At 42.7% G+C, this 129228-nt stretch overlaps 1 protein-coding gene and 2 pseudogenes across 1 annotated transcript; 1 reads left to right on the top strand and 2 right to left on the bottom strand.

Annotated features, from left to right (window-relative positions):
• Positions 1-14440: 14440 nt before the first annotated feature.
• On the bottom strand, positions 14441-37117 carry LOC111975880 (vascular endothelial growth factor receptor 2-like; annotated as a pseudogene).
• An 18827-nt stretch (positions 37118-55944) lies between these two features.
• LOC111975793 (putative divalent cation/proton antiporter TMEM165) lies at positions 55945-62145 on the top strand. The gene is made up of 6 exons (XM_024004382.2): positions 55945-56337; positions 56835-57063; positions 59469-59644; positions 59762-59944; positions 60248-60353; positions 60472-62145. Exons 1-6 carry the CDS (start codon positions 56188-56190, stop codon positions 60546-60548), a joined length of 921 nt encoding a protein of 306 aa, XP_023860150.1. The 5' UTR covers positions 55945-56187; the 3' UTR covers positions 60549-62145.
• Positions 62146-62438: 293 nt separating this feature from the next.
• On the bottom strand, positions 62439-119248 carry LOC111975703 (circadian locomoter output cycles protein kaput-like; annotated as a pseudogene).
• Between the last annotated feature and the right edge of the window lie 9980 nt (positions 119249-129228).

The following is a 129228-nucleotide window of genomic DNA, read 5'->3' on the forward strand; positions in this document are numbered from 1 at the left end:
ACGAGGCAGTCATTTTGAGAAACCCAAGCTATTGAGTCTGCCGATAAGAATGCAGCGATTGACAGATCGAAAGCCTTGGCCAGGTGATGAAGCGGCTGCACAGTACTGTCTTTTATCGATGGCGGTTATGATATCGTTTTACCTTGAGCGTGCCGAGGTCACCCTGACCAGCTCGGAAAACCGGATTGCACAGCGAGAAGGTATGGTGGGATTCGAAATGGTCAGTGATCTGTTTATTGACTTGCTTTCGAAGACTAGAAAGGCAGGGCAGATGGATATGTCTATAACAGTTGGGTCTAGTGTCACCCCCTTTGAAGAGGGGATGACCGTGGCAGCTTTCCAATCTTTAGGGATCTCGACGATACGAAAGACATTGAACAGACTGGTAATAGGGGTTGCAACAATGGTGGAGGTAATTAGAAAGAGAGGGTCCAGATTGTCTAGCCCAGCTGATTTGTACGGGTTCCGGATTGCAGCTCTATCAGAACATTTGCTATCTGGATTTGGTGAAGAGAAGCTGGGGAGCTTGGGCAAGTAGCTGCGGTGGTGCGAGCTGTGCCGGGGTGGTAGCCAGAGAAAAGCATGGCCAAGCCGTAGAGAAATGCTTATTGAAATTCTCAGTATCGTGATTTGTCGTGGTGACAGTGTTACCTCGCCTCAGTGCAGTGGGCAGTTGGAGACAGTGCTCTTATTCTCCATGGACTTTACAGTGCCCCAGAACTTTTTGAGTTAGAGCTACAGGATGCAAATTCTGTTTGAAAAAAGCTTGCTCTTGCTTTCCTGACTGACTGCGTTATTGGTTTCTGACTCCCTGAAAAGTTGCATATCGCGGGGACTATTCGATGCTAGTGCAGTCCGCCAAATGATGTTTGTGGCTGGTCGAGGGCAGTCATGTCTGGAGTGAACCAACAGCTATATCTGTTCTTAGTCTACATTTTTTGAAAGGGGCATGCTTATTTAAGATGTGAGGAAATTACTTTTAAAGAACAACCAGGCATCCCTCGACTGACGGGATGAGGTCAATATCCTTCCAGGATACCAGGCCAGGTCGATTAGAAAGGCCTGCTCGCAGAAGTGTTTTAGGGAGAGTTTGACAGTGATGAGGGGTGGTCGTTTGACCGCGGACCCATAGCGGATTCAGGCAATGAAGCAGTGATCGCTGAGATCCTGATTGAAAACAGCAGAGGTGTATTTGGAGGGGAAGTTGGTCAGGATAATATCTATGAGTGCCTGTCAGGATTTGCCAGGATTGTTCCGGTTTTGGTCACTAGATGCCCCCATTGTGCTTTTTTTTACCCTTTTTGTTTCCTTTATTTCCAGTTATTATTTCCACCTGTGCCTCGTTTCCCTTGAATGATTTTCAACCCTTAGTTTTCCTCAGTTCTTTGCTCTGTGTTGAATGTTAGCACCCAGCCCCAGCCATGCTGTGATCATTTGTTACTCCAGTTGGATCTCTTGAGGTACTTCTGGTTTTGTTCTCGTTTATTTTTTGTTTATTCTTTTGAGGTGTTTCCCTGCTGTACTTTCCACTTTGTGGACCTTGTGAATTGGAGGATTTACCTTTTTTCTCTTGGAATTACTTTTGACGTTGTGGATTTATATTTTTGCCTGAAGAACTTTCCTTTTTACTATTAAAACACCGTCTCAAGTACTGCTGTGTCTGCCTCATCTTCTGGGTTCTGCCGACTATTAGTGGCTCAGTTTGTTAAGTGACTTGTTTCTCACACCGGAGACCCGAGTTCGTAACCGGTTCCTGACAGGTGCCCATGTTCACAGATTTAGGGTTGGCCTTAGCCCTCACCCTCCGATCCAGATGGTCTCAATGGGATTGAGATCCGGGCTTGTCACTGGCCAATGCAGAACACTGACATTCCTGTCTTGCAGGAAATCACGCACAGAACGATAGTGTGGTTGGTGGCAATGTCATGCTGGAGGTCACGTCAGGATGAGCCTGCAGGAAGGGTATCACATAAGGGAGGATGATATCTTCTCTGTAAAGCACAGTGTTGAGATTGCCTGCAATGACAACAAGCTCAATCCGATGATGCTGTGACACACCCCCCAGACCATGAGGGACCCTCCACTCCAAATCGATCCCGCCTCAGAGTACAGGCCTCGGTAACACTCATTTCCTTCGACGATAAAACAGAATCCGACGATCACCCCTGGTGAGACAAAATTGCGACTCGTCAGTGAAGAGCACTTATTCCAGTCCTGTCTGGTCCAGCGACGGTGGGTTTGTGCCCATAGTGACGTGTTGCCGATGTCTGGTGAGGACCTGCCTTACAACAGGCCTACAAGCCCTCAGTCCAGCCTCTCTCAGCCTATTGCGGACAGTCTGAGCACTGATGGAGGGATTGTGTGTTCCTGGTGTAACTCGGACGTTGTTGTTGCCATCCTGTACTGTCCCGCAGGTGTGGATGTTCGGATGTACCGATCCTGCGCAGGTGTTGTTACACATGGTCTCCACGCGAGACATTTCAGCTGTCCGTCCTGTCTCCTTGTAGCGCTGTCTTAGGTGTCTCACAGTACGGCCATTGCAATTTATTGCCCTGGCCACATCTGCAGTCCTCATGCCTCCTTGCAGCATGCCTAAAGCACGTTCACGCAGATGAGCAGGGACCCTGGGCATCTTTCTTTTGGTGTTTTTCAGAGTCAGTAGAAAGGCCTCTTTAGTGTCCTAAGTTTTCATAACTGTGACCTTAATTGCCTGCCGTCTGTAAACTGTTAGTGTCTTAACGACCGTTCCACAGGTGCTTGTTCATTAATTGTTTATCGTTCATTGAGCAAGCATGGGAAACAGTGTTAACACTTTTTTGGTTACTACGTGATTCCATATGTGTTTTTTCATAGTTTGATGTCTTCACTATTATTCTACAATGTAGAAAATTGTAAAAAATAAAGAAAAACCTTTGAATGAGTACGTGTGTCCAAACTTTTGACTGGTACTGTATGTTTACTTAGAAATTCCAGGAACAATAAACAGGCCTGCGTTGTGTGACCATAGCGTACCTTTAGGTACACTACCTGGCCAAAAGTATGTGGATACCTGCAATTCGAATATCTCATTCCAGAATCATGGGCAGTAATATGGAGTTGGTTCCCCCTTTGCTGCTATAATAGCCTACATTCTTCTGGGAATCCCACAAGAGCATTAGTGAGGTCAGGCTCTGATGTTGGGAGATTAGGCCTGGCTCGCAGTCTGCGTTCCAAATTAATCCCAAAGGTGTTCGACAGGGTTGAGGTCAGGGCTCTGTGCAGGCCAGTCACGTTCTTCCACACCGATCTCGACAAACCATTTCTGTATGGACCGCACTTTGTGCACGGGGCCATTGTCATGCTGAAACAGGAAAAGGGCTTCCTCAAACTGTTGCCACAAAGTTGGAAGCACAGAATCGTATAGAATTTCATTGTACGCTATAGCGTTAAGATTTCTCCTGGCATTCGCCAACCCAGATTTGTCTGTCGGATCGTCACTTCCTCTTGAACTTGCAGACGTGTTGCTGTGCGTTTTGTTGCCAACCTTACTTTGCTACCTGACAACTTTACGGTTTTTACTTTTTAATTACCGTTTATATTTTGCTGTGTTGCTGTGCGTTTTGTTGCCAACCTTACTTTGCTACCTGACAACTTTACGMTTTTTACTTTTTAATTACCGTTTATATTTTTTGTTTTTCCCTCAACTTTTTTTTTCATTCAACTTTTTCACTCCGGACGCTTTATCTGGACATGGTTCGTCAGCACCTTCAACAGCCGAAGCTAAGTAGTAACACTAACATGATGCCTAATAATTGCAGTCGCTGTACTCATAATATACAGGAGAACGATCGCCTTACGGCGAGGATAGCTGTGCTGCAAGCCCAGCTTCAGACGCAATCGTTAGGCAAGGGTAATTTCAGTGTAGGAAAGGATGAAACAGCGTCTGTGCCACCAGTAAGTACAGATAGTAGTATAAATCCCCTCCCACAGTCCCCGCAGCAGGACAACTTTCTCATTGTTTCTGGAGGGAATTGCTGTAGTAATGCTCAACCGGTGTTGCTCATTCAGCCAACAGAAACTTTCAACCGGTTTTCCCCATTAAGCAGCGAGTTGGAGTCTGAGGCCGAGTCTTCTCTTGTCTCTACTCCTCCCGTTACGGGGTCTGAGACGCCGAAGCTTTCCACCATTAGCTCTGACAAATTGAAAACCCTAGTCATTGGCGACTCCATTACCCGCAGTATTAGACTTAAAACGAATCACCAAGCGATCATACACTGTTTACCAGGGGGCAGGGCTACCGACGTTAAGGCTAATCTGAAGATGGTGTTGGCTAAAGCTAAAACTGGCGAGTGCAGAGAGTATAGAGATATTGTTATCCACGTCGGCACCAACGATGTTAGGATGAAACAGTCAGAGGTCACCAAGCGCAACATAGCTTCAGCGTGTAAATCAGCTAGAAAGATGTCGGCATCGAGTAATTTTCTCTGGCCCCCTTCCAGTTAGGAGTGATGAGCTCTACAGCAGTCTCACAACTCAATCGCTGGTTAAACTGTTTTCTGCCCCTCCCAAAAGATAGAATTTGTAGATAATTGGCCCTCTTTCTGGGACRCACCCACAAACAGGACCAAGCCTGGCCTGCTGAGGAGTGACGGACTCCATCCTAGCTGGAGGGGTGCTCTCATCTTATCTACCAACATAGACAGGGCTCTATCTCCTCTAGCTCCACAATGAAATAGGGTGCAGGCCAGGCAGCAGGCTGTTAGCCAGCCTGCCAGCTTAGTMMAGTCTGCCACTAGCATAGTCAGTGTAGTCAGCTCAGCTACCCCATTGAGACTGTGTCTGTGCCTCGACCTAGGTTGGGCAAAACTAAACATGGCGGTGCTCGCCTTAGCAATCTCACTAGGATAAAGACCTCCTCCATTCCTGCCATTATTGAAAGAGATCGTGATACCTCACATCTCAAAATAGGGATACTTAATGTTAGATCCCTCACTTCAAAGGCAGTTATAGTCAATTAACTAATCACTGATCATAATCTTGATGTGATTGGCCTGACTGAAACATGGCTTAAGCCTGATGAATTTACTGTGTTAAATGAGGCCTCACCTCCTGGTTACACTAGTGACCATATCCCCCGTGCATCCCGCAAAGGCGGAGGTGTTGCTAACATTTACGATAGCAAATTTCAATTTACAAAAAAAAAATGACGTTTTCGTCTTTTGAGCTTCTTGTCATGAAATCTATGCAGCCTATTCAATCACTTTTTATAGCTACTGTTTACAGGCCTCCTGGGCCATATACAGCGTTCCTCACTGAGTTCCCTGAATTCTTATCGGACCTTGTAGTCATAGCAGATAATATTCACATTTTGGGTGATTTTAATATTCACATGGAAAAGTCCACAGACCCACTCCAAAAGGCTTTCGGAGCCATCATCGACTCAGTGGGTTTTATTCACTGCCACAGTCATACTCTGGACCTAGTTTTGTCCCATGGAATAAATGTTGTAGATCTTAATGTTTTTCCTCATAATCCTGGACTATCGGACCACCATTTTATTACGTTTGCAATCGCAACAAATAATCTGCTCAGACCCCAACCAAGGAGCATCAAAAGTCGTGCTATAAATTCTCAGACAACACAAAGATTCCTTGATGCCCTTCCAGACTCCTTCTGCCTACCCAAGGACGTCAGAGGACAAAAATCAGTTAACCACCTAACTGAGGAACTCAATTTAACCTTGTGCAATACCCTAGATGCAGTCGCACCCATAAAAACATTTGTCATAAGAAACTAGCTCCCTGGTATACAGAAAATACCCGAGCTCTGAAGCAAGCTTCCAGAAAATTGGAACGGAAATGGCACCACACCAAACTGGAAGTCTTCCGACTAGCTTGGAAAGACAGTACCGTGCAGTATCGAAGAGCCCTCATTGCTGCTCGATCATCCTATTTTTCCAACTTAATTGAGGAAAATAAGAACAATCCAACATTTATTTTTGATACTGTCGCAAAGCTAACTAAAAAGCATCATTCCCCAAGTGAGGATGGCTTTCACTTCAGCAGTAATAAATTCATGAACTTTGAGGAAAAGATCATGATCATTAGAAAGCAAATTACGGACTCCTCTTTAAATCTGCATATTCCTCCAAAGCTCAGCTGTCCTGAGTCTGCACAACTCTGCCAGGACCTAGGAATCAAAGGAAGACACACTTAAGTGTTTTTAGTACTATATTTCTTGACACAATGATGAAATAATCATGGCCTCTAAACCTTCAAGCTGCATACTGGACCCTATTCCAACTAAACTACTGAAAGAGCTGCTTCCTGTGCTCGGCCCTCTATGTTGAACATAATAAACGGCTCTCTATCCACCGGATGTGTACCAAACTCACTAAAAGTGGCAGTAATAAAGCCTCTCTTGAAAAAGCCAAACCTTGACCCAGAAAATATAAAAAACTATCGGCCTATATCAAATCTTCCATTCCTCTCAAACATTTTAGAAAAGGTTGCGCAGCAACTCACTGCCTTCCTGAAGACAGACAATGTATATGAAATGCTTCAGTCTGGTTTTAGACCCCATCATAGCACTGAGCACCACTTGTGAAGGTGGTAAATGACCTTTTAATGGCGTCAGACCGAGGTCTGCATCTGTCCCCTCGTGCTACTAGACCTTAGTGCTGCCTTTGATACCATCGATCACCACAATTCTTTTGGAGAGATTGGAACCCAATATTGGTGTACACGGACAAGTTCTGGCCTGGTTTAGATCTTATCTGTTGGAAAGATATCAGTTTGTCTCTGTGAATGGTTTGTCCTCTGACAAATCAACTGTACATTTCGGTGTTCCTCAAGGTTCCGTTTTAGGACCACTATTGTTTTCACTATATATTTTACCTCTTGGGGATGTCATTCGAAAACATAATGTTAACTTTCACTGCTATGCGGATGACACAACGCTGTACATTTCAATGAAATGGTGAAGCCCCAAAATTTCCCTCGCTAAGAAGCCTGTGGTTTCAGACATAAGGAAGTGGATGGCTGAAACTTTCTACTTTTAAACTCGGACAAAACAGAGATGCTTGTTCTAGGTCCAAAGAAACAAAGAGATCTTCTGTTGAATCTGACAATTAATCTTGATGGTTGTAAAGTCGTCTCAAATAAAACTGTGAAGGACCTCGGCGTTACTCTGGACCCTGATCTCTCTTTTGACGAACATATCAAGACTGTTTCAAGGACAGCTTTTTTCCATCTACGTAACATTGCAAAATTCCGAAATTTTCTGTCCAAAAATGATGCAGAAAAATGTATCAGGTTCCCGTGCATCAGCAGGGATGACCGGTCGGCTCCTGATCCTCGGGATCGTCCCTTGGGTTGGCGTCCTGCGGCTGGAGCCGAACGCGCCGGGGAGGGGGTACCGTCACGTGTGCTCTCTCTCCGGTGCTCTAGGTCGCCATGCTCCCGCTTCTCAGCCGGACTGACAGGTTTCCCGCGCCTCAGCAGAGGTGACTGATCTGCTCCTGATCCCGGGTTTGTCATTTTGGTCGGCGTCCTGCGGCTGGAGCCGGTACTGTCACGTGTGCTCCCTCTCCGGCCTCTAGGTCACCAGGCTGCTCGTTATGGAGCACACCTGTCACCATCGTTACACGCATCTACACGTCATCACTCACCTGGACTCCATCACTTCCTTGATTACCTGCCCTATATATGACACTCCCTTTGGTTCCTTCCCCTAGTGTCATTGTTCCTGTGTCATGTCTGTGCATTGTTCGTGTTTCTCATTTTGTATTATGTTGTGTATATTTATTAACACTCGCTCCCTGATCTTGCTTCCCGACTATCAGCGCACATCGTTACACATCTCTGTTCTGTCCAAGTTTAAAAGTAAAACATTTGCCACCATCCGCTTCCCTATGTCTGAAACACAGTATTCCAGGGTAGGTTATTTTGGAGATTCACAATGTTTTATCGAAATGCACAACTCTGTGTCCTCTGCAAAGCAGTGTGTTTCCGAATGACATCACCAAGAGGTACAGTATCAAAGAGTATATAGTCAAATTACTAGTGGTCTTAGAATGGAACCTTGAGGAACACGGAAACTTACCTTTGATCTGTCAGAAGACAAACCATCCATAGATACGAACTGATATCTTTCCCGACAGCTAACATCTAAACCAGGCAAGAACTGGTCCGTGTAGACAAATTAGGATTTACAATATCTCCAAAAAAATGTGGTGATCAATGTTGTCGAAAGCAGCACTAAAATGTCAGATGAGACTAAAATGGTGCTTTTTGGCCATCAAGGAAAATGCTCTGTCTGTCGCAAACCTAACACCTCTCATCACCCGAGAACACCATCCCCACAGTGAAGCATGGTGGTGGCCACATCATGCTGTGGGGTTGTTTTTCTAAGGCAGGGACTGGGAAACTGGTCAGATTTAAGGAATGATGGATGGCGCTAAATACAGGGAAATCCTTGAGGGAAAACTGTTTCAGTCTTCCAGAGATTTGAGGCTGGGACGGAGATTCACCTTCCAGCAGGACAATGACCCTAATTATACTGCTAAAGCAACACTTGAGTGGTTTAAGGGGAAACATTTAAATGTCRTGGAATGGCCTAGTCAAAGCTCAGACCTCAATCCATTTGAGAATCTGCGGTATGACTTAAAGATTGCTGTACACCAGCAGAACCATTCCAACTTGAAGGAGCTGGACCAGTTTTGCCTTGAAGAATGGGCAAAAATCCCATTGGCTAAATGTGCCAAGCTTATATAGACATACCCCAAGAGACTTGCAGCTGTAATTGCTGCAAAAGGTGGCTCTACAAAGTATTGACTTTGGGGGGGTGAATAGTTATGCATGCTCAAGTTAATGCATGCTTATTTCTTGTTTGTTTCACAATAAAAAATATTTAGCATCTTCAAAGTAGTAGGCTTGTTGTGTAAATCAAATTATACAAACCCCCCCAAAATCTATTTTAATTCCAGGTTGTAAGGCAACAAATTAGGAAAAATGCCAAGGGGGTGAATACTTTTGCAAGCCACTGTATGTTTGGCTTATGGTTCTCTATGGCTCCAGTGAGATGTCCTGATGGAGGATAGACAGACAGACAGGTTGGAAGAAGTGCAATAACATGAACATGTACAATAGTCACCCACTGCATCCGAATAGTGCTACATTTCCAGAGGGGGCTGACCAATTGTCTACTTTTACTACATTCCTAAAGAAAATAATGTACTTTTTACACCACTTTAGTGGTGGATCAAAGAATCCCCCGCATTAAAGAGTGACATCATTGATATATACAGAGAAAATAGTCAGCCCGAGAATTGAACCCTGTGGCACCCCCATAGAGACTGCCAGAGGTCCGCACAACAGGCCTTCCGATTTGACACACTGAACTCTGTCTGAGAAGTAGTTGGTAAACCAGGCGAGGCAGTCACTAGCGAAACCAAGGCTGTTGAGTCCGCCTATAAGAATGCGGTGATTGACAGAGTCGAAAGCCTTGGCCAGGTCGATGAAGACGGCTGCACAGTACTGTCTTTTATCGATGGCGGTTATGATATCGTTTAGGACCTTGAGCGTGGCTAAGGTGCACCCGTGACCAGCTCGGAAACTGGATTGCATAGCGGAAAAGGTACGGTGGGATTCGAAATGGTCGGTGATCTGTTAACTTGGCTTTCGAAGACTTTAGAAAGGCAGGGCAGGATGGATATGGGTTTGTAACAGTTTGTGGCTAGAGTATCTCCCTCTCTGAAGAGGCGGATGACTGCGGCCGCATTCCAATCTTTAGGAATCTCGGACAATACGAAAGAGACGTTGAACAGACTAGTAATAGGGGTTGCAACAATGGCGGCGGATAATTTTAGGAAGAGAGGGTCCAGATTGTCTAGCCAAGCTGATTTGTAGGGATCCAGATTTTGCAGCTTTTTCAGAACATCAGCTGTTTGGATGTAACGACCTGGGTGTCGGGGGGTGTGAAATCAGACGCAGGAACAGCAGAGCTTCAATGCGGTGATTTTTAATTCCCAACCGGCAAACCAAAATGTCCAACACGGACTTACTGGGTGTCATAAACACCTGTCTACTAATACGGGAGACAAACCCAGTATACAATACAATACACCACTCCCGAAATCCACAGCTACAGACGAACAATCCCGCACAAAGAAGCATACAGGCTGGCTGACTAATAAAGCCACACTAATTACCAATTAACTCAAACCAGGTGATACAAATAAACACATAAGGAGGGGGAGGAAAAAGAGTCAGTGGCAGCTAGTAGGCCGGTGACGACGACCGCCGAGCGCCACCCGAACGGGAAGGAGAGCCTGCCTCGGTTGAAGTCGTGACACTGGATTTGGGTGAAGGAGAAGCGGGGGGCTTGGGCCAGTTGCTGCAGGGGGTGCAGAGCTGTCGGCCGGGGTTGGGGTAGTGTCGTGTCATGTCTTTGGCTATGCCGGATTAAGTGATATGACATGCTATTCTATGAAATAATTTCTCTAATTAATATTACCTGATTATGCTAATCAGGTTAATGTAATTAACTAGAAAGTCGGGGCACCACAAAATAATGTTTATAGAGCTGTTATCTTCTGAATAAACTCTTAAAGGCCTGGTAATATTTTACGTCAGTAGCAGTCAATATTTAATCCTCACCTGATTTAGTCTCTACTGAAAGTTGTAAATTCTTGGTTATCTTCACGGACCCTGGTTAACAAGTTGAATCAGCAATACAAAATTTGGTTTAATTATTTATTTACTAAATACCTAACTAATCACACAGAATTACATATACACGGAATGAATCATACATGGATTACAAATTATGTCATAAAGAAAACGTCCCTGGTGGACGGAACAGCTACGACGGCTGGTTACACAAAGAGAGGGGGTTGGGCTTGAATGAAAGAGCGGGAAGACTGAGTAACAAAGGGAGAAGCTATGCTACCGTAAATACAGAAGCTTATGCATTCTAAATAACCGCCCATTTGGAAAAGGAAAATGCAATAAATATTTACTCTGAGCTGCGCTTCAATAGGTTGGTTGTAGATAGAAGGCCGTGTTGCCCAACAGAGATCTTCCTTGTCCTTTGAAGAGAAAGTTATTTATGGGGGTCATAAACTTCCCCCACTCAAGCCAACTTCATGACAGTAGCCAGATGGAAAGCATGGCCAGCCGTGGAGAAATGCTTATTGAAATTCTCGATTATCGTGGATTTGTCGGTGGTGACAGTGTTACCTCGCCTCAGTGCAGTGGGCAGTTGGGAGGAGGTGCTCTTATTCTCCATGGACTTTACAGTGTCCCAAAACTTTTTGGAAATGGTGCTGCAGGATGCAAATTTCTGTTTGAAAAAGCTAGCCTTTGCTTTCCTAACTGACTGTGTGTATTGGTTCCTGACTTCCTTGAAAAGTTGCATATCACGGGGACTATTCGATGCTAGTGCAGCACGCCACAGGATGTTTTTGTGCTGGTCGAGGGCAGTCAAGTCTGGAGTGAAGCAAGGGCTATATCTGTTCTTAGTTCTACATTTTTTGAAAGGGGCATTGTAGTTGTATTTATTATGGATCCCCATTAGATGCTGCCAAGGCAGCAGCTACTCTTCTTGTGGTCCACCAAAATTAAGGCAGTTTGTGCAATCTTAACATTACAATACATGCACAGATTTCACAACATACTGTGTGCTCTCAGGCCCATACTCCACCACTACCACATATCTACAATACAAAATCTGTGCGTACGTGTGTGTATGGTACGTATGTTATTGTGCGTGTGTGTATGCATGTGTCTGTGCCTACGTTTGTGTTGCTTGACAGTCTTGCTTAGCAGGAAAGAAAATGGTCCAATTCACACACTTATCAAGAGAACATCCCTGGTCATTCCTAATGACTCTGATCTGGCAGACTCACTAAACACAAATGCTTTGTTTGTAAATTATGTCGGAATGTTGGAGTGTGCCCCTGGCTATCTGTAAAAAAATATATTTAAAAAAATTAAAGGATTGTGCCGTCTGGTTTGCTTAATATAAGGAATCTTTATTATTCATACTTTTACTTTTGATACTTAAGTATATTTTAGTAATTACATTTACTTTTTATACTTAAGTATATTTAAGACCAAATACTTTTAGACTTTTCCTCAAGTAGTATTTTACTGGATGACTTTCACTTTTACTTCATTTTCTATTAAGGTATCTTTACTTTTCCTCAAGTATGACTTTTGGGTACTTTTTCAAACACTGACCAACAAACACATTTGCGTCGACACATTTGCAGCTTTTCTTTTAGTATTTAGTATTATTTTACCAAACAATAGATATTACCGGAATTCTGACATATTCACAGACAGACCGACACACACACACACACACACACACATACATGGGTTCACAGACACGCACGCACGCATGCATGTGCACTATAAAATGCACACCAGTTCCTCACAGGACCAGAGTAAGGCATGTACAGTAGATGTGTGTTCTCCATTAAAACAGCAGAGGTACAGAGGCATCTATAGTCAATGAGTGGAACTGCATACAGTTGCCTGAAACCCATAAAACGGAACTACCAGATCCTGCAGAACTACGGCTCAGAGTTCCGACTAACAGACGGACGGATGAGAGTTTTGATGTTGTATATTTACTCCACAGTAGTTTGTGTGGAAGTGGAAAACAAGCTCCTCTTAAGCTGCAAAACATTTCCTCCGGTATGCTATAATTAAACAGTGCTGTCGTTGATTGAGGACAAATATTCATTCAAGAACACTTACACACACTCCTAGGGAAGCACCTCTATCCTCTTTAACAGATCCACGGTCACCAGCAGCTCTGACTGCTGTGGTAGTGAGAATGCACTGTTACAAGAGGGTGTGTGCAATTACATGCTCTGAGATGTCCTCAAGGTTATGTAGAGATGCTGTTCTTTGAACTCATCCTTAATGGTGGGTTGTAATAAATAGTCAGAACATTTTCAGCTTTACTTCCTGGCACATTGTGGGTCAGAGGTAAAATAAACCTCAACAGATACCAGTAGATGCCCACTCCCAACAAATAACTGAACACAAAACAGTTACAAACTTGGCACATTTAGTATCAAGGCTCCAAAGTAGTTGTACAGGTATTATATCTGCATGAATTTAAATGTTTTCTTTACATTGCCCTCACCATTCTGAGCTGTGCCAGCAGAATACACATGCAGAATAGCCAAGGCTGGGAAAGTATTGTCACCTCAGGATAAATTTGACAGACAGTACACAAACGCACATACAGTGGGGAGAACAAGTATTTGATACACTGCCGATTTTGCAGGTTTTCCTACTTACAAAGCATGTAGAGGTCTGTAATTTTTATCATAGGTACACTTCAACTGTGAGAGACGGAATTTAAAACAAAAATCCAGAAAATCACATTGTATGATTTTTAAGTAATTAATTCGCATTTTATTGCATGACATAAGTATTTGATCACCTACCAACCAGTAAGAATTCCGGCTCTCACAGGACCTGTTAGTTTTTCTTTAAGAAGCCCTCCTGTTCTCCACTCATTACCTGTATTAACTGCACCTGTTTGAACTCGTTACCTGTATAAAAGACACCTGTCCACCCACTCAATCAAACAGACTCCAACCTCTCCACAATGGCCAAGACCAGAGAGCTGTGTAAGGACATCAGGGATAAAATTGTAGACCTGCACAAGGCTGGGATGGGCTACAGGACAATAGGTAAGCAGCTTGGTGAGAAGGCAACAACTGTTGGCGCAATTATTAGAAAATGGAAGAAGTCAAGATGACGGTCAATCACCCTCGGTCTGGGGCTCCATGCAAGATCTCACCTCGTGGGGCATCAATGATCATGAGGAAGGTGAGGATCAGCCCAGAACTACACGGCAGGACCTGGTTAATGACCTGAAGAGAGCGGGACCACAGTCTCAAAGAAAACCATTAGTAACACACTACGCCGTCATGGATTAAAATCCTGCAGCGCACGCAAGGTCCCCCTGTTCAAGCCAGCGCATGTCCAGGCCCGTCTGAAGTTTGCCAATGACCATCTGGATGATCCAGAGGAGGAATTGGAAAGGTCATGTGGTCTGATGAGACAAAAATAGAGCTTTTTGTCTAAACTCCACTCGCCGTGTTTGGAGGAAGAAGAAGGATTAGTACAACCCCAAGAACACCATCCTAAACGTGAAGCTTGGAGTGGAAACATCATTCTTTGGGATCTTTTCTGCAAAGGGGACAGGATGACTGCACCGTATTGAGGGGAGGATGGATGGGGCCATGCATCGCGAGATTTGGCCAACAACCTCCTTCCCTCAGTAAGAGCATTGAAGATAGGTCGTGGCTGGGTCTTCCAGCATGACAACGACCCGAAACACACAGCCAGGGCAACTAAGGAGTGGCTCCGTAAGAAGGCATCTCAAGGTCCTGGAGTGGCCAGCCAGTCTCCAGACCTGAACCAATAGAAAATCTTTGGAGGGAGCTGAAAGTCCGTATTGCCCAGCGACAGCCCCGAAACCTGAAGGATCTGGAGAAGGTCTGTATGGAGGAGTGGGCCAAAATCCCTGCTGCAGTGTGTGCAAACCTGGTCAAGAACTACAGGAAATGTATGATCTCTGTAATTGCAAACAAAGGTTTCTGTACCAAATATTAAGTTCTGCTTTTCTGATGTGTCAAATACTTATGTCATGCAATAAAATGCAAATTAATTACTTAAAAATCATARAATGTGATTTTCTGGATTTTTGTTTTAGATTCCGTCTCTCACAGTTGAAGTGTACCTGTGATAAAAATTACAGACCTCTACATGCTTTGTAAGTAAGAAAACCTGCAAAATCGGCAGTGTATCAAATACTTGTTCTCCCCACTGTACTGTATATTTGTATATATTTATTTTATAAAAATAGTTACATTTACAAGTTTAGTAAAGTAGATATTGGTTTCAATAAAATAAGCTAATAACTATTACAAATACAAAAATAATTGTAATAAAACTGTACAATTGAGAGGCAAGAACAATCTACAAAAATGGATGAAACCACATGATGCAGACTGGCTTCGTCCAATAAGACACAATTGACAGAAAAGGAAAGAACATTTGCTCATTCAATTGTCCCAAATTCGAGTTGCAATTTCCTGCAATAGAGGAAGTGGGCGGATTGCTTCTCGGGAAGTGGGTGTGGCCCTGTGGCTAGGTTCCACTGACCTTCCATTTTCTGTTTAAACATGATAGCATTCCAAAGGCTCGCTAAAAATAGGGGTCTTTACAAACATGAATTAGCACATATGAAAAAGAGCACCATGTCTCCGAAAGAGGTGTGGGTTAAATAGAGGTACAATCGTCCCGATGTCTCTATTTGAAGGCGTCGTAATGACCAGTAGGAGATGGGCGTACAGAACACACTTTATTGAGCTCACATAACACACACACACACACCACCATAGCAAGATGGAACGAGTAGAAGTGGTTTGCACTAACACTAGTGTTTGTCCTCATGCTGCCACTGCTGCTGAAGGTTATGAGAAAGAGGCAGGAATTGGGGATCTGCGACCCCAAATGACTGCCTGTGATTGGCTGACCCCACGGTGTGATAAGGCAACCCGGCCTAGCAACAGAGGTGTGAAGTGCCAGTTTATGACCCGCGGGTTTAGGCTCCAGTGGGGTGGGGCGCCTACTTCGTGCGGTTAGAAGACACAGAGTTGTCTCTGTGTCCCAGGGCAATAGAGAGGGTTTTCTACAGCATACAGCCTTTATCATTCACATTGAATATATTACATTTATCTCTTATGAAAATACTTTGCAGAATAAACAATTCAATATATAAGGCACTATTACATGTGATAAGATTGTTCCTGATGGTCACCCGAGGGTCCTGCCTAAGGGGAGGGTAAAGACATAGAACACTGTACAAAACCAGGCTCAAGGAGAGGGGTATATTTTGTGGGAATTCAGGGGAACAGTGCTAGTGATGGTGACCATTAGGGAATAAAAACAGGGGGGGGGGCACTGTAGCGCACCTCAACATTGAACTTGTCTGCTATTTTGGGCGGCAACGGCTTCTTCTGGATGCTCCTCTTCATGATCATCTCTACATTAGCATAAATGGGGGTGTCAGTGTCATCTGAGTGGTAGCCTGACTGGTACCCACTCATCTGATTGGACAACTCAGATGCCAGGGACTCCTTACACTTACATTGCCGGATGTGGCTGGGGGAGGACGTGAGGAATCTATAACCCAATAAACAAATATAGTAACAAACAAATATACCAACGCCATAAGAGTCCAGAGTATCACACAACACCATTAGGGTTGGGGGTTATGGTCCTGTGAAGTCACCTGAAGTTAGGCATGCGGTGAGGCTGATGGTCCAGACTCTTCATCTCCTCTGGTGATATGCTCATACCGCTGTCTGTCTGACACCCCTGTGGGTGTTAATCTAACAACTAGAAAGTGTTCATACAAATTGTGAAAATTTAGTCCATTAAATGGGGGTTTAATTTGTGACACATCAATGTGATGCTTGGTGTTAATTTGAGTGAGTGTGCATGCTTGCTGACCCGAGGATGATGGGGGTGCGTTGTCATAGTGCATCTGGGGGCCGGGTGTTTCCTCTCTAATGATCTTGGTGAAGGGGTTCCTGGGTTCAGGGCTGAGTGAGTTCCTCTCCACCTCCACTGCTGTCAGAGGGATGTAGTCCTTCCCATCCTAAAGATAAAAACACACCAATTACACTCTCAATCCTCACTCTCTCACCTCATATACACACACACACAATAAGATGAAGACACACACATACCTCTTATACCCTAAAAAAGTAACTAACACATGTACACACAGTCACCTGATGAGCACTGGCCTGTAGGAGGTTTCCCAGATGTTCTACGAGCTCTGTGAAATGTGGTCTGTCTGTGGGTTTGTCCAGCCAGCAGTCCAACATGGTTTGATATCTAAGAGAGCATATCACTACATTTAAGCAATAAACGCCCAAGGGTGTGTGGTATATTTCCCATATACCACAAACCCCTGAGGTGCCCTATTGCTATTATAAACTGTTTACTAGGGATGGGCAAGATTATTCGAATATTCAAATATCCAAACTGACATTAGTTTTCAAATGCTTGCGAAAGTATACATTTTTTTAAATAAAAAAATCATAGGCCTATTTAACAATTAAAAGTCTTTGTCTAAATTAAATTATCTATGTGACATTGCTACACACAAGTATGACATTTTAAATTCTCAATTTAATAAAACAAACATTTGAATATAGTTTTTATGACTTATGGTGCACCCCATAAAAATACATACTTTAGCCTACACGGATTTCATGTGTTTGTTGTTATTGTTGGCAAATCAATATGGCACTACAGTCAGAGGCTCCATGTGTAGGAAGGAGACGTGGGAGATCTCTAATCAATACAAATTGGAATAAAAATGATGTATTTAAGTTAGCTAATTGAGAAGGAGTAGGCTACAACGAGCAACCATCAGCTATGTTGTTTAATCTGATGGATTAAACAATGAAACTGAATGGATGGGAAACGCAGCAAAATAGCCTCAATTAGCCAAGATAGTTAGCTGGCTAACATGCCTGGCTGTCTTAGCTAGCTTCTTTAGATCGATTTGATGCAGTAAAGACAGGCACTACAAGATGGGATGTCTAACTATCGCAAGTCTGTATGGGTAATCTCTCTCCCTCCTGTGTCAAAAACACCAACCCCTGCCCATCTCCCGCACTGCTCCAAGCAAACAGAGCTGCACCTTTCCCAAGTGGTGCAGGCTGCGCAGCAAGATAGTTCCCCAACTTTCTTTACACATATTTCTACTTTTAGGATATCCGAAAACATTTCATGATATTATTCAAATAGTGAAATTATTTAAAATGCTCATCCCCATTGGTTACCAACATAAATAGAACAAACAATTATTTTTGTGTCATACCTATGGTATATTGTCAGATATACACACTGCTAAAATGCAGTTTCAGACAATCAGCATCCAGGACCAAAACTACCGGGTTTATAATGTACTATAATACACTAAGGTCACATCAAGTTATCTATAGCCTCATACAACAATGTTAATGTACATAGTASGATTCTGTATGTAATAACTTGTACTATGTTCTCATTAGCCCACTCACATCTCAGTCATGGCGTAGTCTGGTGCTCTCATCCTGGTCCCTTCCTTCAGCCTCATCAATAGAAGGCCTCATCAATACTAACACCAGGGTAGGGCTGTGGTGGAGAGAACAACCATTACAATATCAGTTACAGTTAGGGTTAATCAAATCAAAGTTTGTCACGTGCACAGGACACAACAGTGGTACTGTTGGTAACCTGGCTCACCTAGAGAGAAGATCTCCCAGAGCAGGACCCCAAAGGACCACACGTCACTCTATGTGGTATAGACCCGGTCAAAGATGGTCTCAGGAGCCATCCATTTCAGATGGACCTGTAGAGATAATCACAATTTATAGCACAGTTTATAAAACATCATAACCACTGTTAGTGACTGAGGTTACGTTGTGTTCTTAATAACTTACTTCTCAATTGCGGACAGGGTCGGGATCTTTGCAGACGTCTCTGGCCAGACCAAAGTCACAGATCTTTACAATATTGTTCTCTGAGAGCAGGATGTTCCTAGCTGCCAGGTCCCGATGGATGCACTTGCTAGAGGAGAGGAATTCCATGCCCTTGGTCACCAGGAAACTGTAGCTGATCAGTTCCTCCACGGTCAGGTGCTCCTCCCACTCACAACTCTCTGCATGGGGTTAAATTGAGCATTTAGTAAAATCATACATATTATAACAAATACAGTGGTTAGTTTACATCACATCATACATTATACATTTTGAAGCGCAATGGTGGATAGACAGTTGAAGTCGGAAGTTTACATACACCTTAGCCAAATACATTTAAACTCAGTTTTTCACAATTCCTGACGTTTAATCCCAGTAAAAATTACCTGTCTTAGGATCACCACTTTATTTTAAGAATGTGAAATGTCAMAATAATAGTAGAGAGAATGATTTATTCCAGCTTATATTTCTTTCATCACATTCCCAGTGGGTCAGAAGTTTACATACACTCAATTAGTATTTGGTAGCATTGCCTTTAAATTGTTTAATTTGGGTCAAACGTTTTGGGTAGCCTTCCACAAGCTTCCCACAATAAGTTGGGTGAATTTTGGCCCATTCCTCCTGACAGAGCTGGTGTAACTGAGTCAGGTTTGTAGGCCTCCTTGCTCGCACAGGCTTTTTCAGTTCTGCCCACAAATTTTCTATAGGGTTGAGGTCAGGGCTTTGTGATTGCCACTCCAATACCTTGACTTTGTTGTCCTTAAGACATTTTACCACAACTTTGGAAGTATGCTTGGAGTGATTGTCCATTTGGAAGACCCATTTGCGATCAAGCTTTAACTTCCTGATTGATGTCTTGAGATGTTGCTTCAATATATCCACACAATTTTTCTTCCTCATAATGCCGTCTATTTTGTGAAGTGCACCAGTCTCTCCTGCACCAAATCACCCCACAACATGATGCTGCCACACCCGTGCTTCACGGTTGGGATGGTGTCCTTCGGCTTGCAAGCCTCCCCCTTTTTCCTCCTAACAAAACGATGGTCATTATGGACAAACAGTTCTATTTTTGTTTCATCAGACCAGAGGACATTCCTCCAAAAAGTATGATCTTTGTCCCCATGTGCAGTTGCAAACCATAGTCTGGCTTTTTTATGGTGGTTTTGGAGCAGTGGCTTCTTCCCTGCTGAACGGCCTTTCAGGTTATGTCGATATAGGACTCGTTTTGCTGTGGATATAGATACTTTATAGATACTTTCCTCCAGCATCTTCACAGGGTCCTTTGCTGTTGTTCTGAGATTGATTTGCACTTTTCGTATCAAAGTACATGCATCTCTAGGAGACAGAACGCGTCTCCTTCCTGAGCAGTATGACGGCTGCGTGGTCGCATGGTGTTTATACTTGCGTACTGTTTGTACAGATGAACGTGGTACCTTCAGGCGTTTGGAAATTGCTCCCAAGGATGAACCAGACTTGTGGAGGTCTACAATTTTTTTCTGAGGTCTTGGCTGATTTCTTTTGATTTTCCCATGATGTCAAGCAAAGAGGCACTAAGTTTGAAGGTAGGCCTTGAAATACATCCACAGGTACACCTCCAATTGACTCAAATAATGTCAATTAGCCTTTCAGAAGCTTCTAAAGCCATGACATCATTTTCTGAAATTTTCCAAGCTGTTTCAAGGCACAGTCAACTTACTGTATGTAAACTTCTGACCCACTGGAATTGTGATACAGTGATTTATAAGTGAAATAATCTGTCTGTAAAGAATTGATGGAAAAATGACTTGTGTCATGCACAAAGTAGATATCCTAACCTACTTGCCAAAACTATAGTTTGTTAACAATAAATATGTGGAGTGGTTGAAAAATTAGTTTTAATGAGTCCAACCTAAGTGTATGTAAACTTCCGATCACTGTAGGTGATATGTACAGTATTTGCATGTGGCTAGTATGATTTAAAGCTGCAGTACCACCTTCCTCCTATATGTGGCTGACAGCACTCTCCTCTCCATGTCTGGAGCAGACTGCTGTCCCAGTGCAGATATCCAGGTGGGTGCTGGTCCAAAAACCCAGGTCCCCCTCAGTCACGTCCTCCCCCATCCGCTCCAACTGACCTCTGTTACCATGGAGGAGTTGCATGTTAATGGATCAAGGACCAAAAGTCCAAATGAAAAACTGGGCTGGAAAACTCCTATCCCTAACAATACAACATAAAATGGAAGCTGGTAGTTCAACAGATCAGGCAGACAATGTGTAAGTGTTGTGGAGAACCGTTGTGTAATGGTCTGGGATCAGTGTAACCACATCAGAGGCTGGCTGGCTGGGCTTTACAGGCTGTTGTAGTTGGGGCTCTGCACATTTACCTTGAAGGGGCTGTACTCTCCACGCTTGCTTTGTAAGTAGCTGGAAAGGTTGCCCTTTTTACAGTACTCCCCAATCACCATCAATGGACCTGAGGGGAGATGGAGGGAGAAAATGTTAAATATCAGAGGAAGATCATCACTTCATTGGAGCACTGTAGAATGTTTGTGTGGAGTAAATAAGGAAAGRGAAGAAGTGAGAAAGAGAGAGAGGCCATGGAAACAGAGGCCCTCTTCCCCAATTGCCGAAACATAGCTTCATCTCTGGGGTTGAGGAGATATACAATTAGGACAGACAGAGGATGCTCGTTAAACTCCGCCTCTCACTGCTAATAAAGTAGATATTTCCTGATGAGTTCATCTTCTTGAACTGCGCTGTTGGTTAAGGGCTTGTAAGTAAGCATTTCACGGTAAGGTCTACACTTGTTGTATTCGGCACGTGACAAATAAAGTTTGATTTGATTTTGATTTGATGAACACAATGTGTAGAACACAAGTGGACGAGGAGCAGGAAGGGGGTTCAAGAAAGGTAGAACCAGAGTTGGCGAGAGAGAATATAAATTCAAAAGAAAGGTGGAGGGTATTGGCAGGTTGACCACATTGAGATGGTGGCCGATGTGGATGAGGATCTTCAGCTCTGACATCAGCGCACGGTACTCACTGGAGGTGGCTCCTTCTGTGGTGGGCAGAGATAACACTCAATCAGCTCATTCAGTGTTTTAGTGTGTGTGTTGCTTGCATGTGTGTAGGAGATTAGAAGGAGTTGTACTCACCTTTCAGCATCTTGACTGCCACTGTGGTGCAGGTACTGGCCTTCTCTATGCCAAAGGCAGCTGCCTCTACTACCTGTCCAAAGCTCCTTGCCCCAATTGGTCCCCTTTAAAACACACCATATATCATTTCAGACAGTGAACATAAAACTTAAGTCTCACTTAATGTGTGTATAACATCTCTTTCTCACAGAGCCTTGACCCATAAGGATCTGAAAATCTCACATAGCTTCAGCCTGTCACAAGGGAACTCCCACTTGTTGGCATCATATGTGAGCCTCTCACAGGGTTCGTCCATGGGCATGTCCTCAGAGTCCAGGATGATGGACATGTACCCTGTCTTCATTTCCCCATTAGTTGGCTAGAGAGAGAGAGAGGGGAGGGAGAGAGAAAACAGACAAGAATATTCACAATTATGACCAACCGTGCTCTTCCACCCATGGCAGTCCCCCTCAGTGTTTCACTATAGGAGTTTTTTTGTCAATATCAGTCTCCTCAGTCCCCTTTCAGTGCCTTCTCTGGCCCATCAGTGAGATGCAATGCCAGACCAGGCCAGTGACAGAATGAGGCTCTGTTGTTCCCTAATACAAAGGAGTGTGGACACAGAGCTAGACCAGTTACTTCTCATCTGTCAGACCCAGCCCACTGTGTGTGTAGCGTAGTGTGTGTGGGGTAGTGTGTGGCAGGGTTGTGAAAACAAGGGAAAGGTTCTGTGGAAGAGGAGAAGGGTAGTCTTACTCTTTTCCTGCTGCAGATTGTTGGGGTTCGTTCCTTGTTCCTTGTCAATCATTGGCTCATTGGTGAAATTAGCATTCAGACAATATCTTTAAGTAAATCAATCAAAAACCTTTATTAAGGTAATTGCAGACTGAAGTTGACAACGGGAACATAGCACGCATGTTTCCGAGTAAGTTCTGCAAAATAGGAAAGGGTCCAAGATGTTTTATTATGCTTGCAGTCAACCCCTAGTGATGTAACTGCCTACGTCAATACCTTCTACTCATGTGACCAAGCCCATGCATACACAGCTATACAAACAATAGTTTCAGTGTTATCCAAAGGCTCAGCAATAAATGTCCACTCCCCAAGTTGATTTATAGTGGTATGTCTGACTAGACTCTTATCTCTTTCACTCCCCTGCAGGGTTCTGTGTCTATGAATCTCTTTTATCTTTGAGGCGCTTCTCACAGACACCCTGTTTTGACTGCAATAACTCACACACCTCTCAAACCATTTCTTATAAGAAGCAGAGACTAGAAAAGAGCTGTGGAACAATATTAAATCTTATAATGCATATATACACTGCTCAAAAAAATAAAGGGAACACTAAAGACACAGTCCTAATCTGAATGAATAAATATTTCTATTAATACTTTTATTTACATAGTTGATTTCTTACAACAAAATCACACAAAAATTATCAATGGAAATCAAATTTATCAACCCATGGATTCTGGATTGGAGTCACAACTCAAAATTAATGTGGAAAAACCACACTACAGGCTGATCCAACTTTATGGTAAGTCCTTAAAACAAGTCACAAAATGAGGCTCAGTATGTGTGTGCCTCCACGTGCCTGTATGACCTCCCCTACACACGCCTGGGCATGCTCTGATGAGGGTGCGATGGTCTCCTGAGGGATCTCCTCCCAGACCTGGACTAAAGCATCCGCCAACTCCTGGACAGTCTGTGGTGCAACGTGCGTTGGTGGATGGAGGAGACATGATGTCCCAGATGTGCTCAATTGGATTCAGTCGGTGGAACGGGCGGGCCCAGTCCATAGCATCAATGCCTTCCTCTTGCAGAACTGCTGACACACTCCAGCCACGATGTAGGTCTTCATTGTCTTCATTAGGAGAACCCAGGGCCAACCGCCACCAGATATGGTCTCACAAGCTCGAGGATCTCATCTCTGGTACCTAATGGCAGTCAGCACTACCTCTGGCAAGCACATGGAGGCTGTCGGCCCCCCAAAGAAATGCCCCCCCAACCATGACTGACCCACCGCCAAAACCGGTCATGCTGGAGGATGTTGCAGGCAAGCAAACTTCTCCACGGCGTCTCCAGACTCTGTACACTGTCACGTGCTCAGTGTGAACCTGCTTTCATCTGTGAAAAGCACAGGCGCCAGTGGCGAATTTGCCAATCTTGTGTTCTCTGGCAAATGCCAACGTCCTGCACTTGTTGCTGTAAGCACAACCCCCACCTGTGGACGTCGCCTTCATACCACCCCTCATGGAGTCTGTTCTGACCTCCTTGAACAGACACATGCACATTTGTGGCCTGCTGGAGGTTCATTTGCAGGCTCTGGACCAGTGCCCTCCTGCCTGCTCTCCTTGCACAAAAAAGCGGAAGTGACGGTCCTGCTGCTGGTTGTTGCCCTCCTACGCCTCGCCCTCCACATGCTGCCTGATGTACTGGCTTCTCCTGTAGCGCCTCCATGGTCTGGACACTACGCTGACTGACACAGCAAACCTTTTCTGCCACAGCTCACATGATTGGCCTATCCTGGATGAACTGCACATACCTGAGCCACTGTGTGGGTTGTTAACTCGATCAATGCTAACCACGAAGGGAAAGCACCGCCAGCATTCAAAATGATCCAAACCCAGAAGCACATAGGAACTGAGAAGTGGTCTGTGGTCACCACCTGCAGAACCACTCCTTTATTGGGGGTGTCTACCTAATTGCCTATAATTTCCACCTGTTGTCTATTCCATTTGCACAACAGCATGTGAAATTTATTGTCAATCAGTGTTGCTCCCTAAGTGGACAGTTTGATTTCACAGAAGTGTGATTGACTTGTAGTTACATTGTGTTGTTTAAGTGTTCCCTTTATTTTTTTGTGCAGTGTATATTGTTACTTTGTAGTCTAGGACCCTATAAATGTAAGGGGGAGGGGTCTTATAACCCTTCCCTTTATATTAATACAACATAAGCATAATCAATTATTATAATACATCAAACATTTGGTACAGCCCCTATCATGACAAGGTGAACCCCATCAGGATGACGAAGACGATGAGTAGCCAGAAGAACATGGCGATGACCACAGAGCCAATAGAAACAATAAGCTCCACGTTAGTCTTCTCATCACTTCCTTTACTCAATACAATAACCAGAGTGAGATCAATGACACTATATGAACTACAGTACACTGTACAAGGGTATCTATCTCTTAATTAATCAATCATTATGTAAGTATGTCAGCCAGAACGTATTTATCTAAAACAATTTCATAACAGACAGCTTTCAGCATGTCAGTCAGATCTCTGGCCAAAGTCAACCTGGGAGAAAATTGTCATTACACCAGAAATCTGTGACTACAAGCTGTACAACCCCATCGTTAATATTGCCGCCATTGTACGCCTTCTCTCTCTTTACATCCCTGTCCCATTTTCCCATCTTGTTCTCCCAATATACCTCCCTCGTCCTCCGCCCACGTATAAGATTAACTTCTCGTTGGTGAGCTGAGGCAGCCTCTGTCCTCTGTCCTGCCTCGTTAGTGAGGCTGTCTGTCTGGCGACTGAGAGACCCTGACCTCTGACTGGGTGACGGGCAGGTGGCCAGTGGCCTTTGGCGGGGCACGGGTCAAGTAAGCCTAGGATGCTCACTCTCTGCACGTCTGTTTGTTTGTTGCTGTGTCTCAGTGTTCTAAAAGAACAGGGGGAGATGAGAGCTGGAGCAGGGGGCCAGGGCCGGCCTCTCCCTTTGTCCTCGCTGGGCTTCTCATTGTTTTGTATTCTGAAACTCCCAGGAGGATGTGCTCTAATAGGGCCCGCTTCCTGACCTGTGGTGGAATAGCTATTTATACACGTAATCTTTGATAGAGCAAAATGTCTTAAGTGGGAGATGAATCAGGGAAACCTTGAGTGAATGGTCGAGCTATATGGGACATTTTGGGTAAGACTGGGTTTATGGGAAAGACATCCTCAGTAAAACTTAACAAATTCACTGTGGTATGAATCGCTCTTTGGTTATTAAGGCTGTGCCATCTTTTGGTTATGGTTACACCACCAGAGAACAGAAAATACAGGCATTCTGTAATACTGCATCATGTCTGCAGGGTGATTAGTGGTGTTTCCTGTTCTGTGGTGCTGTGATCCAGTTTCCCATAGTGGGATCACTGACCTTCAGTGATTAGGTAGGCTGAGATGCATCGCAGCCACGGCTGTTACAGGCAGTACAAGTATACAGATCACTGTCCTCCTTCTTCACACGTAAGGTTGGTCAGGGTATGGTTCAATCGGCTCAGAATCACACCTGTAGCAAAAAGAGACTCTGGCATTAATACCAGTATCGTACTTGACGTAACACAAAGTAGAAGTGATAGTAGCAGAAGTGGTATTATTAAGCATTGGGTCATCCCCTTAAATGCTGACGCTCCAGATACTCAACTAGTCTAAAGAAGGCCAGTTTTATTGTTTCTTTAATCAGAACAACAGTTTTCAGCTGTGCTAACATAATTGCAAAAGGGTTTTCTAATGATCAATTAGCCTTTTAAAATTATATACTTGGATTAGCTAACACAACGTGCCATTGGAACACAGGAGTGATGGTTGCTAATAATGGGCCTCTGAATGTCTATGTAGACATTCCATAAATAATCTGCCGTTTCCAGCTACTATAGTCATTTACAACATTAACAAGGTCTACACTGTATTTCAGATCAATTTGATGTTATTTTAATGGACCAAAAATGAGCTCTTCTTTCAAAAACAAGGACATTTCTAAGTGACCCCAAACTTGTGAACGGTAATGTAAGTATTCAGACCCTTTACTCAGTACTTGAAGCACCTTTGGCAGCAATTACAGCCTGGAGTCTTCTTGGGAATGATGCTCCGAGCTTGGCACACATGTATTTAGGGAGTTTCTCCCATTCTTCTCTGCAGAGCTTTGCTGCACAGCTATTTTCAGGTCTCTCCAGAGATGTTCGATCTGGTTCAAGTCTGGGCTCTGGTTGGGCCACTCAAGGACATTCAGAGACTTGTCCCGAAGCCACTCCTGTGTTGTCTTGGCTGTGTGCTTAGGGTCGTTGTCCTATTGGAAGGTGAACCTTTGCCCCAGTCTGAGGTCCTGAGCACTCTGGAGCAGGTTTTGTCAAGGATCTCTCTGTACTTTGCTCTGTTAATCTTTCCCTCAAGCCTGACTAATCTCCCAGTCCCTGCTGCTGAAAAACATCCTCACAGCATGACGATGGTTTCCTCCAAACGTGACGCTTGGCATTCAGGCCAAAGAGTTCCATCTTGGTTTCATCAGACCAGAGAATCTTGTTTCTCATGGTCTGAGAGTCCTTTAAGTGCCTTTTGGCAAACTGCAAGCGGGCTGTCATGTGCCTTTTACTGAGGAGTGGCTTACGTCTGGCCACTCTACCATAAATGCTTGATTGGTGGAGTGCTGCAGAGATGGTTGTCCTTCTGGAAGGTTCTCCCATCTCCACAGAGGAACTCTGGAGCTCCGTCAGAGTGACCATCGGGTTCTTGGCCACCTCCCTGTCCAAGGCTCTTCTCCCCCGATTGCTCAGTTTGGCCGGGCGGCCCGCTCTAGGAAGTCTTGGTGGTTCCAAACTTCTTCGCAGTAGGGATGGTGCCAGGTTTCCTCCAGATGTGACGCCTTTATGGTCCTTTAGGCCAAAGAGTTCCATCTTGGTTTCATCAGACCAGAGAATCTTGTTTCTCATGGTTTGAGAGTCCTTTAGGTGCCTTTTGGCAAACTGCAAGCGGGCTGTCATGTGCCTTTTACTGAGGAGCGGCTTCCGTCTGGCAACTACCATAAAGGCTTGATTGGTGGAGTGCTGCAGAGATGGTTGTCCTTCTAGAAGGTTCTCCCATCTCCGCAGAAGAACTCTGGAGCTCTGTCAGAGTGACCATCGGGTTCTTGGCCACCTCCCTGTCCAAGGCTCTTCTCCCTCGACTGCTCAGTTTGGCTGGACGGCCAGCTCCAGGAAGATTCTTGGTGGTTTCACACTTCTTCCATTTAAGAATGATGGAGGCCACTGTGTTCTTGGGGACCTTCAATTCTGCAGAAATGTTTTGGTACCCTTCCCCAGATCTGTGCCTTGACGCAATCCTGTCTCGGAACTCTACAGAGAATTCCTTTGACCTCATGGCTTGGTTTTTGCTCTGACATGCACTGTCAACTGTGGGACCTTATGGTGTGTGCCTTTACAAATCATGTCGAATCAATTGAATTTACCACAGGTGGACTCCAATCAAGTTGTAGAAATATCTCAAGGATGATCAATGGAAACAGGATGCACCTGAGCTCATTTTCGAGTCTCAAGGCAAAGGGTCTGAATACTTATGTAAATAAAGTATGTTTTTATTTATTTTTATACATTTGCAAAAAAACTGTTTTCATTTTGTCATTATGGGGTATTGTGTGTAGATTGATGAGATAAAAATGTATTTATTCCAGTTTTGAATAAGGCTGTAATATAAAATAAAATTGGAAAGTTCACGGGGTATGAATTCTTTCTGAATGCAATGTATATATTATTACTGTATATGATCAACGAACCATCTGACTGTAGGTTCTGGGTAGGTGTCGAACTTGACTGGTATCTTAATGGTCTGGCTAACGTTCACCCCAGAACCTTAACCCACTTGCGGCCATCAAAAACAATAAAAGGCTTTTCTAACAACAACAAAAACAACACAAACGACATCAAAACAATTAAATATCACAAAGTAACATAATGGATTATTGTGTAATAAAACCAGACCAGGGGAAAAATTCAATCTAAACCAACAAGAGGATAGCCGCAAAAAAATTGTACTCTGCAAAACGCCTGGACTATTTACCTTGGACAACTGATGTGGTTTAAACCACAAAGAACCTGGTGTACCTACCATAGACCATGAGAGATGCATATGCAGTTTTGACCATTTGTKCACTGGAGGCTGTGCATTTGTATTCTCCTGTGTAGTTGACAGTCACATTCTCCACAATGAGTTTATTGGACAGCTTTAGATGGTCCCACAGCTTCTTCTTGTGTGACGTGGTGTAGGCCCACACAGAGCCATTCACTGGGGCCTGCAAGAGGGGCAAAAGGGAGAGCAAGGGGATTAGAGCTCCATAAATCAACCTAAAGACTGGTATAGGTGAGCGTGTGGTAAGTTGAGCAATTTTTTACATTCAGCATCACTTTGTCAAGGGAAATATAGTATTCTTTCCAACAAAGATATCTACATATATTTTAGGATGTTGTGTATTCCTGGAAATAGTATGAATTCATGTAAAACATTACAGTTTTGAAAACATAGCTTGTCCCCAWAAAGTTGGTCTCTCGGCACAACTTACCCCGGGTTTGGGGTAAGATGAGCCGTGGGACAGGGTAAGTTAAGCTGCATACACATTTCTGTACTGAATTAAATATTACTACTACCTATTTAAAAGCATGTGTATTTTTATTTCCCAAACACAATTCAACACAATCACAATTGTTTTTTTGTCTTTTAATCATTTTAAACATATTTTAACACAGGCTTAACACCTAACAAACACTTTGTAGTTTTTTAACCTTTTGTCAATAGAGCTGTTAGCATTATTWTTTTTTTTACATTTCCAAATTAAACTGCCTCGTACTCAATTCTTGCTCGTACAATATGCATATTATTATTACTATTGGATAGAAAACAATCTCTAGTTTCTAAAACCGTTTGAATTATGTCTGTGGGTGAACCAGAACTCTTTCTACAGCAAAAATCATGACAGGACATGCGAAGCTCTGAAAAATAGTCTCTGATCTCGGATCAGTTTTAAGCTCTGTGTATGCCCTATGGATCGAAATGAACTGCACCCGCCTTCCCCTGGATGTCAGTAACCAATGAGAAGTGGAATGGCGTCTCTACGTSTTTCTCAGAGTTTATAAAACGCAATGGAGTGAGATGTCCCTTCTTTTGGACGCTCGCCAGGACGCAAGGGAGGACATCAGAAAGGCATGCTCAAAAGCTCTCGTTATTGATCAAAGATATATCCGTCTGTGATTTAATTCGATATAGGTGTTAGAAACATCATAACGAAGTTATTTGAAACCGATTTATATCAGTTTATGCGAGTATATTGCTATTTTTCGGAATTTCCTTAGTATTGCGTTTGAGGATTTGGACATGTGTGTGCCGTGTAGCTATCGTTAGCTGCTAGTTCCGAAGTTGAAGAGGTCGTTTTACAACAAAGCAACGATTCTTTTGGACAAAGGACACATTGCCCAAGATACTGATGGAAGCTCGTCCAAAAGTAAGAGTATTTTGATTTTATTCCGTATTTAGTTGGAAAAATGTAAACGCATGTGTCGGCCATTTTTGCGGCACTAGTCTGCTGTAACTCACAATGTATGTCTAGTAACTTAAATTTTAAAAAATCTAAATCAGCGTTGCATTAATAACCAATGCATCTTTCATTAGCTGTCCAACCTGTATTTTTTTTGTCAATCTAATCGATAAAAATCGAAAACATAGGTCCTTTCCAAATGGCGCCTGGCCAGAATGCATTTTGCCATGTTGACCATACATTGCATAACCACGATTTGTGATGCTAAATATGCACATTTTCGAAACAATCTATATGCATTGTGTAATATGATGTTACAGGACTGTCATCTGACGAATTCTGAGAAGGTTAGTAAAAAATTTATATATTTTGGGTGGCGATAACTTAGCGCCCCTTTGCCTGATTCAATGCGGGGTGATGTTAGCTCATGTGGTATGCTAATATAAACGATATATTGTGTTTTCGTGTAAAACACTTAGAAAATCTGAAATTTGTCTGGATTCACAAGCGGTGTCTTTCAATTGCTGTAGGCTGTGTATTTTCAGAAATGTTTTGGATGAGTATTTTGGTAATTGACGTCGTCTCTGTAATTATTCCGGCTGCTTCCAACGCTATTTCAGATTGCAGCTGCAATGTTAGAACTGTGATTTATACCTGAAATATGCACATTTTTCCCAAAAAACATATTGCGTACCATAAATATGTTATCAGACTGTCATCTTATGAAGTTGTTTCTTGGTTAGTGGCTATATATATCTTTATTTAGTCGAATTAGTGATAGCTACTGATGCAGGAAAAAAATGGTGGAGAAAAAAAGTTGTGTCTTTTGCTAGTCGGCGTTAGCTAATAGATTGTACATATTGTGTCTTCCCTGTTAAAACATTTTATAAAATCAGAAATGATGGCTGGATTCACAAGATCTGTGTCTTTCAATCGCTGTAGGCCTGTGTATTTTTCAGAAATGTTTTAGGATGAGTATTTTGGTAATTGACGTCGGTCTCTGTAATTTATCCGGCTGCTTCCAACGCTTTTTCAGATTGCAGCTGCAATGTAGAACTGTGATTATACCTGAAATATGCACATTTTTCAAAAAAAACATATGCTATTACCATAAATATGTTATCAGACTGTCATTTATGAAGTTGTTCTTGTTAGTGGCGTATATATCTTTATTTAGTCGAGATTAGTGATAGCTACTGATGGAGTAAAAAACTGTGAGTAAAAAAAGTGGTGTCTTTTGCTAACGTGGTTAGCTAATAGATTTACATATGTGTCTCCCTGTAAAACATTTTAAAAATCAGAATGATGCTGGTTCACAAAGTCTGTATCTTTCATCTGGTGTCTTACTCGACTTTATATGATATTTAATGCTAGTATTTACTTGTGACGCTATGCTAGGCTATGCTAGTCAGCTTTTTTACTGTGGGGGGTGCTCCCGGATCCGGGATGACGTACAATGAAAGTTAAACATTTAACATAGGCCAAGTCCTGTTGTTACCTCATATCCCAGTGCCAATGCCTTGCACTACTTCAACCAAACCCACCTGTAAATGAACGTTGTCGGCGAGAAGAGACAGTACCCCCCCCCCCAAAGGTGCGGACTCCGACCGCAAAACCTGAACCTATAGGGGAGGTCTGGGTGGGCATTTCACCGCAGGTGGCCTCGTGCGGGACGTGGACCCCGCTCCACCTTAGTCTCAGCGGGCCAAACTCGTGACGAGAGACCGGTGCTCGCCAGAGAAGACTGGCTCTCCGGACAGAGGCAGACCTCTGGCTGCTCCGGACAGGAGGGAGACTCTGGCTCCTCCGGACAGGAGGGAGACTCTGGCTGCTCCGACAGGAGGAGACTCTGGCTGTTCCGGACAGGAGGGAGACTCTGGCTGCTCCGGACAGGAGGGAGACTCTGGCTGTTCCGACAGGAGGACTATGCTCTTCCGGACAGGAGAGAGGACTCTGGCTGCTCGGACAGAGGGAGACTCTGGCTGCTCCGGCAGGAGGAGACTCTTGGCTACGCTGGACTAGAGGGCGTCGCTGGAGGCTCCGGACTAGAGGGCGACGCTGGAGGCTCCGGACTAGAGGGAGTTGGCTCAGGTCTCCTACCTGAGTCCGCTAATCTCCCCGTGTTTCTCCCCCAAAAATAATTCTGGGGCTGCCTCTCGTGCCCGTTACCTCGAGCCAATTCCTCGTAGTGTCGCCGCTCCAGCTCCAGCTCCTCAGCTCCTATTTCCTCAACTGAACACTGAACAAAACAACAAAAACGACAAACGAAAAGTTCTGTAAGGTGACGACACACAAAACAGAAAACAACTACCCACAAACACAGGTGGGAACAGGCTACCTAAGTATGGTTATCAATCAGAGACAACGATAGACAGCTGCCTCTGATTGGGAACCATACCAGGCCAAACACATAGAAATACAAAACAAGGACAACATAGAACACCAGACATAGAATGCCCACCCAAACTCACGCCCTGAGCAACCAAAATAGAGACATAAAAAGGATCTCTAAGGTCAGGGCGTGACACCACCAAAAACTTACCCCAAGGCAAACATTTTGACTAATATACCCTGCACAACTGCAAGGCTGCACTTTCATGCTAGGTTTAGGACCTCATATTGAAGCTTATAGAGACCCCAACTGATATATAGAACAATCTTACAATTATCTACGTTGGTTTAGATACAAGCATCATGAAACCTCTAACACAATAAATGAATTTGTCTTGGTGAAATGATAATTTTTTTACCTAACTTGCTTACCACTTCGTCCATGTGTTTCTTCCTTCACATACTCCATGAAATTATGACCTCTTTCTAAATATTTGTTCAAATTATACATTTTGTGTATGGTTTCCTAAAAACAAGGGTGGCTCAACTTAACCCATTTTTCGCAACTTACCCCAGTCTCCCACATGAGAAGATGATACCATTAATTACATAAGGGCAGCCTCGATCTGAAGTTGTGTTTTTTTAATCTGAAAGCAGTGTGATGAGTAACATGTCTGTCAATAAAGCCTGAGTCAGTGATTTCATGTTCATTTACTGATGCGTCGGTCTATAAGAGTGGGCAATGCAGGGTACTGACCAGGCTGAGAGGGTGTGTCCAGGTGAAGTCAATGGGAACGTTGAGCTCTGTGTTGGCAGTGCAGTTGAGCACCAGTCTCTCCCCCARAGACAGCCTCTCATGTGGTGGGGTCAGGGTGAGGTTATGGATCTTATGTGCTGCGGAGAAGGGAGGGGAGACACAGCGGAGTGGTGAGCAGACTATTGTTCTCCTGAGACTCACAAACACACGCACACAGGGTACATGCATGCAGACAATACACTTACATAAACACACATATGCATTAAGTTATGTAAACACAAATAAACACAAACTTACATTAACACTTTGAATGACACCTTGGCATATTTAAGTGATGCATACAGTGGATCAAACAGGATTCATACACTAAATTAAAACCTAACCCACTTATCAACAACAGCAGCAATGTAGAGAGGTGACTTGTAGGCCTCGTTGTATATGTATGTCTGACAGAAGACCACTCCAGTGTAACTGATCAGGTGACTGGGAATGGAGAAACCCTTCATACTATCCCAAAAAATGTCCTTCCTGTTCAGATAAGAGTTCTTTCTTGGGAAACTTCTGATGAAAAGTTCACAAAAATATATAAAAAATTACAGTTACATCACAATATTGCATCGATTTGACAAGACTAAGTAAAGCAGGTTCTATGCTGGTTGACTAAATGTAGTGATGCTGACCGACCCTTACATGAAATMATGAGTGATGTTTTACCACTTGGTTAGCACTGGCTATGTCAGAGGGTGTTGTGGTTTTTCCAACCTTCATTCTCAGTGAAGTGTTCTATGAACCATACAGGCCATCAATAAGGTCCCAGAGATCAGATATTGACTGATGTGGTCAGGAGAAGAGGTGGGAACAACCCAGATAGGAAATGGAAACTCAGTTTTCTATTTCCCTGATCTGACATGGAAACAATGCAACAAACTCTATTCAGAATCCACGCTGACATTATCTGCCACTCACATACCGTAGCCTCCAGTCTAACAAAACATACCTGAGAGAGCAAAGTCTTTACCAACTGGATTTGTTTGCTATATTATGCAGTTAGACTAGAGGAAAGGTGGTTTGGAAGTGGAGGCTTAGTTGTCAACTTTAGACAAAATAAGACACGATAGAATACCTTCAGGAAATTTCACTCCATTCTGAACAGAATCTATTGCATGTATCCCATACTGTAATACTGTTCTGTGTTTTAATGTCTTTTAAATATAACAAGTATGCCTTAAAAGTTCCCCCCAAAAGGACAATAAAGTCAGTGGGTCTGTCTTTACGGTATGTAGCGTGACGTTGAGATCTTCCCCAGACCCGCGGCTGTAACGTCAGGAGAATGATGGGTGTAGAGTCAGGCGCAGAGAGCAGAAGTTTCACGGGAACAAACGCTTTAATGTCCACAGTCAACAGGAACAGGTACAAAAGGGGTGACGCCAAAACACAGGCGCAAACACAACCCAAAGACCACTGTTAAATTAACTGGACAGCGAAAACCCAAAATCAATAATCCACCTCCGACGTACAATGACAACCAATAAGCCCGCACAAACACTAGCGGGCGAAACTAAACTAAATAGTACACCTCCCAAAACCCCAACAAGGAACAGGTGAAAACAATTAGACAGACATAAACGAAAAGGAAAAAGGGATCGGTGGCAGCTAGTAGACCGGCGACGACGACCGCCGAGCGCCACCCGAACGGGAAGGGGAGCCACCTTCAGTAGTATTCGTGACAGCGGCATAGGATAACCACCTGCACTCCCTCACTGATAAGCACAATCTCATAGTCCTCATCAAAGGGCACAAATGGCACTTTATAGTCTGAAATTAAACACAAATACATAAAGAAGTTATAAGGCATGGTGAGAACCAACAACATTCAGTATGTAATTCATGGGTGGAGGTAAAGATCAGGTAGTCCTGCAGCCAATCGTAATTAAGGAAGCTTTACTGTAAGCAGCTCTTGGGTCAGATAGGAAAGATCACCCATTGAGTCACTGTTCAGAGATTCGGTAAGCCTATTTCAGAGTGAGGTAATGATGATGCACACCTTGGACAAAGACATAAACAGCCACAGAGGTTTTGCTATCCTCCACCGCCAGGTCTCTGTAGGAGCATCAATACTCTCCAGTCTCGTTGACAGTGGCCGAGGAAATTTGTAATGTGGTGCAGAAGAATCCTGACCCACTACAGTCTACAGTGGAGAGACGACTGCCGGCACGTATGTGATTATAGGATGTGGTCCATTCCAGGTACTGACGGCCACTGTAGAACCAAAGAACGGAGTGACAATGATGATCGTTAGCAGGGGAACATTTTGATGGATGAATTACTTGTATGGAGTCTCATTATGTGAGGTATCAGATGTAGTTGATATCAGTTTTAAGACCATTTGAGTTACACTCCTGGCCGTATTTGCCAGACTTCTGTGGGAGAGAGGCCCATCAGGTTCCAGTTTGTCTCACCTGCAGGTGATGTCCAGCGAGTCTGATGGGTTCATCCTGAGGACCTTGTCCTGGATGCTCATTGTTGGGGGGTCAGGCATCCATTCCAACGCTGTAGGAATGGAGGGGTAAACAGCCAGTCAATCACCCTGATGATTGACTTATCTCAACAGTTCAGTCAGCATTACCACACAGTGGAGATCAATATGAGACTGCTTACTATCATGTCAAATCAACCTTATATCCTGTGTATAGAAATGTGTTGAGTGGGAGTGAGGGCTGAGTAGATGGTTAATGGTTACAACTATGGTTATTGCTCTCCTATCAAATCCCAGAATCCATGTATACTGTTGCACTCTGGTAGGGTGATATCAGACTCCTCAAACATAATAGTTTATTCTCTGCAATTAGATTGTTGATAGCTAGAATACAAAATAATAAGTCTGTAAGTCAATGATAAAATACAGTTTATTGAATCATCCCAACAGTAGAAACCACAGAGAGGAGAAATGTTTTGCACCCATAGCGTGGACTCTATTTACTCTGGGGCTATTCTGCAGAAAATGGCAGAGCGGAGCTGTGTCAAAACAGGAAGCCAAGGCAGATGGGCTGGGTCAGGCTCAATAGCCCAGCTCTGTGTCACCTAAGGTGGGGTTCCTGTTCTAGAGGATACAGCCTTCCAGCCAGTGAGGGCCTGGACACATATGCTACATGCTGAAATGTGGAATATTGAGCCCTTACTGATCAAAGAATATATCAAAAAGAATTGTAGCACCAGACTATTGCGGGGAGGAACATGTGTTGCCTCAATGGTAATTTGCTAAACTGCCTCAAGTGAATTGATTTCCCATCAGAATGGATAGTTAAACGAATTGAGGGGCAAGGCCAGGGGGAATGAGGGCCACAACAGAATGTGGGGCCAAGAGGAATTGTAACTGACCTATATGCACAAGAGAATCATAAGACAACACATTGCAATGATCTAATGCGTCACATTTTATACCTGGCATGTGCACTGGTGGATGTTACCAATTATTACACAACTTCCACTAATTGATGATCAATCATTCAACTATGTTCAAATTATATTGTCTACTGCCCTAGTGAGATAGAACATTTGAGATTTTAGACTTGTATACCTAACAAAAAAATATTTGAAATGATTATAATAATAATAATAAACATCTGAATACAGTTGTTAGTGTTAGCAACCTTATAATAAACCACAATTGAAACACATTAAAGGAGCCGTTAGATGCCAATTTTTTCAGGACATATTAAACTGAATCAATTTGAACAATGTTCTTTCTGTGTCATCTTACCAATCACCCTGCTGACTCCCATAATAATGCCTACGAGATGTAAAGTCATGACGGATAATGCCTTTACCATCGTCCTACAATAGATATGAACTGTCCCCGCAAGAACACGCAATACAAGTTCACTCCAGAAGTAATCCAAGCCTACCCGTTCATAAATCTTCTTGACGCACACGGACACTATTTCTATTCAACTGGACAATGTGACAAAATGACGAACCAAAAACACACAGAACTGAATAAAATAGGTAAATCCCATTCACAGCAGTGCACTGGGGTCAGTTTGGCGCCTGAGTCAAAGTGGAGTTGATGGTTCGCTCTGAGGAATGACGGGCAGTGGAAATGCGCAGTAGCGGCGAGAGGAGGTGGGAAATGCAAGGGAGGAGCGAGAGTCCCCATCTCCTCATCCACCTGCAGGTTATCGCTCAACTTAACCGACTTGTTTCAAAGAAACTTGGATAAAGCGACCCAGAGAACGAGGACTAATGCTAGATCTATAGCCAAGGCGTATTTCCACACAGTAAGCTACTCAGACGCCATCACTCCACTCCGCACATGTATATGCCTGTATTTTATAAACTCACTTTATAAAATTATTTTTCTATTTACTTTACAAACACACTACACACACATATTTTACCCCTTCAAATGTTTGCTCATAATTACCTGTTATCTATTGAACTAAGAAATTAGGATTTGTCAAAGGTTTAAATCTACTCAATAGGCCTATACTGGAGGGGAAATAACCAAAGTGCATTTGATTGGTAACATGATGAAATAAAAACTCTGTGGAGAGGACATGGGAAGAGTACAGGAGTAAAAATGTGCTTAACAAGTCACATAATATGTTTCATGGTGGTTAATAGTGGTTAACATGATTTCTTCATGACTACCCCATCTCTCTACACCACACATGCAATTATCTGTAAGGTCCCCCTCAGTTTAGAACTGAAACAAAGATTCAACCGCAATGCCTCACAAAGAAGAGCAGCTATTGAATACCCCTTTGAGCATGGTGAAGTTATCAGTTACGCTTTGGATGGTGTATCAATACACCCAGTCACTACAAAGATACCAGCGTCCTTCCTAACTCAGTTGCCGGAGAGGAAGGAAACCACTCAGGGATTTCACCACTCAGGGATTCAAGCAATGGTGACTTTAAAACAGTAACAGTGTTTAATGGCTGTGATAGGAGAAAACTGAGGATGGTTCAACAACATTGTAGTTGCTCCACAATACTGAGCTAAACGGCAGATTGAAAAGAAGGAAGCCTGTACAGAATAAAAATATTCCAAAACATGCATCCTGCTTGTAACAAGGCACTAAAGTAATTCTGCAAGACAATGTGGCAAATAAAACATTTTTTGTCCTGAATACAGAGTGTTATGCAAATCCAACACAACACTTCACTGAGTACCACTCTTCATATTTTCAAGCATGGTGGTGGCTGCATTATGTTATGGGTATGCTTGTCATCGGTAAAGATTAGGGAAATATTTAGCATACAAATAAACGTAATAGAGCTAAGCACAAGCAAAATCCTAGAGGAAAACTTGGTTCAGTCTGCTTTCCAACAGACACTGGGAGACAAATGCACCTTTCAGCAGGACAATAACCTAAAACAGAAGGCCAAATATACACTGGAGTTGTTTACCAAGACAACATTGAATGTTCCTGCTTGGCCTAGTTACAATTTTGACTTAAATTGTCTTGAAAATCTATGGCAAACCAGGAAAATGGCTGTCTAGCAATGCTCAGCAACCAACTTGACAAAGCTTGAAGATTTTTTAAAAGAATAATGGGCCAATATTGTACAATCCAGGTATGCAAAGCTATTAAAGACTTACCCCAAAACACTCACAGCTGTAATCGCTTCCAAAGGTGGTTCTAACATTTATTGACTCAGGGGTTAGAATACTTAATTTTTATAATATAATTTTTCTTTCTTCTGTCTTTCTTTCTTCTTTCTTCTTAATATAATTTTTCTTCCACTTTAACATTACAGAGTACTGTGTGTGGATTGTTGACAAAAAAGGACAATAAAATACGTTTGAATCCCACTTTGTAACATAATGACATGTCGCCTCAAAACCAGTCACTATGGTCTGACTCGGAGTGGGCTATGAGGAAGAACATGACTAATTGAAGAAACATTGGTAGTGCTGTCATCTCCCGCATAACTTAGATCCATGTTTAAGATCTCGTTACTGATGATTTTGCAGTTGGAGCTTCAGCCATCCATGGGACAAATTGTTATTTGAAACTTTGTTTTGTTATTTGTCTGATGAATCTGATGGGGTGGTGGGATCTGAGCCTCTCTGCTGTTTGCTGTTGGGGGTGGATGTGGGGAGTTGGATGTCAGAATGTAGGTCTCCTATCTCCATATGTTTCCTGTCCCGGTCACCTCTGCTAGGACTCTCTGCCACCTGAACTGCCTGCCATCCTAACCAACACTTCCTGGCGGGCACTCAAATCCCGACAGAGCACTTAGAACAGAAACTTTTCTTTTTTTTCTTGTTATTGTTAGATTCACAATAAGAGGTACTAATTGTTCTCTACTCAACAAAGAGAATGAGAGAGAGCTTAAAAGAAGAAAGGATGGTGAAATAGAGAGGAGCAGGGGGTCTTGAGGGAGAGAGAGAGAAGTTGTACCAGAACAGCATGATCTTCTATGTTTATGAGGTATTTGGGTGTTGCTGGATGAAGAACACATATTTCACAGTGGAAAAAACATGGTTGTGATTCCTGCTAGAGATTTATGCAAGGTCTTCCAGTGGTTAAAACAAAGAGCACAGTCAGACAAAGGTGAGAATCTTCCTGTTCGCTCAACAGACAGGCCTCTGGAGAGGGAAACAAAGAGAGCAGTGGAAAGTCTCAACACTGTGAGGGACATTTTCTGTTAAACCCTACTAATGCTTGTGTACTAAAATATCCTTCTTTAAGCCTAGGCATTGGGCTTGAGATAGTTTCTTTAACTAACTCATATAAGATAAGAAAAGTGTGTGTAGAATGACCCATGATGTCTGGGCACTCAGCCAAGAATATGACAMAAACTGACTGGTTCCTCTTGATCCTAAACAGAGTAAAGGTGATATCCTGCACACTGTAACATAGCTATTGTTCTGTTTTGGAGCCTGTTTCTGGTAAAAAGGTTAATGTTTGTTTGTTTATTTGTTTGTTTGTTTGTTCTGTTGGTTTGTGTGTGGTGTGTGTGGAGTGAGTGAGGGAGTGAGTGAATCAGTGAAAATGAGTGAGTGAGTGAGTGAGTGAGTGAGTGAGTGAGTGCAGTGGACATACAGTACAGTACAGCCAACGCGGACCATACAATGCATACCTGAAATGTAGTCATATAACTCTAGCTTGTAAATGAAACTTACTCTACAGTGTTTTACTGTATTGTCCTGGCTTGCATTAGTACCGCTAAGGTTTAGGGCTTGGTCTGTGACTGGGGCCACAAGGGGCCTTTCAAATGTCAGCATCACACTATTCAAAGCCGTTGCTGTGGGCGTGTGTGTGTGTGTGTGTGTGTGTGTGTGTGTGTGGTGTGTGTGTGTGTGTGTGTGTGTGTTTGTGCTGTGCGTGCGTGCGTGCGTGCGTGCGTGCGTGCGTGCGTGCGTGCGTGCGTGCGTGCACATGTGTTATAACAATGTTAACATTATCCATGACTTCAGACAGGAACTTGCTGAGATAGCATTCATCTCAAACTTCACCACAAAGATAAACTGCTAAGAACCTCAAAACACCTTCCACACTATGTGATGGAAGTTTTAAGTTTGGAAAACGTGTGATTTTCTTTTAAGACATGGGTGAAATGTTCAAAAGTTGCAGTGTGTTTGCTACATCTGGCTCTCAGGCTTTTGTAAACATCTTAAGCTTTTAATGTTCCTCATACCTCCAGAAGTCAGATCAGACAAGTGAAAATAGCACTTTGATCCAAAGTTAGGTCTAGGAATTTTGTTGTTTTAATACAGCATGCCTTTCATAGGCTATACTAATATGGCACCACTACAAAACACACAGTAAACCTATGACTCTGTACACTATGTCTGATGGCCCATTCAAACTGTGATTACTATAATTACAGTACAGTTTCATACCTAAGAGATAAAATAGGATACTCCTAAACCTCTGACACACACATTCATATATAGGCTACCTTGCTCAACAAACTGCAGAATGTTATTTAATGCCAAGAAAAACTCATTACAGTTGTTTTCTCAAGTTTATGTTGGCAATATTTTCCATGAAAAATCAACTGATTCATTGAGCTGGATGTTTTCTAACAATCTGTCTTTTAAGACGGACTTCACCTTGTTGCCTCGATCAGATGTTTAGTTTTGAAAGAAAATCTAAATATCAAAAATCTAACATGGGTTCAGTGTAACGTCCTGACCAGAGTTCTTATGTGTTGTGCTTGTTTTAGTGTTGGTCAGGACGTGAGCTGGGTGGGCATTCTATGTTGTGTGTCTAGTTTGTCTGTTTCTGTGTTCAGCCTAATATAGTTCTCAATCAGAGGCAGCTGTCAATCGTTGTCCCTGATTGAGAATCATATATAGGTGGCTTGTTTTGTGTTGGGGATTTGTGGGTGGTTGTCTCCTGTGTCAGTGTTTGTGCCACACGGGACTGTGACGGTTAGTACGTTTGTTGTTTTGTATTCTTGTCTAGTTTTCATGTCATTAAATTATGGAAACTTACCACGTTGCACATTGGTCCTCCGATCCTTCTCGCCTCTCCTCGTCCGATGAGGAGGACGACTTAGACTGCCGTTACATTCAGGCATTGGATTGATATTGAATAGTTAAACCCTGTCAATCAACAGGGTTTATCACAGCCATTTCTTAGCCATCAAACATTCCTTATATCCAGTAAAAGTCTAAATGGTACAGTCTTCTCAAACTTCTCATAGTCACATTTTCTGTCTGACTGCACTGGAAAGCTGATGGCTCTTTTCACCACAACAGACTCCAGACCAGTGTCCAAGAGAGCCTGCTCTGCCGTTACGAAAGCAGAGAGGCAATAGCAAAGCGAGGGAGAGCAAAATCGACCCAATACTCTCTCTCACAACTTCATATCCTCCAGTCTTCCCTTAGTTGCTCATCAGGACTGCTGATCCCCAGTTTGTGGTTCTGAGTTCAGCGTCATCCCTGTGTCATGTGTAATTAGGGATGGCTCTCTCAAAGCTGATGGTGGAGGTCTATGATTGCACAGGACAGAGAGATGGCAAACGTGGGCATGGGGTCTAATGAGGCTCCAACTCTGGGCACAATGAGGAGGGTAGGTGGAGGGGTGGGGTGGGGAGGGTGTGGGATTGGAGGGCAAGGGAGAGGGATGGGGACAGGAAACAGTCCACTCTTCCTCAGACGGGATACTGCGCTCCTCTAAGAGGCATCCTGGAATCAAATGCTTTAAAGGCAGAACTCTTACACACAAACACACACACTGGCCCTAAACACATTGTCACACTGTACACATTTGATACAAACAGATACGTTAATTTCTCACTCACACACACACACACACATACACACACATTTTCAAACCATGGGGTGAGCTGAACTCTGACAAACCTAGCAGAGTGATAGTACATATCAATAATTAACCAATCAATAAATACAAATAAAAACTTTCCATATCCATCTCACAAACAAAGAACACAATGGATATACACAGTAAACACAGACACCCCTCCCCCTCTCTCTCTCTCTCTCTCTCTCTCACACCCATGCACTCACAATAACACACATGCTTGGACTAAGGCAGACCATTCTGCCCTGTTTCCTGTGCTAAATTGCTCCCTAATTAAACCTCTGTTGCGCTGCAGACAGACAGTATAGGTAGACGAGGACTGAATTTATACCCTCGTAATGAATTTCAATTGTCATACAGATCATGTCCAGGGCTTTATCCTTGAGACAGATAACAACAAAAAGCTACTACCATTAAATCATGTCAGCTTAAGAACAATGGCTATTAAGGCAATGAATACAATGGTGCTATTAATAAGTTAATTAAAATATTATTTTCAGGCCTACAGTGCTTTTATGAACACAGCTCAATGTCATCAATCAATCAAATTCCAATTTCTGTTACAAAATGGAGCTCAGTCAAAGTTTTTGTTTATTAGAAAGATTTTGTCCCTCCTGTAGCATGCATGCATCCCAAATACAGGTTGATGCTGTAAATGGCACTTTGTAAAAGCAGGGACATACCAGCTATTTATTATTTACATGTATTTATTCAGGGGAGCCCAATTGAGACCAGTGTCTCATTTGCAATGGTGCCCTCAGGACAAAAATTCCATRAACACAACATAAAAAWWAATAAAAGAATAACTACAAGACAGCAACTGTATAAATAAATTACATCAGGTTATTACAACAACTTATAATAGTCAATTGAAGCAATTGCACACTTATGTAAATTAATTTAACAACAGAGTTTTAAACTTGTCACACCCTGATCTGTTTCACCTGTCCTTGTGATTGTCTCCACCCCCCCTCCAGGTGTTGCCCATCTTCCCCATTATCCCCTTTGTATTTATACCGGTGTTCTCTGTTTGTCCGTTGCCAGTTTGTCGAGTCAACCAGTGGTTTTGTTCTCAGCGCCTGCTTTTCCCAGTCTCTCTTTTTCTCACCCTCCTAGTTTTGACCCTTGCCTGTCCTGACTATGAGCCCGCCTGCCTGACCACTCTGTCTGACCACTCTGTCTGACCACTCTGCCTGACCACTCTGCCTGAGCACTCTGCCTGACCACTCTGCCCGAGCACTCTGCCTGAGCTTGCCTGCCGACCGGTACCTTTGACCCACCTCTAGATTATTGACCTCTGCCTACCCTGAGCCTGCCTGCCGTCCGGTACCGTTGCCCCACCTCTGGTTTACTGACCCCTGCCTGCCTTGAACTGTCTATTGCCTGCCCCTGTTGGATTATTAAACCATTGTCAATTCGACGTGTCTGTATCTGGGTCTTACCTTTATTCCTGATAAACTATCATATAGGCACCATGGAATCCAGATTCATTTGTTTTGTAAGGTATTCAGTAACTAGTGCGTTAAAACTAAAGGCAGATTCATCAAACTTTGTGGAGATGAGCAGGACTTCAATAGTTATCCAAACCTATCTCATATTTTTATATTTCAACAGGGAAGTGAGGTATGATGGAAGCTTGTAGAGAAGAGCTTTGCAAACCAGGGAGTAATGAAGTGATCTATGGGGCTTTAGTGAGGTCCAGCCAACCTTCTGAGACAGGATGCAGTGATGAGTATTTAAACTGTCACCTGTAATAAAGTGAAGGGCGCTATGGTAGACTGCATCCAAAGGTTTAAGACTAGGGGRTGCTGCATTCTGGTAAATGGTGTCACCATAGTTAAGAACTGTCAGGAAAGTTGACTGCACAATCTGCTTCCTGCTGTTCATGGAGAGAATATATTTTTCTAAAAAAGAAGCCCAATTTAAATCTCAGCATTTTAACTAGCTCAGCCGTATGTTTTTTTTAAACGTTAGATCTTTATCAATCCAAATGCCCAGATATTTATAGATAGGAACCCGCTCGATGAGAGATTCATCCAATGAGTGAAGATGTAGCACAACAGATATTTTTCTGTGAATTAGAGAACATATATTTAGTTTTGCCCACATTAACCAGTTTTAAATCAACAAGGGCTTTCTGTAATGTAACAATCGGATTGCAGCTCCAATGAAGCTTGCACATAACGTTCTGAGAACCATATATTTCTTAGATGCTGAGAGCAGGGTTGTCCTATGGTTATTTTGCATACAACCTTCCCACAACTTTTCTGGGAACGGTGCAGGATAGTTGCTTGGCTTTGGAACGTTCTCATCACATTTAAGGAACTTGACCCCCCAAAAAATATTATTGGTATTTCATTACTTTAACAGAATGTTTCCTAAAAGTTAAAAAAAATGGTTACATTTCAATTTTGGTAATGTTCTAGTTCTCCAACTGGTTTGACATTGGGAATGTTCTCAAATAGTTCAGAACATTAAGAAACAACGTTCTTCTGTGGGAATTTCAGTACGCCGTCATTGTAAATAACAATTTTTTCTTAACTGACTTGCCTAGTTAAATAAAAAATTAACGGTTCTAAAGTCATGTTCTCAAATTGTTAAGAAAACGTTCCAAAAAAGCCACAGAGATTGTAATGTTTTTAGAACGTTCTAAGAATTTTATTTAAAAACATACATTCCGTGATCGTTTCCTTTGAACTCGGGTCTGTTTGACCAGCTTTGTATGTGGGGCTAATTCCATGTATAGAGAACCATAGGTTTGAATCTCACTGAATCGCCATGCCACAATAAAAACATGTGTTTGCATAATTAATGCCTAAGAAAATACATTTCCATGTGTCCTATCTGTGCTTGGATTTTAAGAAAGTTAAGCCAAAATAAGCTAGCAGTGTTATTAAAAGTCTTAATGAAACATTGAGTGAAGGTTTTAAGGCAGTTATTTTAAAACATTCAGGGAACCAGAGTAAAACATTCTCAGTACCTCCCTGCAACCTAAAAATAAACATTCCCAGAACAGGCTAACTTTTCACATCTGTTCTCAGAATGTTTAAAAAAAAAWAAGTTTTACCGGTTAGGTAACATACGGCTTTGTTCCCACAACCAATGTGAAACCAAGCACATACGTTACCACATCTGCCAAGGAACTAAATGTGCTAGCTGGGATGTGATGTACTGTTGCACATTAAGTTATTTTGTTATAATGCTCTGTGAATCAAAGTGAGGCAATCGCCTGCACACAAAGCGAATGTCAGCCATCCCTCTCCTGTTCTCATTTTCAGTTGTCAGATGCCAAGCCCAAATAAACACAGATCACTAAAATATCTGGAGTTATGACTGGGTCTTGACTGCTGGAGCTACTGTACCTCTCGTGCTGTCTCAAACAGAAGGCCATTACAGGAAATAAATGGTTTAGAAACAGTTAACATGCTTCTGCCTACATTTGCTTTACAAAAGCCGAAATAAACATTTCTACTGGAAAGCACTATGAATGTGTTCAATGAAAGTTCCCACAGCAACCACTGGATGGCACTATAAGGTTGAGTTAATGTTTGTTTGGGTTTACAATGTGGATTGTCTGTTTGAGCTCTTTTCTCTGGCAGTGGCTCAAAGCAGTCTAGTCAGAAGCTATGTTCAAGAGGTTCAAAACCAAGCTAGATTTCCATTCAATTGGCACAGATGTTCATGCAAATTTTCTAAAATCCGCATAAAAACAATATGCACATTTTCCATTCAAATTGATCTGTTGCAGAAAATACACTTAGTGACAGATGCGCTCTGTTCATTCTCCATATTCTATCTTCAAGACTCAAAATGTATTAAATATGTAAACAAAAAAATAAAACCTTTACCATTACAAATGTAGACATAGAGGACAGAGAAAAGCCAACCCCTGACATAATTTGGGAGGAAAATTCCAAATAAAAAAAGTTACATCTGAGTAAAAAATAAATAATAATAGATAATAATAATCACTATCTTACAAAAAGCCCATAAAGTCTATGTAACGGATGTGAAATGGCTATCTAGTTAGCGGTGGTGCGCGCTAATAGCCTTTCAATCGGTGACGTCACTTGCTCTGAGACCTTGAAGTAGTGGTTCCCCTTGCTCTGCAAGGGCCGCGGCCTTTGTGGAGCGATGGGTAACGATGCTTTGTGGGTGACTGTTGTTGATGTGTGCAGAGGGTCCCTGGTTTGCGCCTGGGTCGGGGCGAGGGTACGGACTAAAGTTAAACTGTTACATATACACGGTAAAGAAGAAACAAGTATTTCTGAACTTAAGCAGGAAAATTATCTTTTACTTTTGAAGAGAGCCAACAACTACATGTTAAACTCAAAACATACTAATTAATGGCAAATAAACCCAGTAAAGACCTTCCGGCCCTCACAACACAAACATTGGCACARACGATAACATACGCACTATACATACACATGGATTTAGTCCTGTAGATATGTGGTAGTGGTGAAGTAGGGGCCTGAGGGCACACAGTGTGTTGTGAAATCTGTGAATGTAATGTTTTAAAATTGTATAAACTGCCTTAATTTTGTAGGACCCCAGGAAGAGTAGCTACTGCTTTGGCAGCAGCTAATGGGGATCCATAATAAATACAAAATGAATACAGGCCAAGCCAGTTATAGTTTTAAAATATAAGGATGCAAATGTGTCACGATCGTGTGGAGAGACGGATCAAGGCGCAGCGCGTGAAAAGAACATCTTCTTTTATTTAGAAGAGAACAAACACAAAACGAAACCACTTTACAAACTAACAAAATAACAAAACTGACGACCGTGAAGCTAAGCATGAACTAGTGCATACATGCAACATAGAACATCGACATAGACAATTACCCACAAACACCTAAAGCCTATGGCTACCMTAAATATGGCTCCCAATCAGAGACAACAATAACCAGCTGTCTCTYATTGAGAACCAAATCAGGCAACCATAGACTTTCCTAAACAACTACACTCAACCATAGACAATCCTAGACACATACACTCAACACAAACCCATACACTAAAACCAACACCCCCTATACCATATAAACACCCAAAACACAAACATACCCCATGTCACACCCTGACCTAACTAAAATAATAAAGAAAACAAATAATACTAAGGCCAGGGCGTGACAAAATGCTTCAATTAGAAACAACAACGCTATTAATGACAATTTTAAAAGCTTCTATGAAAATCTATACAAATCAGAATTAAACAGCAGTTGGACTGATCCTACAGCCTTCTTAGACTCAACAATTCTGAAGCAACTATCAGCAGACAAAATAATCACAAAAAATTAAAATCACCCAAAAATAAACATCAGCCTCTTTAGACTTTCTTGCAGAGAAAAGCACCAGGTGTGGACAGCTTCCAATAMAATTTTACTTAACATTCTGGTCCAAGGTAGCCCCCCTATTTACTCAAATGACCATTCAGTGCTTCCTAGTTCCATGTATCAAACAGTTTTCAGTTATATTAAAACCAGGAAAATCTGGAGCTCCTTGCAGATTACAGTCCCATAAGTTTAATAAATTGTGGTCCTGCTGTACATACCTACACTTACGCTACGGTCACAAGATGCAGGCCTCCTAATTGTCCCTAGAATTTCTAAGCAAACAGTTGGAGGCAGGGCTTTCTCCTATAGAMCTCCATTTTTATGGAATGGTCTGCCTACCCATGTGAGAGACACAGACTTGGTCTCAACCTTTAACTTCTTATGGCTGCAGGGGCAGTATTGAGTAGCTTGGATGAAAGGTGCACAGAGGTGCCCAGAGTAAATGGCCTGCTCCTCAGTCATAGTTGCTAATATTTGCATATTATTAGTAGTATTGGATAGAAAACACTCTGACYTTTCTAAAACTGTTTGAATTATGTCTGTGAGTATAACAGAACTCATATGGCAGGCAAAAACCTGAAAAGTTCCACTTCCTGTTTGGATTTTTTCTGAGGGTGGCAGATTTTCAACCAAGCTCTCATTGAAATTACAGCGAGATATGGATGAGTTTTCACTTCCTACGGCTTCCACTAGATGTCAACAGTTAATAGAACTTTGTCTGATGACTCTAATGTGAAGGGGGGCCGAAGGAGACAGGAATTAGTCACCACTGCCACGAGTTGACCATGCTTTGACCACGCGCATTCACGTGATAGGCAGCTCCGTTCCATCGCTCAACTGAAGTCAATCTAATTCTCCGGGTTGGAACGTTATTCAAGATGTATGTTAACAACATTCTAAAGATTGATTCAGTACATCGTTTGACATGTTTCTACTGACTGTTATGGAACTTTGGACATTTCGTCACGTTATAGTGGACGCGCTTTGTGACTTTGGAATTGTTTACCAAACGCGCTAACCAAAGTAGCTAATTGGACATAAATAACGGACATTATCGAACAAATCAAGCTTTATTGTGGACCTGGGATTCCTAGGACTGCATTCTGATGAAGTTCATCAAAGGTAAGGAAACATTTGTGGCTATACTCGGCCTTGTCTCAGGATGGTAAGTTGGTGGTTGAAGATATCCCTCTAGTGGTGTGGGGGCTGTGCTTTGGCAAAGTGGGTGGGGTTATCCTGCCTGTTTGGCCCTGTCCGGGGGTATCATCGGATGGGGCACAATGTCTCCTGACCCCTCCTGTCTCAGCCTCCAGTATTTATGCTGCAGTAGTTTGTGTCGGGGGGCTAGGGTCAGTCTGTTTATCTGGAGTATTTCTCCGGTGTCCTGTGTGAATTTAAGTATGCTCTCTCTAATTATCTCTTTCTCTCTCTCGGGGGACCTAGCCCTTAGGCAACCGCATGCTAGGACTAACCTGGCCACTGAATGACTCCTTGCTGTCCCCAGTCCAGCTGGCCGTGCTGCTGCTCCAGTTTCAACTGTTCTGCCTGCGGCTATGGAACCCTGACCTGTTCACCGGACGTGCCACCTGTCCCAGATCTGCTGTTTTCAACTCTCTAGAGACAGCAGGAGCGGTAGAGATACTCTCAATGATCGGCTATGAAGCCACCTGACATTTACTCCTGAGGTGCTGACCTGTTACACCCTCGACAACTTCTGTGATTATTATTATTTGACCATCCTGGTCATTTATGAACATTTGAACATCTTGACCATGTTCTGTTATAATCTCCACCCGGCACAGCCAGAAGAGGACTGGCCACCCCTCATACCCTGGTTCCTCTCTAGGTTTCTTCCTAAGTTTTGGCCTTTCTAGGGAGTTTTTCCTAGCCACCGTGCTTCTACACCTGCATTGCTTGCTGTTTGGGGTTTTAGGCTGGGTTTCTGTACAGCACTTTGAGATATCAGCTGATGTAAGAAGGGCTATATAAATCAATTTGATTTGATTTGTGACAATGAAATAATAGACTCAAAAGCAACCGAATGGCAAAAGTCTTACCAGACTTGACACATATTAATCAAACAGGGTTTATTAAAAATAGACACTTAACAAATACAAGAACATGTTTCAGTATAATACAATATGCTAAAAAAAGAAGATTTAGATTTATCAATAATGTCAGTTGATGCTGAAAAATGCTTTCCACCATCTTGAATGGCCTTTTGAATAGAAAACTTTGGCAGCTTGACAATTGAGACATGGACTGTGTATTTGCCAGGCGCACCCTCTGAAAGTAACATTGAAAAATAGTTAAATAAACAGTGCATTTGGAAAGTATTCAGACTATCAAGAATCAAGGTAAGACCCAGATGCAGACAATTCTAATTGACAATGGTTGAATATTCCAACAGGGGCAGGCAATAGACCGGTCAAGGCAAGCAGGGGTCAGTAAACCAGAGGGGGGGCAACGGTACCGGACAGCAGGCAGACTCAGGGTAGGCAGAGGTCAACAACCCAGAGGTGGGGCAAAGAAGGCCAGCATCCCGGAGTCGCCTCTTCACTGTTTATGTTGAGACTGGTGTTTTGCGGATACTATTTAATGTTGAGGACTAGTGAGGCGTCTGTTTCTCAAACTAGACACTCTAATGTACTTGTCCTCTTGCTCAATTGTGAACCGGGGCCTCCCACTCCTCTTTCTATTCTGGTTAGAACCAGTTTGCGCTGTTCTGTGAAGGGAGTAGTACACAGCGTTGTACGAGATCTTCAGTTTCTTGGCAATTTCTCACATGCAATAGCCTTCATTTCTCAGAACAAGAATAGACTGATGAGTTTCAGAAGAAAGTTCTTTGTTTCTGGCCATTTTGAGCCTGTAATCGAACCCCCAAATGCTGATGCTCCAGATACTCAACTAGTCTAAAGAAGGCCAGTTTTATTGCTTCTTTAATCAGCACAACAGTTTTAGGCTGTGCTAACATAATTGCAAAAGGGGTTTCTAATGATCAATTAAAATAACCTTTTAAAATAACAAACTTAGATTAGCTAACACAACGTGCCATTGGAACACAGGAGTGATGGTTGCTGATAATGGGCCTCTGTACGCCTATGTAGATATTCCATAAAAAGTCAGCTGTTTCCAGCTAAAATAGTCATTTACAACATTAACAATGTCTACACTGTAGTTCTGATCAATTTTTATGTTATTTTAATGGACAAAAAATACTTTTACTTCAAAAATAAGGTCATTTCTAAGCGACGTCAAACTTTTGAACGGTAGTGTACTTGAGGCACTGTTCATTCAGATAGGAGAGAAAGGCCAGTGCCTGTTGCGCACTGCAAAATCACCCACCTTGCAATCTGAAGCGGAGGCAGTCAACATTTTGAAACTCTTTAACCATAAAGGTAATTGTTTATAACCTGGATATTTTTTCTTCATTTTATGAGGCATGTCTTACTGTGTTCCAAACATAGGAATGTTAAGGGGATTGTTTTATAAACACTTCCTATGCCATTGAAACCAATATTTCTCTCATGTTCTCAACAATCTTTCATTGTCCAGCATCCAAAGACACAATCCTGATGGCACCGACAGAGATGGTCGTCTCGCTTCAGGTCCTTAGGAAACTACGCAGTCATTTGTTTATTTCATGTATTATTTCTTACATTGTTAGCCCAGAAAATCTCAAGTGCTATTACATACAGCCGGGAAGAACTATTGGATATAAAAGCGACGTCAACTTACCAACATTACGACCAGGAATACGACTTTCCCGAAGTGGATCCTTTTTTCCGACCTCCACCCTGGACGTTGGATCTTATCCCAGAGGCCGACCCAAAACCACACGGTCGCCGCAGGAGAGGCAGACGGAGTGGCCTACTGGTCAGACTGAGAAGGCAAGCACACCTTACACCGCTTCCGAGCATATTACTCGCCAATGTCCAATCTCTAGACAACAAGGTAGACAAAATTAGGGCACGAGTTGCCTTCCAGAGAGACATCAGAGATTGTAACATTCTCTGTTTCACGGAAACATGGCTCACTCTGGATATGTTGTCAGAGTCGGTACAGCCACCCGGGTTTCTTCACGCATCGCGTCGACAGAAACAAACAACTCTCTTGTAAGAAGAAGCGCGGGGGTGTATGCCTTATGATTAAAAACTCATGGTGTGATCATAACAACATACAGGAACTTAAGTCCTTTTGTTCACCTGACCTAGAATTCCTTACATTCAAATGCTGACCGCATTATCTACCAAGAGAATTGTCTTCGATTATAGTCACAGCTGTGTATATCCCCCCCAAGCAGATACCTCGACGGCCCTGAAAGAACTTCACTGGACTCTATGGAAACTGAAAACCATACATCCTGAGGCTACATTTATTGTAGCTGGGGATTTTAACAAAGCTAATCTGAGAACAAGGCTTCCTAAATTCTATCAGCATATCGAATGCGCGACACGGGCAGGTAGCATTCTCGACATTTGCTACTCTAACTTCCGCAATGTATACAAAGCCCTCCCCCGCTCTCCCTTTGGCAAATCTGACCATGACTCCATTTTGTTGCTTCCAGCCTATATACAGAAACTAAAACAGGAAACGCCTGTGCTCAGGTCTATCCAATGCTGGTCTGACCAATCTGATTCCACGCTTCAAGATTGCTTTGATCACGTGGACTGGGATATGTTCCGGGTAGCCTCAGACAACAACATTGATGTATACGCTGAATCGGTGAGCAAGTTTACTAGCAAATGCATCGGTGATGTTGTCCCCACTGTGACTATTAAAACCTTCCCTAACCAGAAACCGTGGCTTGATGGCAGCATTCGCACAAAACTAAAAGCGCGAACCACCGCTTTTAATCATGGCAAGGCGACTGGAAACATGACTGAATACAAACAGTGTAGCTATTCCCTCTGCAAGGCAATCAAACAAGCAAAGCATCAGTATAGAGACAAAGTAAGGTCGCAATTCAACGGCTCAAACACGAGACGTATGTGGCAGGGTCTATAGTCAATCACAGATTACAGATTCTGACGGGCCGCCCCCAAGTGGTGAGGGTAGGAAACAACATCTCCACCCCGCTGATCCTCAACACTGGGGCCCCACAAGGGTGCGTTCTCAGCCCTCTCCTGTACTCCCTGTTCACCCACGACTGTGTGGCCATGCACGCCTCCAACTCAATCATCCAGTTTGCAGACAACACTACAGTGATAGGCTTGATTACCAACAACAACGAGACGGCCTACAGGGAGGTGAGGGCCCTCGGAGTGTGGTGTCAGGAAAATAACCTCTCACTCAACTTCAACAAAACAAAGGAGATGATCGTGGACTTAAGGAAACAGCAGAGGGAGCATCCCCCCATCCACATCGACGGGACAGTAGTGGAGAAGGTGGAAAGTTTTAAGTTCCTCGGCGTACACATCACGGACAAACTGAAATGGTCCCCCCACACAGGCAGTGTGGTGAAGAACCTCAGGAGGCTGAAGAAATGTGTCTTGTCACCTAAAACACTCACAAACTTACAGATCCACAATCAAGAGCATCCTGTGGGGCTCCCCACCTGGTACGGCAACTGCTCCGCCCATAACCGCAAGGCTCTCCAGAGGGTCAAGGACAAAAGATCAAGGACAACGACCCCCCACGCCACTTTTATAATGTCTGCATATCCTACATTACTCATCTCATATGTATATACTGTATTCTATACCATCTACTGCATCTTGCCTATGTCGCACGGCCATCGCTCATCCATATATTTACATGTACATATTCTTATTCATCCCTTTACATTTGTGTGTATAAGGTAGTCGTTGTGAATTTGTAAGATTACTTGTTAGATATTACTGCACTGTCAGAACTAGAAGCACGAGCATTTCGCTACACTCGCATTAACATCTGCTAACCATGTGTATGTGACCAATAAAATTTTATTTGAACCCATGCTTGTGGTTGTGTCTTTACATCTTCCCTCTTCCTACATTTCTGAAGGATATTTTCATCAAGGTCATATTAAACGTTTGAGAACTGTGTTTTCCCACTAATTGCATATTGGAACATTTGCGCTTATATACTGCCGTGTGCGCATTGCTGTGCTTATAATGTGAAGAAATAGCCTAATAGTTTATCAATATTTTAAGCTAAACGTTCTGATCTGTTGCATCATCCTCATAGCTTTTAAAAGGGTCGTTGTATTAATTTGGATCTATCGCATCCCACAACAGTCCCAGAGTATGTTTTAAATATTTATTTCTCACACAGAAGGACAAGCTGACCAAAAGAATAGGTCAACTTTTGTACTATGGGATATCGTAGATTGACATAGGCGAGTGCTTTTGCTGTTCCTTACTCATCTTGTTGGCTGACAAAGTAAATGTAGACCTTTCTTCTAACATCTTATCAATATGCGCCTCGGAATTTGATAAGGAGGCGCGTCGTTGCATCCTTGATGCGTCTGTCTTCACTTGTAGCCTACTTTGGAGCTGCAATGCCTGTGAGAAGGATCTGATCAGGTGAAGGGCATTGGCAAATAAGAATTGAGATATCTGAAAGAGCCATGTAAGTGAGAGGTGCTTTGGAGCACAGGCGATTGGCAGTCCGGAGAAGTGAATTATATTTATTATATTCAGCCCGAGGGCACAATGCACAGATTTTGAAAGCTTGCTCAGCATCCCTACTTCCCACGACTATGCCTGCAGCACACCTTACAACCACAATGTTATTTAACTGGTCGTTCAGTACATTACCGTTCTATACAACATTGCTCACCGTTCTGTCATGCTGAACCCACTCCTTCATGGGTTTGCAAGTATTTTTATATATATTGTAACGACCCGGTATTGTGTTCTGTGTTTGTGGGTGTGTTATGGTTCTCATGGCTACTAGCAGGGGTTAAATATGTCASGACAGATGGAAAGGTTGGGGGGGTATGATGGGTAATACCGCGGGATTTGGAAATGCATAAATAGGGATTACTGTCTCATTGTTCTCTCGCTTCTGTTCGGGCCTTGATCTGTTCCTATGAGAGTGACTCWTAACCCGACAGGGTAACATTGTGTACGTTCGGCATTTAGCGGCGTGGGTTGTGGCCGGAACAATAGCCCAGTTTATGAATAAACCTGTGTTCTGACCTGCACACCTAGAGTCCGTCTCTTTTCCCTTTATGACCCAGCCGGGTCATTACAATATATATTTTTTTCCTTTATTTTTTAAATTCATAATACAAAATGATCAACAACTTACATCGCTACATCAAACATGTATAACAAAACAAAACACAGGTATAAACAAGAAAATACAAGAAAATATATAAATATATAAAACTTTTTTTTTTAAAGAACGACAATTCTAATGCAATTGTATACACTCATAAATCTCATAATGATTCAGGAAGATGTTATTATTTTTGTTATTTTTGTTAAACTGAGTTCTGGAAAAGCTTTGTGATCATCACCAAAGCTAAGATGAGTTTTCATTAGCGTAGTTAGACCACTGGAAATGGCTTCGATCACAGAAATAAACTATCTGAAAGGTATTGGAAACTCATTCAATGTTATAAATTGTTCAAATGCAAGAATATTAACCCTGTTGTCGAAAACATCAAGAGCAAAGTCAATATTTATCTCATGCCAGCTAGGGTAGAACAATGACTTATTCCTTAAAGTTATGTCTGAAAAAATGTGCAGGAAACATATTTTCCAGGACATTAAAAGCTTGTTGGTGAAACCTAGACTATTTAGACTATTTAGCGGGTAATCTATAGAATATAATTACATTTCAGTAAAAATGTAATACCTCCCAATTTATTAAACACATTGTTTGGAATGAAATACCAAATTGACTCTGTATTGACCAAACATCTTTTCAACCAATTGATCTTGAAAGTGTTATTTATGTAAACAAAATCCAACACTTCCAGACCTCCTTCAGCTGATTTATTTGAGAGGACTGACTTTTTTCCGTTTGAAAGAATTATTTTTCCAGATGAAGTCAAGAAAGGTCTTGATGAGCTCTATACAGGTAGAGGGATTTACAAATAAAGATAATGAGAAGTACACAAAGCGAGACAGTCCCTCTGCCTTGGACAGAAGCACTCTCCCATGCATAAAAATAAAACCAATGAGATCCCAATGAARAAATATATTTTTCTTAATTTTAGGAGAAATTCGAATGGTGTCAGACATTTTCCATGACATCTAAAAATTGAAAGTTGAAATAGCCAATGACAGTACTGCAGAGTAGGTACGTAGGGACATTACATACACGTCCTCCATTCAGCGGTCCAATCACATAAGTGGTTTGTTTACTTGTCTTTCAGGTAACAACTTCACATCCCGTATGAGTTCGATCAGTCAGTGAGGGACAGATTGCCTTCTCTACTAGCTAGCTATGTAGTTAGGCCGTTTACAGCTAATTATACCGAGTGATTCATGCAGTCAGGGGGCAGTAATTTTGATAATTTAACACATAGCTACGCTACTACAAATTGCCCTTATTATCCGCTTTTTAACACAATCTGCACGCTTCGCTGAAATGCTTCTCCTGGCCGGCGTAAGGGATGGAAGGGCTAACAGAAGTGTGATATGTGTCCTGCTGCCCATGGCTGTCGCGGTGTTGCTGTCGGTCAGAGTTGCTGGGATCCAGGAGGAACACAAACATGTCCAAGAACAAACGCCACAAGAGGTAGCTAGCAATCATCAATAAAATGCAATACACCGATGTTTCCCATGCATGCTAACGGTAGCATACTAGCTAACTATGGTTAGCAACTCGAAAGCATTCCACATAGATAGCTAATGCTAACTAGCTAGCCAAAGCAACGTCACCGCCACCAGTATATATTCCCCTAGTCACTGACCTTCTTTCGAGGTTCACGTTTTAGGGAAGACAAAGCTAACGTTAGCTGGCTGTTCCTTTCCAGCTCGTGTGGTGTTCAGTTCCGCGTTATGTCCATGTCACGAGCCCAAGTCAGGAAGTTGAACTGGCAATGAGTGAAGTAATTGATTCTCATAGTTAACAAGTATTATTGTGCCCCTCCCTCTACGTGACTTGACTACCCGCTTCAATTAGACAGACTTTACACATTCCAAGATACAGTATGTGGACATACAAATCATAACATGGTTTTCATGGCCAACCTGTTGTGGACCTGAAGTGACATTTGTTTCCCCCTTCAACAGAAAGCACCTACTGCTCACGCCATTGGCCCCGAGGTCAGTGGAAATGACTCCAGCAAATCCGAGAACCTGGGCTTCATCCATGCCTTTGTAGCTGCCATCTCTGTCATCATTGTCTCTGAGCTGGGAGACAAGACTTTCTTCATCGCTGCCATCATGGCAATGCGCTACAACCGCCTGACCGTGCTGTTGGGGGCAATACTAGCCCTTGGCTTTATGACCTGCATCTCAGGTTAGTGGATGCGATGGGGGGGGCTGATGATCCTGGGTTTTTTTCTGGGGGGGTTTCCTGGTTCAAAATGGGGTATACAGTTGAAGTCGGGAGTTTACATACACTTAGGTTGGAGTCATTAACTCGTTTTTCAACCATTCCACACATTTCTTGTTAACAAACTATAGTTTTGGCAAGTCGGTTAGGACATCTACTTTGTGCATGACACAAGTAATTTTTCCAACAATTGTTTACAGACAGATTATTTCACTTATCATTCACTGTATCACAATTCCAGTGGGTCAGAAGTTTACATACACTATGTTGACTGCCTTTAAACAGCTTGGAAAATTCCAGAAAATGATGTCATGGCTTTAGAAGCTTCTGATAGGCTAATTGACATAATTTGAGTCAATTGGAGGTGTACCTGTGTATGTATTTCAAGGCCTACCTTCAAACTACGTGCCTCTTTGCTTGACATCATGGGAAAATTAAAAGAAATCAGCCAAGACCTCAGAAAAAAATTGTWGACCTCCACAAGTCTGGTTCATCCTTGTGAGCCATTTCCAAATGCCTGAAGGTACCATGTTCATCTGTACAAACAGTACGCAAGGATAAACACCATGGGACCACGCAGCCGGCATACCGCTCAGGAAGGAGACACGTTCTGTCTCCTAGAGATTAACTTACTTTGGTGCTAAAAGTGCAAATCAATACCAGAACAACAGCAAAGGACCTTGTGAAGATGCTGGAGGAAATGGGTACAAAAGTATCCACATCCACAGAAAAACGAGTCCTACATCAACATAACCTGAAAGGCCGCTCAGCAAGGAAGAAGCCACTGCTCCAAAACCACCATAAAAAAGCCAGTTTGCAACTGCACATGGGGACAAAGATCGTACTTTTTGGAGAAATGTCCTCTGGTCTGATGAAACAAATAGAACTGTTTGGCCATAATGACTATCATTATGTTTGCCGAAGAACACCATCCCAACCGTGAAGCACGGGGGTGGCAGCATCGTGTTGTGGGGGTGCTTTGCAGCAGGAGGGACTGGTGCACTTCACAAAATAGATGGCATCATGAGGGAGGAAAATTATGTGGACATATTGAAGCAACATCTCAAGACATCAGTCAGGAAGTTAAAGCTTGTTCGCAAATGGGTCTTCCAAATGGACAATGACCCCAAGCATACTTCCAAAGTTGTGGCAAAATGGCTTAAGGACAACAAAGTCCTGACCTCAATCATATAGAACATTTGTGTGCAGAACTGAAAAGGCGTGTACGAGCAAGGAGGTCTACAAACCTGACTCAGTTACACCAGCTATGTCAGGAGGAATGGGCCAACATTCACCCAACTTAATGTGGGAAGCTTGTGGAAGGCTACCCAAAACGTTTGACCCAAGTTAAACAATTTAAAGGCAATGCTACCCAATACTATTTGAGTGTATGTGAACTTCTGACCCACTGGGAATGTGATGAGAGAAATAAAGGCTGAAATAAATCATTTTCTCTACTATGATTTTGACATTTCACATTCTTAAAATGACGTGGTGATCCTAACTGACCTAAGACAGGGAATTTTTACTGGGATTAAATGTCAGGAATTGTGAAAAACTGAGTTTAAATGCGTTTGGCTGCATGTAAACTTCRGACTTCAACTGTAGGTGGTGGGCATGGCAGGGGCGTGGCCATGGTCAATGGTGTAGTAGGTGACCAAACATTTTAGAGGCCCTCCTGTTTTCTGCAGGGATGCAATTTTGCTCTTTTAAAGCTAATTTTATGCAATTCTACACATTTTGCCATGTGGCGGAGATACAATGTTGCAGTTTGCTAATTTCCTGCAATTTTACACATTTTGCTTTGATGCTGAGAGAAAGAAATTCAGTTTTATAGCAAATTCTGAAATTCTACACAATTTGCCATGTCTTATTCTATCGAATGACTCAAACATTATAACAACATCAATGGGGGGCCTCATGCTGTGACCAAAATACTCCTGAATGCCTAGCTTTTATTTTGGTGATTGTTAGTTATCTTATTTAAAAATATCTAGGTCCATTATCTTTTCTACAAACTTTATTTCGTAAACTTAAACAAAGTTTGAGTTGTTTAAGATTACACGGAGAGCTTTACAATCCCAACAATTTGTCATTTAAAAAATATTTGTTTTAATGTTTGGACATAGGCGGCCCGAAAAAACACTTAGGTGGCCCACCCAAGACTTTTCTATGCAGAAAGCCCCCTGTGATTAGAATGGATGTGACATGGCTTCTAAGTTCATTAATGTATCCCAATTAGTGGAGGTACCACTGATGAATCCTGGGTTTGTCCGAATGTTTGTCTGAATATTTGGATCTGTACAGACTACAGGGCCGTCACCCTGCCTGTTCTTTGTCTAACCAAGACCCTCTTGTGTTTTTATCAGTGATGTTTGGCTATGCCACCACCATCATCCCCAGGATCTACACATACTACGTGTCTACAGCTCTGTTCGCCATCTTTGGTGTGCGCATGCTGAGAGAGGGGCTGAAGATGAGTCCAGACGAGGGCCAGGAGGAGCTGGAGGAGGTGCAGGCTGATATTAAAAAGAAGGATGAGGAGGTCTGTACACACACACGGCCCATCCCCACATTTGCATATTGTTATGCATTTTCATATTACCTTGCTGTATCTTGTTCTAGGGATTCAATGGTTGGCTTGTATTCCTATTTCCTATAGCTGCAGATGTCTAAGCTGCTAAATGGGGCTGCAGATGTGGAGTCGGGCTCAGGATCAAGCCATCCTCAGAGGAAGTGGCACAGCTTCATCTCGCCTGTGTTCATCCAGGCCTTCACCCTCACCTTCCTGGCAGAGTGGGGAGATCGCTCTCAGCTCACCACCATCATCCTGGGTGCCCAGGAGGTGAGTCCTGACAGAGCCACTGTTGAGTCTGTCTGCTTGCCTAGTCAAAATGGGACATTCTGGCAAATGTTACACTGACTTCAAACCAAGGCTATAATGCTTAGGTGTGGCTGCAAAGCATTTTACAGTGGATACAAAGTCAGTTAATTATTATGGTCAGGATGAAGAGTTACTGTTGCTGTGTATACTCAAAAGGAATTATATTGTTAGGGAATTATTGTTGTGCGTTCTTTCTACTCTACTGTCATGCTTTTTGGTTCTGTGAGAATGTTAAAGGTGTCATAAGCCAATGCTCTGTCTCAGGATCCTTTTGGAGTGGCGGTGGGTGGTACTCTGGGACACTGTCTGTGCACAGGACTGGCTGTGGTTGGAGGAAGGATGATTGCACAGAAGATTTCTGTCAGAACTGGTAATGTTTTATTTTCTTCCTTTCAGTGTTCCTGGTCAAGTGGTCATCATAGCCTATACTGTAATACATGTAGTAGTCATCAGAATTGTGTTATGGACTGTTTTTCTCTCCTCCTCAGTTACAATCATTGGTGGGATCATGTTCCTGGGCTTTGCCTTCTCTGCCCTCTTCATCAAACCGGATGCTGGATTCTAATTGGAGGGAAGACTTTCAGGCAAATTTTGTACATATCTGTAAAGCTCAACTATGTTTATTTAGTGTGTGTGTGTGTGTGTGTGGTTGAGAGGGAGAAATATGGAGAATATTCTCTAATGGGACTGAGCGAGTGTGTGTGTGATTTCTGTTCTCTAGTCTTGCTAAGTCTGTGATCCCTCACCGGTCTGAGTCCTGTGGCCTACACCAAGAACAAGACTTACCTCTCCCTCACACTCAGGCCCGTCAGTATTGAGCTTGGGTCTGTTTATTCATTAATTCCCCATCCTTATTATTATATTATGCTTTAAAGTCCTACTCCAGTCTAATTTTCACCTCATTTAACACCTGATTTACGTAACGGGGGGCGCTTTCCTCTTTTGTTCTCTATTGCGCCAGTATTGTTCCTCAAGCAAGCCGGGAGGTCAATGACATCATAGGGCACCATCAGACCAACTCATCAAAAGCCCTACTCCTTGAAGTTTGCAGTTGTCCCCCCCCCCCCCCCCCCAAAAAAAACAAACATTTCTTTTACCCTTGTGTGTACTTTACTGTATTTATACTTGGGATATTGCTTTTCAATAGGAAAAGTACAACAACAACAACAAATATGCCGGCTGAACACTGACTCCAGGTTTGTCCCATAGAGTGCAGTGTTATGGCCACTGTGAAGCGATTCAGTCCCTGTGATCTATGGCCAGGCCTCAGGCCAACTCCCATACGTTTTGTTCCCCTCAGAATGTCATCTGAGAACAGTAACATTGGGCTGCCTTTGCTTCATAAACCCCATAATTAGTTGATCTACCATRTCTCTATCTGTATCGTGGATGGGAATCTTTTCATGGTTGTGAATATTACTGTTCAGTGATTTCCATCTGCTAGACAGGACATGCCAGTTCTAAGCATCATGGAGATCTTGAAGCAGCAGTAACCCATTCAGTGTCAGTATTCTACATTCCGGCCTCAAGGCAGCAGAGGGGGGGAAACACCCCACGGCCAGTCTGTCCCCAGCTGTGGGGGGAGCTATAGGAGGACGGGCTCAATGTCTGGAATGGAACAGTATCAAACCCTGTTTGACTCCTTTCCATTAATTCCATTCCAGCCATTACAATGAGGCCTTCCTCCTATAGCTCCCCCACCAGCCTCCTCTGGTCTGTCTGCCACTCTTATTGCTACTAGGGTTTATTAAGAGGTTCTGTCTGATGCCTACTAGCGACGAAATCATGGAACAAAATATTTCTTTGCTTCCTCCTAAATTTCACTGCCGATAAAAAGGACCTAAGCCACTAAGTCTACTGCACCTGTCCTGAGTGGTTGGTTATGGTATTTATTTACAACTTTGAGGCACAGATGAGGATTTTGTTCTTGTTAAGTTTTGTATTTTTTTGAAGGTACTGTAGAAAAGAATACCTTTTTTTTTTTTTAAGTGCACAGGGTAATGTGACTCCATTGTCAATATTTGACCAGTTGTACCCTGTGACGACCAAACAGGCGTGTACATGTACGTGGTTTGAGACAGATGAACTTTTGATTGTTGTAAAGCCTGATCAATGCTTAAATGCTCAATAAAACCTGTCTTGCCTAGACTCTCTTACCTTAACTACTTTTTCAGCCCCTACATTTTATGTACCAAGTTATTCTGGATATTAACATTTGTTATTTAGCAGACGCTCAGTCTTATCCAGAGCGACTTACAGGTGCAATTAGAGTTAAGTGCCTTGCTCAAGGGCACAGATGGATTTTTCACCTAGTCAGTTCAGGGATTTGAACTAGCAACCTTTCAGTTACTTGCCGGATATGAGTGATTGCAGCGAATTGCAAGCAGGTTTCTTACCTGACCATTGACACTCGATTTCTGGTTTGGTTTGTCCATCAAATGATTCTTCAACTGAAAACATCAATAGTTGTTTTTATTGAATAAGGGGAGAAAACAGCACTGTTTGCTTTAAAATGTTCCATTATGTTTAGTTTATGTAAGATTGGTCTGGCTCTAGAAATTAATTTCTAGCAGTACACTCCTTGCAGTGATATTAAAATGCCTTCAGAATATGTGTCTTAAGGTTTTCACACAACTTAATTTAGCTATGCTGCAGAGCAGGGTTAGCACCATAGAAATAGAATGGGTAGAACAGACTGCACTTTAAGTTTAAGTCCACACAGGGTTCAAGGGATGAAACTCCCAAATAAATCAGGCCACCGTAGTGTCTTTTTTAATATGGGTACTATGAGAATAATTAAATACAGTTGAAGTCGGAAGTTTACATACACCTTAGCCAAACACATTAACTCAGTTTTTCACAATTCCTGACATTTAATCCTAGTAAYAATTCCCTGTCTTAAGTCAGTTAGGATCACCACTTTATTTTAAGAATGTGAAATGTCAGAATAATAGTTAAGAATGATTTCAGCTTCTTTTATTTTATCACATTCCCAGTGGGTCAGAAGTTTACATACACTCAATTAGTATTTGGGTAACGTTTCGGGTAGCCTTCCAAAAGATTCCCACAATAAGTTGGGTTAATTTTGGCCCATTCCTCCTGACAGCTTGTGTAACTGAGTCAGGTTTGTAGGCCTCCTTGCTCTCACACGCTTTTTCAGTTCTGCCCACAAATGTTCTATCGGATTGAGGTCAGGGTTTGTGATGGCCACTCCAATACCTTGACCTTGTTGTCCTTAAGCCATTTTTCCACAACTTTGGAAGTATGCTTGGTGTCATTGTCGATTTGGAAGATCCATTTGCAACCAAGCTTTAACTTCCTGACTGATGTCTTGAGATGTTGCTTCAATATATCCACATAATTTTCCTCCCTCATGATGCCATCTATTTTGTAAAGTGCACCAGGCCTTCCTGCAGCAAAGCACCCCCACAACATGATGCTGCCACCCGTCCTTCACGGTTGGGATGGTGTTCTTCGGCTTGCAAGCCTCCCCCTTTTTCCTCCAAACATAATGATGGTCATTATGGCCAAACAGTTCTATTTTTGTTTCATCAGACCAGAGGACATTTCTCCAAAAAGTACGATCTTTGTCCCCATGTGCAGTTGCAAACCGTAGTCTGGCTTTTTTTATGATGGTTTTGGAGCAGTGGCTTCTTCCTTGCTGAGCAGCCTTTCAGGTTATGTCAATATAGGACTCATTTTACTGTGGATATAGATACTTTTGTACCTGTTTCATCCAGCATCTTCACAAGGTCCTTTGTTGTTCTGGGATTGATTTGCACTTTTCGCACCAAAGTACGTTCATCTCTAGGAGACAGAACGTGTCTCCTTCCTGAGGGGTATGACGGCTGCGTGGTCCCATGGTGTTTATACTTGCATACTATTGTTTGTACAGATGAACGTGGTACCTTCAGGCGTTTCGAAATTGCTCCCAAGGATGGACCAGACTTGTGGAGGTCTACAATTTTTTTTCTGAGGATTTCTTTTGATTTTCCCATGATGTCAAGCAAAGAGGCACTGAGATTGAAAGTAGGCCTTGAAATACATCCACAGGTACACCTCCAATTGACTCAAATTATGTCAATTAGCCTATCAGAAGCTTCTAACGCCATGACGTCATTTTCTGGAATTTTACAAGCTGTTTAAAGGCATAGTCAACTTAGTGTATGTAAACGTCTGACCCACTGGAATTGTGATACAATGAATTAATTATAAGTGAAATAATCTGTCTGTAAACAATTGTTGGAAAAATTACTTGTGTCATGCACAAAGTAGATGTCCTAACCGACTTGCCAAAACTATAGTTTGTTAACAAGAAATGTGTGGAGTGGTTGAAAAACGAGTTTTAATGACTCCAACCTAAGTGTATGTAAACTTCCGACTTCAACTGTATGTTGGTCCGTTCTACTGATTTCTGGGCACCCTCAAGGATCAATGTGTTTGAATTTTGTGGTTCAACTAATATGGTGTCACAGAACTACCCAGAGGTTGTGGAATTTTTTACTTGACTAAAATGCTGAGAAATACATTGAACTACAAACTGTCCATTCTACTTGTTCTAATTCTATAATTAAAAGTATTATGGGTTGGCCCAAGTCAAGAACAGCTGGTGTAAAAAGTGACACATGGCAAAATTGAGTTATAGCCAAGGGCTAAGAGATATTGAGTATTAAAACAGCATTTTCCAGTTCCAGGTGCTTTCTGCAAAGTGTACTGCACAGATTAATTTCATGAGCCAAACAAGTGTTCTGCAAAGAACACCACACATACAAAGATTAAATGATAGAGAGAAGAACACTCACTGATAGACATTCAGAACTTCTAGTGCGTACAGTACCAGTCAAAAGTTTGGACACACCTACTCTTTCCAGGGTTTCTTTATTTTTACTATTTTCTACATTGTAGAATAAATGAAGACATCAAAACTATGAAATAACACATATGGAATCATGTAGTAACCAAAAAAAGTGTTAAACAAATGAAAATATGTTATATTAAAGATTCTTCAAAGTAGCCACCCTTTGCCTTGACAGCTTTACTCGCTCTTGGCATTCTCTCAACCAGCTTCATGAGGTAGTCACCTAGAATGCATTTAAATTAACAGGTGTGCCTTGTTAAAAGTTAATTTGTGTTATTTCTTTGAGCCAATCAGTTGTGTTGTGACAAGGTAGGGGTGGTATACAGAAGATAGCCCTGTTAGGTACAAACCAAGTCCATATTATGGCAAGAACAGCTCAAATAAGCAAAGAGAAACAACAGTCCATCATTACTTTAAGACATGCAGGTCAGTCAATCTGGAAAATTGCAAGAACTTCTTCAAGTGAAGTTGCAAATACCATCAAGTGCTATGATGAAACTGCCTCTCATGAGGACCGCCACAGCAAAGGAAGACCGACCCAGTGTTACCTCTACTGCAGAGGTATTTTAGAATTCAAGGCACACTTAACTAGCATGGCTACCACAATATTCTGCAGCGACACGCCATCCCATCTGGTTTGCGCTTAGTGGGACGATCTGTTTTTCAACAGGACTATGACACAACACACCTCCATGCTGTGTAAGGGCATCAGGCGACCCGCCTCCACAATCACCCGACCCCAACCCAATTGAGATGGTTTGGGATGAGTTGGATTGCAGAGTGAAGGAAAAGCAGCTAACAAGTGCTCAGAATATGTGGCAACTCCTTCAAGACTGTTGGAAAAGCATTCCAGGTGAATCAGGTTGAGAGAATGCCAAGAATGTGCAAAGCTGTCATCAAAGCAAAGTGTGGCTAATTTGAAAATATATTTTGATTTGTTTAACACTTTTTTTGGTTACTACATGATTCAATGTGTTATTTCATAGTTTTGATGTCTTCACTATTATTCTACAATGTATAAAATAGTACAAATAAAGAATCAACCTTGAGTGAGTAGGTGTGTCCAGATTTTTGACTGGTACTGTACATTAGAACATGATTCACCACCTTTTACATTGGGCTTTCCATCTGGGTATTAAAACCAGGTATAACAATTTATTCCCATCTTTCACTTTGGATACAAAACATCAATACCACTCCATTTTCCCCCACCTCACATAGTCTGGGTTGAATTACCTTATTGTAGCCTTTTGAGATACAACATAAGGGATCCCTACTTTGATACGTCCAATAAACATGTGGATAAGTCTTATATGGGTAATTTGTTAAAAGAGACCATGAATGTGGTCATCCTAGAGATGATCCAAAATATTAAAATCTAGCATTCCTAATTGTTAAAACTTAATAAAAACAAAACAAATTATCTAGTATTCCTCATCACATTTTCAGAGGAATATTTTGAGAGAATTTATAACATTTATTGGGAAAAAGAAACCAATTACATGGGGGGATATATGATATCAAATAGGTATTTCTTTAAATATTTCTGTACACCTTTGCATAACCATGAGCTCGTGATGAGCTCATGATGAGTTCTGTTTTGGGTACATTAGATCAACAGTCCTCACACATGTCACAGTTTGTTTAATTCCTTTCTCATTTGAGGTAACTCATTTGGTAGATTTTTGTTTTGCTTTCTTTTCTACACAATGAAAGCAGTATATTACAGTGTATGACGTTATATATCTACTCGCTCAATTCATCGTTTGAGGTCTAGCTTGGCCATAGAAAAATAATCTTAAAATCTGAGGTTTGTTTTCTGTTAAAATACTTTTTGCTAAGCCCTCAACTATTAATTTATTTATGCATGACCGTCTTCAGACAGCTATGTTAGCGTTTGATATTGAATTACATTCATTCAAGTATTGCACTGCCTGACCCGGTACTGGTAGCTGTAAGGTTTATCACGCCATTGGTGGCACAGGTTTACTTTGTGTCCCAAAAAATATTATAAAATCACAGTGACCAAACAACTTAAGTAAGAGCCACGGACAGTTTCTATACAACGTGTTGAATAAATCTGTGTCGATATGCATTACTCGCAAGACAATAACTTTAAGTACCAGCTAAGTTCTGCTGTGCATGGCAATGCACCACCAATAGCCTAGCAGCAGGGACCACCATTTGCACTAAGGGTGAATTTCAAAAAGCAGAGACTAGCAGACTGACTTACTGCACTGTAAACACAAGGGCCTGGGACAGTTTTGCCATGAGGTACTGCAACATGAACATACTGTGCATTTGGAAAGTATTCAGACCCCTTGACTTAATCCACATTTTATTACATTACAGGATTTTCTAAAATGTATTACATATTTTTTTCCTGATCAATCGACACACAATACCCCGAAATGACAATGCGAAAACAGGTTTTTTGAAATTTTTGCAAATGTATTTTTTTTTTWAAGTATTCAGACCCTTTGCTATGAGACTCGAATTTGAGATCAGGTGCATCCTGTTTCCATTGATCATCCTTGATGTTTCTACAACTTGATTGAAGCCCATCTGTAGTAATTTCAATTGACTGGACATGATTTAGAAAGGCACATACCTGTCTTCATAAGGTCCCACAGTTGACAGTGCATGTCAGAGCAAAAACCAAGCCATGAGGTCAAAGGAATTGTCCATAGAGCTCCGAGACAGGATTGTGTCAAGGCACAGATCTGGGGAAGGGTACCAAAACATTTCTGCATCATTGAAGGTCCCCAAGAACACAATGGCCTCCATCATTCTTAAATGGAAGAAGTTTGGAACCACCAAGACTCTTCTTAGAGCTGGCCGCCCGCTCGAACTGAGCAATCGTGGGAGAAGGGCTTTGGTCAGGGAGGTGACCAAGAACCCGATGTCACTGACAGAGCTCTAGAGTTCCTTTGTGGAGATGGGTGAACCTTCCAGAAGAACAACCATCTCTGTAGCACTCCACCAATCAGGCTTTTATGGTAGAGTAGCCAGACAGAAGTCACTCCTCAGTAAAAGACACATGACAGCCGCTTGGAGTTTTCCAAAAGGCACCTATAGACTCTCAGACCATGAGAAACAAGTTTCTCTGTTCTGATGAAACCAAGATTGAACTCTTTGGCCTGAATGCCAAGCGTCACATCTGGAGGAAACCTGGCACCATCCCTTCAGTGAAGCATGGTGGTGGCAGCATCATGACGTGGGGAGGTTTTTCAGCGGCAGGGACTGGGAGACTAGTCAGGATCGAGGTATAGATGAACGGAGAAAAGTACAGAGAACCTTGATGAAAACCTGCTCCAGGGCGCTCAGGACCTCAGACTGGGGTGAAGGTTCACCTTCCAACAGGACAACGACCTTATGCAGACAGCCAAGACAATGCAGGAGTGGCTTCGGGACAAGTCTCTGAGTGGCCCAGCCAGAGCCCGGACCCAATAGAACTCTCTGGAGAGACCTGAAAATAGCTGTGCAGCAACACTCCCCATCCAACCTGACAGAGCTTAAGAGGATCTGCAGAGAAGAATGGGAGAAACTCCCCAAATACAGGTGTGCCAAGCTTGTAGCYTCATACCCAAGAAGACTCGAGGCTGTAATCGCTGCCAAAGGTACACACAAAGTACTGAGTAAAGGGTTTGAATACTTATGTAAATGTACTCTTTTTTATTTTATACATTTGCTAAAATAAAAAATAAAACATTTTTTCTTTGTCATTATGGGGTATTGTGTGTAGATTGAGGAGGAAAAAAACTATTTAATCAATTTTAGAATAAGGCTGTAACATATCAGAATTAGAAAAAAGTCTAGGGGTCTGAATACTTTCCCAATGCACTGTAGATTGGAGCAGCCAGCCATGTTAGAGACCGGAGCAGGAAATGACCCCTAGAGGGCCCAGACATTCTACATAGTGTTGTGCTGTGATTCCAGAGAGGTTTGATATGTGATTTTCTTCCACCAATAAAAAGTGAAATAATGTAGGTTTCACAGTCCTCAAGAAAAAAGTCAATTGAAATCGAACAGACCACAAAGATAAATGCTACCAATTAAACAATAACTTCTTTCTGACCACATGATTCAGGATTGTCACACTGAAAATCGAGGAAATAGGGAAATGCCCAAGCAAGCATAACTAAATAGTTTGGCAATCGTTTTTTTCTTGAGATGAACATAACTAATCCTGTCCCTTAGCATGACAAGTTAACATTCAATACGACTACTACTAAAGTGCCATTCTACAGAGGCCCCTGACAAGAAATGAGCAGCTTGGAAAACCAGAGGCTCGATCCCCAAGAGCCCCACTCCACAACATTTACAATAGAAACCTGGAAATCCCCTATGGAAGTTAATATGGCAACGTACATTACAACCAGTTCATAGGACCCCACTCAACAAACATAGTTTTAAATTTGCCATGGCAAGCGACACCCCATCAGCACGACAATCAAACCATCACCTTATAACACAGTTACATGGGGATATACGTACTGTCTGACAGAAGCGGCAGAGGAGCAGGAGCAGAAAAACTTCAAACATACCACATCTGTTATCCGTATGATGAATTGTTTCAATTCATTCTCTTGGCAGGTCCAACTAACACCAGTTTCACTTATTTCAGAGGTAATTTGTGTTCTAGGTCATGGATCAAATAGCCTTAGCATTCGCTCTATTCTTGTCTGGACTTCGCTTAGCCATAGTACACATTAGGATTTTTTTTTGCAGTTTCTCTCCCATTCAAACAACTGAGAAGTGGAGAATACTGTCTGTAAGGGGTACTTAGTGTTAGAGAGGTATAAATAAGTGCTATATGTTTACTTTAATGACCCCAGCAGCTCAGATTAGCATTTTAACATCTCTTGGTTAAAACAGTAACCCCCCATCCCACCACACACTATAATGCCTCCAGCACTGTCTGACTGGCTTTAGATAAAACAGACAAGCTGACTTTATTAACACATGAAGATTAACTCAGATCACAACAATTGCTAGTGGCATTCTGTCCAAACACTTATTTGATGAGATCCACCATCATTTAATGTTCTAAAGAGGAGAGATATCACCCCTTTGTTTGTTCTGACATTTCCAACCCATAAAAAGCTTAATAGGAGATAAACATGCTGTAGTTGCAAGTGACAGGAGAGAGTAGGAACATAAGGGCATTTCATTCATAGAACAGACACTAGATTTCTAACGGCGGAAATAGGATAATGCGCAGAAATATCACTGCGTGAATTGCATTTCTGAGTTTAAGGTAATTTTTGTGACCATTTAAAACGTAATTGAATATATATTTATATGAGAATAATCATTTTTCTACACAAGCCTTTAGGGCTAAAAAAGTACAGTATTGTAAAGCACTAGTATAGTCTGTACCTAGAGGTACTTTGCATGCATCGCTATGAGCGTTACGAGACCACTCTAAAACAGTCATAATGCCTCACTCATATTTAAATCAACTAAAGATAAACACTAAGGACTTTTTAAGTGTAAAAAATGTTTATGAATAGCTATGGCAAATGTTATGAGGCATGATGGCAGAGAAAATAATGAGCTCATAAGCTTTCCATAGGATACATTTAAAGTCTATTTGGTCAACTTTGGGTCTTTGCTTTATTTACAATTTAAAATATTGTTCTGAGTAAAATCATGTATCTATTTAGTCCTCAACATGTCGCTTTGGACCACAATATATATTCTAAAAAAATATTGTAACTTTAAAACATTTCTGTTTTTAATCTCAATAGAGGAGTTTTATTAAAACTACGAAAGTGAGGAAGAGGATGAAACAAACTGTGACACGACCAGCAGCATCAGCTACACACCCACGGTCCCATAAAGACACACGGCCCCTGGGAAGAAGAAAATCTGTGAAAAGATCAGCCATTAAGCGTGTTTAGGTTTCCTTTTCTCCATAGAGTACTAGAAAAAAAGGTATATTCAAAGCTACAAATAACAGACTATGCTTTTCATTTCATGCATCATATAAAATATTAGTTATTTTTCTTTTTTTCCATATATTTACATATTATTTTTTGTTCTGTACAATAAAAGTTCAATCCACATGACATTCTTAAAAATATTTTCTGACCCATAATTACTTTGACATGAAAAACAATATGAGAAAAACAGAAAACAAACGAGGCGTCTGTCTACTCTCTGTAGGACTTCTTTGAAGCCTTGATTGAAGCTCCAGACTGGATCGTCCTGCATAAATAACATCTGTGAGGGTGACGGGAGCACACACTGAACACACAAGAAGAGGGCAGGGTAGGGGACAAGCACTGGCCCCTGTCACAGTGGTGAGGTGGTGAGAGTTCTGAGCATGGCCATGAAGCGGAGCGACTCCGTGCTCACTGTGAGCACAGCATTGTTTTCTATCTGACGCGCCAGTGGCTCATGAGTTCAGTGCAGGCAGCCAGAGATCCATCTATTGATCCATCCATCACTAACTCTACAGACCAAGTTGAAGCAGGGTAGCCTCAGAGGCATAGTCTCAATACTGCTTTCTCAACCAATCTCTTCACCCCATCACACAGACAAATAGACTTGGTTCAGTCCACATGTCTGATCGGATGTTGTCAGGTTACTGGGGCTGTGTGCTGGAGCGGCCTGACATGCTATCTGCCCTGTGAGAGGCCAGCTGCTGCTCCTGTTGCTGCTGTTGTTGGAGCTGTTGTTGCTGTTGTTGTTGCTGCTGCTGGAGTTGTTGCTGCTGCTGCTGATGTTGCTGTTGTAGCTGCTGCTGCTGCTGGTGTTGTGTGCTGGCGAAGGCTCCTTGCTGCTGCAGTGGGAACGCCGTTTGCAGGATCAACTGGGTGGACTGGTTTCCATGGAGCAGCCGAGGGCCCTAGAAAGGAAGAACAGAGAGGTGAGTGTCTGGTCAGAATAGGGACAAGTACCGGATCTACCTTTAGAAACGGTACTCTCTGGTGGTCACCTCACCTGGAGGAACTGTGTTTGTTGCTGGGCCAGCCCTTGCTGTGTGGCATCGGCCTGAGACTGAGCCTGCTGCTCCTGCTGCTGAGYCTGCTGCTGGGCGATGCTGATGGTCTGAGTCTGGCCCTGCTGAGGAGCAAACGCTGTCACCACCTGGCCCATGAACATGGTTGTAGGGACCATGACCGCTCCACACGCCATCGGTCCAGTCACCAGCTTAGTCAGCAACTGAGAGCCAGCAGGGAACCTGAGAGAGATGAGGGAGTGAGGGTGGTAATGAATGAGCCACAGATTTTWTTTAGACAGACATATGAAAATGTATGCAAATCCTGTGGATAATCAGCATATTTCTCAGTAACATCAGCCACTGAGTGTGGCGCATACCGAGTGAGAGGAGAACATACCCTGTTGGTGGCATCGTGTACCTGATCTGTCCCGAGCGGTCCTGGGCAAAGTTTGCCATGGCAGCTGTGTTGTTGCTGCTGTTCTGGGCCAGGCTGGTGGCGATCTGGACCACATTGGCCTGGTTGGGCTGAGAGATCATCATGGTGTTGTAGAGGGAGGCCGGCAGGGCACTCTGCTGGGGCGGCAGAGAGTGAGTCGACCGCACTTGAGGTACCTGTGAGAGGACAGACTGGTGTTCTGTAACAGGTTCTGTTGTTGGGGCTGGGACTGCTGCTGGGTGTTGTTGGACCGTATGCTGCTGTGGAAGCTGCCCTGCAGACTGCTGCAGACACCACTTGGCCCTGCATGGTGAGAGCACCCCCTGGCTGCATGGTGGTCCCGTGTGCCAGCTGCACAGAGCCAGGCTCAGCCCACTAGTACCCGGCTGGAGAAACATCTGCACCAGAGCAAATACCACAGAATAAGACGAATCTCCTTTCATAGACAAAACAGCAGAATACACATACATGCATCCACGCAAATGTGCAGACCTTTGGTTCAAGTACTCACACAGTTCTACATAAGAGGGGAGTGGTGGTTAGTATATGAGGCGCTGTTCCCAGACAGACAGTAGGGGGCAGTGTCACCTGTAGGCCATGGCCCTGCACCTTGTTGAGCTCTTCCTGGATCTGCCTGAGCTCCTGCTGCTGCCTCTGGATGTTGGCCTCGATCATCCTGGTCCTCTGCTCCAGTGATCCTTCAGTGCTGCATTGCGTCCATCTGGGTGGAAAACTGTACCATGGGCTAACAAAGTTACCTTCTTCAAAGATAATTCGTAAAAATCCAAATAACCTCACAGATCTTCATTGTAAAGGGTTTAAACACTGTTTCCCATGCTTGTTCGATGAACCATAAACAATTAACGAACATGCACCTGTGGAACGGTCGTTAAGACACTAACAGCTTACAGACGGTAGGCAATTAAGGTCACAGTTATGAAAACTTAGGACACTAAAGAGGCCTTTCTACTGACTCTGAAACACCAAAAGAAAGATGCCCAGTCCCTGCTATCTGCGTGAATGTGCCTTAGGCATGCTGCAAGGAGGCATGAGGACTGCAGATGTAGCCAGAGCAATAAATTGCAATGTCCGTACAGTGAGACGCCTAAGACAGCGCTACAGGGAGACAGGACGGACAGCTGATCGTCCTCGCAGTGGCAGACCACGTGTAACAACACCTGCACAGGATCGGTACATCCGAACATCACACCTGCAGGACAGGTACAGGATGGCAACAACAACTGACCGAGTTACACAGAACACACAATCCCTCCATCAGTGCTCAGACTGTCCTCAATAGGCTGAGAGAGGCTGGACTTAGGGCATGTAGGCCTGTTGTAAGGCAGGTCCTCACCAGACATCACCGGCAACAATGTCGCCTATGGGCACAAACCCACCGTCGCTGGACCAGACAGGACTGGCAAAAAGTGCTCTTCACTGACGAGTCGCGGTTTTGTCTCACCAGGGGTGATGGTTGGATTTGTGTTTATCGTTGAATTAATGAGCGTTACACCGAGGCCTGTACTCTGGAGCGGGATCAATTTGGAGGTGGAGGGTCCGTCGTGGTCTGGGGCGGTGTGTCACAGCATCATCGGACTGAGCTTGTTGTCATTGCAGACATTCTCAACGCTGTGCGTTACAGGGAAGACATCCTCCTCCCTCATGTGGTACCCTTCCTGCAGGCTCATCCTGACATGACCCTCCAGTATGACAATGCCACCAACCACACTGCTCATTCTATGCATGATTTCCTGCAAGACAGGAATGTCAGTGTTCTGCCATGGCCAGCGAAGAGCCTGGATCTCAATCCCATTGAGCACGCCTGGGACCTGTTGGATCGGAGGGTGAGGGCTAGGGCCATTCCCCCCAGAAATGTCCGGGAACTTGCAGTTGCCTTGGTGGAAGAGTGGGGTAACATCTCACAGCAAGAACTGGCAAATCTGGTGCAGTCCATGAGGAGGAGATGCACTGCAGTGGATACTGACTGTTACTTTTGACCCCCCTTTGTTCAGGGACACATTATTCCATTTCTGTTAGTCACAGTTTATGTCTCAGTTGTTGAATCTTGTTATGTTCATACAAACATTTACACATGTTAAGTTTGCTGAAAATAAACGCAGTTGACGTATTTTTTTGCTGAGTTTCTGTGTCACTGGCTCTAGCAAAAGAAACTGCCAAATTACAATCATGAGGAATATTTCTCACCTGGACACTAGGCTGGATCTGAAGCTGCTGCTGTTGTGGTGGTGGTTGCTGCTGTTGCAGTTGTTGTTGCTGCTGCGGTTGTTGTTGTGGAACCATGGATGGGGCCATGTTCTGCCCTGTGTTCTGGGTGTGCTGGGAGCTCATCGATTGCTGTTGGATACAAGCACAGGAACTACATTAGGAACCAAATCACTATCAAATATAGAGAGGCTTGACCGCAAGCTGAAAGAAACCCACTCTGACCTGACTGCTGATGGATGATCTTCGCTGTGATGTCATCTCAATAGCAGAGACGGACTGGCATCCCGGTGTACCCCTGTCTGTCTTAAGCTTAGGTGCTGAGAAGGAAAAAACAAACACCTTACTCTTAGGATCAAAGAAGCTCTCAGGACAGATGACATCATATTATACAAGATGGATGTAGTAACGTCATGTGGTCAGCGCTTACAGGCTGGGTTAGAGATAGCAGTGTGGGACGAGGACTTGCGGGAGCTGTGTGAGGAGGCCGAGGGCGTGCGGCTGCGGTCAAAGCCCTCTAGGGCCTCCTTCAGACTGGAGGTGTTGAGCTGGTGTTGAGACTCAGAACCAGAGTCCTGAGACTGCTGTGAGATGAGAGAGCAGATAGAACAGTCAGTAGAGACTCACTACTAGAACTCCCAAGCCTTGTTAGAACACTTGGGAAGTACATCCTTCCTTCCTCCCTTGCATGAGGTAATCACTGATCTAACATAGTTGGATTGGTGAAAAGAAGGATCGTACTACTGGGATTGAAGGACGAATTCAAAACCCATAACCCCGCTGTTTGCTCACCAAAGATGTTTTAACATCATCCTTGTTGTCTGAGCACTTAACCATGTCTTACTCCAGTGAGAGTCACAGACAGTGAGACATCGTATCCCTTAAACTGAACAAGACCTCATTAACCAAACTCAGCCACCTCTTTATTCCTGAACTCAGTGATTTCTTATATTCAGCAGTCAGCAAGTTCTCACATTGGTCTGATAAGTGTCTCACCTTATCTACTGCAGAGATCTCTGGCGGTGACTCCTCAACAATCCCCAGCTCTCTGCGCTGTTCAGCCCTCACCTCAGCATAGCTGCTCCACAAGAGAGAGACAGGGTTGAACATCATTCCTGATGGTAGTGTATGTGATAGTGTTTAGGATATCAATGCAATACTGCTGGTTATATGTAGTATGACTGACACATTGATACTTGTTGTGAGATATGCATATGAATATCCTTTTTAGTGATTAGTCGATCTTCACCTGACGACAGTGTGCGTGCAGACAATGAACTCGGGCCTGGAGTTCCACTGGTGGTAGGTGATGTAGTAATGGGTCTGGAGCCAGATCCACTGCTGCCCTTTGGTGAGAAACCTGTAGTAGCACGATTTCCCCTTCCCATACTGCATTACTGCAGAACACAGCAAAAGAGAGAGAGGAGAGAGATGATGTCACAGATCTGTACATGGGACAGTAAAACACACTCATAAAATGTGCACTTACAAAATACACAAATGCGACAAAAAAATGGCTCACAGTGTTCATGGCATTTGGCCAGTGTCTCCAGGTCATCTACGTGGTAGTAGTCATATCCAGATGTACCCAGAACCTCAAACGGCAGGTAACCTATTATGGGCGGAGCCCTGGGGAGATAAACAAGCAATGTTATTAATGTGACAACATAACCCATTCAAATACAATGATATACAGTTTCTCAGCCTTTTAAGCAGTAATAACACATTAAAAACCCATACAAAGCATTGTATTACCCTCTGGACATAGTGTCTACAAAGGTTCGTATAATAGAGGTTTTCAGTAGCAGTGAAACACTAAGTACTCAATCTAGTGCTGTTGCTCCTAAACGGTTGAGACTCAGAGCTGTCTCCTCTAGAGAGCAAGCCGACTGACTGGCCCAGATATAGAACACAGCAGCCAGCTAACAGAGTTGACCCAAACACACTCTCACTGGGACTGTGTTCTGACTGCTGTGCTGAGTCTCACACAGCTAGAGGCTAACTCTCTCTTGCATGACATTGGCAAGTAAGCACACACAGACATGGATATAGACAGCACACATTACCTGTGGTCCAAGAAGAGGAACTTCCATTCTAAGCTGTGTCTAGAGGTGAATTCTTCATTGGGTTCTTCAACAGTGCACATCTCCTGTGGGGTGAGTGAGGAAAAACTAGAGGTTTACATCTCATACAAAGAACCTGCACTGCACTTAGTACAGTGCTCCTACTAAGAAGACTTTACAGTACAACATTAGATATACTTGGTTACCTAGCTACCGAAATATGCAGTCTGTGATATATAAGTCTCTAGAATTCCAATTGTCTTACCTTGATAAACTGTGGTTTGGCTAATCTCACAGTTGCTATGAAACAGACTCGGTCCTCAAAAGCGGGCCGGAGTGACCGCTGGATCACCCCTTCCAAGCCATTTCGAGTTGAGTTAGGCACTATAGGAGAAAGGGAAAATTACAACTTAGTCATTGTTGSCTTTTGGTCAGTCTAAGTGCATTTATGGTCACAAACCAAATACAGACCAGCTACTTGTGTACTACATTCAAAGCCAAATWTTTTCCTACATCAATATAATGAAAATTTACCATTATTCAGGGACTTGAAGTTTCCGATGAACTTAACATACTCATACACAGGAGGCTCTTTGGGGTCAATCGTCCCTCGGAGCATGTGGCAACAGAATTCTAACTGGTTTTTCGCTGAAAACAAATTAAATCATACAATAAAGCAGAGTACCATTTGATAGACTTGGTTTAAATGAACTCATCTAGTTCTGAAACAAATCATCTGCTCATGGCATGCTGTGGCCAAATTGACTTGACATAGGCCATTTAGACCATGAACATGATAGAAACTACTAAACAGCTCCAGTACTTACTCTTGAGATACTCTGGTGTTAGCGTCTCTCCCTCCAGTATGTGAGATGACAGGGCTTTATACACGTCTGAATGTTCCACCAGGGGCAGGAAGTTCAACAGGTTCTGATCCACCAGGTCAGACTGAAACAAACACACACATGTATGTAATCCTTGGTCATGGATGTCAACCTTAACTCATGTATATGTATGGAGTGAATACTTACAGGAAGATGTTCTAGTAGAGATGTAACACTCTCTGAGACATAGATTATGTTCCCATCTGTCATAATTGCTAGGAAGAAGCCGTCTAATGCCTAGCAGATACAAAACAGTGTGTTAAAACACCATCTACTTGCAAAATAGAATGTGAGAAAGTGAACTATGTAGAAAACAGGTACCATTGCGCTCAACCTTGAACTTGAATAGTCCTTGGTGCGTTAAACCAAAAAGGGTGGGGGGGTTTTCTTGCTTACACAGCAGGCAGGGGAAAAAATTCACAGACGTTTCGTTGTCAACCTTCTTCAGTTAACTACAAAAACAGTACAGAATGTTGCTACTGATATCCTTGGACTGACATCCTTTCTTTCTAGATACTTCTTAGTGAAAGGATGTGCAAACTACTGTACTTTCAGTGTGTCAAGTGCCACTGACCTCCAGCATCAGCTGTGTGAACTCTTCATTACTAAGAAAAGGAGGTTTCCAGTCCTGTCGGATCTCACTCGACTCTGACTGCGCAGCTATTTCTGACAGAAACACAGATGGGGGAGTAACTGATGTGAAATACTCAGACAGCTTGGTAAAAACACAGAAATGTTCCTATTCTTCCAGACATGTTGATATCCGAGGGCTAGGAGGAGGAGAGGTCCTTACCTTTATGCTTGCGCAGGAAGTCGATGCTCTTCTGTAAGATGGTGGACTTGTCCATCTTCCGGGTGTTGCCTGGCAGCATGGTACCCAGCTCCTTGATGAGGACATTGAACTGGTCTCTGCGCTTCTTCTCAGACTTGTTACGGGACACTCTGGAGGGTTGTACATGAGAAACAAGAATACACATACTAAGATTCTAACAAAAACAACACAATGATTACATGCAACATTCGCACTGAGCTAAAGGGTAGAGCTGCCACTTTCAAGGAGCGGGACTCTAACCCGGAAGCTAATAAGAAATCCCGCTATGCCCTCCGACGAACCATCAAACAGGCAAAGCATCAATACAGGACTAAGATCGAATCGTACTACACCGGCTCAGACGCTCGTCGGATGAGGCAGGGCTTGCAAACTATTACAGACTACAAAGGGAAGCACAGTCGAGAGCTGCCCAGTGACACGAGCATACCAAACGAGCTAAATAACTTCTTTGCCCGCGTCGAGGCAAGTAACACTGAAACTTGCATGAGAGCATCAGCTGTTCCAGACGACTGTGTGATCATGCTCCCCGCAGCCGATATGAGTAAGACCTTTAAACAGGTCAACATTCACAAGGCCGCAGGGCCAGACGGATTACCAGGACGTGTACTCTGAGGATGTGCAGACCAACTGGCAAGTGTCTTTAGTGACATTTTCAACCTCTCCCTGTCTGAGTCTATAATACCAACATGTTTCAAGCAGACCACCATAGTCCCATAGAACACTAAGGTAACCTGCCTAAATGACTACCGACCCGTAGCGCTCATGTCTGTAGCCATGAAATGCTTTGAAAGGCTGGTCATGGCTCACATCAACACCGTTATCCCAGAAACCCTAGACCCTCTCCAATTTGCATACCACATCAACAGATCCACAGATGATGCCATCTCTATTGCACTCCACACTTCCCTTTCACACCTGGACAGAAGGAACACCTATGTGAGAATGCTATTCATTGACTACAGCTCAGCGTTCAACACCATAGTGCCCTCAAAGCTCATCACTGAGCTAAGGACCCTGGGACTAAACATCTCCCTCTGCAACTGAATCCTGGACTTCCTGACGGGCCGCCCCCAGGTGGTAAGGGTAGGTAACAACACAGCCGCCACGCTGATCCTCAACACTTGGGCCCCTCAGGGGTGTGTGCTAAGCCTCCTCCTGTACTCCCTGTTCACTCATGACTGCACGGCCAGGCACGACTCCAACACCATCATTAAGTTTGCTGATGACAACAGTGGTAGGCCTGATCACCGACAACAATGAGACAGCCGGCCTCCCGGGTGGCGCAGTGGTCTAGGGCACTGCATCGCAGCGCTAGCTGTGCCACCAGAGATTCTGGGTTCGTGCCCAGGCTCTGTTGCAGCCGGCCGTGACCGGGAGGTCCGTGGGGCGACGCACAATTGGCCTAGCGTCGTCCGGGTTAGGGTTTGGCCGGTAGGGATATCCTTGTCCCATCGCGCACCAGCGACTCCTGTGGCGGGCCMGGCGCAGTGCGCGCTAACCAAGGTCGCCAGGTGCACGGTGTTTCCTCCGACACATTGGTGCGGCTGGCTTCCGGGTTGGATGCGCGCTGTGTTAAGAAGCAGTGCGGCTTGGTTGGGTTGTGTTTCGGAGGACGCATGGCTTTCGACCTGCGTCTCTCCCGAGCCCATACGGGAGTTGTAGCGATGAGACAAGATAGTAATTACTAACAATTGGATACCACGGAATTGGGGAGAAAAAGGGGGTAACATTTTTAACATTTTTCTTTTTACAAAAAAACAATGAGACAGCCTATAGGGAGGAGGTCAGAGACCTGACCGTGTGGTGCAAGGACAACAACCTCTTCCTCAACGTGATCAAAACAAAGGACATGATTGTGGACTAACGGGAAAAGAAGGAGCGCGCACGCCTTCATTCTCATCGACGGGGCTGCAGTGGGGCAGGTTGAGAGTGTCAAGTTCCTTGGTGTCCACATCACCAACAAACTATCATGGTCCAAACACACTAAGATAGTCATGAAGAGGGCACGACAAAGCCTATTCCCCCTCAGGAGACTGAAAAAATTTGACATGGGTCCTCAGATCCTCAAAAGGTTTTATAGCTGCACCATCGAGAGCATCCTGATGGGTTTCATCACTGCCTGGTATGGCAACTGCTCAGCCTCTGACCGCAAGGCACTACAGAGGGTAGTGCGTACGGCCCAGTACGTCACAGAGGCCAAGCTTCCTGCCATCCTGGACCTCTATACCAGGCGGTGTCAGATGAAGGCCCTAAAAATTGTCAAAGACTCCAGCCACCCGTGTCATAGACTGTTRTCTCTGCTACCACACATCTAGGTCCAAGAGGCTCCAAAATAGCTTCTACCCCCAAGCCATAAGACTCCTGAACAGCTAATCTAATGGCTACCCATAATGCTGCTGCTACTCTCTGTTATTATCTATGCATAGTCACTTTAATAACTCTACCTACATCTACATATTACCTCAACAGCGGTGCCACCGCAGATTGACATTGTACCGGTACCCTATGTATATAGCCCCGCTATTGTTATTTCCTGCTGCTCTTTAATTATTTGTTATTCTTATCTATTACTTTTTCTTTAGGTATTTTCTTAAAACTGCATTGATGGTTCAGGGTTTGTAAGTAAGCATTTCACTGTAAGGTCTGCACCTGTTGTATTCGGCGCATGTGACAAATAAAATGTGATTTAATATGATCAAACTAAGCTTACGTACAGAGTTGTCTTTAATGTAGTGCTTGAGCTCATAAAGACCTCACCGTTTTGCTTTGTCCTTTTCATCTTCTTCCATTAACCCATCAAAGATACTGCTGGCGTCATCCCTGAAAAACAAACAACCAACCATTTTTATTTCGGGCCAAAACACTGGTGCAGATAGCATTGGTCAGACTGCTACCCCAGCCCGGTCCGTAGAGGGCAGTGCGAAGCATAGTCTAAATTTAGACGGAGCCCATGCTCGATGACTCAGCTGGTATTGAGGCAGAATGACCAGGAATGCAACTAATTTTCCTTGGAAGGCAGAACCTTTTGCTTACTCAGCAGACTAGGACTGACATCACTAACATGTAGGTCAGATGGTCATTATTAGAACCTTGACAAGTGGCATTGCTAATGTTCTGCCTGCAGTTAGAAAATAATAATCCTGAAGTAGTGTCAGCATGGATGTGACCTATTGTAGCCTATGGTGTTGTGTACGTGCCAGTATGCATGTAGCTGTGTGTATATAAGTGTGTACACCCAGTAAATGTCAATACACACCTCCAAGAACAGAATTAACTGCTTGTCTGTCTGTTTGCATGCGTGGATTTTCAGGTGCACTTTCCTCAGGTCCAGGTGAGCGGTCACCGTGCTCCTCAGTCCTTCCAACCATCTACATAGTTTTTATATACACTACATGACCAAAAGCATATGGACACCTGCTTGTCGACCATCTCATTCCAAAATCATGGGCATTAATATAAAGTTGGTACCCCCTTTGCTGCTATAACAGCCTCCGCTCTTCTGGGAAGGCTTTCCACTAGATGTTGGAACATTGCGGCAGGGATTTGCTTCCATTCAGTGACAGCAGCATTAGTGAGGTCGGGCACTGATGTTGGACGATTAGGCCTGGCTCGCAGTCGGCGTTCGAAATTCATCCCAAAGGTGTTCGATGGGGTTGAGGTCAGGGCTCTTTGCAGGCCAGTCAAGTTTTTCCAAACCGATCTCGACAAACCATTTCTGTATGGACCTCTGTTTGTGCATGGGGGCATCGTCATGCTGAAACAGGAAAGGGTCTTCCCCAAACTGTTGCCACAAAGTTGAAAGGTCATAATTGTCTAGAATGTCATTGTATGCTGTAGCGTTAAGATTTCCCTTCATTGGAACTATTCCTCCTCCAAACTTTACAGTTGGCAATATGCTTTGGGGCAAAAATCTGCCAAACCCAGATTCGTCTGTTGGACTGCCAGATGGTGAAGCGTGATTCATCTTTCCATAGAACACGATTCCACTGCTCCAGAGTCCAATGGCGGCAAGCTTTACACCACTCCAGCTGACGCTTGGCATTGCGCATGGTGATCTTAGGCTTGTGTGCGGCTGCTCGGCCATGGAAATCCATTTCATGAAGCTCCCGACTAACAGTTCTTGTGCGGACGTTGCTTCCAGAGGCCGTTTGGAACCCGGTAGTGAGTGATGCAACAGAGGACAGATGATTTCTACACGCTACATGTTTCAGCACCTGTTGGTCTCATCCTGTGAGCATCCTGTACCACTTCGCGGCTGAGCCGTTGTTGCTCCTGGCTCTAGCAGGGCAGAAATTTGACGAACTGACTTGTTGGAAAGATGGCATCCTATGAAGGTGCCACATTGAAAGTCACTGAGCTCTTCAGTAAGTACATTTTATTTTCAATGTTTGTCTATGGAGATTGTATGGCTCTGTTCTTCATTTTATACACCGTCAGCAACGGGTGTGACTGAAATAGCTGAATCCACTCATTTGAAGGGGTGCCCACATACTTTTGTGTGTGTGTGTGTGTGTGTATGTATATATATATACAGTGGGGAGAACAAGTATTTGATACACTGCCGATTTTGCAGGTTTTCCTACTTACAAAGCATGTAGAGGTCTGTAATTTTTATCATAGGTACACTTTCAAAATCTGTGAGAGACGGAATCTAAAACAAAAATCCAGAAAATCACATTGTATGATTTTTAAGTAATTCATTTGCATTTTATTGCATGACATAAGTATTTGATCACCTACCAACCAGTAAGAATTCCGGCTCTCACAGACCTGTTAGTTTTTCTTTAAGAAGCCCTCCTGTTCTCCACTCATTACCTGTATTAACTGCACCTGTTTGAACTCGTTACCTGTATAAAGAACCTGTCACACACCTCAATCAAACAGACTCCAACCTCTCCACAATGGCCAAGACCAGAGGCTGTGTAAGGACATCAGGGATAAAATTGTAGACCTGCACAAGGCTGGGATGGGCTACACAGGAAAATAGCAGCAGCTTGGGAGAAGGCAACAACTGTTGGCGCATTATTAGAAAATAGAAGAAAATAGAAGAAGTTCAAGATGATGGTCAATCACCCTCGGTCTGGGGCTCCATGCAAGATCTCACCTCGTGGGGCATCAATGATCATGGAAGTGAGGGATCAGCCCAGAACTACACGGCAGGACCTGGTCAATGACCTGAAGAGAGCTGGGACCACAATCTCAAAGAAAACCATTAGTAACACACTACGCCGTCATGGATTAAAATCCTGCAGCGCACACAAGGTCCCCCTGCTCAAGCAGGCGCATGTCCAGGCCCGTCTGAAGTTTGCCAATGACCATCTGGATGATCCAGAGGAGGAATGGAGAAGGTCATGTGGTCTGATGATTCAAAATAGAGCTTTTTTGGTCTAAACTCCACTCGCCGTTTTGGAGAAGAAGAAGGATGAGTACAACCCAAGAACACCATCCCAACCGTGAAGCATGGAGGTGGAAACATCATTCTTTGGGGATGCTTTTCTGCAAAGGGGACAGGACGACTGCACCGTATTGAGTGGAGGATGGATGGGGCCATGTATTGCGATCTTAGCCAACAACCTCCTTCCCTCAGTAAGAGCATTGATGATGGGTCGTGGCTGGGTCTTCCAGCATGACAACGACCCGAAACACACAGCCAGGGCAACTAAGGAGTGGCTCCGTAAGAAGTATCTCAAGGTCCTGGAGTGGCCTAGCCAGTCTCCAGACCTGAACCCAATAGAAAATCTTTGGAGGGAGCTGAAAGTCCGTATTGCCCAGCGACAGCCCCGAAACCTGAAGGATCTGGAGAAGGTCTGTATGGAGGAGTGGGCCAAAATCCCTGCTGCAGTGTGGTGCAAACCTGGTCAAGAACTACAGGAAACGTATGATCTCTGTAATTGCAAACAAAGGATTCTGTACCAAATATTAAGTTCTGCTTTTCTGATGTATCAAATACTTATGTCATGCAATAAAATGCAAATGAATTACTTAAAAAATCATACAATGTGATTTTCGGGATTTTGTTTTTAGATTCCGTCTCTCACAGTTGAAGTGTACCTATGATAAAAATTACAGACTCTACATGCTTTTTAAGTATATATATTATATATATACAGTGGGGGAGAACAAGTATTTGATACACTGTCAATTTTTAGGGTTTTCCTACTTACAAAGCATGTAGAGGTCTGTACTTTTTATCATAGGTACACTTCAACTGTGAGAGATGGAATCTAAAACAAAATCCAGAAAATCACATTGTATGATTTTTTAAGTAATTAATTTGCATTTTATTGCATGACATAAGTATTTGATCACCTACCAACCAGTAAGAATTCCGGCTCTCACAGACCTGTTAGTTTTTCTTTGAGAAGCCTCCTGTTCTCCACTCATTACCTGTATTAACTCCACCTGTTTGAACTCGTTACCTGTATTAAAGACACCTGTCCACACACTCAATCAAACAGACTCCAACCTCTCCACAATGGCCAAGACCAGAGAGCTGTGTAAGGACATCAGGGATAAAATTGTAGACCTGCACAAGGCTGGGATGGGCTACAGGACAATAGAAAAACAGCTTGGTGAGAAGGCAACAACTGTTGGCGCAATTATTCGAAAATGGAAGACGTTCAAATGACGGTCAATCACCCTCGGTCTGGGGCTCCATGCAAGATCTCACCTCGTGGGGCATCAATGATCATGAAAAGGTGAGGGATCAGCCCAGAACTACACGGCAGGACCTGGTCAATGACCTGAAGAGAGCTGGGACCACAATCTCAAGAAAAAACCATTAGTAACACACCACGCCGGCATGGATTAAAATCCTGCAGTGCACGCAAGGTCCCCCTGCTCAAGCCAGTGCATGTCCAGCCCGTCTGAAGTTTGCCAATGACCATCTGGATGATCCAGAGGAGGAATGGGAGAAGGTCATGTGGTCTGATGAGACAAAAATAGAGCTTTTTGGTCTAAACTCCACTCGCCGTGTTTGGAGGAAGAAGAAGGATGAGTACAACCCCAAGAACACCATCCCAACCGTGAAGCATGGAGGTGGAAACATCATTCTTTGGGATGCTTTTCTGCAAAGGGGACAGGACGACTGCACTGTATTGAGAAGGAGGATTTGGCCATGTATCGCGAAGATCTTGGCCAACAAACCTCCTTCCCTCAGTAAGAAGCATTGAAGATGGGTCGTGGCTGGGTCTTCAGCATGACAACGACCCGAAAACACACAGCCAGGGCAACTAAGGAGTGGCTCCGTAAGAAGCATTTCAAGGTCCTGGAGTGGCCTAGACAGTCTCCAGACCTGAACCCAATAGAAAATCTTTGGAGGGAGCTGAAAGTCCGTATTGCCCAGCGACAGCCCCGAAACCTGAAGGATCTGGAGAAGGTCTGTATGGAGGAGTGGGCCAAAATCCCTGCTGCAGTGTGTGCAAACCTGGTCAAGAACTACAGGAAACGTATGAACTCTGTAATTGCAAACAAGGTTTCTGTACCAAATATTAAGTTCTGCTTTCTGATGTATCAAATACTTATGTCATGCAATAAAATGCAAATTAAAATACTTAAAAATTATACAATGGTGAATTTTCGGATTTTTTGTTTTAGATTCTGTCTCTCACAGTTGAAGTGTACCTATGATAAAAATGACAGACCTCTACATGCTTTGTAAGTAGGAAAACCTGCAAAATCAGCGGTGTATCAAATACTTGTTCTCCCCACTGTATATATATATATATTTGTCATAGTTTTTTTTAATACACTCCAGATACAAACCACCCATGCTATCCCAATAATAAATTATTAGATTTTTTCCATTGTGTCAATTATGGCAGATTGATTGACTTCCAAGTTTTTTCAAGATGAGAAGAGAATCGTCCAGCCRATTGCGTATCTCACTACACCCAGTGCTTGACTTGGGATGGAAGAATTGCAGGAGCTGTCTTTTTCCAAGTCGGTACATTAGACTATGTTCACCGAAATTCACAAATTGCATTAGGCTATATAGACCTCTATACGTTGAACCATATTTTCATGACTTATTATAGCCTACATGAAAAAGTAAACATTATTGACACTGGGAAACTTTTGTCTGATCCCATGTAGATATACCAACTCCTGCCGTTGATCAAGGCACTTAGAACTGCACTGTTAGTCACATGTTATCAACATGTGGTCAACCCTCCATCAGGAGAGCTCCTGGGTGTGCAGGCTTGACTTTTTCAGCGTCACAACCAAATACTTTTGTCTTTATAAAATGATTTCTTCATTCAATAAATCAGGGATCAAATGGATAAGGTAGGCTACTTCAAAGCAAGATGTCTAAGTAGACGACGGACAGACGAAACGGACAGATCAAAAGCAAAAGTTTGGACACCTACTCATTCAAAGGTTGTTCTTTATTTGTAGAATAATAGTAAAGACATCAAAACTATGAAATAACACATATGGAATCATGTGGTAACCCCCCCCCAAAAAAACATGTGTATTTGAGATTCTTCAAAGTAGCCACCCTTAGCCTTGATGACAGCGTTGCACACTCTTGGCATTCTCTCAACCAGCTTCATGAAGTAGTCATCTGGAATGCATTTCAATTAACAGGTGTACCTTGTTAAAAGTTAATGTGCAAAATTTCTTTCCTTCTTAATGCGTTTGAGCCAATCAGTTGTGTTGTGACAAGGTAGGGGTGGTATACAGAAGATGGTCTTTTACCAAATAGGGCTAAGTCCATATTATTGCAAGAACAGCTCAAATAAGCAAAGAGAAACGACAGTCCATCATTACTTTAAGACATGCAGGGCAGTCAATACAGAACATTTCAAGAACTTCTTCAAGTGCAGTTGCAAAAACCATCAAGCGCGATGATGAAACTGGCTCTCATGAGTACCCCCACAGGAAAGGAAGACCAAGAGAGTTACCTCTGCTGCAGAGGATAAGTTCATTAGAGTTACCAGCCTCAGATATTGCAGCCCAAATAAATGCTTCACAGAGTTCAAGTAACAGACACATCAACATCAACTGTTCAGAGACTGCGTGAATCAGGCCTTCATGGTCGAATTGCTGCAAAGAAACCACTACTAAAGGACGCCAATAAGAAGAGACTTGTTTGGGCCAAGAAACACGAGCAATGGACATTCGACCGGTGGAAATCTGTCCTTTGGTCAGATTAGTCCAAATTTGAGATTTTTGGTTCCAACCTCTGTGTCTTTGTGAGAGAGTAGGTGAACGGATGAACTCCGCATCTGTGGTTCCCACCGTAAGGCATGGAGGTGGTGGTGTGATGGTGCTTTGCTTGTGACATTGTCTGTGATTTATTTAGAATTCAAGGCACACTTAACCAGCATGGCTACCACAGCTTTCTGCAGTGAAACGCCATCCCATCTGGTTTGCGCTTAGTGGGACAATCATTTGTTTTCAACAGGACAATGACCTAACACACCTCCAGGCTGTGTAAGGGCTATTCGACCAAGAAGGAGAGTGATGGAGTGCTGTATCAGAAGACCTGCCCTCCACAATCACCCAACCTCTACCCAATTGGGATGAGTTGGACCGCAGAGTAAAAGAAAAGCAGCCAACAAGTGCTCAGCATATGTGGGAACTCCTTCAAGACTGTTGGAAAAGCATTCCAGGTGAAGCTGGTTGAGAGAATGCCAAGRGTGTGCTAAGTTTTTATAACTGTAATAAATACATTTTATGGGGAAAAACTCATTCTGATTGGCTCTCCAGTGGGTGGGCCTATGCCCTCCAAGGCCCACGGCTGCGCCCCTGCCCAGTCATGTGAAATCCATAGCCTAATGAATTTATTTAAATTGACTGATTTCCTTATATGAACTCTAACTCAGTAAAATCTTTGAAATTGCACACACGCAGCACCAGACATGTACTGAAGGGCCATTCCGATAATGGCTGATATGTGCTTTCATGAATTACATTAACAACAATTATGAAACTAATTTCCATGACTTTTCCTGACTTTACAAACCCTCATTTGACCCTCATCTGGCACATTTTTTATCAGTGCAATCTCGAACAGACTAACGCAAATAAACTTGAACAAACCGTACATCAGGAAATGAATGCCCACTCTTCATTGCTATTCAATGAAGATCCCGCCTTCATTCCACTTTGATCAACCTTTTTTGCCAGGGTGTGTGAATCTGGGCCAGCAAAAGGCTACTTTATTTTTATAGAGGAGCCGGTATGCAATTCCCAAAAAATTGAAAGTGCCAGTATGGTGTTCCGGACAGCTCCGGCCCAAGTCAAGCACTGAATACACACCCATAGGCAAATGTCTTAAAATATGCAGGCAGACAGATTAAAAGTACATTTACATTGTAATACTTCTGACAGCCAATTTTCTAGCGCTGCCCACAACTTCCAGACTTTATAGCATTCCCAGAAAGCATGGATTATTCAGTCATTATTTGCTTTACACTTAAGACATGACTCTGCAGTTGTGCTGTAGAATTTATGAATTCTCTCATGTATAATAAATTCCATACATTAGTTTATACTGGATTAAGCCTATATTTTCTTAAACTGTAATTTTGTTAGTTATGCTCCAACTTTCCCTCCATCTTGTGCCAACATCAGTTACTTTGTCTTTTTTCCTAAGAGATTGTCCGTTGGATATGTTCTCTGGCAGGTTTTCTATATCTTCCCTGTCATATGAACATAATTTTCTGACTCAAATAAGATTCCCTCAAGGTTGCTCCCTCCAAGGTCTATTTTCACTGCACACTTCTCATTGAACAATAATTAATGGACCACTAACCAAGAGTCCTTGGAGTGGTGGGGGGGGTGCTGATCTGAGCCTATGACATTCTGTGGAATGACATATACTGGCACGCTTTTCTGTATGTGTGAATCTGTGCCTAATTTGCCTTCATGCGTTTCTGTGCATGCTGTGTGAGCATGAGAATAATGTGGTGCTTGTGTTTTTTTACCCCAGGGCTACTTCAAACAAATAAGCTTCAATTACACTCACCAATGCTATTTTTAGACAAACCCATTAAAGTCAACAATGTAGAAACACAATAGTTTAATAGCAAACAACAAATACAGTAATGAAGAGTAAACAAACAACAACCATGTGCTGGGCGATATGGACCAAAAGTAATATGATAAAATGTAACTATTTTGCTTGATAGTGATAAATACAATGATCTATATATATATATATATATATATATATATATATATATATATATATATATTAATAACGTATTTATTTATATATATTTTTTTTTATTGACAATTAGGCCTACTTTCCATTAGTGGCAGTTTTTTGTTGTTGTGCCAAGACAAGTAACTGAGATAGGCTATACTATGATAGAAAATGTAAATTACTTCCAGGGAATGCATTATTGATATTTTGATGTGCAACCTGTCAAAATAGGATCCAGAATGATCAGATTTGTTTTGAGGTCTTCAGAGATTAATTTGCCCGCGCCTATTGGTCTCGGCCACAGGTGTCAAATTTATTCCACGGAGGGCTGAGATGTTTGCAGGTTTTCACTCCTCCTTTGTACTTGATTGATGAATTATGGTCACTAATTAGTAAGGAACTCCCCACACCTGGTTGTCTAGGGCTTATTTAAAAGGAAAGACCAAAACCCTGCAGACATTAGGCCCTCCATGGAATGACTTTGACACCCCTGTTCTAAGCTATATTATTCACCACGTGTGGAAGTGAGAACTCAAAACACTTAGCTAGATTGCTAACTCTAAATATGATCTTGTTGCTAGATTGTTTTATTAATTAGCCTATATGGCTATCAGTAAATGTAATGTCCAACAAAACTATCCAGTACTAGGCCTAGGCTACTTGATGTAAGCCTATTCAGCGCAAATGGTGCACTCCGCTCCGTGGGCARATCAAAACCATACTCCGGTTGTAAAGTGGTGGCATGAACTCAATATTAAGAGGTGAGAAATAAACAGTAGTACCTTTGAAAACAGTCTGTCCCGCAATTGCATTTGGAGCAATGGTCATATGCTTGTGCTTATCAGAAAGCATCCCTCCCTCCTCTGTGCGCACAGTGGGGAGAGGGAGCGATCACTGTTGGCCAAATAATAGTTTTAGAACAAAAAAATATGTGCAGGAACTTTGTGTAGAAAAATCACTGAAAATGACCGACCTAAGCAAACTGCTCCGGTAAGAGGGCAATGTCGGTGTGGGTAATTTTGGGTTTATCATCCCAGCTCTATTGTACATCCCACACCAAGCCAAAGATAGATAAGTACAGTCAGGCTCTGGCTTATCATTTACCCTAATGGTGTTTGCTCTCATATGAGAATGGGACTCGGGAGAAATGTGAACTGATATGGACAGAAAGAAGAACTTTCTTATTACATTCCCCTTCCCTGGAGGTATCAGAGCTTTAACAACATGCCCTTAAAGATGCCACATGACCAAATGAAATTCCACCCATAGCACACAATTAGATTAGGCCACCTAAAGCTGCCAGTGTTTTAATATGATGCCATGTAAAGCCTGAGGATTGTGTATTTAAGATGGTGGTAATAGTGTTCGTCAGCTCTAACCTCTGCCTTACAGGAGGCAGAGCTACAGAAGACCTAAGGGCTCTATGGGTGTGGCAACAAAACCCTATTCTCCAAGGGACAATGAGCAACAGGCCCTGCTCACACAAAACATACTTACACAATTGCCATCAACATGCCTTAGACCACGTGTCAAACTCAAGGCCCATTTCAATCTTGTTTTTGTAAATTTTCCACAGAAAAACAATCTCAAATCGACAATGAAATGACAAAAACCATATCGAAACTGTGTAGAAATAATGGACCTACATTTATAGTCTCATCACTCTGTCCAGCTTGCTATTAGTCACTGAAACGAAAGCTAGACAGTCAGGGAACGTAGAAAATTCCAGAAGCGATTGATAGAGAACAATTTTTTGCACGTTTTGACCGKGAGGGAATATCAATATTATGTGCGGCCCTCAACCTCAGTGAAGACCAAATGCAGCCCACAGGGAAAATGAGTTTGACACCCCTGCTAAACTATCAACATACCTTACACAAAACTAACAAAGGACTTTTGACAAAGGGTATTTCTATAGCGGTTGTGCAGTTTGTTTTCAATCCTCACCATTTATTCCTTTAAGTAGCAGCTAATGTGAATAAGTAAATGGATTTAAAAATGTTCTAACCTCTATTCAACCCCGTACACTTGCTGGAGTTGTCCTATATGAATAGGGCTAAATTGAAATGTTTCTTACAGAAGAAATATGGAAAGCATATGCATAATCATGGCAGCAATTTCAAGGGGAACATTTTGGAGATTATGGGAAAATGATTAGACTAAAAGGTGAGGACAAAACAGTTCATCTGCCAAGACTGAATCCAAACATTACACTGTTGATTATATATGCATTTTACATTTGCTGTACTTTCATTGCATTTGTTGATAACGAAATCTGACAATACTCCGGATACATTCAGTAACATAAGAATATTCATGGCAAATTTGGGGTAGGTGCAAAATAAGACAACATTTCTTTTTTTGAGTGAGAGGTCTAACTGGTGTCTCCAGAAAGTATTCTCTTTACTTTTTCTAAATGTTGTTGTGTCACAGCCTGAATTTCAAATTGATTACATTTTGATTTTGTGTCTCTGATATACACACAATAAGCCCATAATGTCAAGTAGAATTGTCTTTGTAGAACATTTTAAAAAATATGATAAATTACAAGCGGAAATGTTAAGGAGTAAAAATGTGCTTAAAATCACATAAGATGCATGGACTCATTCTGTGTTCAATAATAGTGGTTAACATGATTTTTGAATGACTAGCCCATCTCTATACCCCACACATAAAAATAATTGTACGGTCCCTCAAATCGAGCAGTAAATTTCAAGCACAGATTCAACCAAAGACCAGGGAGGTTTTTCAATGCCTAACAAAGAAGGGCACCGATGGTTGAATTCAAAAAAAAAAAAAAAAGCAGACACTGAAAATCCGTTTGAGCATGGTAAAGTTATTAATTAGGCTTTGGATGATGTATAAATACACCCAGTCACTACAAAGATGCAGACGTCCTTCCTACCTCAGTTGCCAGAGAGGAAGGAAACTGCTCAGGATTTCACCATGAGGCCAATGGCGATTTTAAAACGGAGTTTAATGATTGTGATATGAAAAAAAAGGAGGATGGATCAACAACATTGTAGTTACTCCACAATACTAACCTAAATTACAGAGTAACTTTTTGTCCTGAATACAAAGCGTTATGTTTGGGGCAAATCCAACAACACATAACTGAGTACCACTATTCATATTTTCAAGCATGGTGGTGGCTGCATCATGTTATTGGTATGCTTGTCATCGGAAAGGGAGTTTTTTTTTAGGATAGAAAGTAGCAGGATATAGCTATGCACAGTCAAAATCCTAGAGGAAAACCTGGTCCAGTCTTTTTTCCAACAGACACTGGGAGACAAATTCACCTTTCAGCAGGATAATAACCTAAAACACACGGCCAAATCTACACTGGAGTTGCTTACCAAGATGACATTGAATGTTCCTGAGTGGCCTAGTTAGTTTTGACTTAAAATCAACTTGAAAACCTATGGCAAGACTTGGAAATAGCATTCTAGCAATAACCAACTTGACAGAGCTTGAACAATTTTATATTGTACAATCCAGGTGTGCAAAGCTCTTAGAGACATATCCTAAAATATTCTCAGCTGTAGTCGCTGCCAAAGGTGTTTCTAACATGTATTGTCTCAAGATATGTGTTTTATTTTTCATATTTTTTGTTAGAATTATTCTTCCACTTTGACAGAGTATTTTGTGTAGACCATTAGCAAAAATCACAATTAAATCAATTTTCATCCCATATAACAAAAATATATACTTGTGATTGATTTTAAGAAAGGCGTTGATGTTTATGGTTAGGTACACATTGGTGCAACGACAGTGCTTTTTTCGCGAATGAGCTTGTTAAAATAACCGTTTGGCGAAGTAGGCTATGATTCAATGATAAATTAATAGGCACCGCATCGATTATATGCAATGCAGGACAAGCTAGATAAACTAGTAATATCATCAACCATGTGTAGTTAACTAGTGATTATGTTAAGATTGATGTTTTTTATAAGATGCGTTAATGCTAGCTAGCACCTTACCTTGGCTCCTTGCTGCACTCACAACAGGTAGTCAGCCTGCCACGCAGTCTCCTCGTGGAGTGCAATGTAATCGGCCATGATCGGTGTCCAAAAATGCCGATTACCGATTGTGATGAAAACTTGAAATCGGCCCTAATTAAATCGCCATTCCGATTAATCGGTCAACCTCTAATTTAACCCGTATACGGGTATGAGTGTAAAGAGATAACCAGGCAAGTTCATTAAGAACAACTTCTTATTACAATGACGACCTGGCAAGGTATAGTATATCCCTGCCAGGAGGGAATGAGTATACTCTCCATAGTGAATAACAGCCATAAACTCAGCTGGGTACTTCTAGGAACCCAACTTCTCCTTCTAGGAAACTTTGCCTTTGATTGGCCAAATTAAGCCCTCCTTCAGCATGAGGTCATGTTCCATACTCTCTACTGACCACCCACCGCACCCCTGCCTCCCCTGCTCTAATGACAGTAAAGGGGAGTTCAGTGGTGCCGACAGAAGCCCCAGCCCCTGGCTGGCCCCCTCTGTCACATGAGACGGCACACACACACACACACCACACACACACACACACACACACAACACACACACACACACACACACACACACACACACACACACACACACACACACACACACACACACACACATCAGGGGAAGAGTAAAAACACCAACCATGGCCTCCCGAGTGGCGCAGTGGTCTAAGGAACTGCATCGCAGTGCTAGCTGTGCCACTAGAGATTCTGGGTTCAAGTCCAGGCTCTGTCGCAGCCGGCCATGACAGGGAGACCCATGGGGCGGTGCACAATTGTCCCAGCGTCGTCTGGGTTAGGGGAGGGTTTGGCCGGCAGGGATGTCCTTGTCCCATTGCACACTAGCGTCTCCTGTGGCGGGCTGGGTGCAGTGCACGCTGACACGGTACAGTGTCTCCTCCGACACATTGGCGTGGCTGGCTTCCGGGTTAAGTGGGCATTGTGTCAAGAAGCAGTGCGGCTTGGTTGGGTTGTGTTTCGGAAGATGCACGGCTCTCGACCTTCGCCTCTCCCGAGTCCGTACGGGAGTTGCAGCGATGAGACAATTGGATACCACGAAAAAGGGGTAAATTATTTTTATTTTTTTCATAAACATAATAATTAAACACCAACCACTCAAAACGGAGCAGGGCTGAGCGGCATGCTAATCCTGGGATGAAGGCGGGAGATCCCGTGCTGGTGGGCCATTCCTGCTGTCACTCAAAACAGGTCCAGAGCCACTGAGTCCACCCACACACAGGTCAGTCACACACACCTAAAGGTCCACCAAATGTTGCTTGAAATCACCATGACGACTAAATCCAGGCAAAGTAAAGCACAGATTGAGAACATTTAAAAAACGTTTTATTTTATAGATTGTTAGTCACAGATGATTTGACAGACAGCTAGCTACCAGTTAGATGAGCAGGTAGGGTAGGATATCCATTTCTCTCAAGTGTAAGAGGAGATTGGTAGACTAACTCACCCGCCTATACTGGAAGTCATCTTGTAGCCTGTTCAGGGTCGCAGTTATGGAGAGGGGCCTTTTAATCGTGAGGTAGACATTTGTGAATGAACCTGTCAGAAAAAGCGAGATTAACAGTGAAATTACAGTACATGGCCTGAAACTAAAAAACAATGTACAGTATCAGTCAAAAGTTTGGACACACCTACTCATTCAAGGGTTTTCCTTTATTTTTACTATTTTCTACATTATAGAATAATAGTGAAGACATCAAAACTATGAAATAACATATATGGGATCATGAAGAAACCACTTAAAAGTTAATTTGTGGAATTTCTTTCCTTCTTAATGCGTTTGAGCCAATCAGTTGTGTTGCGACTCCTTCAAGACTGTTGGAAAAGCATTCCTCATGAAACAAAATGTTGGACTCATCAGACATGGGTCTTCCTTTCCTGTGGCGGTCCTCATGAGAGCCAGTTTCATCATAGCGCTTGATGGTTTTTGCGAATGCACTTGAAGAAACTTTCAAAGTTGTTGAAATGTTTCGTATTGACTGACCTTCGTGTCGTATTGACTGACTGTCATTTCTCTTTGCTTATGTGAGCTGTTCTTGCCATTATATGGTATTTTACCAAATAGAGCTCTCTCTGTATACCACCCCTACCATGTCACAACACAACTGATTGGCTCAAACGCATTAAGAAGGATAGAAATTCAACACATTAACTTTTAACAAGGCACACCTGTTAAGTGAAATGCATTCCAGGTCAAATGCATTCCAACCTCATGAATCTGGTTGAGAGAATGCCAAGTGTGCAAAGCTGTCATCAAGGCAAGGGGTGGCTACTTTGAAGAATCTCAAATATAAAAAATATTTTGGTTTGTTTTGACAATTGTTAACAGACATATTATTTCACTTATAAGACTTTTGACTGTGTGGTTTGTTTAACAATTTTTTGGTTTCTACATGATTACATATTTGTTATTTCATAGTTTTGATGTCTTCATTATTATTCTACGATGTAGAAAATAGTAAAAAAAAAATAACATAACCATGGAATGAGTAGGTATGCCAAACTTTTGACGTGTGTGTGTGTGTGTTGTGTGTGTGTGTGTGTGTGTGTGGTGTTGTGTGTGTGTGTGTTGTGTGTGTGTGTGTGTGTGTGTGTGTGTGTGTGTGTGTGTTTGTGTGTGTGTGTGTGTGTGTGTATACAGTTGAAGTCGGAAGTTTACATACACTTAGGTTGGAGCATTAAACTTGTCATTCAACCACTCCACAAATTTCTTGTTAACAAAATATACATTTTGGCAAGTCGGTTAAGACATCAAGGCTTTAGAAGCTTCTGATAGGCTAATTGACATCATCTGTGTACCTGTGGATGTATTTCAGTCCTACCTTCAAACGCAGTGCCTCTTTTCGTGATCATTGGAAAATCAAAAGAAGTCAGCCAAGACCTCAGAAAAAACATTGTAGACCTCCACAAGTCTGGTTCATCCTTGGGAGCAATTTCCAAACGCTGAAGGTACACAGTTCATCTGTACAAAATAGTACACAAGTATAACACCATGGACCACGCAGATGTCTTACCCCTCAGGAGGAGACACGTTCTGTTCCAAGAGATGAACGTATTTGGTGCGAAGTGCAAATCAATCCCAGAACAACAGCAAAGAACCTTGTGAGATGTGGAGGAAAACGGTACAAGTATCTATATCCACAGTAAACGAGTCCTATATCGACATAACCTGAAAGGCCACTCAGCAGGAAGAAGCCACTGCTCCAAAACCACATAAAAAGCCAGACTACAGTTTAAAACTGCACATGGGACAAAGATTATACTTTTGGAGAATTGCCCTCTGGTCTGATGAAACAAAAATAGAACTGTTTGGCCATAATGACCATCGTTATGTTGGAGGAAACGGGGATGCTTGCAAGCCGAAGAACACCATCCCAAACGTGAAGCACGGGGGTGGAGCATCATGTTGTGGGGGTGCTTTGCTGCAGGAGGGACTGGTGCACTTACAAATAGATGGCATCATGAGGGAGGAAAATTGTGTGGATATATTGAAGCAACATCTCAAGACATCAGTCTGGAGTTAAAGCTTGGTCGCAAATGGGTCTTCCAAAAGGACAATGACCCCAAGCATACTTCCAAAGTTGTGGCAAAATGGCTTATGGACAACAAAGTCAAGGTATTGGAGTGGCCATCACAAAGCCCTGACCTCAATCCTATGAGAGATTGGTGGGCAGAACTGAAAAGCGTGTACGAGCAATGAGGCCTACAAACCTGACTCAGTTAAACAAGCTCTGTCAGGAGGAATGGGCCAAAATTCACCCAACTTATTGTGGGAAGCTTGTGGAAGGCTACCCGAAACGTTTGACCCAAGTTAAACAATTTAAAGGCAATGCTACCAAATAGTAATTGAGTGTATGTAAACGTCTGATCCACTGGGAATGTGATGAAAGAAATAAAGCTGAAATAAATCCTTCTCTCTACTATGATTCTGATATTTCACATTCTTAAAATAAAGTGGTGATCCTAACTGACCTAAGACAGGGAATTTTACTAGGATTAAATGTCAGGAATTGTGAAAAACTGAGTTTAAATGTTTTGGCTGAGGTGTATGTAAATTTCCGACTTCAACTGTGTGTGTGTGTGTGTGTGTGTGTGTGTGTGTGTGTGTGTGTGTGTGTGTGTGTTGTGTGTGTGTGTGTGTGGTGTGTGGTGTGTGTGTGTGTGTGTGTGTGTGTGTTGTGTGTGTTGTGTGTGTGTGTGTGTGAGTGAGATAATATATATCTCACACAGAATAATGCACAGCCTCTATTCCTGAAGGGCAGCAGCACCCGGCCCAACCTTACCTCCTGTCTAACAGACTCTGTGGGAGGATGAGGAGTGTGGTGTAGGATGAAGGTCCACCCTATGTGGAGGCACTGTGGGGTCTGTGTGTCCCCTAGGGGAGGGAGGTAGTTACAAGAGTCACTGGGAGGATCCTTTGTCAAAGGCCAGCGGTTGTCAATGGCTCCTTGCTGAGCTGGGCATTCCGCCGTGCTGGGCTGTGGACGTACCACATGACAGCTACATCGGATGCTCTAACTAGTTACAAAACAGAAGACATTACATGAGTTAACCTGTAAAATGTTCTATTTACTCAATCCCAATTCAACCATAGACAAGAACCTACGGTACAGAGGCTATCTGAAATAAATGTATTCGATAAATGTTATATGGCAATATGGCAAAAATGTCACTTAGCATATCAGTGGGCTAAGCAGAGCTAGTGAGGGAAAAAAGTATTTGATCCCCTGCTGATTTTGTACGTTTGCCCACTGACAAAGAAATTATCAATCTATAATTTTAATGGTAGGTTTATTTGAACAGTGAGAGACAGAATAACAACAAAAAAATCCAGAAAAACGCATGTCAAAAATGTTATAAATTGATTAGCATTTTAATGAGGGAAATAAGTATTTGACCCCTCTGCAAAACATGACTTAGTACTTGGTGGCACAACCCTTGTTGGCAATCACAGAGGTCAGACGTTTCTTGTAGTTGGCCACCAGGTTTGCACACATCTCAGGAGGGATTTTGTCCCAGTCCTCTTTGCAGATCTTCTCCAAGTCATTAAGGTTTCGAGGCTGACGTTTGGCAACTCGAACCTTCAGCTCCCTCCACAGATGTTCTATGGGATTAAGGTCTGGAGACTGGCTAGGCCACTCCAGGACCTTAATGTGTTTCTTCTTGAGCCACTCCTTTGTTGCCTTGGCCGTGTGTTTTGGGTCATTGTCATGCTGGAATACACATCCACAACCCGATTTCAATGCCCTGGCTGAGGGAAGGAGGTTCTCACCCAAGATTTGATGGTACATGGCCCCGTCCATCGTCCCTTTGATGCGGTGAAGTTGTCCTGTCCCCTTAGCAGAAAAACACCCCCAAAGCATAATGTTTCCACCTCCATGTTTGACGGTGGGGATGGTGTRCTTGGGGTCATAGGAAGCATTCCTCCTCCTCCAAACACGGCGAGWTGAGTTGATGCCAAAGAGCTCCATTTTGGTCTCATCTGACCACAACGCTTTCACCCAGTTGTCCTCTGAATCATTCAGATGTTCATTGGCAAACTTCAGACAGGCATGTATATGTGCTTTCTTGAGCAGGGGGACCWTGCGGGKGCTGCAGGATTTCAGTCCTTCACGGCGTAGTGTGTTACCAATTGTTTTCTTGGTGACTATGGTCCCAMCTGCCTTGAGATCATTGACAAGATCCTCCCGTGTAGTTCTGGGCTGATTCCTCARCGTTCTRATGATCATTGCAACTCCACGAGGTGAGATCTTGCARGGAGCCCCAGGCCGAGGGAGATTGACAGTTKTTTTGTGTTTCTTCCATTTGCGAATAATCGCACCAACTGTTGTCACCTTATCACCAAGCTGCTTGGCGATGGTCTTGTAGCCCATTCCAGCCTTGTGTAGGTCTACAATCTGTCCCTGACATCATTGGAGAGCTCTTTGGTCTTGGCCATGGTGGAGAGTTTGGAATCTGATTGATGATTGCTTCTGTGGATAGGTGTCTTTTATACAGGTAACAAGCTGAGATTGCAGCACCCCTTTAAGAGTGTGCTTCTAATCTCAGCTCGTTACCTGTATAAAAGACACCTGGGAGCCAGAAATCTTTCTGATTGAGAGGGGGTCAAATACTTTTTTCCCTCATTAAAATGCAAATCATTTTATAACATTTTTGACATGCGTTTTTCTGGATTTTTGTTTTGTTGTTATTCTGTCTCTCACTGTTCAAATAAACCTACCATTAAAATTATAGACTGATCATTTCTTTGTCAGTGGGCAAACGTACAAAATCAGCAGGGGATCAAATACTTTTTTCCCTCACTGTATATGTTTAGTACAGAGCAGAGGTGAGCACTTACCGATCACATGGTTCGTCTGGAGCCGCTAAGTTACTGGACTAGAAAACATACGTTTTCCTTCAGGGATCTAAAATAAGAAAAAACACACAACATATACCCTGAAAACACACACATCCTTAAACCCTGCAACAGACACACACATAACCTTACATATAGACGTACACATAACCTTATATCCTTAGCGATGACACATGATGATGGAAAAGCTGATTCAACCGATCGCTGCAGCTGTACATAGCCCATCTGTAAATAGCCCACCCAATCTACCTACCTCATCCCCATATTGTTTTTATTTACTTTTCTGCTCTTTTGCACACCAGTATTTCTACTTGAGCAGATGATGATGTGCATCTATCACTCCAGTGTTAATTTGCTAAGCTGTAATTACTTCGCTACTATGGCCTATTTATTGCCTTACCTCCTCACGCCATTTGCACACACTGTATATAGACTTTCTTTTTTTCTATTGTGTTATTGACTTGTTTATTCCATGTGTAACTCTGTTGTTGTTTTTGTCAAACTGCTTTGCTAGATCTTGGCCAGGTCGCAGTTGTAAATGAGAACTTGTTCTCAACTAGCTTACCTGGTTAAATAAAGGTTAAATAAAAAATAAAAAAAGAGCCAGAAAGGTCATGACAGCCACAAACTGACATGATAAAATCCTGGTTTAGACACAGGCCCTAGTCTCTAAACTAGTTAGGGATCCTAATAATGCCTACTTGTGCCAATGCAAGGACGTCAACAGTGGAGCTCGACTGACCAATATAAGTCTCTAATAGTGAGCTTTCCTAAAATGACCAGTATCATGATTAATCCCATTCTGACCCAACAGACTGCAATGCTTTCACACAAACTGGACTAATGCCTGGATAGAACAGACCATTAAAGTGAATGTTTTCCAACATGTTAAACTATGAACATATTTTTGGGAGAGAAAGAGAGCGACCAAGAGAGACAAAGACAGACATTGGGGTGTGGTGGCTGTGGCGGAGTGTCTAGGTGAATGAGGGGAGTGCTGGGAAATCTATAGAGCATCTACAGATGGACTACCCAAATAAAGTGTGACCCCAAGTGCCTGAAAGGAAGGGGGAGGGGCATTGTCACAGCCCATTGACTTTCAGCTATGCCCATTTTTCTGCTTTCTGGACGTAACTTCAATGCAAGTAAAACTAAATGCATGCTATTCAATCGATCACTGCCCGCCCGTCCAGCATCACCACTCTGGACGGCTCTGACTTAGAATACATGGACAACTACAAATACCTAGGTGTCTGGTTAGACTGTAAACTCTCCTTCCAGACTCACATTAAGCATCTCCAATCCAAAATTAAATCTAGAATCGGCTTCTTATATCGCAACAAAGCATCCTTCACTCATGCTGCCAAACATACCCTCGTAAAACTGACCATCCTACCGATTCTCGACTTCGGCGATGTCATCTATAAAATAGCCTCCAACACTCTACTCAACAAATTGGATGCAGTCTATCACAGTGCCATCCGTTTTGTCACCAAAGCCCAATACAATACCCACCACTGCGACCTGTACGCTCTCGTTGGTTGGCCCTTGCTTCATACTCGTCGCCAAACCCACTGGCTACAGGTTATCTACAAGTCTCTGCTAGGTAAAGCCCCGCCTTATCTCAGCTCACTGGTCACCATAGCAGCACCCACTCGTAGCACGCGCTCCAGCAGGTATATCTCACTGGTCACCCCCAAAGCCAATTCCTCCTTTGGTCACCTTTCCTTCCAGTTCTCTGCTGCCAATGACTGGAACGAACTGCAAAAATCACTGAAGCTGGAGACTCATATCTCCCTCACTAGCTTTAAGCACCAGCTGTCAGAGCAGCTCACAGATCACTGCACATAGCCCATCTGTAAACAGTCCATCTATCTACCTCATCCCCATACTGTATTTATTTATCTTGCTCCTTTGCACCCCAGTATCTCTACTTGCACATTCATCTTCTGCACATCTACCATTCCAGTGTTTAATTGCTATATTGTAATTACTTCGCCACCATGGCCTATTTATTGCCTTAACTCCCTTATCTTACCTCATTTGCACTCACTGTATATAGACTTTTTGTTTTATTTTTTCTACTGTATTATTGACTGTGTGTTTTGTTTATTCCATGTGTAACTATGTGTTGTTGTATGTGTCGAATTGCTTTGCTTTATCTTGGCCAGGTCACAGTTGCAAATGAGAACTTGTTCTCAACTAGCCTACCTGGTTAAATAAAGGTGAAATAAATAAAAAACAGATACATTTGACCTGCACAAGCAGCACGACACACAGGCTCTCACACCACAAACACATCACACAGAGAATGACGACTCTGTCCATAACATAAAATGTGAGGGTCTCTGTCGATAACATAAGGTTACAGGTTTAATAAATTCTCAACATGACCATGTATGTAACAGCAGCAGCAGAGTTTCTATCCACCTTATGTAACCTGGCAACAAGGGCGCCATCTGATTGGTCCAGAAACCGATGGGTTGGGCCAGAGCCAGAACACGTGGACAAGCAGCGATTTGAAAATTGGTCATTGGCTTTGATACTCATTGGTTAGAGATGCTCAAAAATCGCTGTTGACGCCCCTCGTCACCACAAACGACTTCAGTGATGGCCGTCTCACACTCAAGCATGTGGCAAACAACAGAGCAGCGGATGAAATTAGTGTCATCAGGCTATAAATAAAGTGCACAGAATTGAAAGATATGGTCATTTCATGGTGGGGAAAAACATTGAAAAATGTGTTTTCGTAGTAAAAGCACTCGGAAGCTGACATTAGCATAATGAGCATTCCCATAGAGTTAACACGGCAGGTTAGCTAGTTAGCTTTGAGGCACAACAGATAAAATATCCTAATGTTATTTACATAAAACACTTCYGCACTGTTTGCCTTTTGTCATTGATATTCTGCGTTAACGACATTGTCCATTCAAGCATTGATTGGAAAAAAAATTGGCTAACATTTCAAATGTTTTCATAGTTTAACTTTAGTCCGTCCCCTCGCCCCGGGCGCGAACCAGGGACCCTCTGCACACATCAACAACAGTCACCCACGAAGCATCGTTACCCATCGCTCCACAACAGCCGCGGCCCTTGCAGAGCAAGGGGAACCACTACTTCAAGGTCTCAAAGCGAGTGACGTCACCGATTGAAAGGCTATTAGCGCGCACCACCGCTAACTAGCTAGCCATTTCACATCCGTTACACATACATTTTCCTCAACAGATAATAACATATTTCAAATTCTGTGCACATTATTTAATAGTTTTGACAAACGTATTTCATATTTTACAATGGTTTTGCTTGTGTGTCAATGCGCAGGAAGTTGAAAGACAAACGCGTTCAAAATAGCTCGGGTCAAGTGGGCAGGGCTACATAAGGTGAATATGGGTCACAGCAAGTGAATTGTGTCTCATCTCACCTACAGCTTTTGGAGGGGTAATCAGACCAAAGCAGAGAGCACTGTTTCATTCATACACTGTTTTTTTAAAAGCTGACAATCACTAAAACTTTGTCAACACTGAAAAGAGTGTTGACAGTGTTGACAGTGGGAAAAGACATGCAGACAAAGCATGATGTGAGAGCAAAGGAATGATAGGAAGTAGGGTTAATAGCAACATTTCTGTTTCCTTTAAAGCAGCAATAGTTGCAGTAGCAGCAGGAACACAAGCGGTAGCTGCAGCAAAAAGCTGTGCTTGTATAACTGCACTCAGTGCTTCACTGACCTGCTGACACAATGACCTACTTTCTTCCTCCTTCCCCTTTATACTTCATCACAGCTCCACAGGCAGCCAATAACAGAGCKCTTTCAGTCACCGTAAAACCCTGAGCAGCCAACCAGTGAGCAGAGTATGTCACCATGAGCCCTGAACAGCCAATCAAGTCCCTAACCGGCATTTTACAACATTTGGAAGCCAATCACACAGTAACCAAATGCATCCTGGCTTCCCCGGGGCAGTAGTGAGACAAAGGAACTACGAAAAGAAGAGAGGGAGACTCGGAGAAGAGAGGGAGGGAAATGGAAAATGAAGTGGTGGAAGGGAAAGATAAATGTTTAAAGCAGCCACTCAAATCACTGACGCCGCAAATGTTCTCTTTCTCCCTCATATACACCCGAACAGATAAATACACCTCCCACACAGAAGCCCCTTCATCATTTCTCAGTAGCCTCAAATACATAGCTTCTCGCACTCACAAAATCTCACTCCAACACTTTCTCACCATTTCTACACACACAAATTGTGCTGATGTGCTGTGCGTGAAGTGGATCCTCGGTGCCGCTTGTCATCACGCACTCATAGCGACGGTGCCCATCGGCAACGCCATAGCAACCGCCCGCGCCATGCAGGGTAAAAATAGCCTAGCTGAATTCCTCTACAGTTGAGACTCCATCACCGAGTGAGCCTCCCCTATTCTATAACAGAGCAGAGAGAGAATCCCTTCATATCTGGCTGAGGCTGCCCTATGATGGTCTAACTACCGCAGAGAGTACCTACCTCCATCACAGGATGTTGCTCGCAAGCAGTCTAAACCATCCATTACCGTTTGAGTGTTCCGTAATGCTATAGAGAAGAGACTGTCCCCATACGTGTGCTTTCTATGTTATACAGTAGAAACTCCCTGTTTTTAATATATGAGAGATAGAGAGACTCAATCACCAAGCATGCCCACCCCCCTGCCATTATACAGCAGAAACTCTTTCCATCAAGGAAAGTGCTTTCCCCATTCTGGTCTAGAAGCATTGTAAAAAATAAAATAGGGTTAAAATGAATATAGCAGGGTAAACAGAGCAGAACAAAGAAGGAATACAGAAAATAAAGGTAAGGAAAACAGAACAAAAAAAAACGTACCTAGATTAAACAAAGAAATCTGATCCGGATCATATGGACCTTGGCATACAGAACGGGTCCTCTCTAAACTGAGCCTAAACCTGTATGTACCATTCCTGACACAATGAGGACTTGTGGTCCATTTATTAGTGAGTGGGTAGGATAGCCCGAGTGTCAACGTCTGAAAAGTAGCAGCAGGGAGCTTACAGTAGGGATGGGAAAAATGAGTCCGCCATAGCCATAGAAACGGGTCCATCGGCTCGCATCGTCAACATTTAAAACCTTCAGACAATAAACTGGATTAGAGGTTCTGCTCTATGGCTGCGTTGACACAGGCAGCCCAATTCTGATTTTTTTWAAATCACTAATTGGTCTTTTGACCAATCAGATCAGCTCTGATATGATGTGAAATAATCTGATGTGATTGGTCAAAAGACCAATTAGTGGAAAAAAAGATCAGAATTGGGTTGCCTGTGTAAACACAGCCATTGTGGCAGAGAATCCCTCATTAATCTAATGCAGTCAGAAACCACCAACGAGCATCAACACATTCACTGCTGGGAACTGCAACCAAATACACATTTACACACACTTTGCATATACACCATCTTTCTCTCCCGCTATCAGATCAGAGGCTGCACCTCTCCCTGTTAATCACGCTCAGAAAATAAGAGAGGGTGTGCCTGCTACAGTGCACACTGTGGTTAATGGCTTCTAGTTAGTAGGCTGACATTTCCAAGAAAACAGAGAATACAGTGGATTTCTTGGTAAGTGAAGTTACTGACAAACAGCAGCAGGCTTGATTCTTCTGATGGTCATTGACCCATACTGTAGCTGGGCTTAGGCTAAAGCCTAGGTCTGGAGCTATTCCTCTATCCATGCTGCTGCCCAGTGCCCTGCCCACCCCAGCCAGTCTCTCCACCACTGGGCAGCTGAAGCCCCCCAGAGCTGGGCAGCCAGCTGTGTTACACCCAAGAACATGCATCCGCAGCCCCGGGCAGCACAAAAGGAGTCTTTGCTTGCATGTGTCCCACAGCCCACAGACAGGAATGTCTGAGAGTAGAGCAGCGGTTTCCACTAGCAGCGGGAGAAGGGAGAGGCTGGCAGGGGTCCCGCCACTGTCCCACAGGGGCCTGAACCATACCAAGGGCCCCGCACTGCAGCCAACTGGATCAGTGGGGTTTAAAAAAAAAAGAGAAAGAAAGAGGGGGAATGAGCACTGCCAGGCCAGCACATGAGAGGAGGAAATTAAAAGATGCCATGCCAACTGCACACTGGTCGCCACCTACCCCCATATGCATCATGAGTGTTGGCCTACATGAGCGTTTTTCTCTGTATGTGAAAAAGTCCTGCAGACACGCCTGGTCCAAAGGTTGTCTTTATTGGCTGGGGTCAAACAGACTAACAAAAAACATTTCCGATTTCACAGTCACCTGCTACACTAGTTTGACTCAACAGACAACAGAGTCAACAAACACCTCACCTACTGCACACACATATGGCAACAAAACCTCCGACACTGATTCTCAACACGGGGGCCCCACAGGGGTGCGTCCTCAGTCCCCTCCTGTACTCCCTGTGTACTTGGGCACGCCCCCATCCTCAAATCAAATTTTATTGGTCACATACACATATTTACCAGATGTTATTGCGGGTGTAGCTAAATGCTTATGTTCCTAGCTCCAACAGTGCAGTAGTATCTAACAATTCACTAATCTAAAAGTAAAATAATAGAATAAAGAAATATATAAATATTAGGACAAGCAATGTCAGAGTGGCATTGGCTAAAACACAGTAGAATAGAATACAGTATACATATGAGATGAGTAAAGCAGTATGTAAACATTGTTAAAGTGACTAGTGTTCTATTATTAAAGTGACCACTGATTCCATGTCTATGTTTATAGGGCAGTAGCCTCTAAGGTGCAGGGTTGAGTAGCTGGGTGGTGGCCGGCTAGTGATGTCTATTTAACAGTCTGATGGCCTTGAGATAGAAGCTGTTTTACAGTCTCTCGGCCCCAGCTTTGATGCACCTGTACCATCCTCGCCTTCTGGATGATAGCTGGGTGAACAGGCAATGGCTCGGGTGGTTGACGTTCTTGATTATCTTTTTGGCCTTCCTGTGACATCGGGTGCTGTAGGTGTCCTGGAGGGCAGGCAGTGTGCCTCCAGTGATGCGTTGGGCAGACCGTACCACCCTTTGGTGAGCCCTGTGGTTGCAGGCTGTGCAGTTTCCGTACCCGGCGGTGATACAGCTTGACATGATGCTCTCAATTGTGCATCTGTAAAGGTTTCAGAGGGTCTTAGGGGCCAAGACAAATTTCTTCAGCCTCCTGAGGTTGAAGAGGCGAGTACAGGAGGGGGCTGAGCACACACCCTTGTGGGGCCCCTGTGTTGAGGATCACAAAGTGGAGGTGTTCTTTCCTACCTTCACCATCTGGGGGCGGCCCGTCAGGAAGTCCAGGACCCAGTTGCGCAGGGCGGAGTTCAGACCCAGGGCCCCGAGCTTAATGATGAGCTTGAAGGGTACTATGGTGTTGAATGAACAGCGTTCCTACATAGGTATTCCTCTTGTCCAGATGGGATAGGGCAGTGTGCATTGCGATGGTGATTGTATCGTCTGTGAATCTATTGAGTCGGTAAGGGAAATGAAGTGTGTCTAGTGTGTCAGGAAAGGTGGAGTTAATATGATCTGTCATGACGTTGGCCTTTTGGGGGAGGTTTATGACCCCAATAAATACCTTTCCCCTTTTCTCTCTCTCTACTCTATAGAGTTGACTCTTGTAAAGCCTTTGTAACAAAGAGAGTCTGGTAACATCAAAAGGTGGGAAATGGAACCATATTTCGGTAATTCAACCAGTTAAAAATATGCGTTGGTACTTAATGAATATGATCTCAGATCAGTTGTTYTCTGAGCCATTACTACTAATGACAGGATGACATAAACTATCTTGGAAAGTCGACACATTGTAGTTATCAGATTCACATGGAATTGTTGTGCAATTTAAATGTTTAAATATGAAACTATTTGTGAAAAGATTAAATGTAATTTTAGCTTCTTAAATGAGAGAACGGTTTGTCATAGAGAAACTCTGCTCACTCAGAGGCCCTGCCCAAGTGAACAGACATTGGTTGTAAACTATGAAACACGCCCTTCTTTCACCACAATATAAACCCGTTGACGAAAATTCAACTTTCTGTTCCAAGGACGTGAGGACTTGCGGTCCTCACGTTGAAAGGACAAAGATCACCTACAGAACTAAGCCAACCTCAGCGTGAGCTCTGTTTGAACGACAAGAACCTAATGAAAATAGCATCGAATTTCAACGTGAAGATGACGATCAACACGCCGAAAGGATGAATTTCGACTATACCAGCCAGAATATAGCACGAGCTTAAAAGTATGGCAACCTGGTATGAACTTTGAACTCTGATTCACTCCAGAAGTGATACCTCCTAGCCGTTGAGTTAGCAGCAGCCGCTGTAAACGTGGGATGGGAAAGGACGGACGACGTATCCAGTCTAACACACACAACGATACTACAACGTTTCCAGTTTACCACCAGAGACATTCTTCAGAGGACAAGAGATCCATGCTGAACAACCCGGCCTATCTACGACCAATCTACCGAAGCGCAGCTCAGAGTAAATATTTATTGCATTTTCCTTATTTAGAATGCATAAGATACTGTATTTACGATAGCATAGCTGCCTACGGCCCGAAAGAGATCGATAGAGATATTTTTGTTCCTCATTCTTCCCGCTCTTTCATTCAAAACCCAACCCCCTTTCTTTGTGTAACCAGCCGTCATATCTGTTCCGTCCGCTAGGGACGTTTTCCTTTATGACATAATTTGTAATCAATGTATGATCCATTCTGTGTAGATGTAATTATGTGTGATTAGTTAGCTATTTAGTAAATAAATAATTAAACCAAATTTTGTATATTGTATATGCTTATTCAACTTGTTAGCCAGGGTTCGAATTTACAACTTTCAGATGGGACTGAATAAGGTGAGGATTAAATATTGACTGCTACTGATGTAAACGATTACTAGGTCTTTAAGAGTTTATTCGGATGAGACCAGCTCTATAAACATTATTTTGTGGTGCCCCGACTTTCTAGTTAATTACATTTACCTGATTAGCTTAGTCAGGTAATATTAATTACAGAGAAATTATTTTATAGAATAGCATGGCATATCACTTAATCCGGCATAGCCAAAGACACAACAGATCCTTAACTAGCCTTTCAAAGCACTTCATAATGACAGAAGTGAGTGCTTCGTGGCGATAGTCATTTCATTCAGTTGCCTTTGCTTTCTTCGGTACAGGAACAATTATGGACATCTTGAAGCAAGTGGGGACAGCAGACTGGGATGGGGAGAGATTGAATATGTCCGTAAACACTCCAGCCAGCTGGTCTGCACATGCTCCGAGGACGCGGCTTGGGATGCTGTCTGGGCCGGGTTAACATGCCTTGCGAGGGTTAACACGCTTAAATGTCTTACTCACGTCGTCCACGGAGAATGAAAGCCCACAGTACTTGGGAGCGGGCCGCGTCGGTGGCACTGTGTGATCCTCAAAACGGGCGAAGGCGTTTAGCTTGTCTAGGAGCAAGACGTCGATGTCCGCAACGTGGCTGGTTTTCCCTTTGTAATCTTGTGATGGTCAGTAGACCCTGCCACATATGTCTCGTGTCTGAGCTGTTGAATTGGAACTCCACTGTGTCTCTGTACTGACGTTTTGCTTGTTTGATTGCCTTACGGAGGGAATAACTACACGGTTTGTATTTAACTATATTCTCAGTCACCTTGCCATGGTTAAATGCGGTAGTTCGCACTTTCAGTTTTGCGAGAATGCTGCCATCCATCCACGGTTTGGGTAGGTTTTAATAGACACCGTAGGAACAACATCCCTATACACTTCCTGATGAACTCAGTCACAGTGTCCGGGTAAACGTCAATGTTATTCTCTGAAGCTACCCGGAACATATCCCAGTCCGCATGATGAAAACAATCTTGAAGCATGTATTTCGATTGGTCAGACCAGACTTGAATAGTCCTTAGCACGGGTACTTCCTGTTCAAGTTTCTGCCTATAGGAAGGGAGAAGCAAAAGGAGTCGTGATCTGATTTGTCAAAGGGAGGGCCAAAGGGAGGGCCTTGTAGGAGTCTTGAAAAGGCGAGTAGCAGGGATCTAATGTTTTTCCTAAGCGAGTACTACAGTCAATGTGTTGATAGAACTTCAGTAGTGTTTTTCTCAAAATGTGCTTTGTTAAAATCCCCAGCACCAGTAAATGCGGCCTCAGGATGTAGTTTCCAGTTTGCATAAAGTCAAGTGTAGTTCCTTGAGGGCCGTCGTGGTATCAGCTTGAGGGTGAATATACATGGCTGTGACTATAACTGAAGAGTATTCTCTTGGAAGGTAATACGGTCGGCATTTGATTGTGAGGTATTCTAGGTCGGGTGAACAAAAGGACTTGAGTTTCTGTATGGTATCACAATCAAACCATGAGTAGTTAATCATGAAACATACACCACCGCCTTTCTTCCCAGAGAGTTCTTTATTCCTTTCTGCCTTGATGAACTGAGAACTCAGATGGCTGTATGGACGGGGACAGTATATCCCGAGAGAGCCATGATTCTGTATGTTACAGTCCCTGATGTCTCTCTGGAAGGAGATCCTCGACCTGAGCTTGTCTACTTTATTGTCCAGAGACTGAACATTAGCGAGTAATCTAATCGGAAGCGGTGGATGGTGTGCCCGCCTCCTGAGTCGGACTAGAAGTCCACCCCGAATACCCCTTCTCTGCCAGCGGCGTCTTGGAGCAGCCTCTGGGATAAGTTCAATTGCCCTGGGGGGTACGAACAAAGGATCCAATTCGGGAAAGTCGTATTCCTGGTCATCAACGGGATCACCGTGGAGACAGTCAAAAACATTAAGTTCCTCAGCGTACACATCTCCGAGGAGCTGAGATGGTCAAACCACACCAACACCATGGTGAACTAGTCACGACAGAGTCTTCAACCTCAGGATGCTGAAGAAATGTAGACTGTCTCCGAGGGCACTCCGTGTTCTACAGGGGCACCATCGAGAGCATACTGTCGGGCTGCGTCACAGCCTGGTACGGCAACTCCACAGCCAGGGACCGCAAAGCGCTACAGAGGGTGGTACGCTCTGCCAAACACTGTCTGCATATGACAATTAAACTTCTAATTTAATAGCATCACAGCCAATGGTGATGATTATCAGGGATGTCAATTTATCAAAGGCACAATTGTCTTCAGTTTTGAGCCTTTAATCCCAATACTTGTTGCAGAGTTTTCCCAAAAGGTTTGAATTTACCCTACAGATGACCAACTACAGCCCAGCAACAATGTATTCCTGCTGAGATCTACTCCATTAGGCCTAATGTTCATATCATCAAACTCAGTCATGGGGCTGAATGGAGGGAGGGTGGAAGGAGACATCAGTTCAGCGGTTGTCTGTCTGCTGTAGCCCAGACAGTGAGATCATTGGCTATAGGGGAAATTCCCACAGTTACAGACTGCTGAATGAGGAAGAGTGTGCTCTCTGGAGATGCAAGATACAGACAGACTGCTCTGGCAAAGTCATCAAGGAGCCCTCAGTATGTCCAAGCTTTCTAAGACTAGCCTACATCATATCAATACACCAACAACACAAACAAAAACAAGTACAAGTACAACAGTAGACAATGACATCAACATCAGAAACAGTATTCAATAGATCTTTTACCTATTTATCCCAAGATAGTCAGGCTATCATTATTTTGTGTATATATATACAGTATATCACAAAAGTGAGTACACCCCTCACATTTTTGTAAATATTTGAGTATATCTTTTCATGTGACAACACTGAAGAAATTACACCTTGCTACAATGTAAAGTAGTGAGTGTACAGCTTGTATAACAGTGTACATTTGCTGTCCCCTCAAAATAACTCAACACACAGCCATTAATGTCTAAACCGCTGGCAACAAAAGTGAGTACACCCCTAAGTGAAAATGTCCAAATTGGGCCCAATTAGCTATTTTCCCTCCCCGGTGTCATGTGACTCGTTAGTGTTACAAGGTCTCAGGTGTGAATGGGGAGCAGGTGTGTTAAATGTGGTGTCATCGCTCTCACACTCCCTCATACTGACTGGTCACTGGAAGTTCAACATGGCACCTCATGGCAAAGAACTCTCTGAGGATCTGAAAAAAATAATTGTTGCTTTACATAAAGATGGCCTGGGCTATAAGAAGATTGCCAAGACCCTGAAACTGAGCTGCAGCACGGTGGCCAAGACCATACAGCGGTTTAACTGGACACGTTCCACTCAGAATAGGCCTCGCCATGGTCGACCAAAGAAGTTGAGTGCACGTGCTCATCGTCATATCCAGAGGTTGTCTTTGGGAAATAGACGTATGAGTGCTGCCAGCATTGCTGCAGAGGTTGAAGGGGTGGGGGTCAGCCTGTCAGTGCTCAGACTATACGCCGTACACTGCATCAAATTGGTCTGCATGGCTGTCGTCCCAGAAGGAAGCCTCTTCTAAAGATGATGCACAAGAAAGCCCGCAAACAGTTTGCTGAAGACAAGCAGACTAAGGACATGGATTACTGGAACCATGTCCTGTGGTCTGATGAGACCAAGATAAACGTATTTGGTTCAGATGGTGTCAAGCGTGTGTGGCGGCAACCAGGTGAGTACAAAGACAAGTGTGTCTTGCCTACAATCAAGCATGGTGGTGGGAGTGTCATGGTCTGGGGCCGCATGAGTGCTGCCGGCACTGGGGAGCTACAGTTCATTGAGGGAACCTTGAATGCCAACATGTACTGTGACATACTGAAGAGCATGATCCCCTCTCTTCGGAGACTGGGCCGCAGGGCAGTATTCCATCATGATAACAACCCCAAACACACCTCCAAGACGACCACTGCCTTGCTAAAGAAGCTGAGGGTAAAGGTGATGGACTGGGCAAGCATGTCTCCAGACCTAAACCCTATTGAGCATCCTCAAACGGAAGGTGGAGGAGTGCAAGGTCTCTAACATCCACCAGCTCCGTGATGTCGTCATGGAGGAGTGGAAGAGGACTCCAGTGGCAACCTGTGAAGCTCTGGTGAACTCCATGCCCAAGAGGGTTAAGGCAGTGCTGGGAAATGATGGTGGCCACACAAAATATTGACACTTTGGGCCCAATTTGGACATTTTCACTTAGGGGTGTACTCACTTTTGTTGCCAGCGGTTTAGACATTAATGGCTGTGTGTTGAGTTATTTTGAGGGGACAGCAAATTTACACTGCTTTACAAGCTGTACACTCACTACTTTACATTGTAGCAAAGTGTCATTTCTTCAGTGTTATCACATGGAAAGATATACTCAAATATTTACAAAAATGTGAGGGGTGTACTCACTTTTGTGATATACTGTGTGTATATATATATATATATATATATATATATATATATATATATATATATATATATATTTTTTTTTTTTTTAAATCAGGCCATGATCCCAAAACACTTACGCAACACCATTTTCACTTATTACCTGGACACATTCTACCAACGACTTTACTTCGGCAAACCCAAAGACCAGCATTGAGAAACCCATCCCCCAATAGGCTGCCACATAGCTAGATCATCAAATCTAAATTACAAATACACATAACCTAAATTCGTCACAGCGTTTATGCAGAAATTATTCAGACCGTCACACCTATGGTGCCAGTCTAAATGGAATCCTTGCATACAGACTGTACATTCCTCAAAATCCATGCAGCCTTTTTCCTCATCTCCTTACTTCCTTCACTTTAAGAGATGTCTTGTAAGGCAACTAACCCTCTGCAGACTGTGGTCTCAGCACATCCGCCTTGTTCAAAATGTCCACATGGAAAATAGAAAAACAAAGGCCAATGATAATCATACTCAAATTATATCAAGATTGCGCTGTGGTTTGGGATAGTCTACATGGTAGGAATATGAAACAGTTGTTACCTAACATTCTTGTGACATGACCCTCCTGAAGCTTCTCAAATGTCCTTGTGACCAGCCAAAGAAACAAACAATGTATCGTGCCAGAATTCAGTCTTTAGCAGGCAGAGACCCAGAGGGAATTGGATACTAGCCTAATACAATCCACTATTTGGGAAAACAGCCTCAAAACACCCATCACATTCTTTCTTGCTCTTAAGTCTGCAGTTTTGGTTTATATTAATCCAATAAGCTGTTGGACCGAGGATGGTGTTATGGTGTAGATTTGGGTTTCATTGGGGTTGGCTGTGGTGGACTGTGTATGTTTTCAGAGGACAAGGTGGTGCCATGTGAGAGAAGCGCAGTGCTGATGGTTCTGTTCTAGAACCGTCAGCCCAGAGAGTCGTCCTGCCTGCTCTGCTACTCCCAGAGGTTTTGATTAGAGATGAATCACAACTAAAACATCTGGGTCATCCTGAAGCTCCCACAGTAGTCACACACCAGTCAGAAACACACACAATCAATTCCAGTGCTATAATAAATCAAGGAAATTAGGCTACATTCTGATGAAAGCAAACTAATCCCTGTTTCCATCCTCTTTGCACAAAGACAGAGCCAGTCTGACAGCCATTACCACTGTAGAGGAGGGCACCCCTTGAGTGGAGATCACATTCTACACAGAATATCCACCGTCACCACTGACATTTATGTCTGACCTAGGTAGTGCTAGACTAAAGTTAACCTACCCTCAAACTTCTAGCAATATACAAGGAAAACATAAGAGAAAAAGACATTAAACCCGACAATTTGAAGATGAAGTCAATGCTATATAAGAGCAATGAACTTCAACACCAAAGGATTAAATGGATGTGTTGTGCGTTAAAACAAAAGGCCAAATTATCCTTTCCAATAAGATGCTCATTAAATAAAAAATGTAGCTAAAGGCTTGCTATTTCAGARGATGGTCAAAGACGTGACATTTTGTGTTGTCGGTGACGAAAGCGTTGGTGCTCTGCTATAACAAAGGCTGTAATTTCAGGCAGCACCACAATAGCGTACAAATGCCAGAGACAAGCTTATGCTAGTAGAAAAAGCCATCTGCGTCCATTGCTTCCTGAACATCATGACACAGAGTGGTCAGTTCGCATCAAACGGTTGACAAGCATCCCAAGAAGAGAGGTGGTGTCCTACACTGAGTTAGACCTAGATACGTTACTGGAAAAGACCACCTCTATACCTAAAAAGGGAACAGAAGTGTCAAGTAGGCTTATTGGAACGAGCTGGATTTGCATATCAGCCTCCATTCTACTGGAAGATCATAATGAAAATGAGTGTAAGTTCAGAGTAGCTACACAAGGGATGTGGGCTTACAGCCGTACTACCACATGCCTGTTTCTATCTCTCCTCACTCTGCCACCTTTAAAAAGGACATTCTGTTTGTGTGTTTCCTCATTAATTATTTCCAACAGAGAAGTCATCACACCCCCACATCATGGATCAATTCCCGAACTCCACAGCTTATTATGTACACATTTCACAAAGGTTTGGATCGATTGTTTAACACTGCAATTGATTTCAAGACAGTCAAAAGGTATTTTGCAGTGAAGAACTAATAACACGCTCCAAGATCAAAAGCCCTAAGGACATAATACTATCAGGCTGTAATGTAACTGTAGTCGGTGGGCATACGATCTGAGCTGCCATGCCCTGCTGCAGTGAATCAGTTGTCAGGTTCAGCTTAGAGATCCCTAGGCTGTTGTGTTGTGCTTCTTTAAAAAGCAAAAGACTGGCAATCAACTAGCCAGCTAATTCACCCCACCTTCAAATCAATGGGACTTGCAACAGAGAGCATCCTGACTGGTTGCATCACTGCCTACTACGGCAACTGCTCGGCCTCCGACCGCAAGGCACTACAGAMGGTAGTGCGTACGGCCCAGTACATCACTGGGGCAAAGCTGCCTGCCATCCAGGACCTCTATCTACACCAGGCGGTGTCAGAGGAAGGCCCTAACAATTGTCAAAGACCCCAGCCACCTCAGTCATAGACTGTTCTCTCTACTACCGCATGGCAAGTGGTACCGGAATGCCAAATCTAGGACCAAAAGGCTTCTCAACAGCTTCTACCCCCAAACCATAAGACTCCTGAACAGGTAATCAAATGGCTACCCGGACTATTTGCATTGTGTGCCCCCCCAAACCCCTKTTTTACGCTGCTGCTACTCTCTGTTTATCATATATGCATAGTCACTTTAACAATACATTCATGTACATACTACCTCAATTAGCCCGACCAACAAGTGCCCCCGCACATTAGCTAACTGGGCTATCTGCATTGTGTCCCGCCCCCCACCAACCCCTCTTTCACACTACTGCTACTCTCTGTTTATCATATATGCAGTCACTTTAACCATATCTACATGTACATACTACCTCAATCAGCCCGACTAACCAGTGCCTGTATATAGCCTCGCMACTGTTATAGCCTCACTACTGTTATTTTTCACTGTCTTTTTACTGTTGTTTTTATTTTTTACTTTTCTATTGTTCACCTAATACCTTTTTTTTMATTGCACTGTTGGTTAGAGCCTTTAAGTCAGCATTTCACTGTAAGGTCTACACCTGCTATATTCGGCACACGTGACAAATAAACTTTGATTTGATTTTATCTTGGCATCAAATGAACAACACCATACGTCACTCCATCTGAGGGCAGCTAATATTGTATGCCGGAGTCTAGGTGTCAAAATGCACCTCGCCTCAAACATATTTCCTTACTGTGCCGTTTCTAAGAATACAAGGTTTAGGCTAAGAAATAAACAGTGTACTATTTGGGGAGTGACTGACACACCTAACTTGGCCACGGTCAAACCAAAAGTCACTGTGCAGTTTCTAGAATTCAGACAACAGGCTACTGTGCAGCAGGTTATGGCTTCCTGCCCAATATTGTGTGAGAGCTGTGACGTGGCACCCAATGATGGTTTGAGGGAAGAGAGCTGCCAAGGGCCATAAAGGCCATACTCTGTGCAGTACTCAAGGACAACTTCTCCACAAACTCCCTAAACACAAACAACACTAAGGTCACTCAGACAAGTCACACAGACGCAGCACTAAAGATATCACAAGATGCAGGGCAAACTAGGTATCTCTAGTACTGTCAACAAAACAGATACAGCTCAGAGTGGATAACTATTAAGAATGATAAGAATGTGTATGCTCTGATGAAGATCTTGCGACTGAAAGCTTAGCCTAATTAAATGAAATTTGTGCATTGATCCTGAGTGTGCGGAATCTTTATTCCATTACAGAATAGGAATTACTAACCATGGCCTGCCCTCAACTTGTTCAACCATAGAGCCACTGAACAACTTGTTATTTCATTTGCATGGTTAAATGGATGTTTCAGCATTGGTTACACGCTGCATCCGTCAGTGTAGATATTGGATCGGCATAAGTCAGAGGGCAACTTATCAATAACAGATGACGTATCCATCCTGGACTAGGCAAACATTGGCCATTGTTAGATGATACTGGGCAATTACACAGTAACTGAGTGCAGATGCAAAGTTTATTAACAATGACTGCACAAACAGTGCATCACTCTGTTACTAAAATTGTGTATAGAGTTGTATGGTTTGTTTAACTTTGCAATCATTGGTTTTTGTTTAACATACATTTTAAAGTGAAAAATCGGAGTCTTGTGTCACCGTTACCTACCATGGAATTGCTTGTTTTACAGCTGATTAAGAAACATATCGGTATGTTTTCAAGGCTATCCAACACTACTGAGCATCACAGGAGCCAGTGAACCCAAATTGCATTTGTCAGGCATTCCGTGCATAAATAAACAACATTTGTAGCCTACATCAAGGCAGTAAAATAATAGAATGAAGATGGTCAGATAGTTCTAGTAACCCAATCAGTTGAGTAACCTAAAGCCATTTAGACTTTTACCAYTGGAATACATTGTAGCCGAGTCAAAAGCCATATACACTGAACAAAAATATAAACTCAACGCGTAGTGTTGGTTTCATGAGCTGAATTATTAATTTTTTAATACCAGAAATGTTCAAAATTTCTCTCAAAATCTCCACCAATTTGAGCATTGCTACTTTGCCAAGATAATCCATCCACCTAACAGGTGTGGTATATCAAGAAGCTGATTAACCAGCATGATCATTACACAAGTGCACCTTGTGCTGGGGACCATAAAAGGCAACTCTAAAATATGCAGTGGTGTCAAACAACACAATGCCACAGATGTCTCAAGTTGAGGGAGCGTGCAATTGGCATGCTTGACTGCAGGAATGTCCACCAGAGCTGTTGCCAGAGAATTGAGAGTTAATTTCTKTACCATACGCTGAGGAGTATTTCTGTCTGTAATAAAGCCATTTTGTGGGGGGAAACTAATTCTGATTTGCTGGGCCTGGCTCCCCAGTGGGTGGGCCTATGCCCACCCATGGTTGCACCACAGCCCACCCATGGCTGCACCCCTGCCCAGTCATGTGAAATCCATAGATTGGGGCCTGATGATTTTATTTCAATTGACTGATTTCATTTTATGATGTGTAACTCAGTAAAATATTTGAAATTGTTGCATGTTGCATTTATATTTGTGTTCAGTATATATGCTCAAAATGTTGCTTACAAGATCCACTGTATCTGCTTACAACTATAAGTGTTCTGCATTTTTTTACCCATAGCCTACATTTTGTGTATTTTTCTCAAATGTTCCAAACTGCAGCTATTTAGTTGTTTACTGGCGCACAATGCTCTCCCTCATTCTATGAGCCAAAATCCGAGGTTCGAATTGTAACTGTAGCTCATTCTTGATTACAGTGTCCATTATGCCCATTGGCAGCATATCTGATCACTGACAAACCCATTCAAGCTCATGCTAAATGTTCATCCCCGTTATAGCCAACGGATTTCCTCTGCATAATATTGATTTGAATTTCTCACTGGATCAACCCGCTCGCTACGTTTACAGGTTGCGTCCGCGGAACCTAGGTGAAAATGTTCTGGGTAACTTGGATTTGTTTCACACGGGAGAGCCCAAATCCATGAGAAAGCATACGATTGCACAGTAAAAACGTAACAATCGCATCCACAGCTACTGGCCACTTCGCTGCACAACCGCAGCGTTCAACCCCAAAATGAACATCGCTAGAAATTACTGTGAAACAGACGCAACTGTGCTGTCATTCCAAACGCGCACCCGAAACCAACTGCGCGTTTCATCACTCCAAAACAGGGGTCACTGCGAGCAACCAGGTTAAATATAGAAACAAAGTTAACACATTATGCGACAGATATATCAACAATATTACAGAAGATTGTAAACATACGAAACCCGGGGAATATTTAAACCTCAAAAACATCTGCGGCGTTCTGCTGCTCACTCTCCGGTATTTGTAGCCTAGATTATGAATGTGGGTCACCAGGCCTTCTGAATCAAGCAAACATAGCAGCAACAAAAATACATCTCCGTTTAGTCCTCTTCAATATGACTGCGTCCGCACTATGACAGGCGCGTTTCCAAATTATTGTGGATTTTGTCGGTAAAAATGTAATTCTTACCTTCTCTGTTCATCGGGATTTTCCTGCTCCTTGTTTTTCTGCGCTGGGTTGAACTGGAGTTGGATAAACAGCAGGGCCTACCGCGGTCTCCTGACGCGCATGCGCATTTTTACTGAGCATTCAATTTGGCACAATAAACTCATCAATATCCTACAAATATTGTAAGACGTTTGAGTGAATTATGTTTCGCTTAGATAATAACACAAAGCATATAGCCTAGCACAACCACCATAACCATAATAGTTTTGTTGTTGAATTATTATATTTTTGGAAAGAAGTAGCCTATAAATTTTCGAGGCACTTCAAAAAAGTGTTCTGCGTATAGGCATATATACGGAATTATTCACTTTAAAGTCAACATGGATAAATGGCTAATTTAGTATTTTATAGGAATATTAAATACAAAACCAGATGTTTTATATGAATCATATATATTCAATGATTTATTATGTTTCATAGTTTATATTAGTGGTTCATTATCTGTAAACTAAAAGGGTTACCATCACACAGCCACACACATTTTTGTTTCTTCCATGCAATATTGTAAAGTACTGTTATTTTTTATATTCTTGTCATATTTCCTTTAATTTTATTATAGTTGTTGTGTATCTAGAACGGGTCTATTGCTGTGTTTATGTACTATCCGTGATATTGGAAGTTCCTAGTTCCTACTCGTAAGTTCACTTGAAAGACCCTTCAAGTCTGAATAAGTTAACAAGTGGGGAACAAAAGATGATAACAAATCCGTTTTAAACAACTACAGATATTAAGAAAGCTATATAAGTTAATTATAAGCAACGTTAGCTAGCCTATCAACCTTATCAAGATAGCTAAAGTCTTATTATAGGTTGAAGAATTGTTCCGACCAAAAGTACATGAATGAAACGAAGTCGTATTTCCGACATCACAGGTAGGAAATAGGAAGCTCGGACAAGCATATGAACGCAGCGCATGGCCTATCATTTGTTGCTAGTGAACACTTTTTCTCATAATAGCCTACCCTACAAACATTTTCTTCATGTAGGCCTATGTATACTGAACATAAATATAAACACAACATGTAAAGTGTTGGTCCCATGTTTCATGAGCTGAAATAAAAGATTACAGACATTTTCCACACACACAAAAAGCTTATTTCTCTAAGATGTTTGTTTGTTTGTTTACATCCCTGTTAGTGAGCATTTCTTCTTTTGCAATATAATCCATCCATCTGACAGGTGTGGCATATCAAGAAGCTGATTAAGCAGCATGATCATTACACAGGTGCACCTTGTGCTGGGAGCAATAAAAGGCAACTCTAAAATGTGCAGTTTTGTCACACAAGACAATGCCACAGATGTCTCAAGTTTTGATGGAGCATACAATTGGCATGCTGACTGCAGGAATGTCCAATATAGCTGTTTCCAGAGAATTGAATGTCAATTTCTCTACTATAAACCGCCTCCAACGTAATTTTAGATAATTTGGCTGTACATCCAACCAGCCTCACAACCGCAGACCACATGTACCCARGCCAGCCCAGGAACTCCACATCCAGCTTCTTCACCTGCTGGATCATCTGAGTAAAATCTTTGGAATTGTTGCATTTTGCATTTATATTTTTGTTCATTAATAGAAATGTGCTTTTAGTTGTATATATACTTATCATAAAACAGAATGACAGCAAACACAATCCTTATTTTGCTATTAGATGGTGTAAACAACATGTTGGCTYCTATGTTTGTTTCATGTGAATCTTTTTAAGAATGGTCAGGTTTTTGGCTACGCACGCGCTCTCTGAATTCCTGTTATACAAATGTTCCAGATCTTTGGCCTTCATGAGCGCTCACTGCGTTGGCAGAGTGCCAATTAGGTCAAACTCACGAGTCAACCAACCTTTACTGTGCGCGCGGGAAAATAGGTGCTTAGCAGCTGATGTGTCGTATCATTGGATTGTGCGTTTTCACAACAGGATTTACGTCAAACAGAACGTCCCTTTAAAAGTTGGGCACGAACTTTAAATATTTTTGGTTATTTTATAGCTCAATGGTTCCTACAGTTAAAATTGAAAGCAATTTAAGAAAAGCTCCTGCATTTTAGGACTAAGTGGGAGCTTGCGTCACTATTTCAACTATCCGTTTCTTAGATTCTGAACAAATAAGAGTGGAACAAGGAGAGATATACTGTATAATCGAAATGGACCAGGACTATTGTTCAACTCAACTGTAAACCCACACAATCCACAGAAATAACAAAGCCAGTAAGACAATATTAGCCAAATACAGAACTTCATATTTATTTTGGGTCTTCAGACATGACCTTTGGTTGTTTGAAAATGATGGACTTTTTATTTTAGCAATTGTTATCACCATATCATAGCCTACTCTGAAATGTATCCCATTGATAAGGGTATAAAGTACAGCAAGAACATGAAATCTGGCACAGTACTTGAACTATAGTCTTTATTGTGTTATCACTATTGACCTCACATTCCATTAATGATAGCTCTCTGGGGCATAGTTCAGTGCAAAGTCAGTTTGCAGGTTTGCAAGCTGACAAATAAACTGTATTTAGGCTACTGTTTTACTAAAGGTTTTGCAGCATGCTGGATGTGGGAGATTTACTGTATAGGCCTACATAGTCATTGTAAATAAGAATGTGTTCTTAACTGACTTGCCTAGTTAAATAAAGGTTAAATAAAAAAAATGTTTTAAATAATAATAAACATAGTAATAATAGTGTAGGACTACTGGACCTAACTACCATCATGACACAAAGTTCTGTCTGCTTTAGGATATTCTGTGGCCCCTGCTAAAATGTGCTGTTTCCCTGAAGGAATTGAGAAAAAAACAAACAAGCACTCAGAACCTGACCCAATAGCTGAGAACAAACAAACACTTTATTTTGTATGGTTTTCAACACTATGATAATAATCTTAAACAAATGTACACAACTTCTAAATGAGGGAACATTTTGATATTTCTTTCGTTGTAGAACCGTATTAATCTGAAACTACTAGCGGCATAATTGCAATGAGAAATGTCTGCTAAGTGAGTTGATGTAGCCCATAATATTTTGCTGCAGTTCTATGCTTTCCAAGGGCGGCTTTAGCTGATGGAAATTATATCCATTTAAGAAACTGTGTTTAAGTACATACATTTGCAACTAGTGAAGTTTTATTTGTTGCAGCATGTGGATATCTACTGTTCAGAGGAAGAACTGCACCTTGGCTTGGAGCAGCTATCTTCTATTTCTTTTATCCCCTCCACAAAACAAAGGATTTGTCAAATCAGTTTGATCAACGAAAGAGACCAGCCTATCTCCCTTAAGGGTCAAAGTTTTCAACAGTCTTAATGGAAATGTACAATTTCCTTGGGATGGGCTTGGTGCTGAAGAGAGGACTATGTTTTCTGAGTTCTTTTGACAACCACCAGATAGCGCCATTATCAAATATTTTTTCAACACAAACATTAGTTTTTTTCAATCATTTTGGTAAATTTTTCAGATGTAAGTGGTATATTTTCAAAGCTCTAAGTACAAAACTCTAAATGTATAACACTTGTAATGCCTCTTCTCTTATGTTCAGAACCTTTGATTGAGCATTTATTGGGATTTCAAACATCTTTCACCCAAGTCATTAATGCAAAATCAGTTTTGCTGATACATTTTTGTCACCAATTCATCAGATAAGGAATGATAGGCTCACCATGTAGTCATTTTAACTACCATTTAATCTAATAGCTAAAAATACAAGGTAGACATTTCAAAACGGTTATTTTTAAAGTGATGAATAGAAATAGATGGTAAATATAATTTTCAATGGCAGGTTGTGAGCATGTTGTAAATATGTCTTACAGTGTCATTATCCTTATATAGTACATACAGTTGAAGTCGGAAGTTTACATACACCTTAGCCAAATACATTTAAACTCAGTTTTTCACAATTCCTGACATTTAATCCTGTCTTAGGTCAGTTAGGGTCACCACTTTATATTAAGAATGTGAAATGTCAGAATAATAGTAGAGAATTATTTATTTCAGCTTTTATTTCTTTCATCACATTCCCAATGGGTCAGAAGTTTACATACACTCAATTAGTATTTGGTAGCATTGCCTTTAAATTGTTTAACTTGGGTCAAACGTTTTGGGTTGCCTTCCACAAGCTTACCACAATTATTTTCTGAGGTCTTGGCTGATTTCTTTCAATTTTCCCATGATGTCACGCAAAGAGGCACTGAGTTTGAAGGTAGGCCTTGAAATACATCCAAAGGTACACTTCCAATTGACTCAAATGATGTCAGTTAGCCTGTCAGAAMCTTCTAAGGCCATGACGTAATTTTCTGAAATTTTCCAAGCTGTTTAAAGGCACAGTCAACTTAGTGTATGTAAATTTCTGACCCACTGGAATTGTCTGTAAACAATTGTTGGAAAAATGTCCTAACCTACTTGCCAAAACTAGTTTGGTAACAAGAAATTTGTGGAGTGGTTGAAAAATGAGTTTTCGACCTAAGTGTATGTAAACTTCCGACTTCAACTGTACGTTAGATAAATCATCAGAAATAAAGGTATTGTAAAGCAGTTGGCTACGTATCACGGTGTTGTATGCCATTTCTGCCCCATGCAACATTATACAAGATCACCTTTTCTACGTGACTTGTAATCTGATACAGTATCGCCTGTCTCTCTGCTTGAAATTCATCAGCTTAGAGTGTATCAATGAAATTCAGATGAGTGGAATATATTGTTACTGTATATACAACCTAGGTATTTCAGCAGTGCATTGAACAGAACAATATAATTCCAAATGGTAGCACATTGTGACTATTTTCACTTTGTCCTATTGAAGCCGCCTGACTGATGGAGAATGATGATTTAATATTTATAGCCATATCTATATGTGATTTGTTTTTTAAAATGTTTGTCAAATTGATACATTTATGAGGTGAACATATACATTTACAGTGTTCAGAAATCAGCTGTTATCAAACTATATTTGTTACAGTTTTTATTAAATCACATTGGTGCAATTTTCACAAGTATGTGGTACATTTTTACAACTCTTAGTACACATTTCCAAACAGATAATCAAAAAGGCAGTTGTTTCAAAACTGTAAGCTCATTTTCAATTGACTAAAAGTACAACACAAAAAATCATACAGTCACCTTTTCACCAAACTTAATCAGTGTTTCATCTAGAAATACATGTTTCACATTGCAACACATGTTCATATAAAGTAATTTCCTTTCACAATACAATGCACACATTACTTTTGATATGATTATCTTCTCAATTTAAAAAAAAATACATTTTACTATTACAAAGTCCTTAATTGATGATCACTAAAGGAGGAAGTACCAGTGACTCGCTCAATACGGAAATGGTCAGACAATGCTACAGGACTTTTTTGCTAGCACAGACTGGAATATGTTTCGGGATTCATCCAATGGCATTAAGGAGTATACCCCCTCAGTGTCAGGCTTCATCAATAAGTGCATTGACGACGTCATCCCCCCAGTGACCGTACGTACAGTACATATCCCAACCAGAAGCCATGGATTCCAGGCAACATCCGCACCGAGTTAAAAGCCTAGAGCTGCCGCTTTCAAGAAGTGACACTAATCCAGACGCTTATAAGAAATCCTGCTATGCCCTCAGACGAACCATCAAACAGGCAAAGCGTCAATACAGAATTAAGACTGAATCCTACTACACTGGCTCTGACACTCATCGGATGTGGCAGGGCTTGCAAACTATTACGGACTACAAAAGGAAAAGCAGCCGCAAGCTGCCCAGTGATGCAAGCCTACCAGACGAGCTAAATGCCTTTTGTGCTCGCTTCGAGGCAAGCAACACTGAAGCATGCATGAGAGCACCAGCTATTCCGGACGATTGTGTGATCACGCTCTCCATAGCCGATGTGCGCAAGACCTTTAAACAGGTCAACATTCACAAAGCCGCGTGGCCAGACGGATTACCAGGACGTGTACTCAGAGCATGCGCAGACCAACTGGAAAGTGTCTTCACTGACATTTTCAACCTCTCCCTGACATAGTCTGTAATACCTACATGTTTCAAGCAGACCACCATAGTCCCTGTGCCTAAGAAAGCGAAGGTAACCTGCCTAAATGACTACCGCCCCTTAGCACTCACGTCGGTAGCCATGAAGTGGCCAAGCATGATTCCAACACCATCATTACGTTTGCGGAGGACACCTCAGTGGTACGCCTGATCACCGACAACGATGACACAGCCTATAGGGAGGAGGTCAGAGACCTGGCAGTGTGGTGCCAGGACAACAACCTCTCCCTCAACGTGAGCAAGACTAAGGAGATGATCGTGGACTACAGGGAAAGGGAGGGCCGAACATGCCCCCATTCACATCGATCACCAACAAACTATCATGGTCCAAGTCAGGAGACTTGGCATGGGTGCCCCAGATCCTCAATAAGTTCTACAGCTGCACCATCGAGAGCATCCTGACTGGTTGCATCAGCGCCTGGTATGGGAACTGCTCGGCATCCGACCGTAAGGCGCTACAGAGGGTAGGTCTTGGTCCAAAAGGCTCCTTAACAGCTTCTATCCCCAAGCCATAAAATTGCTGAACAATTAATCAAATGGCCACCAGGACTATTTGCATTTTTGTATCAGACACCAAGCGCACTCCTAACTGAGAAATCGTACACAGAGTAAAGAAGAACATTTCAGCTGTTTCACTGAAATTATGCTGAAACTAGCATTGACTGTGTTGTTTCAGTGAAGACATATTCTGCGAATTGATGGAAATAGGGTTTTCACTTAGACTGGTCCTTTTTAAAGGGCTCGTCTGGATTTGAACCCGGAACTCTCGCACCGAAGCGAGAATGCATAACCCTAGACCAACGAGCAAGCTTGTAAAGTTTGATGAAGAAGACATTATTTACGTTCCTGAACCTTTGTAAAAGTGGGGCTCATCAAAGATTTGTTGCAGACACCCAATCGCAATCTAAGCGAGAATCATACACAGAGATTGTAAAGAGGCGAATTTCAGCTGCTTCTCTTAAAATACTGTTAAATCTAGCATTGGCTGGTGTTTCCCAGTAAAGACACAATTCAGCAAATTGTGTTGAAGGTTTTTACTTTGACTTTTCCTTTTTAAAAGGCGCACCCGAATCGAAGAAATTCATACCCCCTAAAACAGATCGAGCCACTTTTAAGCGTTATAAATGCATTACTGACAAAAGACGATTTAAACAGGCAAATCTGTCCTACAAGAAACTTTTATTTACGGATGAGAAGACTTTATTTACGTTTCCCGACCTTCTGTAATAGCGGGTTCATCCAAGATTTGTAATCAGACACCAATTCGCACTCCTAAGCGAGAATCGTACACAGAGTAAAGAAGAACATGTTTTTTTCCCAAGGGGGGGGGGGGGGGGCCTGTTTTGTTTTTTCCTTTTTTTTTTCTTCCTTATAACTTGAGATCACCCAAACGGTTTAAAATTTCCCTAGCACTTGACTGTGTATGTTTCCAGTGCAAGGACATAATTCTGAGAATTGTGGAATAGGTTTTCACTTAGACTGGTCCTTTTTAAAGGGCTCGTCCGGGATTTGAACCCGGACCTTTCGCTGCACCCGAAGCGAAGGAATCATACCCCTAGACCAACGAGCCCACTTTCTTTTTGTACTTTTGATGAAGAAGGACATTATTTACGTTCCTGACCTTTGCTAAAACGTGGCTCATCCTAATACTTGTAGGCAGACACCAATCGCATCTAAGCCTGAAATCATTACGCACAGCAGATTAAATGCACGGACAATTCAGCTGCTTCTCTTAAAAATACTGCTTAAATCTAAGCATTGGCTGTGTTTCAGTAAAAGACACATTCAGAGAATTGTGTTGAAGGTTTTTACCTGTTGACTTTTCCTTGTTAAAGGTCGCACCCGAAGCGAGAAATCATACCCTAAAACAACGAGCCACTTTGGAAAGCGTTTATTAGAATGCGATTACTGATAACAAGACGCATGGTTAAACAGGCAATCTGTCTCTACAAGAGAAACTTTTATTTACGGAGATGAGGAGGGCTTTTTAACGTTTTCCGACCTTCTAATAGCGGGTTCATCCAAGAATTGTATCAGACCACCAATCGCACTCCTAAGCGAGATCGTACACAGATTAAAGAAGAACATTTCAAGCTGTTTCTCTTAAATACAGCTTAAATCTACGCATTGGACTGTGTATGTTTTCAGTGAAGACATATTCCTTGAGAATTGTGGAATAGGTTTTCACTTAGACTGTCCTTTTTAAAGCGGCTCGTCCGGGATTTGAAAACCCCGGGACCTCTCCGCACGCCGAAGCGAGAATCATACCCCTGTAGACCAACGAGCCACTTTCTTTTGTGAAGTTTTGATGAATGAGACATTACTTTATCGTTCCTGACCTTATGTAAAAGTTGGGCTCACCAAGTTTGTAGCAAGACACAATCGCAATCTAAGCGAGAATCATAACAGGAGATAAAGAGCAATTTCAGCTGTTCTCGGTTAAATAACTGCTTAGAATCTAGCATTGGGCTGTGTGTCAGTAAAGGACACATTCAGAGAATTGTGTTGAAGGTTTTACTTGACTTTTCCTTTTTAAAAGGGTCGCACCCGAAGCCGAGGGAATCATACCCCTAAAACAACGAAGCCACTTTTAAGCGTTTTTATAGGAAATGCATTACTGACAAAAGACCGATGGTAACAGGCAATCGTGTCTCACAAGAAACTTATTATTTACGCGATGAGAAAGAACTTTATTATACTTTCCGACCTTCGTAAATAGCGGTTCATTCCAAAAGATTTGTATTCAGACCACCAATCCGCACTTCCCTTAAGCGAGAATCGTACCACAGAAGTAGAGTAAGAAAGAACATTTTCAGCTGTTCTCTTATAATACAGCCTTAAATCAGCCATTGACTTGTGTATGTTCCAGTGAAGACAATTTCTGCGGAATTGCATGGAATGGTTTTCACTTTAGACTGGTCCTTTTTAAGGTTCGTCCGGGATTTGAACCCGGACTCCGCACCCGAAGCGCAGAATCAGACCCTAGACCAACGACCACTTCTTTTGTAGTTTTGAATGAAGAAGACATTTAATTTACGTTCCTGACCTTGTAAAAGTGGGCTCATCCAAGATTTGTTAGGCAGACACCAATCGCAATCTAACGCGAGATTCATACAAGAGATAAGGAGGCAATTTCCAGCTGCTTGCTCTTAAATACTGCCTTAAATCTAGCATGGCTGTGTTTATGTAAAGACACATTCATGAGGAATTGTGTTGAAGGTTTTTACTTTGACTTTTCTTTTTAAAGTCGCACCCGAAGCGAGAGAATCATACCCCAAACAACGAGCCACCTTTTAAGCGTATAGATAGCATACTGAAAAAGACGGATGAGGTAACAGGCAATCTGTCTCTACAAAAGAATCCTGTTTATTTACGGATGAGAAGGCTTTATTTACGTTTCCGACCTTCTAATGCGGGTTCATCCAAGATTTGTATCGGACACCAATCTCACCCTTTAAGCGGAGAATCAACACAGAGTAAAGAAGAACATTTCAGCTGGCTTCTCTTAGAATACAGCTTAAAATCATAGCATTAACTGTGTATGTTTCAGACGAGTGAAGGACAGATTCGGGAAAATGTGGAATAGTCACTTAGGACTGGTCCTTTTTAAAAGGGCTCGTCCGGGATTTTGAAACCACGAGAGAAACAACAACAGAACAAGAACCCCTCTTGCACCCCGAAAGCCGAAGCGACAGAATCATACCCCTAGACCAACGCGAGCCACTTCTTTTATACTTTTGGGCATGAAAGAACCACAGAGACCATTCCCACTTACGTTCTCCTGCACCCTTTGTCTGTTTTTTTCTTCCATTCTCATAATTATTGCACCAGAATAAAACAGAAGACTGAAACACATCTGTATCGAGGTACCGAGTCAATGTGCGGGGGTAAAGGTAGTCGAGGTAATTTGTACATGTAGGTAGGAGTAAAGTGACTGCATAGATAGTAAACAGCGAGTAGCAGCAGTGTAAAAACGAAGAGAGGGGGGGGGGGTGTGCAATGCAAAACT

Source organism: Salvelinus sp. IW2-2015, linkage group LG16 (assembly GCF_002910315.2).
Source record: "Salvelinus sp. IW2-2015 linkage group LG16, ASM291031v2, whole genome shotgun sequence".
Taxonomy (NCBI): Eukaryota; Metazoa; Chordata; class Actinopteri; order Salmoniformes; family Salmonidae; genus Salvelinus; species Salvelinus sp. IW2-2015.

Coding starts and splice junctions, on each gene's coding strand:
- LOC111975793 (XM_024004382.2), top strand. CDS start 56,188: ATGCTTCTCCTGGCCGGCGTAAGGGATGGAAGGGCTAACAGAAGTGTG. Junction 56,338..56,834: donor AAGAACAAACGCCACAAGAG/GTAGCTAGCAAT, acceptor CCCCTTCAACAG/AAAGCACCTACTGCTCACGC. Junction 57,064..59,468: donor CTTTATGACCTGCATCTCAG/GTTAGTGGATGC, acceptor TGTTTTTATCAG/TGATGTTTGGCTATGCCACC.